The sequence below is a fragment of the Trematomus bernacchii genome, unplaced genomic scaffold (genome assembly GCF_902827165.1).
Source record: "Trematomus bernacchii unplaced genomic scaffold, fTreBer1.1, whole genome shotgun sequence".
In the NCBI taxonomy this organism is placed as follows: domain Eukaryota; kingdom Metazoa; phylum Chordata; class Actinopteri; order Perciformes; family Nototheniidae; genus Trematomus; species Trematomus bernacchii.
Genome location: NW_022987332.1, coordinates 2,027,192 through 2,149,500, shown reverse-complemented (window position 1 = coordinate 2,149,500; position 122,309 = coordinate 2,027,192). Strand labels below are relative to the sequence as shown.

Below are 122,309 nucleotides of genomic sequence, written 5' to 3'. Positions count from 1 at the left end.
GGATTTAGGAGAAGAGACTGCAGTACTTTAGAGAATCGACTGCACTTTCACTATCCGACGTGTTTATGATGCGCCAGCGGAGGTCATAAATGTGCGCCTGCTGCTGTGGGGAAACTATGGAAACTACAGTTTTCTATACAGCAGACTACAACATGGATGTATAATAAGAACGAGGGACTACTGTAAACTCATCTAGAGACTCTGCACCGTGCTCTGATGCTGTTGTTTTATGCTTTATGAACGGGGACAACAGAGAAACATATTCTTCATGACCAAAGTTGGAATTGAAATAAGAAAGGAAAGTGAAACTTATGCTCGTCACCCTCTCCCTCCGGTCCACATTAATACAAATGATCCCAATACGTATGATTGTATGAAAAGATCTTAAAATCAATACAAATGTATTTATTATAAACGTTAGTCTTTAACATATATCACTGTGTATATCACCATTCAAACATCTTTTAAAATAAATAAAAATGTGCACGTGCGTTCTCTTTCAAATATTGAGCAAGGCAATACAAATATTAAGATAACACATAATAAATGTTATGTTTACTTTAAAAGCTCATAGGCCCATATCATTTAACAATTGCAAATGTGTAAGATTGATGTGAATGTAAATATTTAATATTGTTCATTATTATTCTGGGTGCCGCAAAGAGAACACTTTGTAGGTAAACATTGCAACATGGAATTTGTTTTCACAGTGGAGTTTTTATTAGTCTTATGAACATATCATGTACAAAGTAACATTGAAAGTTTATACATTACTTATAGAAAAGATATATCTGCATTGCTGCTGAGAAAATCTAGGTATTGCATTGATCATTATACAATAAGTGCTAATATCATGAGGGGTTCAAGGACCAGTCTGGCTTTTTATGAAGTGAATCATGCAAACAGAATTTATATTCATAACCCACCTACACAAATAATTGAAAACTCAGTTGCTTGACAGCAAAAACTCTTTAAACACTCACTCTGTTTGATTAAACCAGTAATAATAATCATTTAAAAATGTGCATTCATGTTGAAATTAAGCAGTTCATTTGAACACTACAATACTGTAGAATCAAAAACATTATATGTATCATACAAATCATTACAAAAACTGATTGTATTACTTCAGAGAGAGATTTGTATTATATTCATGCAAACAATTATATTCATGCACCTTTAACCTTATTTATCTGGATCCAGTTTATATGCATATGACATATTGAGTGTCAAAAATGTGCGACTGTGTATAGGAAATCCAACCCGTCTTTTCAATTCCTCAAGCTCGGTTTTTTTACAAACTGGATTTATTTTCCAATGTAACACACCAGTAAAGTCTTGCCAAGTTAAACTCGGTTATCTAGTAAATTGTTAAAAACCATTAAATACTGAATATTTTTCAGATTCAGTAAGGAGTAAAATAATCCAGTTATTCAAGAGAAAAAAGAAATAAAATAAAATAACTATATCATTCTGAGTGGTATACAAGTAGTTTTCTGCTTTACTGTCCAGTAAAACATCTTTTGAAAACCTGAAGTTCATCTTGTGACCCCTAAAGCAGGGCTTCAGGTGGAGATGGACATTGTGCTTTGGACAACTGGGTAGAACTGAGGATTAAACTGAGGTGGACTGCTCATGTTGCTAGTTCTGACAAAGCAGTCCTTTCAGAACTGAACCTAACGTTTTTTCTTTAAGGCCACAAAGACAGAGAGTGCAGAGCCTGAAGCCGTGGCTCACACTCAGACAGACTGTGGAACCACAGCAGTGAAACCTGTCACCAACAAGAACCATAATAAAGCTGCTGTGTATCACGCTGTCTGCAGACTGGTTACTGTCTGTGGGAGCTGCCGCAGTGTGTGGCTGGTGTCATTTCATTAATTTTTATAGCACCGCCCGAGAGCAAACATTATAAAGTTTGTAAGAATAAAATCTTAATAAAACAGACAGAGATGCCATAGTAACCGCGGAGCAATTAAACACAGTTAAGTCTACATGGGTGAGTCTTCAGCTGCTTTTAGACGTCACAGCCCTTAGTGTACAGATACAGATACAGCGTTTACTGCATGCAAATTCAGTTTTTTTGTGAGTGTGCAAACAACCTTTACATATTTGCATACTCGAAGTCAAGTGGCCTCTAATTTTTGGGAAGCACTTGGGGACATTTTTCAACAGCTTAATTGGACAAATACATTTGTGAATTATAGTTGGATTCATGTTGTGCCACGCCTCTTTCTTGCATGCCTATAAAATGTAAACACTTTTCGTCAAAAATGTTCTGGTGGGAAATGTAGTCAAGCTGACTTGAGTGATTCTTTAGGCTTCTTTGTAGAGCAAATTGAGCTGGATATGTGTGTCAAATGTCAAGTTAATCAGGCTAATGGTGTGGGGGGGCGTGGGCCCTCCAAGATCGCAATGATTACATGATGTGGTTGATTGGAGTCATGTTTTTTTATAAGCATTTTCTTGTAATTTCCAATTATTGGGTGAACATATTTCAACTCGTTCCAGCTCACAGGAAATGTTGTAACCGTTCAAGCCCTTGAACATTTTTATTTTACATTATAAACAGATATTTCACAGGTTTCAAACCATCTTTTTATAAAATTCTGAACAATCACAGTATATTGAGTATGTGAATAATGTAAACAGGTCATGGATAATACAAACCTACTCATGGGCTCAGTTGGGGCATTGACGGCCCCTCAGCGTGGATCACATAGCAGAGCACAGTTTGGGGGAGCAGCTCTCTGCGTTCGCCTTCTGCCGGATGGACTCTGGATATTAGAAAAACAATAAGAAATGATACACCTTCACACCCCTGCAAGGAATTGGACAAGTTAAAACAACTTTACTTATTTTTTACTAAGAATCTTTAGTCTTTATATCATACAGTCAATTGAACAAATAAAAAAAAATCTGAAATAGTATTAGCATTTTGGAACATGTGTATGGAGGACGGAACCTGCTAAGTAAATACAAATATATAAACGACTTGATTAATATATACATCTGTCATTAAATGCACTTAAATAAATACAAATATATATTAGTAATACATTTAAGCAAAAATGGATTGGTAAACTGTGATATCATTTGAAATCGTTTTTTAGTTGGCTTATTAAACTTTATTATTTTACTTTTCATAACGTTCAATGTGTTATAAAATGTATGTGATCATTACTTAATGTATTTTAATACAAATATATTTGTTTCAGTTTTCTTTGATAAATACATTATTTTACATATCTCCACTGCATTATGCAAATGAGGGTTCTGTCATTTAAAAGTGTGTTGTAGAGTCATCTTTGGCTTACTGGATGGTTCACTTTAGAGAGACAGCATGGACTACACCTCACATCACACATCTCACAGACTAAGCAGCATATAGAAAAACATGCAGGGCTCTTTTCATGACCGAAAGAAAAAAATTGCGGATACAAGAATCCCCCCCTTGGAACCCCCCGTCAGAGCTGATTGATGGGGCCAGGCAAAGGGAAGTTATACCACTCGAATAAGCGGTAGAAGATGAGATGAGAGATGCAGAGCTCTGTAAAGCAGCGGCAGTTTCACAATAATAGAAGCCACAGTACATTTTGAGGATCTCACCTGCGAGGTCTGTCCGTGAGATCTCCACCAGCCCCTCGTAGAGACCTTTGACCGGGTTCTCCCCCGCCATCACCACGCCGTGGAGCCAGACTAACAGCATCCTGTGGCCGTGCTCTTTGAAGCTTTTCATACCTACAAGTTCGATACAGAATCAGAACACATATCAATACTGTCTGAGCAATATTTTAATTTATATTATTTAATAGTTAAACATTTATTTTTTCGCTTTTTTGGTTTACAGTGAATGTATTATTATTCAATGAAATTAAAGGTAGGGTAGGTAAGTTTGAGAAACCAGCTCGAGTGCGCTAGAATTTGAAAATACACAGCCGGAAAAAATCTGCCACTTCCTTACAGAGCCCCTCCTCCAACACACATGAACGCGCACATGACCAATGAGGGCACGAGATAAGTTTGTGCACAGATGGAAGGCTGACAGGCAGGTAGGCCATCCAGTTACTTTAGCCGGGCCGGCTAAAATGATTGGTCGTACTTTTTACAGTACTACAGCTTCCACAGATGACATCTTTTTATGGATTTTTTGTCAAAGCACTGAAGATATTCATTGCTATCGGGATGTTAAGAGCATTCCATGGAATATAACAAAAAGTGTATCTCGAGCCGGTTTCTCAAACTTACCTACCCCACCTTTAATTGAGTTAATTAAAGTAATTCTCTATGCTTTTATTTTGAAGGTGGTTTTGGGCACCTGGTAACATGTATATATTGGAGACAGGTGGAGGTGGGAAACCACGAGGAGAGACTGGGCAAGATTTATAACTGTAGAGTACTGTATGATATTGGATCATCAGAAATAAATGCACAAAAGGATGCTCTTGCCTGGACTTCTCATTTTCCCTGCGTAAGATTTGCCTACTGGTGCCCTAGCAGTTCATTTTTGAGTTATACTTTTATGTTTTATTTCTTTATGATTTTTGCCACTACAAATACATTTTCAAGATTTAAAAAAAGAAAACTAAACCCAAGATGCAAGTTTGAGTACGCTTCTCCTACCCTCTATGTCCTCTTCAAATGTATCTCTCTAATAAAGGCTAAACTGGCCCAAAAAGAGTTGTGTATTCCTTGTATCTAACGTGTGTTTTAATCTCTTTCAGCAGTCCACCTGTCCACTGTTGTTCTACAGCCCGTATATGAGCCTCGCTGAAGTCCCAGTGCTGGGCCAGGATCTTCCACTCCCCCCGGCACAGGTGCTTGGTGGCCAGGCTCCACAGGACCGAGCGGAGGTGCTGAGTCTCCTGCTGGTGGTCCTGCTTAAAGCTCAGGGGCCGCCCCACCCAGGAGTCCAGCTCCCTGCCCATCTGATCCTGAGGATTTCAGACAAAGTGTACAGATGTGGTTTACTGTACCATTAAAAACAGCAAAGCTCACTCTGTCTTTTCAAGATGGCCGGATTACTGCTATAAGATGCAAATAAAATGAAGGCTATGAAAAAAGTATCAACATTTGTGGTTGCTTTGGTGGGGCCTGAACCTTCATACACATCAGAGAAGCCTACAGAGTTATCCTACAGCAGGTTTTTTGGAACCAGACATTACATGAGCTTTGTACAACGCTAAATACAAAATATTTATGCAACCAAAATGTTTAAATTAACCAAAGAACACTGGTAAAAGTATAAATAATGATCCTAAGCAGACAACACAGTGGGAGAGACCTGTCGATCACAACATAGATGCTTTATTGTCTTTTTTATAACAAGCTAAACGGAAGAATTCTTCAAACTACAGATTGAGACAATAAAAACATGATTCAATCTTTACTAAGGTAATAAATCAAGTGAGAAGGGCCTTTACTTTTCAGAACCGGATGATGCTTCTTGAATGGTAACAAATCTCCTGACACTGCCAATATGAATAGTCATACAAAGTTTAGAAGAACTGGAGCTTTGAGCTCCACTGAATGAGAGTCTCGTGGAGAAGCTCAGTTTCCTATGTGTACTTCAGCATTCTGCACATTAGTGACTTTTTAACTTAGTTCCATGTATTTTTTCTGGAGAAAAATACAAATAACAAAGTCAAATGTATCTCCTGTAAAACATTTTTGCAGGACCTGTCAATCATGCATCAAAAGCAACGCCCTATAGCAGTGTCACATGTTAGATTATTTAACAAACCGAACAATATCAGTTTCTAGAAGAGAAAGTATTTGGATTTTAGTTTTTTCGTCATGTTATTTAATAAAGTTATTCCAGATGGTGTGAGGACACTCACCTTCTCCCATTTATAAAAGCGGTCAGCTTTGATGATCATGTCGACCAGGATGACGTGGTTTCCTCTGGCGGCCACCTCCAGACAGGTCTTCCCCTGCTGGAAATATTATAGATAGCATTATAGTTATACATATATACAGTATACAGGTTAGTATGACCTACAAGTCAATGTAATAATACAAAAGAGAAATGACCCACAGAACAAAGGTTAACCAGTTCTATTCTTATTTTCATATAAAAAAAGAGTTATGATTTTATGACAGCAATTCTGCTGGAGTAGGGAAAATGTATATTTTTTCCATTGCAGGACGCTTACTTTTTATTTCACCTTTCTTTATTGATTTTCACTTATATCAAAACAGAACAGGGCACATGAAAATGCAGATGTGTAATCATACAATTGAATTGAATTACATTTGTACCACAAATAGAAATGTAATTGCAGTACATATACTGTGCAAGCACATACACATAATATATATATATATATATATATACACATACACATATTCATACACACCCACAGATGCACTTAAAGAAATAAAATAATAAAATAAACAAAATAAATAATACAATCCAATAAAATAAACAGTAAATGAAAAGGGAAGGTCAGGGCTTCATGCAGTCAGATTGGCACAGGGGAGTTTGTTAAAACAGTCAAGGAAAGGCTGCCAGATCTTGTAGTATTTGTTAACACATCCCTGGCTACGATACCTCAGCTCCTCCAGCTGCAAATGTGCCATCACATCCCTCACCCAGTGGGCATGAGATGGTGGAGTCCGGTCTTTCCATTTGAGGAGGATTAGACGGCGAGCAAGAAGGGTTGCAAACGCAAGTGAGTGTGACTGGCAATTAGAGAGGGAGACCCCCTCAGGGGCTACTCCAAACACAGCTATTATGGGATTTGGTTGAATGTTCTGGCCATACATCAATGAAAAAGTTTCAAATATAGAAGACCAAAATGGGGCAATGGACTGACAGGAGAAAAACATGTGCAATAGGGTAGCCGTGGCACAATGACACCTCTGGCATGTGAGATCAACATCAGGGTACAGCCTGGCAAGCCTGCTCCTGCACAGATGTAATCGATGGAACACTTTAAATTGAAGTACTCCATGCCTCACACAGACGGAGGATTTATGTATGTTCTCAGTCGCAGACCGCCAGGTCTCATCGGTTAGTTCTATGCCCATTTCTTCTTCCCAGGCACCCTTAAGGTGGTTAAGGGAAGGGCTAGAGATTTCTTGAATAATATTATATAGCTTTGAGATATAGCCTCCCTGACAAGGTTTAAGGCCCAGGCAGTCTTCCATCCATCCACCAGGTGGGGCGGCCGGGAAGGAGGGAAATTGTTTTCTTGTAAAATCGCAAATTTGTAAATATCTAAAATAATGATTCCTTGGGATGTCATATTCTTTAACTAAATGTTCAAAGGATGTGAATACCCCTTCGTAGAACAGATCAGCAACACACTTAAGTTCCTTCCGGGACCACAGGTGGAAAGCGGAGTCTATCAGGGCTGGTTTGAAAGCCGGATTGCGAACTATGGGGATGAAGGAGATAGTTTGTCTATATCCAAAATGCCTCCTGAACTGTGACCATATCCTAAGAGAGCTATTGACCACAGGGTTGTTCGAGTGATATTTTCTACTAAGTGGTAAAGGAGCACACATCAGGGAGGCAGGGGCCAGTGGTTCACACGAGTGTTGTTCCATGCTAGACCAAATAGGACCGCCCCCTTCCCGGAAATGTGGTATTGCAAGACCCCCCTCTGACTTTCTCTTCTCAAGAAATGCCTTACGCAGACGGGGAAATATATTTGTCCAGGTCTTTAAAACACTTTTTAGGGAGAAAAACAGAAATTGACTGAAAATAATACAGCATACGTGGCATAATAACCATTTTAATGGTGTTCACCCTGCCTGCCAACGAAATAGGGAGCGACGCCCAGCGCTTTAGGTCCTCATTAACCTTGTCCAGAGCTGGTTGCAGGTTCTTTTTAAACAGGGTTTTAAAGTCCTGTGTCACACACACTCCCAGGTAGGTGAAAGAGTCAATGGCCACTTTAAAGGGGAGTTCGCTAAATGAAAGCTTGGCCGCAGTCTCATTGATGGGGAAGAGTACACTCTTGGTCATGTTGATCTTATACCCAGAAGCCTTGCCGAAAGAGGTGATTACATCGAGTGCAGCCGGAATGGACCTAAGCGGGTCGGAGCAGTACAGTAAAACATCGTCCGCATACAAAGACAGCTTATGCGTATAGCCTCCCCGCTCAATTACTGTAACATTTGACCGATTCCTGAGAGCAGCTGCTAACGGTTCTATGGCTATATCAAACAAGAGGGGGGACAGGGGGCATCCCTGCCTTGTGCCCCGTTGAAGCCGGAAGTATTTTGAAATGATATTATTAGTGCGAACTGCTGCCTGAGGTGCAGAGTAGAGGACCTTTATCCAGGAGATACTGTAAAGCATGGGCCGAAGCCAAATTTAGCAAGAGTTGCAAATAGGTATCAAATTCAATGCGATCAAAGGCTTTGTGTGCGTCTAGAGATTGATTGATTGATTGAAAAGTTTATTAACAGCTTGTATATTGGGTACAGTACAGTACAGCTCAAAACATACAATTGTTAAGGGGATGCAGACCAGAGAAAGACTTTCGTCTTGTTTACATCAGGGTCCCCCATTTCCAATTCATCATATCATTTAAGACATATAAGACATATTTGACATACAGATGGCTTATTTACAATTTACATACAGGTGGTTTTTTACATACAGATGGCTTATTTACAATTTTCATTTTAGATTTCGTTCTAATACATCCTAACCGGACATTTAAGACATACCAAGTCTACAGATATACAGTTAGTAACAGAGTCTAAAATGCGAGTATATACATAGATGGGGGGGGGAAGCTGTCCATTGTACGACAGGTTGAGATTTGTACCATTACCGGGGCCAGTTTTGCAATGCTTTTCCCCGAAGGTGCTCTTTAAGAGAGGTTTTGAAGGTAAGTATAGTTTTACTTTCCTTTACAGTTGTGGGAAGAGCGTTCCACCTTGATGTGGCATAATTGCGAAACGTGTATTCCCCTTTTTTTGTGCCAAATCTGGGTTTTACATGATTTGTGGAGCTCCCTCTGGTGTTATGATCATGGTATTCCTTGACCTTTGGGAAGAATTTTGACATGTACATGGGTACCATAGAGGTGTAGTGGATCTTGTAGACCAGGCCCATTGCAAGTAGCTGTACTCTGTCGTCTACTCTAAGCCATCCTAGGTTGTCAAAGTGGGCAGAGGTGAGGTGGGTTCTAGATGAAAGGTCAAGCAGTAGTCTGACCAGTTTATTTTGCGATGTTTGAAGTTTTATTTTTAGCGCCTTGGAGGTGCTATGGTACCATGACGTGCAAGCATAGTCATAGTACCCTTGAATGAGTGCTCCTGCCAGAGTTTTCAGGGTGTTTTTGTTTACCAGAGAGGAGATCCGGTATAGGAATCTAGTTCTTTGATTGACTTTTTTTATTACATTGGATGCCATTTTGTCACAGGAGAGGTTTGCCTCAAGAATCGATCCTAGGTATGTAATTTCCTTCTTACTTGTGACAATAATGTCACCCACTGCAACTGAGAAGTCGTCGGATTTGCTGAGATTATGTTTCGAACCGAAGAGAATGGACTCTGTTTTACCCAGGTGTAATGATAATTTATTATCATTATAGAGAGATGAGAGCCTCTGGAGAGTCCTGGATTTGAGTAAATTATATTATATAGGCGCCGAAGATTCCCAAAAGACTGTCGGCCTTTTACAAACCCTGTTTGGTCCGGGTGGATGATTCTATGCAGAACAGTCTCAAGGCGCAGAGCTAAAGTTTTGGAGAGAATTTTGTTATCACAACAGAAGACTTACTGGTCTGTAAGAGTCGCATTTTGCTGGATCTTTGCCCTTTTTAAGGACGACTGTTATCACCGCCTGAGCTAATGTGTGGGGCAGTGAACCCTGCTGGAGTGCCTCTGTATATACTTCGCGCAGCACAGGCGCCAGTTTGCCGGCAATTTTTTTATATATCTCAGCTCGTCCCTCAGTTGGCTTATTTCACGTCGTAATTCTTTAGACTGCATCTCGGCGTTGTCATCAATTTTCTTCAGCAGGTCCTCCCCGAGAGATTGAATGGCCTGTAGAATGGCGGTCTCATCAACTCGTGCTGAGCTAGCGGCTAGGGGCCCTGCCTCAGCACCTTTAGCCGGGCTAGCACTATTAGCTTTCGGATCTGGCGCAGCAGACGCCTTTTTGCGAGAGGAAGACGACATATTTCAAATGAAACTGTTGGGCGGAGGCAAAGAAGAACAGCTTAGATTAAAGTTACTTGAATATAGTGTAGAGGGAAGTTGTCTAATATAAATATTCTGATTCTGGCGACCTCACATGGCTCCGCTCAGACCGGAAGTCCGTAGGACGCTTACTTTTACTTGAGTACGAAACTCTCTATACTACTTAACGAAAATACCAAGAACATTCTTTTATCAATTATTATATAAAGGAAAACAAAGAAAAGAAGGCATATGGGAACCGTTATTCTCTCCCGGGGGGGGGGGGGGGTGTATTGTGCTGTGAGGTACCTTGTCGGTCAGATTGAGGTCAACTCCAGAGATGAGCATCATCTCAGCCAGGTCCTGCCAGCCGTGCTCTGCTGCGATGTGCAGCGCAGTCTGCTGTCTCTGAGGAGCACACCACAGATATCAGAGAGTGATGCACTGTAGCCTCCATGTCGCTCTGAGAACTAGCTCCATGTCTTTGTGAGTGTGCACTCATGGATCTCACACATATACGGAAAAGCCAACTGCTTTGATTGTTTAAAGGGATAGTATGGATGTTTTAAAGTGGGGTTGTTGAGGTACTTATCCACAGTCAGTGTATTGCCTACAGTGAATGATAGCTGGCACACCCTGACAGCTGGGTAAAGCAGTGCAAATAAAGCGTACACTTATATGATATTGATTTTTAATTAGGTGTTAAAATACATGTTGCTGCTCCCCCGTGTACAGCAGTACAGAGCTTAGCTTCCATGCTCTAACTCCTGTGTGTTTCTCGAAACCAAGGGCGTGCCAATATCCATCTACTGTAGCTGAAACACTGACTATGGATCAGTGTGAAGATCCTATTTATTTTATTTGACCTGTTGCCTGTTTTATTTGGACATTTTCTCTATGTGTAATATATCTGTTTTTATCACCTGTGTTTTAACGCCTGTTCGATTGTCCGTGCTGGACCTATTCGTTTCACCTGTTCCCCATCCGCCCTGGGCCTGCGATCACCTGACCTCCTGTAAACCTGCACTTTATCCCCTCATTAGTTTCAGCTTTTATTAAAATCCTGGTTTTCTGTGAGTCTTGTCCGGATCCTTGTATGCCATGTAATGGGAAGTTCTGTTCGTCTTGACCTGCCTGGATCCCCAACACTTTAGGGTATTTTCTGTTTAACTTCCTGTCTCCAGCGTTTGGGTTCATCCTGCTCCACTTCCCATGAAATCTATTAACTTCATACAACCCCCCTCATAATATCCAGACCCTCCCTTTAACATGCACAGGTCAGAGTCAGCAGTGTGTACCCACACGGTCAGCGAGGTCCAGGTCACAGTCAGCGCCTATGAGCAGCCGCAGAACCTCTGCATGGTGGTGGAACACAGCGAGGTGCAGAGCTGTGTTGTGTTGCTGTTCCAAACACAAAGAAAGATCCTTTAAATGGATATGCATGCACAGTTTGATCCTGATAATAAACATGTCAACACAGAGGACCCACCATGGCCTGCAACCAAGTTTTTGGTGTCAGGATAGGTGATTTTATGTCAAGTACTCTTGCCAATATACATTTTTCCCTATTTAGTCATTATTCTTTAGACATGTGGGAATCTTAGAAGCAGAAAATATATTTTGTCTTTTGATATTATCGACTCAAATTCTCCATCTCACTCTAGATAACTGTTTTGGGTTTCTAAAGTCAACAATACACAGGCTGAACAGAATAAGAATACCTTGAATATCTGGAATATCCTTTTAGCCAAATAAGTTTTATTTAATCATTTTAAATATCTAAAAGAGTACACTTGTGAATAAAGCATTGCCTCGTTTTTTTATGAAAGGGTTAGATTTTGTTGTAGCAAATGAGGCGATCTTACGGTAAGTGGTGCAGTTTGTATGTGTAGCTTTATGTTCATCCATCTAGTGTCCCCCAGTGGAATCTGAGGGGGAGGGATGTTTATATAAAGGGGAGGGGGTAGCAGAATGCAATGCTCTCTGCCACAGTGTGATGGTGATACTGCCACTGGGGGTAATAACCCTGCTGGTGATGCTAACTAGTGGTTGCTGCATGTTCTCCCCCCCACTGAACAGAGAAGGACGTCACATGGCACAGTCATACAGACAGACATAGTGCTTGTGTGTATGTAATATCACTCTAACATGTATATAGAAAATATATGACACTACTACTTTTCATCCAAGCATTTGTAAAGCTTTACAAAGTACGTAAAGGTTAGAAAATGTGATTTAGTCACATTTATTGACGGCTCAGAAACATGGTCGCCTCGGCTCTTCACCTTCTGTATATCAATGCTCGTTGCCATTTATATGACAGAATTTGTATATGATATTATTGTACATTCACATATTACATGAATGCACACATCCTATGAACTAATCTTGTAAATGTGTAAACACAGCTACCTCTTTTACAATCTGCACAGCACTCTACTTTACATCCCAATACTGCACATAAAGGACTTTATTTGATCTTTCACATTATACGATATGTTTTTTTGTTTATTTAAAATATGTGTAAATATTTATATTTATAATATATTTTTTAAATATTTGTTAGTTGTCCTATTCCTTGGTCCTTTTCTTACAATTTGTGTTACAACATGTGTTTAATATATGTCCTAAACACACCAGAGCAAATTGTTTGCATGTGTAAACCGTGTAAACGTACTTGGCAATAAACCTGTAGAAATGATGACATCAAATACATAGGGTTCATTTCATGACATAAGAAAAAGTCAATTCAAAAGAGAAAATAAGAATTTTCGAAATAATTCAATAAAAAAAAAAAATGTACAAAGATAAAATAAATGCAAAATAAAAGAGACATAAAATACATATAATTATAAGAACAGAACTCAGATAAAGCAGAGTAGGATCATTCATTTTGTTGAGAGATACTGTATGGGGGGGCTTGGCGATGCTCTTTAAAGAAAATCTACATCTACTCCATCATACAATCTAATAAATGTGTTGCATCCTTACACTGTCCACAGCGTCTCTGTGGGTCCCTGCCTCCAGCAGCAGACTGGCTTCTCTGTCAAAGCCGTGCTGAGCCGCGTAATGAAGGGCAGTCATGTTCTTCTGCAGGCAGGAAAAGGAAGATAGTTTTAGACTGTGGAAAGATTTTAAAAAGTCACAATATGATGTGTTTATTGCAAATGAAATATGCCATTGAGTGGACAGAGCGTACATTAGTCAGAGCGTTGGCCTCGCAGCCGGCCTCCAGCAGCAGCCGGACACACTCACAGTGAGCTCCGTCAGAGGCCAGGTGCAGCGCTGTGAGGCCTTCCTGGAACAGAGAGCGAGCGTGTCAGTGCACAGCGCTCCACACTGACTGCAGGTGAAGTCAGTCAATTGTTTGATTATTTGATTGAATGTCAACAAATCATGGCTACCAGAGATAAGTGACAACTTGAAAGAGCCTTTTATGTCCAAGCAGTGAGCCGAACACAAGGTCAGTTTACCATTCCAGTGATATGATCAGAGAAAAAGAAAACATGAAGCGGGATCAAGTGAGAACACAGCTGACAATGTGGACTAACACTGGAAAAACTGAAACGTTGACCTTTATTAAATGTATTATGTCAACAGATTTCACATAAATGTATTAGGTTAGGTGAATGCAATAATATTAAGTTTAAATAAAAGATTAAACTTAATAGTATTGCTTTTAACTAACCTAATATAGTTTTGTGAAATTCGTTGACATAATACTTTTAAATAAAGTCAATGTTTCAGTGTTTTCAGTGAAAGCAAACTGTCAGCAGGTTAATGGAAAACGACAGGCAGTATTTTCATGAAACTACGTGAAAGGGTGTAGCAAAGGAAAATGGAGTAATGACATTTTGGAGCCTTTTCAAAACACGGGGCAGACACAGTAATTATGTTATGAGTCAATATGTTGTCAAAATTGTAAGATAGGGAATTTGTGTTGCATTCATGTGGTGTTAGAATAAATTCGAAAAAATGTCCCCGATTGGAAGTATTCACATTGGGAAGGAACAACAATTCGAAAAGCAGAAATCGACGTGTTGTATAACGTTCGGAGCAAATTGATAAAAAAAACTCTCAACATTACAAGACTCACAAACACAAGAAAGTCCGAAGAAGATTTTCAAAATCAGGGAATTGGACTGTCCAAGGAGCATGTGAAAGCAGCATCAGCCTAAGTAGAGGTCTGACAGGTACCATTCACATTTTGATGTATTTTAATATTTTTGTAGCAGATCACTATAAGGTTTTAGTCTAATTGATATAATTCTCTTACTTAGCATGAAGCCTCTAAACAAAACAGTCTACCAATCCTCCTCCTGTGTGTTTACCAAAGACAGCATTTTGTATTGAGTACAGCTGGGAGTTTATTCTTTATATCAGATGTTTGTTGTCTTAATCTTCTATGAATCCGTAAAGATATTGACACAAATGATGTCAATTATCTCCAATTTGTTGAAATTCTTTACTAAAGTCAAGTAGTCTCTGACCAGGAGGTATTTGGAGAAATATTTCATTAATGTTATACTGTATGTACTGTAGGAGCCAAATTTAAGATGTACCGGTATGTGTTTTTATTTATAATGTGTTATTTTTGGTGTATTGGTGGTGGCCGTGCACTGGAGTTTGGGCGGAGTAAGTGCTTACCGGCTCAGTGTAGGCGGGAAGAAAACTTTCTGTTGACTGCAAGTTTCTACCTCAATCTTACAACAATTTTCTACTGTAAAGTCCTCAACCATCAATTTCATTCGTCATCATATTCAAGGTTATTGGTATTTGGATGTATTGTATTTTTGCTTGTTTTTTCCTGCAATAAACGTTCAAACTAAACGGCACGAGTGAAGCGGTTGTTTGAGCGTGTCAAAGTGTTTCTCTTCCTGTATGGACTGCCATATATTGCTGCAATATTATATGTTTTTAAAGGTTGTTTAAAAGAGTCTAAACTATAGTAACCTTTGTGTGCCCAGTAGTGCCTGGACCACAGATCATCAGCAGAGTACTAACAGCTGTGAGGTAAACCACAGTGTAGTATTCCTGCATGATTCATGAAGTGAAAGCCTTTGCAGCTCTTACGTTTTCTATATGTATATCAAAAGACAGTTTATTCAGTCAATTATTATTATATGGGCTATTACTCACAATAAGTACTTTTGATGCCAATACTTTTGTACTGACTCAAGTAAGATTTTGTATGCAGGACTTTTACTTGTAACAGAGTATTGTTTATACTGTAGTATTTCTACTTTTACCAGAAAATATACAAAAAGTATTCGTTTTAAATGGAGAGGATGAGCAAGAAATCCAACAAGAAAGAATAATTAGACAGTATGAAGATGTCAGTTAACCTGTTTCGCTGATGTTTGTGTGGACTTTTGATTGTGTTTCATGTTACTGTAAGTAAAGTATAAAAGTAAAATATCTGAGTACTTCTTCCACCTCTGCTGTTTACTAACAACAACAACACAAGCTGAAGATATTTTACAAACTCTGTCAAATTAAAAAGTAAGGTTGAAAAAAATCAGACATCACCCAATCACACAAGTGAGGCCTGGTCTGAGGTCTGCAGCCCGCTCCACTCACTTTGTTCCTCTCGTCCACGTCCACCCCCATCTCCACCATCTTCTGCAGGATGTGTGTGTGCCCGCTCCGTGCTGCGAGGTGCATGGCAGTGTTCTCTTCCTGTAGTCCAGACATAACACATTACAGCAGAGAGCCATTCCACTTCCTCTTCACACACAGTGTAAACACCATCACACATCCAGAGGGCTGATTACTGCTTTATAGTAGAAACCAAAAAAGTGAAGTAAACAGTTTCTATACACACCAACTCAGCCGTTTGTTCTTTTCTTTTAAGTTTCAGTCATACTACTACCGCAAAAGCTGGCTTTTTGAACAATAAGTTAAGCATAAATGTTACCAAATCATCATCTTTTTCTTCTTCTGCTGAGCTAGAACAGTTTTTACAGTTTTAACACCTGGTAGGATTAAATCAAGAGGTTCTCAATGTTTGCAAAGGTCAGAATATCTGTCAGTACAGAGTATCGGTCCAACACACACACTTTCTTTTTCACAGAAAGCTGCAGCACCTCTTTTCACCCTCTGTCTGAAACCAGAGCCCAGTCTGATCTGATTGGTTAGCTGGCCGTCTCTGTTGTGATTGGTCAACTGCTTAGAGATGTCCCGCCCCTTAGCCTATCACGTACCATGTGGTAGCAATTAGAACGGCGAGTGTTACTATGTTCCTGAAGTAAACAAAGGAGTCCTATGGAGGCGTTTCAGGCAGGGAACACCGGGATCTTTTAGGCTTTGCAGACTATTTACATGCACAGAAAAAAACGTAGCACACTAGAGGAATTTTATTCACATTTTATTTTGAAAGACACTTTTCATGATATCACAGTAAAAAGTAACATTACTTTTTTAATAAATATTGGCTAAATAAATTAAATATTATTAGATAAAAAAAATAAACTCTGGTGGCATTTGTATGTGCTACACCAGGGGTAGCCAACGCGGTGCCCGCGGGCACGTAGTCGCCCGCAGGGGCAACGTGAGTCGCCCGCGGGGCATGTTCTAAAAATAGCTCGCCAAGCAAATCCAAAATGTATAAAATACACAAAACAAAAAAGAAAATGTAATTAAAAGAATCTACCCTATGCATAAACGAAACCTCAATCATAGCGAACTCTATCTACTTACTACAACTCTATATCTATCTAACACCCCTCCTCCCCCCACCCCACAATGAATATCGACCAATCACGTTCTTGCTTGATTTGCGGGTCCAGCGTTGTGAAAGCAATGTGGAGCGGCAGCTCACCGCTTCATAAGGAGTTGAACCTTTCCTTCTGGCAGAATCTACACAACACATCAGCCCCATTGAACAGCCTAGTCGTGCCAGCCTTTACAACACATGAGGGGCAGAGTTTTACTCTGTGTGTGTTGCAACTTGCATATTTATTGCACTTGACGCACACACACGCATGGCGTAATTTCCACTGGGGACAGGGGGGACATGTCCCCCCCACTTTTTGAAATCCCGTTTGTGTCCCCCCACTTTACAAATATGTTTATTTTATTTTTTAACGCAAGCCGTCATCGCCACGGAGGAGCACACAGCCTCTGTGAGCGAGCGAGACAGAGAGAGAGAGAGAGAGAGAGAGAGAGAGAGAGAGAGAGAGAGAGAGAGAGAGAGAGAGAGCGAGAGAGCTAGAGAGAGAGAGCATACCTTTATCTATTTAATATAGATAAAGTAAGAAATCATTCCAATGTGTACTATAGGACAGTAAAAAACACAGTTTAAAAGGGGAGTCATTAGTAAAATATATAATATATAAAATATGCATAAATAGAAAGAAAGAATGCTAACTAGGTAACATAAGATAAGAATAAATTATTTGTTATTGGTTGTGATCATATTCTAAAGATGTTTGGATTATTGAAAAGTATACAGCTCCCTTTCATCTGAGTGTTGAGAGCTGTTTCCATCAATTCATGTTGTGCTCAAAGTGCACCAGATCCCGGGGCTGCATGCCCCCGGACCCCCCTAGAGGAGGTGAGGACCCCCCTAGAGGAGGTGAGGTCCCCCCTAGAGGAGGTGAGGTCCACCCCCAAATAAAGCAGTTAAAATAATTAAATTGAATACATGTTCTTTTAGTAAACACTGCAAACGGGTCCCACAGACCCAAACAGCACACAAAGGTTAAAGGTCAGCATATAATAATGTTAAAATGTGCTAAATATATACACTGCAAAAAACAAAAAAAAGAGGAGTAAAAGTAGCCCCCGACTTGTTTTATTTTGTGAAAGTAGCTCTCATCCTAAAAAAGGTTGGTGACCCCTGTGCTACACAGTACACGTCACTAGTGACCGTGGCGTTTCTCTCACTCAGCTCCTCAGTGAAGACTGGCATTGGGATACTTAAAGCTGCTGGAGCTAACAGGATCATGAAGCTGGCAGTATACACAGGATATGACATCAGAACACATCCTGCTGTATGCGGTTTGTTTAAAGAAGCCTTTAAATCATGAATGATGGATGCACTCCAGCTTACTTTAGATTAGCTGGGGTGCGGTTTTGGAAACCCAACAAATAAATATTGGATCTCTTAACGATTGAACAGTGTTAGCCTGTTTGCTTAAAAATGACAATAATATATATAATAATATTATCGTAATTACTTATGGGACAATGAAATCGTAAAACAAAAGTAGTTATGGTGACAGGCTTGGTATAATTACTGACTTGATGCGTGTGTGTGCGTGTGCGTGTTACTATACCTTGTCCTTTAGACCATGTGTGCAGCCCATTCCAATCAGAAACTCCACCACCTCAAATTGTCCATGTTCAGCTGCCAGGTGAAGCGCAGTCTTCCCTGACTGATGAGAGACAGATATTATAAACACATATAGTGTACACACACAGTGTTTAAACATAAGGGTTATGTTCCACTCACCTTCATTTATTGCTGATATTCTCACAACAAACTATCAGTCATAGTAAATGGAAAGAAAGATGGGATGGAGACATTTAATATTTCCTGTTTCAGAAAATCAGAGAGCCTAGTCTGCTGATTGGTTAGCTGGTTTGTTCTGTTGTGATTGGTCAACCGCTTGGAGACATCCCGGTCCTTAGCGTATCACATGCAATGCGTTGGAGCGCTAGCTTATAGAAGCGCAAGTGTTATATAGTGATGGAGCACAGGGATTTAACCTTTACAAACCATTTACATGCACCAAAACATATAGAACACACTACAGGAGAGGGAACAGCCCAAAGCAGAATAGGGCCTCTTTAAATTGTGTCAGGTTAGGAGGAGTCACCTTGTCAACTCGGTCCAGCCGGATGTCCTCCAGGTCCTCCATGATGAACTCCAATACTTTGATGTGGCCTCGCTGGGCAGCACAGTGCAGCATACTGAGACCATCCTAACACACACACACACACACACACACACACACACACACACACACACACACACACACACACACACACACACACACACACACACACACACACACACACACACACACACACACACACACACACACACACACACACACACACACACACACACACACACACACACACACACACACACACACACACACACACACACACACACACACACACACACACACACACACACACAGATATCACATCTCATAGTTCTGGTGTGGAGTTGTGATGAAATGAAGCAGCTCTCACTTTGTTCTCACTGTTGAGCTTTGCTCCACAGGACACCAGGATCTGCAGGACTTTAAGGTGACCAAACCAGGAGGCCAGGAGCAGAGCGGTCATGCCAAACTGTGGAAAAACATTCAGAACTGTCAGCAGAGCTCTGATAGTACAGGTGTAGAAACTAGTATACTCTCTTCTGGTCATGGTCTGTCTCTGTCCTAATGTGTGGTGGATTTGTTGCCTTATATTAGAAAGGTTTATTAATGAGTAAGTGCCCTGAACATGTCAAAAGTGGAGTACCCACATTCTTATTTTGCATCCATTTGCACATGCTCATAACCCTTTACTATGTGGAAAAAGTATGTGAGTTTAAATAAAGTGTGAACATAATTTAGTTTTGTAGTTGTTTGCTCTGTGTTTTTGGGATGTTCTACTCAGAAAACATAGCAACTGGCGTCACACTGTCCCATTTGCTACAGCATTGATGTGGCTGTTCCTAAATAACTCCTTATTTCCATCTATTCAATTCCTTTGTGTATAATAAGACACTTTTTTGGGTGAAAATGGTAAAGAAGCGGCAAATCATGTATCCTCATAAGCTCAAATAATCAATTCATTTCAATACATGTTTTATATAGTTTTGGGACTATTGTCATTGAAAATGTTCTGTTAGAATGACTAGGGAGTAAAGGCATTACAAGGCATTTTGTATTTCTGTACAGACACATCTTTTTCAATTTTTTTCTTTTTCTTTTATTAACAAACTAAAACGGCAATCATTCTTCGGGGATATATTGTTATTTTTTATGCTAGGGAATGAATGAATGAATTCAGTGTAAATTGTCATTAGGATGTCATTACAGCCGTATTCACACACCGAGTCCCTCTCGTTCACTTCAGTGTCGTGTTCCAGAAGCATCCGCAGAGCCCGTTCGCTCCCCGCTCCGGCTGCCCAGTGCAGGGCCTTACGGTCAATCTGTCAATACAGAGATATATATACAGTATATCTATGGAGAAACATGGCAGAGAACTCCTGCATCCAACAAACACACTAAAATACTGTTAAAAAATGCAATGAAATTCTACTTATCACCTTAGCCAGTAAGCAGTGGTTTTGACTAACTACATTTAAAGTACTACTCTTTCATTTTGCACTACTTGTCATTCACCCGAGTATTTGCATTTTACTTTATACTTTTACTACACTACATCTCAGATATAAAAATGATATACATATTTATTTTACAGCTCTTGTATATATAGTCTATATATAATATTCATTTATCAATAATTACAATCCAATAATATAGCCTAATAAATATTATTCTTAAGTGGGAGGTGCAGAATGAGAACTTCAAATTACTTTTGCCTAACTACAGTATTTTATTAAAATGTTATTTTATAAGTAAGGCATGAAACCACATAAAGTGCTTTCCTTCAGCAGACTTACTTTGTTTTTGGCCTTGACGTTAACGCCCTTCTTGATGAGTTCCTGCATTTTCCCTGTGTCGTTCCTCCGTGCAGCATCATGGAACTCCTTCTCTGAACACAGCACTGTCAGCAATGAGAGATAAGGAAGGAGGGCTATCAGGGGGTGCTTCAGGGCAGCGAAAAGCAACAACACAGGGTGATTTCTGATGTCTAAGACTCAGGCTTTAATACTATACAATGTACTGTCAAGGAGCACTGGATCTGGATGATGTTCACAGACAGTCCCCCACTGCTGCATGCTGAACCATATATAGACACGCTGTTGAATTTAACACTATAAATCCAGTGGATGACTTCCCAAAACCCTCCACGCAGTGCTCATACACACACATACTTAAAACAATATTAGTCTATGACAGGCCCATAGAGTTGAGGCTGATCATTATCTAGGATATAAAGACTATGGTTGTCCTCAACTAAACAAATTGTCGACTTACAGCCCAGTGATCGAATAACTGTGTTTACAGCTAAGCACACACGCTAACATTAATTAAGACTACAAGCTCACTTGGGGTTGAGGCTTTTTTACACGTTGCTTGACTGCCTGCCCACATATCTGATGTAAACATAGTAACGTGTATTGGGGGAAATAATTATTTAAAGTTATTTAATAATTGTGACATTTATTGTACTTATTGATGGATGAATGATGCTCAAAGTGAGGGGTGATACAACTGAGGGGCAATGCCCCCTTTTGCCCCCTCGTAGCGCCGGTGTTCGAGATTAACTGTTTTTTTAATCAACTGGTTTATAGGCAGATGTGTCGGGGGCATGGCCTTCGACTGAAATACACATTTCGATCACTTCTTCTGTTGTTTACATTCATCTTTTGGTATATTTGGCTGGATAGGAACACTTTGATGCACATTCAGTACCAGTGTGTGAGGTTGTGGTTACGATGGCGATATCCGGACGCGTACAGCGAGGACTACAAAAAGACAAACGAGGTGACTGGGGATGTCTGTTCAAAACATTGCGAGCTCAAATAAATCATTTAAACCAGCTATTGTTGCTAGACTTATTACTGAATATCGTTCTTAATGTGATACCAAGTCCATCTGAGACCTGTGTACACCTTCAGACAGCCTCCAAGTGAAGCTTACATTGTTAACTCACAGTTTGAAAGCAGCGTGGAGAAGTCTTCAGCTGTGGTAAACTGTGATCCGCTCAGGGTAAACTGTGATCCGCTCAGGGTAAACTGCGATCCGCACAGGGTAAACTGCGATCCGCCCAGGGTAAACTGCGATCCGCACAGGGTAAACTGCGATCCGCCCAGGGTAAACTGCGATCCGCTCAGGTAAACTGCGATCCGCACAGGGTAAACTGTGATCCGCACAGGGTAAACTGCGATCCGCTCAGGTAAACTGCGATCCGCCCAGGGTAAACTGTGATCCGCTCAGGGTAAACTGCGATCCGCCCAGGGTAAACTGCGATCCGCCCAGGGTAAACTGTGATCCGCTCAGGTAAACTGCGATCCGCCCAGGGTAAACTGTGATCCGCCCAGGGTAAACTGCGATCCGCCCAGGGTAAACTGTGATCCGCTCAGGTAAACTGCGATCCGCCCAGGGTAAACTGTGATCCGCTCAGGTAAACTGTGATCCGCACAGGGTAAACTGTGATCCGCTCAGGTAAACTGTGATCCGCTCAGGTAAACTGCAATCCGCACAGGGTAAACTGTGATCCGCCCAGGGTAAACTGTGATCCGCTCAGGTAAACTGTGATCCGCTCAGGTAAACTGCGATCCGCTCAGGGTAAACTGCGATCCGCCCAGGGTAAACTGTGATCCGCTCAGGTAAACTGCGATCCGCTCAGGGTAAACTGCGATCCGCTCAGGTAAACTGCGATCCGCCCAGGGTAAACTGCGATCCGCTCAGGTAAACTGTGATCCGCTCAGGGTAAACTGCGATCCGCTCAGGTAAACTGCGATCCGCCCAGGTAACCTGCGATCCGCCCAGGGTAAACTGTGATCCGCTCAGGGTAAACTGTGATCCGCTCAGGTAAACTGCGATCCGCCCAGGGTAAACTGTGATCCGCTCAGGGTAAACTGCGATCCGCCCAGGGTAAACTGCGATCCGCCCAGGGTAAACTGTGATCCGCCCAGGGTAAACTGCGATCCGCCCAGGGTAAACTGTGATCCGCTCAGGTAAACTGCGATCCGCCCAGGGTAAACTGTGATCCGCTCAGGGTAAACTGTGATCCGCCCAGGGTAAACTGCGATCCGCCCAGGGTAAACTGTGATCCGCCCAGGGTAAACTGTGATCCGCTCAGGTAAACTGTGATCCGCTCAGGTAAACTGTGATCCGCTCAGGTAAACTGCGATCCGCCCAGGGTAAACTGCGATCCGCTCAGGTAAACTGCGATCCGCCCAGGGTAAACTGTGATCCGCTCAGGTAAACTGCGATCCGCCCAGGGTAAACTGTGATCCGCTCAGGTAAACTGCGATCCGCCCAGGGTAAACTGCGATCCGCACAGGGTAAACTGTGATCCGCTCAGGTAAACTGCGATCCGCCCAGGGTAAACTGTGATCCGCTCAGGTAAACTGTGATCCGCTCAGGTAAACTGCGATCCGCCCAGGGTAAACTGCGATCCGCTCAGGGTAAACTGCGATCCGCTCAGGTAAACTGTGATCCGCCCAGGTAAACTGCGATCCGCTCAGGTAAACTGTGATCCGCCCAGGGTAAACTGTGATCCGCCCAGGTAAACTGCGATCCGCTCAGGTAAACTGTGATCCGCCCAGGTAAACTGCGATCCGCCCAGGTAAACTGCGATCCGCTCAGGTAAACTGTGATCCGCTCAGGTAAACTGCGATCCGCCCAGGGTAAACTGTGATCCGCTCAGGTAAACTGCGATCCGCCCAGGGTAAACTGTGATCCGCTCAGGGTAAACTGTGATCCGCTCAGGTAAACTGCGATCCGCCCAGGGTAAACTGTGATCCGCTCAGGTAAACTGCGATCCGCCCAGGGTAAACTGTGATCCGCCCAGGGTAAACTGCGATCCGCCCAGGGTAAACTGTGATCCGCTCAGGGTAAACTGTGATCCGCTCAGGTAAACTGCGATCCGCACAGGGTAAACTGTGATCCGCTCAGGTAAACTGCGATCCGCACAGGGTAAACTGTGATCCGCTCAGGTAAACTGCGATCCGCACAGGGTAAACTGTGATCCGCTGAGGTAAACTGCGATCCGCACAGGGTAAACTGCGATCCGCACAGGGTAAACTGTGTTACGACTTCTGTGGCTATCTACCAGCGATCATGTTTAATATGAAAGACTACACACACATGTATGATGTATCCCTTATAAAAACGGTATTCTGCAGCACTCATCCAGATAAGATGTGACTGAGTGTTAACTCGTTTTGCAAAGATAGCAGCAGAAATGTCATTGCTGCATGTGCAGGAATATTTAGACTTTAAAATGCTGCTTGCCCTGCTGAAAAAACCAGCATAGACCAGCATGGTGTTGACCAGCATAGACCAGCATAGTTGACCAGCAAAACCAGCATATGTTGTGTTTTGATCACTTGTATGCTGGTCTATGCTGGTATGCTGGTCTATGCTGGTATGCTGGTCTATGCTGGTCTATGCTGGTATGCTGGTCTATGCTGGTCTATGCTGGTATGCTGGTCTATGCTGGTATGCTGGTCTATGCTGGTATGCTGGTCTATGCTGGTGACCAGCATACCAGCATAGACCAGCATACCAATACAAACAAACAATATTAGGAATCCTCTATTCAAACATAATATTCAGTGTCCATCGACATGAAAATAACAAAAAAGTTCATGCTGGACTCAAACCCGGCATAGACCGGAAACAAGGATTGTACAGCCATGGAGTGACGAGTGAGGAGTCAGACTCATCAACACACACACGGACACGGTCATCTGCTACATTGGGAAATGCATCGATGACGTGGTACCGAAGGTTTCTGTACGAACATTCCCAAATCAAAAGCCCTGGATAAACGGCGAGGTTCGTACCAAGCTGAAAGCGCGCACTATCGCGCACTATCCCTGCGGAGGAGTACAGGAAATCTAAATATGATCTCCGGAGAGCAATTAGCAATGCAAAGAGACAGTACAAAGAGAAGGTGGAGTCTGACTTCAAAGGCTGTAACACCCGGAACATGTGGGCGGGACTAAGAACAATGACAGACTACAAAGGAGCAGCGGGGGGTGCTGCGGGAGTGTCTGCGTGCGCATCTCTCCCAGATGAGCTGAACGGCTTTTTTGCACGTTTTGAGAACGGCCAGGCTGTAGAAGCACAGAAGGACCAGGAGCCAGAGCCCTGCCCTTTTGTTTTAAACAGGGCAGATGTGTGCAAATCCTTTAAAAGAGTTAACCCACACAAGGCTCCTGGACCTGATGGCATCCCTGGCCGTGTTCTCAGGGTGTGTGCAGTTCAGCTGGCAGAGGTGTTCACAGACATCTTCAACAGGTCCCTGCTGCAGTCTGTAGTCCCCACATGCTTCAAACACTCCACCATCGTTCCTGTCCCCAAAAAAACAATAAATCACCTGCCCCAACGACTACCGCCCAGTAGCGCTCACCTCCATCATTATGAAGTGCTTTGAGCGGTTAGTCAAATCATTCATCACCTCCTCCCTCCCTGACTCTCTGGACCCCCTGCAGTTTGCCTACAGAGCAAACAGGTCCACAGACGACGCCATAGCCCTCACCATCCACACTGCCCTCTCACACCTGGACCAGAGGAACACATATGTGAGAATGCTGTTCATTGATTACAGTTCAGCATTCAATACCATTGTGCCCTCCAAGCTCAGAGACCTCGGGCTCAACAGCGCCCTCTGTGACTGGATCCTGAACTTCCTGACGGGCAGACCCCAGGCAGTGCGGGTGGGACACATCACATCCTCCACCCTGATCCTCAACACCGGTGCCCCTCAAGGCTGCGTGCTCAGCCCTCTCCTCTACTCCCTGTTCACACACGACTGCGTGGCCACACACAGCTCCAACATCATCGTGAAGTTTGCTGACGACACGACCGTCATCGGCCAGATCACAGACGATGACGAGACGGCGTACAGAGAGGAGGTCGGAAACCTGACTTCTTGGTGCCAGGATAACAACCTCCATCTCAACGTCAGCAAAACAAAGGAGCTGATTGTGGATTACAGGAAGCAGCAGGGAGAGGGACACGCCCCCATCGCCATCAATGGGACTACGGTGGAGAGAGTCAGCAGCTTCAGGTTCCTTGGGGTCCACATCACTGAGGACCTGACATGGACTCTTCACACCACCACCATCACCAAGAAAGCTTGACAGCGGCTCTTCTTCCTCCGATACTCCTACAGGTGCACCATAGAGAGCATCCTGACTGGCTGCATCACGGCCTGGTACGGCAGCTGCACCACCCTTAATCGTCAGGCTTTACAGAGGGTGGTGAAAACTGCAGAGAACATCACCAGGACGGCGCTGCCATCCATGGAGGACCTTTACTCCCAGCGGCTCAGGAAGAAAGCCCTCAGGATTATCAAAGACCCCCATCACCCCAGCCACAAACTGTTCAGTCTGCTGCCGTCTGGCAGGCGTTACCGCAGCATCCGGACAAAAACAACCAGATTCAGAGACAGCTTCATCCCGCAGGCAATAAGACTGTTAAACAACTGAACTGATGAAACAATTTCATAACATTCATCTGCTACTTAGTAATTATTTATCTATTATCTAATATATCATTCCAATAACTTGTATATAGACTCCTATTGCACTATTCCACTTTTTTTTTTCTCACTTTTTTTAAAACTATTTTTCTTTTTGTATTACTTTTAATATAGTATATTTTAATATTGTCTGCTTATCTGTATTATTGTGTTGCATTGTTGGAGAAGCCTGTGACCTAAGATTTTCAACGACATAGTTACTCTGTAGCTATGTTAGTTTGACAATAAAGAACCTTGAACCTTGAAACCCGAGTCCCAACAGCAAAAATCACTCGAGCCCTGCGCGTTATGAGTGTGCCGCGGATCAATACGACGTATTTTATATCACCACAGCTCAATTTGTTACATTAGGCGCGTTCACACCGGAGTACTTTGGAGTACTTTTCCCACAATAGTTTATCAGAACTACGATATATTTGCGTTCACACCAAAAAGCCCCAGGAACTAAAGTAGTTCAAATTAGTTCGTCTGACCCACTTTTCAGTCCCTGCTTGTGGGAGAAAATAGTTCGTACGTCTGGTTCGTATTGGCTGTGCGGAATGCAAACCACGCCCGTTTGACTTTTTTTTTGTAAGCGGCCATTGTATTTGCTCGCTTCGGCCAGCGCACCCGAAGAGATTACTTTTGTGAAAGCAGTTATTATAGCAACACTAAATAAATCATCGGAGCGGTGGAGTGATGAGGATGTGTCGGCGCTTCTGGCGATTTACTCGGAGGACGCGAAGCGCCGCATTCAGAAGCTTCTACTGAATGCAGTTTCCGTAGCTCAGCAAAGTTAGCAGACCTGGCAAAGTCATGTCGGGACGACTACGAAGGTAAAATAAAATACATGCACTGCACTGTTTTAATCTGCACAATACTGGTCTTAGATGTACTTTTATTTGCTCAGTAGATCGAGCTAGCCATGCTAGAACTTGCTATCATAGGTCCAAGCTGGCTAACAACATCTAGCTAGCTAGCTATTCTCAGCCGTGCCCGCTATGAACACGTTTTGACTTGTGAATAAGTGTGCAATGTTCTGTAATTTGCTTCACTAACTCATGGCACTAATCGTGTGTTTCAGGCGAGGTGTTTCTCTCAGGATGAGAAACTAGTTTTCCCCTCTGGGATAAAACGATAATATAACGTTAGCAATTAGCATGCTAGCTGGACATAATGCTACCTCTAACAATACATTGTAGTTGCTATAATTTCAAGTCATTTGCAACATTCATTCTACATGTTAATGGTAAAAGCTTAAACAGTTGATTACCTGCATGCCACAAAGACTGATGTTCTAATATTTTTGCACATTTAAGTAGAAATGTAATTGAAATTCTATTTATTTTTCCTTTTTTTTATTGATTGTTATAATTGTACTCAGCCATGTTATGTTAGATGTCAATCCACTTACACTGTAACTACTCTGGCCTTGAAAGAAGGTTACACATCTAACTGATGTCCACTAATCCCTATAAAACAAAGTTCAAGCATACATTAAGCACAAAACAATAAATAAGGGCACTTTGATATTTATTTTTTATTTGATATTATTTGATCCTATCTATCTATCTTATCTTCTACTTTACACCTGCATTTTGTACACTGTCCCTGCCTGCACCATGTCCAATGTTGGACAATGTTGTCTCGTTGTTGCGATTAAACTGATCTTGTATCTTGCTTATTTCTCCTTAGGAAAGTGGGCACGCGATGACAGCTTCCTTGACACCATCATGGCGATGGACCGCCGTGCCATGGTCAACAAGGAGAATGAGGACCTGCGTGCCAAGGAGATGCACGACGAACGGCTGCTGCATTCACACAAGGCAAAGGAATCGGACAACCAGCAACAAAATACCTTTCAGGCTGGGCTTCTGGCAGTGCTAAGCGAGCTGATTAAATCCAACAGGCCTTCAATACAAAAATTAAGAAAAACTTGTCGTCGTCGTTGATAAACTGTACAATGACTTGTTGGGAGGCGTGTGGTGCAGTGGTCTGGTGCGTTGGTGTTCGGATCAGGGGAGCACAGGTTCAAACCCCACTGCAGTCAGCATGTCGTTGTGTCCCTGGGCAAGACACTTCACCCCAAATTTCCTACACCTGGGACAGTTAATTTTGTATTATTGTGATTATATATATGCCACTGTTATTAATACTGACACTTCACTTTGCACTAAGGTGTGTCTGCTACTGAGCCTACCTATTGTTATTATATATATATATATATATATATATATATATATATATATATATATATATATATATATATATTGCCACTGTTATTATATTGTTTTGATACTACTGACACTTATTGATCTGCTGCTGATAAATAAAAGAGAACCTACATGCACGGCACTAGCATCATGACTGTCTTTGTTTAAACCAGCAGCAGTGCAGCGGTACACAGACTAACCTGTGTGTGTGTAACGTAGTTCTTCAGGTGTGTATGCTTAACATGTACACAGTAAAGATGGTATACAAAAGCTTTTTAAAGAGCTTTCAACCTCATCCCATTGTCTTTAACACACATTTAACATAATAATATACTCATATTAATATACAAATATACAGTATGAGTACTGTTTTGATACTGACATTTAATCTTTGCACTAAGGTGTGTCTGCACTATTGTAATTGTGTCTGTTGACTGTGGTAAATAAAAGAGAGAACCAAATGCACTGTACAAAAGATCAGCTTTATTGTCAATTTACAATTTCCATGCTGTTCAGATGCCTCTCCCCAACGTTGCTTCCAGGCGAATACAGAGGAGTTGAAAAGAGCCCTTGGACATTCGGAAATCTTTGATCCACTGCACATTGGTGTACGTTGGCACCACCTTCTCCCACCAGGCCGATGTTCTATTGTTCACCCAGAGAGAGCGCGGGACACGACGCGTTCCGTAGTATTCGCATATCTGGAACACATACAAAGACACAAATTAGCCCTACATAACTCCATAAATCCTACATTAGATAGTATTAATGTGATTTAATGAACGTACCAATGCTGTTCTTTGGGCGTGATAACGGCCATCATCCTCAGCTGTCCTACGGCGAAACATGTCCATAGCGTGTGCTTTCGTCGTCCAATCCTTTTGTTAAGGCTTCTTAACCGCCTTCGCCTCCGACTCAGCATTTCTATTGCATTTGAATGGTCGATCTGTATTTGTATTTGTGGCTGAGTTATTGGCTTAAATAACTCCGTTACGAAGCTGTATAACACGACCATCAAAACGCCAACTCCATACCGTGTCTGAGGTCGGAAGGTAAACAGAAGCATACAGCGGAAGCGGAAGTTTTTTTTCTTCTTCTTCTCTCGGTTTTTTGGCGAATTGCAACTTTAAGGTGCATACCGCCACCTACTGTACTCGCCGTGAAGTTGTTTGCGGCCTGCCAGTAAACCCAAAGCAGAAGAAGAAGAAGTGACGTCAGCGGCTCATTTGCCTAATCCACCCCCAGGAACTCATTTTGGTGTGAACGCGATCTGCTTTAGTTCATCAGAACTAAAAGAGCTCTCATGAACTAAAGTTCTCATGAACTACTGTGGGAAAAGTACTTGGTGTGAATGCCCCTAATAACATTGTTAAAAAGTTCCAGAAAAATGCAACCCGACCATCATTTATAATGTGAGCGAATGTATACTTTAAAGGTGGGGTAGGTAAGTTTGAGAAACCGGCTCGAGATCGCTAGAATTTGAAAATACACAACCGGGGAAATTTGCCACTTCCTTATAGAGCCCCTCCTCCAACACACACGAACGCGCACATGACCAATGAGGGCACGAGATAAGTTTGTGCACAGATGGAAGGCTGACAGGCAGGTAGGCCATCCAGTTATTTTAGCCGGGCCGGCTAAAATGATTGGTCGTACTTTTTACAGTACTACGGCTTCCACAGATGACATTTTTTTATGGATTTTTTGTCAAAGTACTTAAGATATTCATTGCTATCGGGATGTTAAGAGCATTCCATGGAATATAACAAAAAGTGTATCTCGAGCCGGTTTCTGAAACTTACCTACCCCACCTTTAAGGCATATAATATACATATTATAGTAGGCATTTGCTTAGAAATAGTATATACTGACTGAGGTCTGTATCAAGCCTCATTAAGACCCACGGAGATCAGATATCCTAGTTTATCAGCCTGCAACCCTGCTGAAAAAACCCCAGCATATGTTGTGTTTTGGTCACTTGTATGCTGGTCTATGCTGGTATGCTGGTCTATGCTGGTCTATGCTGGTGACCAGTATACCAGGATACCAGCATAGACCAGCATACAAGTGACCAAAACACAACATATGCTGGTTTTGCTGGTCAACACCATGCTGGTATATGCTGGTTTTTTCAGGAGGGTCTCTCCAGTCACCTCGTTTGTCTTTTTGTAGTCCTCGCTGTACGCGTCCGGATATCGCCATCGTAACCACAACCTCACGTACTGAATGTGCATCAAAGTGTTCCTATCGAGCCAAATATATCAAAAATATTTATGTAAACGACAAAAGAAGCGATCGAAATGTGTATTTCAGTCGAAGGCCACGCCCCCCTACTGTAAACCAGTTAATTAAAAAAAACATTTAATCTCGCACACCGGGCCCGCTGTAGTCTAATACACTAGTATTACAGGAAGAACATATCATGAGATTGTTGAGATATTAAATTAGACAACGGGACTGTAGACTATGAAGGTAACAGAACATGTGGTTAAAACGTCTCATACAGTTCTATCGGCTACAAAGTTACATTTAGCGTCCATAATTTTTAACTAAATAATGTATTGTGTAAAACACAGACAGTGTAGTAAACTCTCTGCCTGCTCTGCTCCACACCGACATCCTGCTGCCGACAGCTCGCTCCCGCCTCAGAACCCCGCTGCTCCTTCATGTTTCATACTCACAGATATCATCCTCCGACACCAGGTCGTCCTCCATCTTTGAGCTGTTTTAAAGACACCTCCTATGACTGGGCTATCACCCCTACTCTCATTGTACAGCTGTAGTATCTTTACCAGCAGAGAGGAGGCTGCCTGGACCCAGTGACTACAGCAGTTACTTTTGTCAAGCAACACTCGGTAAAACTGTGAAAATATGACTTCCGGCCAAGACCTTCAAAATAAAACGAGTAACAGTTACATCTGTCAAGCAAGCCCCCAGGAAGTGCGCCGGACTCAGATGAAAATATTCGTGCTGGCCAAACGGCGGTACTACACTTCCTTTTGGTTGCCAGGCCCGGAAACACTTTTTCCCATTGACTTACATGGGGAAAGAGTGGTCTGTAAATCGTTGGATGATTTTTTTTAAACTAAATAAACTACCCAGTATGAACACTTGTATAGCCCTTATTAAAAACATTCGTTCCTCAAGTTGTAAAAATGTGCTAATAACGTTATTCTGTGAGTTATTTCCCTCTGCATTATGAACGCGCATCTAACCCACGGGACCGCGCCGCCCGGCACGTTCATGTCACGTGTTCAGCACTACATGCGTTTATCTTTACCCATGGATGCACAATAAGAACGGACCCATATCGCCTTACTGCCAGCCCACGGAGCTGTAATAATGGATATATATTGCACATGTTTGCTGTAATTCATCATTTGTAAAATATTATACTACATGGGCTGTATGATTAAATCTTGTACCGTAAATGTTGTATTAAATAAAGTTAATATTACCGACGTAGATTAACGTCCCTGTAGCTTCTTATTGCACTAAGAAGCTTATTGCACTGTATATATATATATATACATATATATACAGTGCAATAATTCTTTCATGCTAATCGAAGCTCTGTTGCTTGGATATCACTAGATCCTGTTACAGCGTAATATAAAAGTACATAACGATTGATGTGTAAATTAGCATAATTACTAGCTAACTGCTAGCTGCTAACTGCCGCCTCGTTAATATCAAATCTATCATAATAACAATCCATTACCATGCTGTCATGAACGTGCGGTGTTGTTACGTGTACGCAAATTGACGTGCTTGATGTGAACGAGCATTTTGGGGGGCATGGTTAAAGTTGCGCATGCGCTATGAGCGCACATACGGGTACTTCTCAGGCATGCCGGGTAATCTGTGACGTTTCGCTCTCTCAAAAGTTGGGCCATTTTATCATCATGCGCGAATGAGCAACTCTCATAGGAATGAATGAGGCCCCGCCTCCCACGCTGTATCCAGTTCTTATTATACATCCATGCTGTCAAGCCAAACAGAGAAGAGTTAAACGACAAATAATTGTTTTAATGTTTTAACCATATACTGTATGGTTTTAACATATGGACCATGTCCGAGTATGGAAGTGCATTTCACATATTTAATTATTTATTACTACAGTAAGCAGTGTTTTATCCTTGTACAGAAATTCCTTTGACATTCTGTTTTCAGCTCATCCTATTCTACGTATTTTACATGTATTTAGTTTACTTCTTACGCATTTACCTGCATTGCTGCAAAAAATGTTAACTAATACAGTACTATTTCAAAACGTTTTTTTATTAAACTGACTAGCATTACATTGGAAACCTTTAGCAGGATTTTTTCCAAAAGAAAATATATTTTTTGCATTTCTTTAATAAATATTTCTTATGCTTTCTAGAGCTACAACTGAATTAAAAAGCACACAACATAAACAGATAATTTCCGTTTTTTATTTGGGCCAAAGCAACTTTTATCAAAGAGTACAAAATGATATCTAATGTTAGAAAACATCCTCGCAAATTTGCGTGGAACATCACAGAGTACGTTCCACTCATACAATCACATCTGAATGTCAAATTTAACTGTAAAAGGGTTAGTATGAGCCAAAAGTGCTGCTACAAGCTCTTTGTTCTGTGCTATGTACAATATCAGTATACAAACATGCTGGAATCCTTCTATGTTGAGTATCAGTTGTTCCTTTTGCTTCAATCCCATGATAAGTCTGAAAAGTGGACTTTCAGAAAACTCCTGAGCATCTCATTCCTCCTGAGGAATACATCTTTCCTCATCAACAATAGACAGCATGCTTTATTGAGTATAAAGTATGTACAATATATATGCCAGCAAAAATATCTGAAGAGAGGAGTGAAAGCCTCTTGATTCCACAAAGAATAAACTGTAATTGATTATTATTAACACTTTTTAGTACTTTTCTTGCATGTTCTTTTCAATTAAAGTACTGTTTTGTTATTATATTATTAATTCTCTGATTAACTTTCAAGTAATTGTTCTTGAAAATGTTATTTGATATTTCATATACAACAACAAAAATACACAGTAGAATGTTAAGCATTACCTGCAGCTGCAGAGAGAGTTAAACTAGAAATAATTGCACATAGTTAATTACAAGCGAAGAGTTGCATGTGCTGCTGCAAAATGAAAGTCAATCAATTGACTGTTCGCTAAATCCTAACTCAGATTACGACAAAAGCACCTTCGCATTTAATTGCCAACAAATGTTGATTTTGCCCGCTGAAATGACACTGTCACAGATTTGATCAGCTAGCTGAACACTAGCTCCAAAAGTTGATCAAAAACACAGCATGGATGTTTTTTACATTACAAGGAACAAGGCTTTATAGCTTGTCAAACGAAACCATAGCTTGTTGGCTTGGGTCGCTAGAGAGCAACATTCCTAAAACAGAGCAGCTAACGGTAAGCTAACCTCTAATAGCATCCAAGACAGGGATAACAGTAAAAAGTGGATGTGCTAGATGTAAACTGAGCTTGCTTTTTTAACTCACAAACTAAGGGAGCTAGTTATGCTAAGCTACTTGAAAGACCTTGGAAGTAATGCTCATTTGCGACTATAGGTACAGTAGTAGCAGCGTAAGCTAGTTAGCCACGCATCTGTTGCGTCTAAACTTGCCTACAATTCTTAATTTGAGAGTGTTCACACTGACAACTATGGTCAAACGCAGTGCACTATTAGTACCTGGATTGAGTGCTCATAAGGACCAAAAGGTGGACGTGCCTAGATTGAAATCCTTGCTTGGCAAAAATCTCTGAACGTGGTTAAGCATTGAACAAGAATGGAAGGTAGCGAGTCTCTTAAGAGCTTTTGGAAAAGTTTCCCAAGATTCACACACTACACATGTATGTACAGTATACCAACCCAGTCTCACGGCATTTCGTGTTATTAGTCACGAAATTAATTTAATCTATTGATTCGTGTTCACCAACACGATTTTCACATTTTTTTCATGTCACACAGAACGATTTTAAATGCAATGTATTTCTATTGGTAGTATGTTTCGTGCCTGCAACACGTCTTTTTGTCCGGTCGGGTCTTGGAAGACCAGAAGCTGTGTGGTTCATAAAAACATGTTCTTACTCAATATCTTACCCTAAGCCTAACCCTAACCCTTTTATTTTAAATTGTATAATGTCTGAGTTTTTTTGCCGTCAGTGAGGAAAAGAAATGGCTCAGAGCCTCAGAATACTGACATCTGTATTTTATGTCATCTTTTTTTCCTTCTAATTTGTTATTATTTGGTGCAGGCACGAAACATACTACCAATATAAATACATTGCTTCTAAAATCGTTCTGTGTCAGAATACTTAAATCTGTATTTTTTTAAATGTCTTTTTCCTTCTAATTTGTTATTATTTACATTGCTTTTAAAATCGTTCTGTGTGACACGAAAAAAATGGCGAAATCGTGTTGGTGAACACGAATCAATAGATTAATTTCGTGACTATAACACGAAATGCCGTGAGACTGTGTTGCGTATACACAGTCGAAGTGTTTACAGAAGTATCCAAATTGAGACACAAAAAGGCCAATAATTGCAGCTTACATTACAGCGGGCAAATACACCATGTTATCTATTCCTTACATTTCCGCTCACGTTTTCAGTTTTGTAAAGGAAAAGAAAAAAACTTTTTATATCCAATATTTATTTTTACTTCAGCCCTTTGCAAACCGTACCGTTTGTGTAGAAATCCAAAGCTTAACAGGCTTGCGTGCCTATTGGAGATTGCTAAACGATGATTGGACAACCACTGTTCAGAAGAGAGGTTTAGCGAATGGTCGATTCCCAGTCAACCTGCTCTGGCCGACATTTACCAGCTGTTCCTGTTTCTTGAGTCCTTTGCAACTTTCAGTTTATGGACCTCTCTCAGGACGTGGTCAGCCTTCTTCAGCTTCTCCATGGCCTTGGCCAGCAGATCCTCTGGCACTCCATCCCCGTCTGCTCCCCCCTTAGCCTTGGACACTCTGCTCAGGAGCTGCTGCGTCTTTTCCATCTCCAGCGCCACTTCAGTCTCAAGTTTCATGAAATCATCACCAGGAGCCGCGTTGCCTCCGGCCACAGCTGTGTGTGCCTGAACACAGACTGACGAGTCAGACAGCAGATCTCCAATGGAGGCGGACCTGGCCTTGGTCGAGGGTGAAAGAGACGGAGGAGGGGGCTCGGAGCGCCGACAGGGAAAGAACTTAGGTTTGACCTGAGGCTTGGGTGGTGCTTTTGTTGGCTTCAAAGTGACGGGAACCTGAATCTCGTCCTCGCTGGCGTCCAACACATCCAGCCCAGGGTTGCTTCCTCTCAACGCGGCGGTGGAAGCTGCCAGTGTGTCTTCGTTGCCAGAGCCTTCGCTGTCATCGTCAGAGTGCTGACCGCTGTCCACAGATTTCTCCTCCGCCTTCTTCTTCTTCTTCTTCTCCCCAGGCAGGTGACAGAGCAGCGGACTCAGGCTGAGGCCGTCAGAGAGCGGAGTATTCAAAGAGACGACGACTGAGGGGACCTCAATCTTGGGTGGAGCCTCTACTGCTTCAGGGGAACTGGCAGAGGTATCTGTTTGCAGTGAAGCAGCAGGGTCCTGTCCCTCTTTTGCCTGGGTTACAGTTGTCTTGTCGTCTGCCTGTTGCGAGTTGGGCTGAGCAGGCTTCTTCTTGGGTGTAGGAGGAGGGCTGGAATTCTTTCTGAGTTGCTCTGTGGGAATTTGTGGGTCATTTTCAGATGCTTTAATGCCATTACTTATTGTCTCCCCTGATTCTTCTTCAAATACCTGCCAGTCTGCGCTGGGACTCCCAGGTTTAGGTGGAGCTTCTTTAGAAATGGGCAGGTCAGTTTCCACAGCTGTTCCTGTTGCCTCCTTCTTATCACTTTCTTCATTCTCCTCATCCTCGTCTGTTGTGCCTTCCACCTCTTGGTCTGGCTCCACAGAAGGTTTCTTCTCTTTTGATGGAGGGGTAGGAGGGTGGGAATGTGAGGCCTCTGCTAGGTTGCTAATGGAGCTGCAGGAGCCGGGTTTGTTGGGAGGGGTTGGTGGTGGAACTGTCTTCTTCCTGGCATCAGGAGTCTTTTCAGACATCTGCTCAGCTTTCCCCTCCTCTGTGTCTTCAGGTGAGGCTGTGGGCTTGGCTTCTTTAGATGGAGGCATGGGTGGCTTCAGGACCTTAAAGACATTAAAGGGGACAAATAATATACTTTTATTTTGTGGTTTTTATATGTTCACCCTCTGTCTGAAACACTCCATTTTAGTGCCTGTCTCTTTAAAGGCGCAGTTTCTGAAAATGGTGGCTTTTGCATTACTCTGTGGATTTAGCATTTTGAGACTTGTTTTAATTGCACTTAGACCTGCTTTATAATTATTAAAGACATGAAATTGCACTTTTTCCAATGAGGGACATTTAACCTCTATTTACAGACTATTTTATATGAACAGTATTGTATGATGAGGGTATTTAGCAATAAACAGACCTTTTTCTCTGAGCCTTCCTCCTTATCAGGCTCATCCTCAGGCGTTGGGTTAGGTTTAGCCTCTTTGGTAGGGGGCATGGGAGGTTTGATGACCTTTTTCTGGGGACTGACCTCCGGCTCAGTCTGAGCCTCATCCTCAGGATCCTCCCTTTTCTCTGCATTTTCACCGGCATTGGACGGAGGAGTCGACGCTTTGATGGCCTCTCTCGGGGTTTCAGTGCCATCCACACTGGAGTGCTGGGTGCCATTAGGCATCAAGGCATTCTCAAGATCCAGGTCCAAACGCAGGATACCATCAGACGACACATCAGCTACCTATAGAGGCAAAAATACATTTAATTTAAATAGATATACCAAACCAATAAACCTTAATTAAAAATAATAAAAGCTGTTATACAAAATAAGTGCTGGTTTCTAATAAAAGAGAAGGCATTATAATTGTGTCAACTTCCATTGTCAGCAGATAAAAAATATACAAAAGAGCAAAGCATAGGCAATATGAGTTAAAAAGGGCATAAAAATAACAATATTTCTGTTAATAAGCAATGGATATAATAATAATTGTGTAATTATTATGTAATTTTTCAGACCTACATCAAAAGCATAAAGCATAAAGCATATCAGGACAAAATAAAACTTTACTGGAAATATAAAAATAGACCTTATATATATATTAAGATATGCTAAATATAATATGTAGTATGTACTTTATACACGTAGAGAGAAATAGTAAATACTATTAGAAACCCACTTAAGGGTAGGGTAGTTAAGAATGGAGACATTTGAAACTACGTAACCGAAAAAAATCTGCCCCTTCCTTCAGACTTCCTTACAGAGCCCCTCCTCCAACACACGAACGCGCACATGACCAATGAGGGCACGAGATAAGTTTGTGCACAGATGGAAGGCTGACAGGCAGGTAGGCCATCCAGTTATTTTAGCCGGGCCGGCTAAAATGATTGGTCGTGCTTTTTACAGCGCCACGGCTTCCACAGATTAAATGTTTTAATGTATTTATTGTCAAAGCATTTAATGTATTCATTGCTATCGGGATGTTAAGAGCATTCCATGGAATATAACAGAAAGTGTTTCTGAAGTGAATTACCTAACCCACCTTTAAGCACAAGAAAAACAAGAAACTCAACACAGAGTCAAATCTGGACTTACTTACGGTACTGTAGCATCAGAGCTGACCACACAGTGTCTTATTTCACACACACATGAATGGATTCTCACATTCACACACACACACAAACCTCTTTCATGTGTATCCTGGTCGGTGGCCGTCGGTTACGGTTCCCTTTGGGCCTTGTTCGAGTAACGTGCTCTAAATTAATGCTTTCATCAACCGTCACCTGTGAAAACATGAAGCCCAGTCATTCACTACTGAATCCTTTTGAGCTTTAAATATGCAAGGGAGGTATTTGTAAAATGTAGGTTAAATCTACAAACACAATTAGACACAGTGTAGTACAACAAACAACTTAGTGTGTGTTTGCACTACATGTTTGAAAGAAGGTGTTATGGAAGCAAGATAGCCTACACTGTATACAAAAATAAATATAATAATCATATAATAAATAAATACATATTTTCGCCTGTAGTGTCTCGCCTTAAGAAGTGTTTACCTCATCAAAGATTTTGTTCTTTGCTCGATTAATGCCATTGAGCAAAGCTTTAATCCAGGCCTCCTTGTCCTCTGCATTCTGAGCCTGGAACTTCACATCATGGACCTGTCAGGCACACAGAGCACAGACATGTCAGCTGTCAATACAGAAAATACATGGAAAAATAAGGTTAATAATGCCCATTTTCTCAAAGGTACGTTGACCTCTCACCTCAAGATATCTGAAAGGGGAACCCACAGGTCTCCCCTTTACAGACAGGCCCACTCTATGCTTATCCCATGTCATTTTGTGCAAAAGTTCTGCCGTTATTTTTGTTTCCATGCAGTACTAATATGCCGTTTTCACCTATTCTAAAAACGGTGCATTTTATTTTATTTTGGGTTAGGGTTTGGGAATTGCTTAACTTGGGTACGATTGGAAAGCTGAGACCCTTTCATGTTTTATGATGTAAGTCTTCGCAGTAGACACTTTATTTTAGTGAGATCATTTTTAGAAACAAACTAAATTAAACTAACTAACCTCAGTGTATACAAATAATGCAGGTCTCCCTTGAAAAAGAGATCTATGATCTCAATGGGACCATCTGGTTAAATAAAGGTTTGAAATGAAATGAAATGAATATTGTGTATAACGTATGATAATGAGAGCGTTAGGAAACTCTACAACCACGGGCTTTCCAAGTTTCCTTTGCATATAACCTGTGAAGCAAATGGTAATCAACCCAAAAATTGCTCCAGCAACTTATGAGACATACTGTATTAAAGCTTGGGGAGGGTCACTATATACTTTAATCATCATGTTTTAGCTGCTCTTAGACTAAATGTTGACATTTCACCAAAGGTCTAACCATAACCTAATATTAATTCGAGATTTATGTCCCAGAAAACACTTGACACACAGTACTGAGCAGCTTCTGATATTCATTTTCAGGTTCTCAAATGATGTATATAACACCTATGTGCAGTGGCGGCGCCAGGGTATGGCTGGGGTAGGCTACAGCCATACCAAGAAATGGCTTAGCCCCACCTTAGCCCCACCATGAAAAGTGATGCAAATTCAATGAAATAATAAGCGAAATGCTAAATGTTGAGAACACGGATTGCGAAAATATACGTGTCGTGTCCACAGCAGCACACAAACTGATCCTGCTGTAACAACAAGTGCACGTTACTGATGCAATATGGTTGAGACCATTCGGGCCTATGCTATAAGAGGGGTGCAAGGAATAGTCTAAGTAGTGGGGGAGTTTTATACACTAAAGGTGTGGAAATTCTCTGGCGTTATAATATCAGCGCGGCCGCGGTCAGATCAAAATGCCTCCGAATGCAATTTGAATAGACCTACAGCCAGAGCAACGAAACGTTGGATCTGCGTCATGCCTTATTGATTGAGATCAATCGAAACCGCCATTCAGTATCCCCATTGGATCTTCAACGTGTACTATCATACGTCACGTTCACAGTGATCCCTTTTTATTTACTACAAGACAAATGTGCCGTTTTATTTCATACAGTTCCATTTTGATTGAGACAGGGAAATAATCTAAACCTCACGCGTGGCGTTTCACTGTCAAGGGGGGTAATATAGCGTGTATGTAATTACATTGCAAATACTGACTTGAGCACCACCACTGTATGGGTTAGCCCTACCATAGATTACCCAACAAAAATGCTCTGGCGCCGCCACTGCCTATGTGGCCTATACTGTTGACCTACTATCTCCCCCTAAAGACAGAAATGGTTCTAAGGGGGGAGTGGAAGAGGGTGACTGTTGAAAAGCAGCCTCAGGTGATTGGTTGTGAGACACAGTGCTGCTGCGGTGCTTTAAGAAAGTCTGTTTGGCTTGATTCAGCCATGCAGAGCTGAGGTTACCCCGGAGACACCGGGAGGCCACCAAGAAGCTGCTCACATCCTGGTCCGACCACTCACTCCATTCACACTGAACCACCACAACAGACTTCACACTACCAACCAATTCAGGAACTCCAGGTTTCACAAACACACAATTGTTTTAAAACGGTAGATAAAGGGAATTCATCTCGCAAAACAATCTTTTGTAACAACATTTCCCTTTTTTTTTTACTTCCCTTTGTTCAGAAAATGTAAGTAAAATTAAAACTCTTGGTTTATTCTCGGCTTTCATAAGGCTGCCAAGACAATCTGGAACAACACATAGAGAAGTAATAGCAGCAACTAGAGGTCATAAACCATTAATGCTCATGGCCATCTAGCAAATGTTAGTCCAATGTTCATTCTATTACTTATATTGTCTTTATATCAAAGCTATTAATGTTTCATCTGTAACCTAAATCTTATTCTGAATTTATGGATCTTGATAGTGGAGTATTTCATCATCTCAGCAGATGGAAACAGTTCTACATTACTGTGTGTGGGCAGCAGTGTGTACAAGTTAGAGGCTGGGGATTTGTAGCTAAAGGGCTCACACCTTATGCTGCAGCCACACGAGAATGGTCACAGTCGTATCCGCTACAGTTCTCTATCAGATAGACGGTTCGGCCACACGAGGCCGACATGGAAACGCAGGAAGCGATAACGATAACGATAACGATAACGATAACGATAATGGGTCCCGAAGGTGGGTAGATCTGCGGACGAAACGCTCTGGGGGGCCAAACGGCTCCGTGTCTACGCGCTATACGATCATTTCCTGATAACGATGACGCAATAGCCCTGCCTCTCCCCACCTCTCCTGCTCAGAGATCAGCTGATGGGCTGTCAGAAGAGGGGGAGGAAAAGAGAGGCTCCATTTATTATTCTTATATTATTATATAGAGTCATTATCAATTTGTTTTAAAGCTCAATAAATAACAAAGAAGACCTCTGACCGGCACTTTTGAAATTTTGTCCGGAAGATTTAAACTTTAACAGACATGTTGATCGGCGGAAAAAAAATCGAACGGAAACTCTGACGCATGGTTCCGTCGTCCCTTGGAAGAGGCGGAGAGGGGGGTGTTTGTCATCTGCTGGTGGACTAACCGGAGAGAATTACAGCAGGAGCAAACGCTTGCCTCGGGGAGGGAGAAAAAGAGCCAGAGCGTCCACAGCGGAAAATAAACAGAAGGGCAACCATGGCAACCATGGCAACCATGCGCGGGAAGTCTTCTTCGCTGCTTTTGGTGTATTTTGTGGCAGAAGTACAGCGCCACTTACAGGCCCAGCATATGTACTACATCGTCTCCAGTGCTTTCGAGCGGTCTCGTGTGAACGGACACGTTTCTGGTGCCTGTTGCGTGTGGACGGAAGACTTTTTTGATATCGAATTCGGTTCGTTTGCGTTACCGTTCTCGTGTGGCTCCAGTCTTAGACTGAGAGGTGTCTCTGTTAGAGCCAGCACACAAAACTGAAAGCTGACCTCAAAGAGGAAGTGGCAACATCTCACAACCCACTGCTTCATTGAAACTGTGCTTAAAAGATACTGCACACTGCAAGGACTGGCTATCTCAAGTACACATCTAAAGACTTATGAACACCTATGAAAAACACCTATTTTATTGACTGTTTTATACTGTCATGGATTGATGACTCCTCCCTACATTTGACGGCCAAATGTAGATCAACTCCTGCTTCAGTATTACCAGAGGTTTTTTGGAGGATTTGCTTTGTTACCTTGTCTGTTGCAGGCAATATTTTTGAAATTGTTGTGGCCTCAAAAACATCCACCCATAAAGAAAAAATTGGTCTGATTCTGAATTACTTCCATACCTCGATAAATCATGTTCCACTTAAGTTAGGTACGATACGAGATGAACAAATCCCTTTTTTTCTTGTTATATTTTCCGTCATCGTGTCTGAAATGGAGTTAGGAGGAACAATTAAGTGTGATTCTTCTTCTTTTTTTGTGATAGGAGAAGGAGACAACTGCACTCTTTCTAGTTTGTGATCAATACTCCTTTTCTTTTAACTCTTTTTTGGTCTCCTCCAACTCCTTAGAGAAATATCTTTAGCTGCTTAATGCTCCACTATGTCCACCAGCTTGTTGACGTTTGTGTTGGGTAGGTAATGAATGGTGGGTGTATCTGACTTTTATTTTTGATAAAACAAAGACTAATGGGACAAAACAGTATAACAATTTGTAGAGCTGAGGAGAATTGCAGAGTCAAATGATATTTTCCTGTTTGTTAATATGAGCCACTCCATTCACATCACAGCTCCAATTTGATCCACTGTTAACATAACATATTTATTAGTGCACCTTTAAAGTTGAAACCTAGTAAAATGTTTTCTGCTTTTACTAGAAGTGCTTTTACTTCCTGCTAGGAGTCATTTTCTTACACTGTGTGTTGAATTGACGGACAGTGAATCTCATCACAACAAGCTTGTGACTAAACTTCATCCTTTCCAACTTCTGTTTGCAGAAGTCAGTTTTTGTACACATCCTGTTACCACAACTGTCAGGGTTAGTAGAGGGCGTGTTAAAGCCAACCAGATCTTACAGGAAGTTGCCCTTTAGCTAAATCATTTTGTGGTGTTTCAAAATTTAAAATAGGGCATGACAAACGCAGCATGTGTTTTGGTCCTGGATGTTGTCATTTAACATTTGCGTGTTTATCACTCTCACTTCCTTTCTTCCTTATGTTAGTTCAGTTTCTTGTAAACCTGACAGTTGGAGCTTCTGTATGTCACTAAGCACTCTTACCATGGCCTACTGTATACACAGAGCTCTATTTTCCACACAAGGCTCTCTCAGCTCACCTTATTTCCGGGCTTGGAGGAGCGGATCAGTATCAGTCTGTGCTTCTTCTTGAAGGGACTCTTTAATTCGTGACATTTATCATAGTTCTCCAGGTCAAGCCTCTCTAAGCAGTTCTTCAGATCCTGCAACACACATTTACCAGTCAATCGTCTGCAAATCTGTCATTTCAAATAGAAGACAAATAAGGCAACATAATTTTTGATTTTTTTAATATCAACAAATATCGCAAAAAACAAACAACCTGCTCACGACTACTGTTGTCCTGGTGCCCAATATAGATTTCTGATAATGAGATAGCATATGTGATGTAGGTTTTTATTCTGAACAACTCTGTGTGACTGTATTATCTTTGAGAGCTTTCTGTGATATGTGAATGCAGAACAGAGTGTGATGTAACATATTCTAGGATGCCCTTGTCTGTAATACATTAGCTGTTTAATTATAGTTGTAAGCACACAATTACCCAAAAGGCTCTATTTCAACAATCATAACATATTACAAAGCGTTTTACATTGCCTCATAACGTAATGTCTCATATTACTTCAGAATTGGTGATCCCTCACTGACCGTTAACAGTCAATAATACCTTTTTTTCATTTGACTTAAAGCAAAAAATGAACACTTATAGTATAACAGGTTGTAATGCATTATAAAAGATGCATTATGAAAATCTTATAATATTTTCATAATGACCATGGAATTTCAATTCATTATGGTGCACTAAACTATCAATAAAAGTGCTTATAAGCTGATTTGATTGCATGTTAAGTATGTTCATAATGAAATATATACTATAAAGTGCTCTGAATATGAATATGTTATATAACTCTGTACTGTAAAATGGTGCAAATTAGTGAAAAAGTGGAATGAGTAGGAGACATAACAGTGGTGTACCTCATTTTCATACACCACGATCTCCGTCTTCTCCACATGGACGTAGCGCTCCTTGTAGCTGGCCAACAGTCTGCCGGGGGCCTTCTTCACCCAGCCCTCCTTACCCAGGAACTTGGGCTCTTTTCTCCGGGCTGGCTCCTCTTTTGCACCCTGCATGATAGAGGAAGGAGAACACATTTAGGACATGATACAGAATAACATTATGTCTGTATAGGAAAGGACTCTAGTCTTATCTGTATGGTTAGCTATAGGCGCTATACTATATGAGTAAAGTATATGTTAACGTTGTTGAATATTGCAATGACGATATATTGTGATAAATACAAATATATTTAAGTGTAGTCCAATGTTTTTACTTTAATGCTAAAATACAACATAGTGTTTGAAAAAAAATGATAGAAAATGATTTCAAAAATACAATATTGTATGAACACATTGTGTGGCAACTGTTGCATAGCCCCTTTCCTAAAATGTCAGGTTTGTTTCATTTGTGTTTCAATGTCATGAGAGTTTTTGATGATTCATGCTGTCTTTCTTTTTCTGTAGTGAGATAAACAAATTAAAAAGTAGAACTGAAATATATTTATGATGGTATAAGATTTATTAAAGGATATTTATTTTACTAAATTGTAGTTTTCGATAGTAAAAGAGCCTCAGGGAAATCATTTTTCTTTTGGCCCCCATATAGAGCCCCCAAAATCTATTTAGGAATATGAACGAATGGCGCTTTTCCACTGCAGGGCCTCGCACGGCTTAGTACGGTATAGTTAGGCCTTGGTAGGCCAGGCTCACTTTATGCTGCGTTTCCATTACAGTTTAGTAGCTGGGGCAGTAACTATATTAACGCAGTGTAGGCGGAGCCGTGACGTCATCTTCAATGCGAACCACAAAACCAAACATCAGCTGTTAGCTGTTAGCACTCAGAGATCACAGCATATCTGTTCAGAAACTAGACAAAAGTTAAACAAGTACAAACCACAGACTGCCTGTGTCATGGCGAATAAAGTCGCCGGTTTATTTATGTCTGTATAGGCCGTTGTTGTGAGTGTGGACGGACGGAGCATATGCAACGTTAGCTTAGCCGATCTCCATTTAGAAAACACGCATTTTAAAAGGTTTTTCGCCTGCCGTCTGTCTGCAGACTTGACAAAGCATTAATTCATGGTTTTTACTAACCGGTATCAGTATGTTGTTACTTCGGCATCATTTTGAAACGTGTATTACAATTAAATCACGGTCAAATATGTTCATTGTGTTGTAGTTGTAGCCACTCACGTCACTAGTTTAGCATATTCAGCCCGGTTGTTGGCCCGGAAAGAACCACGATTTTGGAGGGCCAGAAAAACTGTGAAAAGGTACCCGTTAGCCGGAACTACCCCTAGTGGAAACGCAACAAAAAACGGGCCGGGTTTGGCACGGCACGCTTAAACCGTGCTACGCGCTGCAGTGGAAATGCGCCATAACTTAGCATACTATAGAACAGGGGTCGGCAACCCCTGGCACGCGTGCCAGCATTGGCACGCGGCACCGTAACCAGTGGCACACTAGGAATAAGTCGAATAAGTGTGCAAAATATTTAAATTGTATTTTCGGATCCTGAACGAGACCGCCGCCAGAGCGCGTCTCCCCGTTACCTGCAGAAGGAAGCCATGCACGCAACGCAGCCCCGCTCTGTTTAACTCCAGGTGACTTTCTGCCGCTTTCCTCCGTGGTGCAGGGCTGTACCAATTGCAGTACCCATAAGGAGCTTTACAAATGCCGCAGTTTTTGCGTGGCTGTGTCTTTAGTTGAAAGCCCAGTGGCGATCTGCTCATCTCTCATTGAAATAATATGCTACAAAGGGGCGGACTGGCCATCTGTGTGTTGAACTTTCCTGTCGGCTCCCAGACCGTAGTCGAGGAGGGCAGAAGCAACAAGCTTCAGGTTCAATAACCCACTTTAGCTTAAATGACTGGAGAGAGGCGAGCTCTTCTGGGGAGGCCGTTGCATTTATTTAGCTGTTCTTCTGTTTCACAAAATACATCACAGACCTCTGTTTTTCTGCTGCCTCGTTTCACTTCCAGAAACATACACACACACGCTCCCTCACTGTCGCTCTACCATCCACACACACACATGCACACGCCACACCCCTCTCTCTCTCTCTCTTAAAGGGACAGCGATCTCATCTCACTCTGCCTGACCCTAATATCATAACATGTGTGTTCTGGAGAATCACAGAACGGACGATCGTCCTTATTATTATGCCGTTTAAACCAATTTAATTAAATGTGTTTGTTAAATTCGGCATCATGTAAGTTGTGCTGACAGGTACACACACACACTGCTTCCCCGCAGCGAGGCTCCCCCCGCCCTCCTGTTGAGAGTTCACCAGCGTCAAGCTCCTCAAACCCCCCCCCCCCCCCCCCTCCGTTGATAATTCTCGATCGTTGGCACGCTGATAACAATTTTTTTTTTTAATGGCACTTCATATCAAAAAGGTTGCCGACCCCTGCTATAGAACATAGTTTCCCAATGTGCTTATCAAGTGTTTGGGTCTTACATTGAAAAAAATGATGTTTTTTCATCACTGTTGTAATGTACTTTATGATGACAGCAGTGTCTGGTGTGATGAGTGGACGTGTGTGTGTGACTCAGTTAATGACTTATCAGCTTTTCATTTGTAGAGACTTCTTCCTGTTTCAACACTGTGTCTAATTATATCAGCTCCTATGGTCAAGGTAGAGAACAAACATTTCCTAAATTCTGAGTAGATGTTCTAAATACTGCTTCTAACCACTTGTAGTTCTATAGTGTGAGACATGGTGGTGTTTTTCTTAATAAGTCTAAGAAAAATGTGGTTATGAAGCTTGTGCAGCGAGTAGGAAGAACAAGTTCTGCTAAAGCAGTTTGGTGTTAGAGAACTGAGGCTTGTAAAGAGCAGCAGCTCTCTCTTATCAGGCATTTTCATTTCTGCCCTCTTTTCTGAAAACACACACACATTTAGCTTTAGATACTATCACCTTTCTAACATTAGTCTTTCATAGTACATGTTTTCACATCACTATTTGTGCACAGATGGGTGGTTAGGTGATAGTCTTTCACTTCCGGTTACAAAGCAGCCAGAAAGGGCAGTATCAGGGCACAGAATGAAGACAGCAGCTGCTAGGCAACACGAAACACACTCACTGTTGTGATGGATAATGAAACTCTAAACAATATATAAGGAACTGAAACATCAACATTCATTACGAAAATGGAACTGCTAATGTTTGTCAGTATATGCAACATACTTACAAAATGGAAGACGCTTAGAACATCTTTAAAGAAATGTCAACTGTTACAAAAGATTTCAACGTTACTAGACAATAAATAAAAATGACAATAAAAATGAAACAAACTTCTCAAACCACTCCTCAAGCATAACTGACCATAACACTGATTTGACTTGTTACCACAACATGGCTAAAACAAAGCTTCTATTTGATGTATTAACACACGTTAAAGGACAAAAGCTAACTATGCGAGCAACACCATGGGAGCGGCTGCTATCTTAAAGGTAGGGTAGGTAAGAATGGAGAAACCAGCTTGAGTGCGCTAGAATTTGAAAGTACGCAGCTGAAAAAAATCTGCCCCTTCCTCAGACTTCCTTACAGAGCCCCTCCTCCAACACACACGAACGCGCACATGACCAATGAGGGCACGAGATAAGTTTGTGCACAGATGGAAGGCTGACAGGCAGGTAGGCCATCCAGTTATTTTAGCTGGGCCGGCTAAAATGATTGGTCGTGCTTTTTACAGTACCACGGCTTCCACAGATGACATTTTTTTTATGTATTTATTGTCAAAGCATTTCATATATTCATTGCTATCGGGATGTTAAGAGCATTCCATGGAATATAACAAAAAGTGTTTCTGAAGAGAATTACCTACCCCACCTTTAACGAAAAAGTAAGAATGACCCCTCCTTATAGATCTGATCAATTGAAGGCAACAAGTCCTCCGACCCATACGACCAAAGAAGTCATTTGTTTCAACCCTATAATGGCGCATTTCCACTACACGGTCGGCCTCGGCCACACTCGGTACGGCTCGGTACGGCTTGGCCGCGTTGGGCCTTAACAGGGCCGACTCACTTCATGCTGCGCTTCCATTACAGTTTAGGAACTGGGGTAGTTACTATAGTAACGCAGTGTAGGCGGAGCCGTGACGTCATCTTCAATGAGAAATCCAGAAACACAACACAGCCGTTAGCTGTGAGCACTCAGAGCTCACAGCTCCTTATATATGTTCAGAAACTCGACAAAAGTTAAACAAGTACACACCACAGACTGCCTGTGTCATGGTGAATACAGTCGCTGCTTTATTTATGTCTGTATAGGCCGTTGTTGTGAGTGTGGACGGTCGGGGCATATACTGCGTTAGCTTAGCCAATCTCCATCTAGAAAAACACGAATTTTAAAAGGTTTTTCGCCTGCCGTCTGTCTGCAGACTTGACAAAGCATTAATTCATGGTTTTTACTAACCGGTATCAGTATGTTGTTACTTCGGCATCATTTTGAAACGTGTATTACAATTAAATCACGGTCAAATATGTCCATCTTGTTGTAGTTCTAGCCCTCTTGCCAGCGCTCCTCTCTCTAGTTTAGCATACTCAGCCCGACTCAGCCCTGTTTGTTGGCCCCGATAGAACCACAATTTTCTAGGGCCAGAAAAGAGGGGAAAAAGTGGCCCCGCGCCGTGCCGCGCCGGAACGAGGCCTAGTGGAAGCACAACCAAAAAAGGGGACGGCACGACACGGCACGCTTAAAGCGAGCTACGCGCTGCAATGGAAATGCGCCATAATAATACAACCTACAGGAACGTTTCCTAGCATAGCAGTTTTAACGTAATGCTTGCAGTTTTAAAAATGATGTTTACATTGTAAAACGGTGGATTTTCAAAACACAACTACTTGATTAGGTTATATATTTCTGTGACACAAAACCAACTTCTTTCAATGCTAATCAGTATCAGTTCAGCATTCAGATTTTTGCAAGGCCTACATTTAACACTGGCAGTAACAGGTTGATTATTAGCGATTAGATTAGCAACTAATTTAAGCTATTAGAGTTGCGCCAAGAGAGCACCTTTGTCCCAGTAAAACTCGGTCACCATTGTAATCTATTGTAACTACTGTTACTCATAGCATACAACACTGTGACTGCCAACCTCGGAGAAACACAGACTAGTTTCTGCATATATATAGACTTGTTGAGGAACCCCCAAATCTCCTTTCTCATTCGGACTAAAACACTGACTGAAGTGCAGGTGTCTGCAAAATTCACAGCCTTTGTTTCTGTTGGAGGAACTTCCACAGGATACCATTTTTATTTTTCGGGATTAGGTTGGAGGTCATCAACATGTTTTTCCACTCTCACTTAACTGCAAGTGTTTCGACTTGGTAAACAGCAGTGCAGCTGCAGAAAAGGGAACGCCAAGCAGGGAGGAGAAAGGTGCCAGACGGAGAGTGAGAAGGGCCATAAATAAAAAGGCTACTTTGTCAAACCCCCTTAATACAGCGTGATATAGTGCAACTACAACTACATAAAGACATAGCAGTCTCACTGTTCAGTTCAGGAAACAGCCCTCAGACACAGAGTGGCCTTGGCATGCATCTGACATGGATGAACATGGACAGAAATTGATGGGGCTTGGTGGATCACTTCAGTGCATTGGGCGTTGATCAACTCATGCAACAGTGAGAGGTTTCCATTACCCAGAACTCAGCTGACTAGCATAGCTCTGTGCTGAGATATCAGATCATATTTTGGTCACAGGAAGTCTGCTCTGCACTGAAGCATGGACCTGACCAAAACTTTGACCCAAAACTGTCCACACACACGTTTGCACAATCTATTAGCTGTCCTCTCTGCGGTGTTGTGGTGAACATTCAAATGTCATCTACCAGAGAAAAATAAAACACAGAACAAGTGGTAAAGCCATTTTAAAAGCTACAGTTAAGGTATCTCATGCTGGGTCTTAAAAGAGGAAGAGAAAACAGAGCGCAGGGTTTTGTGGAAGAGGCACACCTTAGCAGACATGTGTTTCTGATCAAGTTTTAGGTCAGGGAGCATCTGGCATTCATAGATTTTTTACGCTGACCTGCCCAGCTTGAAGTCACCACAAGCCTCACTGGAGCTCACTCTTTACCCCCGCTAACCCCTCACAGCTGATGGAAGACAGTGGGGCTGAACAAATGTGTTGTTCTGCTGGTATAATGTGCCTTAAATGTTACTGGCAAATCACTGACATCACTACCTCTGCTTGACTAAGCTACCTAAAAGTTTTAATTTCAAATGACTCAAATAAAATATTTTGGACTCCCTCTTGAGGATATACTTCCTGTTTTGTGCCGTTGCAGCCAATGTTGTTACAGCCAAAGGTATTGCAATAAATGATTGGAGTGTACCACATATGACTGCAGGGTTGATGGAACTGTCCACACCCTACTATCAGAAACACATACAGGCTTACTCAGTGTTGCATTGGGATTTCTAAGCACGTCAGTCACTTTACACAATATATGCATTATAACATGCTAAAAACGATACTGTTTAAGCTGAGACAATACGGCTTCTGATCTACATTTCACACCACAGACATTTGGGCCCAGAAGCCAACAATAGGATAAAGCCACCAACTTAAATTTAAGTTGTGTTCTGTATTTTACTGTCATGTAGCATACAGTCAAACAAAAAACAACCCTCCACTGCGTTTCCTTTATTATGGCGACTGGATCATCTTTCTACTTGTATCTTTTTAACGTAATTATCTTGATGATTTTAATTTAAATACATTTCTGTTAATCTATCACAACAGGAGGTCAGGTGAAATAGGGTTATTGAGCCTATATCAACTAGAGAAAGCCTCCACGTTTGCATTCGATAAGCAAGGATACTGTTTGACTATTGGCTGTCATTTAAATTCGGTGATCTGATATCTGAACCCAGTTCAGTACATTAATAGCTATGTATTTATTTGTTACAATTTATGTTGGGAAAGCCATGTTAAGGCAATACTTATATAGCTTTTGCGTAGAAAAATACTCTGGTCACTTCGACACATTGAGACATACAGCTATAGATAAACACCGGTATCAAAAAGTTCTTCCTACCAGAAGATACTTAAATCACAGGTATTAGTATAAGTATTAAAAAAAGTGGTATTGGTGCATACCTAATTTGCAGTATATCAAACTGGAGGACATTCTCAGAGTGAGTCAGAATCATGATTTACTGGCCAAAAAACTGACCTATAATCATCGGATCTATCTTGAACAACAGTGAATGCAACGATCACTTTTCAATACGTTTGCTCATGTGACGGTGATGCAAGAGTGAATGCAACCTGCATGTGTTTCATGCAGGGAGGAAATCTATTTTTATAATGCTGTCATGGCCATGTGTCAACATTTATACTCACCCACACCCTCACTCTTCATCACGTTTTTCCTATCACAGTTAAGTCTTAAAACATTGCGTTGTTGCTGAGCACTAATAGATCAGAGTAACACCTACGTCACTTCCCGGAGAAAATTACAGCCCCGCCCACGTTTGGGGGAAAACAACGCTGTCATTTGAATGGCGGTCAATACAAATTCTGAAGTTTTTGCCAATCAGATCAGAATTTTTTGAAAACCATGGATTTTTGGATCTTCAAAGAGGCCGATTACGATGGCCAGTCAGGCAAACAATTACATTCAATCATTTGAAATCGACAATCGGTCTCGATATATGGTTAAATTAAAATCAGTAGGCGAGGCTGTAATTTCTCCAGCTGTTACTCTCATGAGCGAGGCAGAAAATAATAGTTTTATCATGCCAAAAAGCTGCTGTGTCGTTTATTGCACCTCAAACATTAAAACAAATCCAGAGTTACGTTTTTCTGTACTTCCTCAAAGAACAGTAAAAGAAGAGCTCTGTGGCTCCAAAAATCCACGGTTTTCTTACATTTCTGATCGGATTGGCAAAAACTTCAGAATTTGTATTGACTGCCATTCAAATGACAGCGTTGTTTTCCCCCAAAAGTGGGCGGAGCCGTACTTTTTGCCCGGAAGTGATGCATTTGTTACTCTCATGTATGGTGCAAATGCTTTTAAATGTATAAATAAAATAAAATAACAGCACATAATGTTTATTTTCACTGTTGATTAATCTCCCTTTTTGTAGAGACTGCTAAATAAATTCAACACAAACAAAAAAGAGAAGGCAATACCTGATCCTGAAACAAAAGGCAATCACCAAAGTACATTTAAATACTGGCTCACAGACAACAACATAAGCTTTCTTTTGACGTTACCATTCCCGTGCAGAACTTCTGTATTTGTTTTGACCCGTCTGATCCTGCCTCTACACATTTTTATGCCTGTGTGTTAGCAGATATGTAACAAATTACCCACAAACACAGTGTGGTGCAGCCTGGATAAACAGAGATAACGTTGGACTCTACCCAGCCTCAAAAGCCTCAGCACCTTTCTAAAAAGCACCATGACCATAGATGTGGTAAAACATGTGCAAATATCGGGGATACATTTTGAAAGATGAGGACAGTTTATAGCACAGAAGAAAGACGGATGCCAAGATGTCAATTGTATTCTCCTGGTAAGCATTTAGCTTCAGCTAAGGTTCAGGTTAGCTGACCTGAACTAATTCATCACATCTGTTAGTCGTTTTAACATTGGCAATACATGAATTTGATTATTATAAAGAACTTGAGATTTTAAGACACACAGCCAGAGAAGTGATCCTGTCCAACGCCACAATGCTAACACATGCTAAATCTACCAATCACACAGCGGTTGCAGATGCACAAAGGCTATTTCTACTTTGGCAACAACCCCAGCAACACCGGAAATAAGCACAGGAACTGCACGACGGACACTAAATTGACTGCATTTATAAATGCAATTACTCTAAAACGTCACGTTTAGAAGTATTGATGTGCAAAACGAGTACTCGGGTAACATTACTCATTCCGATTATCTGATTGTGTTTCTCAACTGCACAATCTTTACCTCAAACACTCTTAAGATGCATTCACATGATATCCTATTTGCTCTTTGATCACTTTGAGGTTGGGCACAGAGCCTTGGAGGGAAAATTGTTATTTAAAGTGGACCAATCATGCTATATTTGAATAATATATTGTAGGGCCATACCTATATAAGGTATATTTATACGTTTTCTTTTTCAAAATACCAAACAGATCATGCATTTTAGCCATGCCTCATTTCGCTCTATTTTGCTCTCCTCCACCCTGTCTTTGCATGCGCTGCAGCTGACCACGCCCCCCTGCAAAGGAGGGGGCCGAGTTACGAGCGTTGTGTTACCATACTGTTACCATGCCACGGCAAGCTCTCATTCCCCTGATAGGTCAGCTCCGCCGTCCTGACGTCAGAGGAATGTTCAAATCTGGATCAGTTTTTATCAGATCCGTTGCAGCCCCTTTTTTAGAGATTTGGGTATGGAGGAAAAGAGAGAGGGTTGTGTTTTCTGACACTTGGTGAGTTCCCTGGAACACCGGGGACACATATTCATGTATAAAAGACGTACAAAAGTGCATTTTGCATGATAGGTCCCCTTTAAGTTTCCAAGGTAACGTTCCCTGCTAGCTTGCTCCGCTACATATAGCTGTCTCCTCATTGGTTGCGCATCGAAAGTTCAGCAGTGAATTATGAAATATTTGGAATTGAGAGAGGAGCCAGAGAATCATACAATAGAAAGATAAAGATCAATAGAGTATCCAAGGAATACAAAATAGAATAGGGGATGGACGTCACATCCTCTAGGGGGGTCCGGGGGTATGCCCCCCCCGCGAAGAAATGTTTGAACATTTTAAAGTAAAATGTTTCAATCTGGTGCACTTTGAGCAGAATTACTACTAGATCTAGGGGGTACAACTCTAAAACACCCATATGAAAAAGATCAGTTTACATTTTAAAAACCAAATAAGTATGTGAACATAACCAATAACCTACCATAGCCAATAACACATAAATGTAACTTATTTTATTTTTGTTGTTCATTCATATCTTATTTTACCAAGTTAACATTTATTTATTCATGCATAATATTTTTGGTTTACTGTCCTATAGTATACATTGAAATGATTTCAAACCTGTTTATCCCAATAATTATAAAGGTGTGCCTTGGAAATATGTGTTTACATAAATTGTGATCAAAACTTTTGAGACCCACTGAGATAACTTAGACTAAAGTGAACTATCTAAACACTGAGAGAGTCCTTTACCTCACTGAGCTGTAGTTATCAGCCTCTCAGTCTGACTGGAGAGGACTCTCCCTCCACATTATTGTAGAAAGATCTTCTTCTTATATCCGTTAGAGCAGCTAGCACCAGATTCTAATAACAACAGCGCCGGTACCGGGGCGCCCTCCCTCTAGTGATGGGAATTCCGGCTCTTCTTGGTGAGCCGGATCATTTAGCTCGGCTCACCAAGAAGAGCCGGCTCTTTCGGCTCCCAAACGGCTCTTCAGTTTACCACATATTATACCTTTTATAATTCAATCAAATGTAGCCCTGTTTTGACTAATGATTTATATGTGTACACATATCACTTAAATTATTCAATACATCCTTTGTACTGAAGTATTCAAAAGTAAAAATGACATGTTTAATATCAATTATTTGCTGTGGCCAATTGTTTTCATTGCATTTACAGACCCTTGTATCTCTCTGATACCACCCAATGAATGCACAGACTTGCTTGTAGAACCACGCTACACAAAGCAGATAGCAACACCTATAAAAACTTAAGCATAGACATTTAAAAAAAGGGGCTACTGTATCGACATTTTACAATTATATTTAAAGAAAAGGCCCTGACAAAACAGCAGGGCTCTATTTCAGTATTAACTATAGGAAAAAAGACAGCAACAGCTGACATCAAATCTTTGCTGAGCCCAAGGATAATCATAAATAAATAACATAATACAAATAAATGTATTGCAATGCTCAAAACAGCAGCATCCAACAGTCTCTAATCCTTGGATTTTACATGCCACTGCATGCATGCACGGAGCAGCTGTAGCGCGGAGATCATCATATCATTCTGTCTTGTATTACTTAACAAAAAATAACAAAAACAAAAACATGGCTCGTTCGCGGGCGCGAGCCGGCTCCCGTCGTTCACTTAAAAGAGCCGGCTCTTTGAGCCGGCTCGTTCGCGACCGACACATCACTACCTCCCTCTCTCCCTCGCTCACTCCCACGCTCACTCGCACTTTGGCTGTGAGCTGCGGGCGCCTGATAAGCTGATTTCATCACTTACAGCGCCCATCGTACAGGGCAAATGAAAAGTGTAACCGGAGTGAAAAGGGTGTTACATTTACTTAATTATGAATATTGTTACATCAAGGCCGAAAATTAGGATGAGCACCAACGGTCAAAAATGTTTTTTCCCCTCCCAGAGCTACCAGCGCAGCGCCTCCCCAGATCTGGCGCCCTCGGCAAACATCTATAACGCCAGTGCTACGGGCCGGCCCTGCCTATCTGCATGTGGTTGTGCGTGTGTGCATGTATATCCTCTGTGTTTGTGCATGTATATCTTCCCCTGTGTGTGTAATGTGTGTAAACACAACAGAGTGGGGAAAGAAATGTCCCTGTAAGGGATTAATAAAGTATATCTTCTTCTTCTTCAACCCCCTTTTCAGTTAGTACCAACGAGCGAAATGCCTTCCAAAAGAGCATTTTTCCATCGTTTGAGGACTTTCTGTCACAACATTTCAAGAACATACACATGCATTCATTATACTCTTTTTCAAAAAAGGCCCTTTCCCAGAAATTGTCCGCGGTGCCCCAGTAAGATCATGCACACACACATCCATTGTGTGGCAGAGGCCTGGATGGCAGGACGATGATGAGAGAGGGTTAATTGTTTTGTGCCTGACACATAATGTGGCAGTCTGTTTCCTCTTTTCTGAATGGGTCAGGCAGACACGTCACACTCTGCACTCTAGGTCAGTGGGAAGGCGATAAAAGGATGAGTCACAGCGCTGAGACATGCAAGGACAGCAGCGGTTTTTGGGGTGAAAGATGAATAAGATAAGGCAGAATGTGAAGTAGAGCGAAGAGGAACAAAATATAAAGGAACAGATGAGAGCCACACAGCTGTCAATGGGCAGCCAGCCAAGTGGTGGGTGTTGTGAGTGTGAGTCGTAAACACCGAGCACTAGTTTTAGTTCAGCTTTAGTATATACAAAACTATACACTACAGCTCCTAAACACATTTTTGTAGTATTACAACGGTACAACGTTTTTCTTGCCGTACTGGCGTCTTACTCCAGTAATCTATTGAATTAAAAAAATGTCAGCAAGCCCACACTTATTTACTGTAGGCAATTTAAAGGAATATTTTTTAATGTTTTGAAGAGTGGTTGAGATACTTATCCATAGTAAGTGTATTATCTACAGTAGGTGGTGTTCGGTATAACCCCAGTTTGGAAAACAGAAAGGAGTTACTGAAGAGAAAGTAAGCATTGTACTGCAGCAGCAACAGTTTACATTATATTTCAAATATTTTACCACTTTATTTTGCTGCCGGACAGCTATACAGTCTATGTTTCTTATCGGAAAATTAAGCAATTATCTATGCTCCGGCCAAAGGCAACACACTGATTGGATAGTTAGTTTGCAACTCCAGTGTTCTCGGGTTAAAATCATACATTTTAAATGGAGTGTGTTGGCTTTAGGGAGAGCAGAGATGGTTATAACGGCTTGAGTCCCCATCAGAAAAGGCTGTCAAGATAAAGAAATGCAAATGTTCTAAATCTAGCGTTAGCATTTTTTTTGCTTTGCTTAGTTGGCTAAAACATGTTTTGCTGATGCCTCCACAGCAGTACTTTGTTTCCCTTGTTTAAACATGCTCTATTTGTAGCTAAAGCACTACTTCGTTTGACTTCAACATTTAACTTTGATGAAGTCACAGTTGTAATAGTCTCACTGTATTCACTACATGCCAACACACAGTGTATAGTGCAAGATGCATGTGAGAATAAGGGGGAAGGTATTTTTTCACATGTCTAAATGTGGGTTGAGGCTGTTTCATGGTTTATAGACGTAATAGTCTGAACTGGAGAGTGATTCTAGGAAAAAAAGGAAAGTTCAAGAAAAAGCTGCATTTAATTATCAGATTCTAGATGGAGAAGGGAAGGCCGTTTTTGAGCAATGCTACACTGGAAAGGGCGGTGTACGCATGCTTGTTTGCAAGTTCCTTGCTTACAGTAGGTGATATACTTGACTTCCTTTTTCTAACAAGCTTTGCTTCCTCAAAATGCCACATTTGCATTGAGGTAGTAAACAGTATGTAGTTGATTAATTCAGTTTGAGGATTAAATTAATAAATGAATATAATTAGATACTACAAATCAATCTAGTAACAAAGGTCTGCCTAGTGAGGAAAGTTAAAGATGTTATTTTACCCTGTTGACAACGGCCCGCCAAACCTCGTTCATAGATATGGAAAATAAAATGTAACTTTATTATTGTGAAAACAAGACACGTTATTAAGCGTTTGTTAACATTTTTTCTGACACATACCGCTTTCACAGCAAATTCGGCAAAGATACAATCCAACAGCTATATTTCATTTGTTGACCATTTGTAATTCCCTAAAACCTCCCCTGCCGAAATGAACAGTTATCTTGAAATGCAATTCACACCATGTGCTAAATGGATATTGTAATGATGCCGAATTCACCGCAGGAGCAATCTGACTCAGACAAGGTCTGATGTTATGCTTTGAAAGTTATATGTTAACACCCACATGTAGCGAAAAAATTAAATGTAACACTTTTAAAGGGAGTTCGGTGCTCTACAGTAGTGTTTCTTATGGGCTCTGACCAACAAGTAGAGGAAACAGATTGACAGGTGGGCAGGTGCTTTGTGCCAAATACTGTTGACTTAAGTTTTCGGCAGCAGACAGACTGGAATCGATATGAAATCTTAACATAACTGTTTCTTAGAAGTACTTTGAACATATCCAGAAAATAGCGGTTCGAGTACACAACTTTTCTATGGGCCCTGGCTGCTTTAATAAGTCGGTCGCGCCCTTGCAGTAACGTTGTTTTTCTACAGTGTTATAACATCACATTAATGCCTACTGAAGTCTCACTTAAATATCTCAACACGACAAAACTGCGTTGCAATGACGGTAAAAGGGCTGCCAGCCCACACGGTGGGAGTGAAGGGAATACTCACATCTTCCATGATAAAGGACCACAATCCGTTATGTGAGGGGAGCAGCCTAAAATCACTCGACGTCGCCCTTATCCTCGCCACAAACGCTTTACTTCTCCCCTGTAGGTCGGCAGCTGACACATCTCCAACAGCATACGTAAATGAAGGAAATAAGGAACCGTGCCGTTTATGACTCTCGTGCCTTTTTCCTCTTTTGCTTCAGAGGAAAAAAAAGTTCGAAGAAAAAGTTTGGTTTCCGGTTGAAGTCCCTTTACGATCTTCAATCGAAAGCTCGAGGAGGAGCAACGCGATGAGCAGCGCGTGCATCATCTGGGCGGCTGGGCCATCCTGCTAATGTTGGCTTTCTGCAGTGGTGTAAAGTAACTGAGTACATTTACTCAAGTAGGCTACTGTACTTAGGTAACATTTTAAGATAATAGTAATTTACTTGTGTGTTTACATGTTTTTGCTACTTTGTACTTCTACCCACTACAATAAGAGGTAAATCAAATACGTTTACACCACTACATGTACTTAATACCTTTAGTTACTTTACAGATCTGGATGAATGATGTGAAATATAATCAAGTCTTAAATCAGACTTTAGTTCCACCTGGAGTAAATTCACAAGCTACCCTGCAGTATACAAAGTCATTCAAACTAGCTGCACCTTTACCAGCTTTGAGAACACTTTCATGATCAATCATTATAAAACATATCATATATATTATTCTGAAATGGACCAATCTGCGCAATGACTACTTTTACTGTCGCTACTTATACCAAGTAAGTAATATTTTGTTGCTAATACTTGTGTACTTTTATTTGAGTAACATTTTGAATGCAGGACTTTTACTTGTAACAGAGTATTCCTACACTCTGGTACTTCTACATGTACTTTTACTGAAGTACAATATCTGAGTACTTCTCCCACCTCTGATCATCTTGGGCATTTGTATTTTGTATTAGCTACTAATATAAATCTAAATAGTAAAGCGGTGAAATGAATGTAGTTATATATGTACAATATTGGCTTTCAAAATGTAGTGGATTGGAAGTATAACGTAGCATAAACAGAGAGTATTGTACATGAGTAAAATACTATGTGAATGTCCACAACTGTATTGATGTTGCATTTCTTAGTGTAATTATGAAACAAAAACAGGCTAAAAAGCTTACTCTGGATAAAACTTTGCTATCATTCACCAAAGTTTAGATGGAGGTGTTTGCAGGGTTTTTATTTGACTACAGTAGATGCTTTTACAGAGCTTTTCAGCTTCCTTTTACGCCTTTGTGAGGACAAAGTCTATAACTTATAACGGCTTGAGTCCCCATCAGAAAAGGCTGTCAAGATAAAGAAGTGCAAATGTTCTAAATCTAGCGGTAGCATTTTTTTTGCTTTGCTTAGTTGGCTAAAACATGTTTTGCTGATGCCTCCACAGCAGTACTTTGTTTCCCTCCTGTCTAACAACTGGGACACTTACATATACTACGTTGTCCAAATTCCTAAGCAATAAGAGCATTTTCACTTCATAGTGATTATGCCCTACTTTAGCAAAATAAAATAAATTTCGCCTGACGGACTCGAATAATCAGTTTTTAATGAGGACATACTCTTATTACATATTCTACTGGATCACTTTCATGCACTTTAAGTAATATTGGCCCAACTTTGGATTCACCAATCACACTGAACTTCATTTTCGCACCTCACAAGATGTCCATAAAGCTTGTAAGGGTTTAAGGTTAATGATTCACCCTGTCTTAATAAAATATCACTAATATTGCCATATAATACGCCTTAAATGTAATACAAAAAAAACGTGGTTGTCTTGTTATGGTAAGTTCTTCAAAATTTTCTTTATACAAATTCAATATCGATAATTTAATGTTTAATAAAATGGGTAAAGATCATATTTTGCTTAAGTTAAATGGTCCAATCAGACAAAGGATTTTTCACAATTGCTTCTTATTTTTCATGGCTTAGACCCTGTTTACATGAAAGTATTTGTTTTAGTCACACCCTTTCTATGTCACCAGTGACGAAAATAATTACACATGTGCATTCTCGCTTTAAAGCTCCTCATCCATGCCTCCTCTCTACTTGATAGGTATTTTAACAATAAGACCCAACATAGAGCAAGAATAAAAAGCTATATCTCTTGGCTTTGACCCACAATTCATATAAGGAAAATACCCCCCCCCCAAAAAACCCTTGTGGGGGAATAGAAAGAAACTTCAGTAAGAAGAACCAAGGAGGGATTCATCTCCCTGGACAAACAGACATGCAACAGATGTCTTGTGCACAGAATAAACCAAGATAGTACATTTATAATACGAACAATCAGGAAGATGATATTTACAGACTGATTGTAATATTAAGCATTGATCTAAGAGGATGTCTGCAGAAGCTGGGCCACCATAACAAGCTGGAAAGAGAACACAAAGACACAAAAGGTAGGACTGAGACACATAATTCACATGTAGGGGAATGAAACAAACACAGAAAGAGGAGGAGAGACAGAGAAAACGAGAGGCTGGATCTCAAGGGATGAAGATTGAGATCTAACATCTGGAATGAGGCACAGCAATGAGAATATGAGACGTCACAGGACGCCCGACAGCACAGATCTCCTGCAGGTCACTTTAACTCTGTCTTGGGGAAGATTTATTTTAGCAAAACTCAAAAGTTAGACCTCCTCACCGCCTTACCTTAATGGGTTTTTTTAGATGTAAAAGTGATCCTGTTTTCATAAATCTCACTTGTATGTATTGCTTGTCCAAGAATGTAAAAAAGTAGGCTTTCAAACAGGATTATTTGAGGAAAATAATAATGCATGGAAACTAACTGTAACCAGAGATTAGAAATGAAAATTCTGAAATAAAGTAGTTGTAAAATGGACTTCCTTATTCATCACCTGAGCGTGTGGCGGCATGGTATCAATGCTTGAGGTGCTGCCCCTCTGGACTCTGAGACATAATGTGGAGAAAATTACACATGTTGACGAAAGAAACAGTTACATTAAAGAGATATTTTAAATATTAACATTATACTATCATAACTGTAACCAGGACTAGTAGTGGAGCACCAATGTTATTGGCAAACTTCACAGAAAGCATTGTAACATACTATAAGAAGTAACGCACATGTAACTTCTTTACACATTTTATTGTTTTATTTTATTGTTTTATTTTATTTTTTCATATTTTTTTTTTTGTATTTGGGATTCAATTGATTACATTACATGTCACTTGTTAGCAGAGTTGGGTGTAACGCCTTACAAAGTAACGCGTTACTGTAATAATATTACTTTTGTCGGTAACGGAGTAGTGTAACGCGTTACTTTTATAATTCAGTAATCACACTACAGTTACTAACATTGCCCCGACACGCGTTACTTCGTTACTTTTATAAAATCAGTCATAATCACACTGACAGACAAGAGGGGTTTCCGCCGCAGGTTTATATGTACGTAATCTGCGCGACTTGCACGTCCACATCTCCACGTGCAGTGCTGCATAAACATGGCTGAGTCAGCGATAACTTTCGAGGGGTGGAGGTATGCCCATTATTTTGAGTTCGTCCGAAGAATAGACAGGAATGTGACGGTGAGGTGCAAACTGTGTCCAGGCCAGAAGCTGTTATCCACTGCTGCAAACACCACATCAAACCTCAACAAACACCTGCAAAGAACACATGCTAAGGTGAAGCTAATAGCTAAGGACCCCCGAACCCAGAGTGAGGATGTTGTGAGTGCGCCGCCGCAAGAATTTGGAGGACCGGTAACCAAAGCAGAGATGGACAGGCTTGTAGCATCCTTCATAGTAGAGGTAATGTTGCCCATTTGCACAGTGGAATCACCATCGCATCGTTCAGAGATATACTGCGCAAAATACAGATAGCAGGAGACAGAGGACAGCCATGGTCAGAGCTATCTGGATCAGTCTTATGCGACAATGGAAACTGAACTAAAGAGAACATTTGAAACTTTAGCAGTCTGCGTGATCTGCCTGTAGGGAGGGGCGGGCCGGCCCCACAGGAGCAATTTGGGGTGAAGTGTCTTGCCCAGGGACACAATGACATGCTGACTGCAGTGGGTTTTGAACATGAACACCAACGCACAACCCACTGCACCACACGCCTCCCTAATTGATGCATGTTAAAGATCCCTTTGACCCCATATTGTGGGGTGCTGGCAGACTGTATGTCAATTTGATTCCCTTGCGCTTGTTGCAGAGTTTTTAGTCTCCGATATTCCCTCAGAAGAGATCCTGCTTGGGTTTGATTTCTTATCGCAATATGGCGCTGTGGTTGATCTAGGGAAAAAGACTTGCCAGATTATGGGCAAGCAATTTCCTCTGGTTGATCTTAACCCATCATTAAAGCCCCAAGTAGTTACCGTGCAGTCTGATACCATTGTTCCCCCACGTGGCGAGGCCATCATTTGGGGTCAGGTCCAGAGCGGGTGGGGGGATTATGCGGAAGGGATGCTGGAACCCTCCACCTCCCTCCCTCGACACTGTGACATATTGGTAGCCCGAGTGGTTTGTAAAGTTGAACAGGGCCTGCTGCCAGTACGTGTTATCAATGTAAACAACGAAGCGCGAACATTAAAGAGGGGCATGAAAGTGGGCACGCTGTTCACCGACATTGAGGTGGGGGATGAAGTGAAGCAGTGCGAAGACCGTGATAGCGGAGACGTACATCAGTCTTGGACAGTAGACATGCTTATGAAACAGTTTGGGGTGGAAGAGAAGGGCTAAGGGGAGCTTAGTGCAATCAGACAGTTACTGCACCACAAGTCGGGGGGAGACTGATTTAGGCAGGACTCCCTTGATCTTGCATGAGATTGCGAGCAGTCGATCAGAGCGAGCGGAGCGCTTTTTCTCATCCGCCTCACGGAGCGTGGAACGTGAGGGGCAGGGCTGCCTCTCTTCCGCCGGCGTGGAAAGGAGGTTTACCTGTGCTGTGCTGCTGTGGGGAGGTTTTTGCCCCGGGGAAGTCGCGGAGAGACGGAGCGGCTGCACGTTGTTGCTCGGGCTGGGGCCTCCTTTTCCACCTGTCCAGTTTGTGCTTGACCTGCTTCCACTTGTCGTGTGCGGCTGTGCTGGCGAGATCTTTCCCCGGGGACGTAACGGAGAGGCCGGAGCGGCTCCGCGTTCGGGCTGCGGCCTGCTTTACACCTGCTGTAGCGGAGGCCTGTATCCACCTGCTCCACCTGTCGTGCTCTACGGTGCCGAGGAGGTTTTACCACGGGGATATCGCGGAGAGACCGGAGCGCCTCTACGTTTCGGGCTGGACCTGCTTCGCCTATCCTATACTGCTGTGCTCAGGAGGATCTTCACCGGGGACATCGCGGAGAGACTGGAGCGCCTCTACGTCTCGAGCTGGGCCTGCTTCGCCTATCCCGGCCTATCCTATACTGCTGTGCTGAGGAGGTTTTGCACCAGGGATATCGCGGAGAGACCGGAGCGCCTCTACGTCTCGAGCTGGGCCTGCTTCGCCTATCCCGGCATATCCTATACTGCTGTGCCGAGGAGGTTTTGCACCGGGGATATCGCGGATAGACCGGAGCGCCTCCACGTTTCGGGCCTGCTTGCGCGCCTATCCGGATGCTGTGCTGGTCTGGAAAAATGGCCCCTATCGTGATTCTGCTATGCCTGTTAGCTATTTTGGACAATGAGAAGTTCTCTCGTCATCCTGAGAAGTCGACTGGATTCAGGTCTGTTCTACCGCCCGCAGTGGACATCCCCTGTAAAGGTTCGGATGTGTTACACAAACAATTACCGGTTGCCTTGTCACAGACAATCTGCTCGACAAAATATGTTTGTCTTTTTTGTTTGCCTGCGATGATGGTTCTTCAGGACTGCTTCTTAAGCTCAAATCACACTCTCGCAGACTTTTCCGGTGATTCTAAAGTAGATGACAATGTATGTGTGTCGTTTAAGACGAAAAGATGCCTGTTTTTTGTTTTGTTATTACTGTCAGGAAATGTTCTACCTAACCCTGGTCCGCCCAGTAGTAGTAGTCAGATCGCTACTCCTGCTGATTTTAAAGCTAGGTCTGGGTTGGGTTTCATCCACTTGAATGTGCGCAGTCTGTTAGGTAAACTAGATTTTGTCCGCATTTGGGCAAGCTCGACTGACGCTGACGTCATTGTCTTATCAGAAACATGGCTAAATAAATCTATTTTGGCCTCTGACATTGCCTTAAATGGTTATAATATGTATCGTTCCGACCGGCCTAATAAATGTGTTGGCGTTGCCATTTATGTTAAGAATAAGTTCAGTGTAACCACATTGATTTCCAAATCTATCCGTAAGCAATTCGAATTTTTAGCCTTAAATATAGAAGTGGCAAAGGGGCAACAGGTCATGGTGGTGGGCTGTTACAGACCCCCCTCAGCTGTCAAGGACTCCTTGTCTTCGCTAGCAAATCTTTTATCTCAACTAGACTATAAGGAAATAGTGTTACTTGGAGATTTTAACTGGGACTGGTTAACTGCAGTATCAGAGGATTTTAAAAACCTTTGTATCTCTTTGAATGTTACTCAGATTGTTGACAGTCCTACTTGCCCTAACATTAAGTCCCTTAATAAATCCTCCCTAATTGATCTCATTCTAACTAATGTTCCCTATAAATACTCATCTGTGGGAGTATTTGCGAATGATGTGAGTGACCACTGTGCTGTAGCCACAATTAGGGACACTAAGGTCCAAAAGGTTAAACCTCGTATTATTATTAAGAGAGACATAAAACATTTTGTGGAGCAGGGTTTTGTACATGATCTGTTTGGGTTTGATTGGGGAAAAATCGATCTGTGTGCTGATGTAGAAACTGCATGGTCTTATTTTTATCTTGGTTTTATGGAGATCATTGATAGACATGCACCCCTGCGTAAATTTAGAGTAAAGGGACGAGACAATCCTTGGTTTTCTGCTGAACTGTCCAGTCTGCTGCATGAGAGAAACAAGGCCTGGGCAAAGCCTAGGAAATCAGGCTCAGAGGTTGAATGGCTGCGTTTTAGGCAGCTAAGGAATAGCTTCACTTCACATGTCAAAAGTGCTAAGTCAAAGTACTATTTGTCAGTTACCACAGAAAACCTAAATATTCCTAGGAAATTTTGGAAAGCCATAAAATCAATATCCACCGGTGAAATCCGAAATGAGCTACCTCCGTACCTTACCATAGCATCTGGCACTATAGAGTGGCGAAGTCCCTCCCCTTCCGGTGGACCTCCATGGGACCTTATTTCGGAAAAATTATGTATTGAAGTCAATGGAGAGAGAAAGATTATCTTTCGATCCCGTTTGAATTGTGCCACGAATTACACATATGATGTTTGTCAATTTAAAAGATAATTTTGCAAGTCAAAAAAAAAGAAAATGTGTCGTAAAACTGTGAAGTAACACATTTGTTTGTGTGAAACGCTCAATGAACTACATCTCTGGTCTCACAGAACAACACACGTCACCAAGATGGCCGTCACTACTGTCTTGTCAACAAAACGATTGACTACCCTCACTATCACCACAATGAAACACGTCCTGAAGAAAGTCATGCAAAGCTGCCTGCCAGCCTTCCTTTGATTCTCTCTGAACTGCCTGGTCTTTTTAATGTTTAATGTCAACCATTTGTGCAGATAGCATGAAGTAGAGAAGATCGCTAGCGTTAGCGTTAGCATTTCTCCCCCGGGCTTAAATGGTGTATTATAGAATGATCACACCGGTGACAGTACTCTTCAAAGGGTTCACGAAATATGACTACTACTCTTACTGTTTAACATTTTGGGTTACTTAATGTTACTTCATGTTAAGGCTAATACAAATGACAAGGCTGTAATGCTAACTAACGTGCTAGCTACTAGCTAGCTTGATCCAGACACTCCTAGTCCTTTCATCAGACGGGAAGCGAAAGAACGAGCAAGACCCATTGCTGGTATGAACAACCTGGTACTAAGCACACAGGCATCTTGTTAAAGTTATCTTATCTTAGCCAGCGCCATATAGATAGATTATATCTATATGGCGCTGATCTTAGCTATCTCTTAGTAGAGGAAAACAATTGTGACATCACTTACGCGACTCTGGGATTTGTAGTCTTTCTAGTTGCGTATTTTTCATAGTCTTATATTTCAACAGTTTTACGACAAACTGTGACTTTTTTGACATGGAAATGATTTTTTAAGATTGACAAACATCATATGTGTAATTCATGGCACAATTCAAACGGGATCGAAAGATACGTTTTCTCTCTCCATTGACTTCAATACATTATTTTTCCAAAATAAGGTCCCATGGGGCGGAAGTAGATGGGCGTGACTTCGCCACTCTATATCGGACAGGGCCACCATGTTAAATTGCTTTAATAAGAATTTTGTGTCCTGTGGCTCTCTGTTTGATTCTGTGACTAACTCTGCTTCTGTGAACACCTCAATCCGTGACTCTGAACAATGTGGTTTGGAAAACCCTTTCAGTTTTACTCCTTTTACTGTAAATGTTGTTCATGAAGCTTATCTAAGTTAGATCCTAAGAAACCGGCCGGCCCGGACAACGTAGAACCTTTCTTTTTAAAGATAGCTGCAGATTTTAGTGCTCCACCTCTTACTTCTCTTTTTAACCTCTCCCTCAGCACAAACACAATTCCAAAAGTATGGAAGTCAGCTTATGTCTTGCCTTTACTAAAAGGAGGGGAGGCAACTATTTTAAATAACTATAGGCCAATCTCTAAATTGTCAGTTCTGGCGAAGGTGCTCGAACGCCTAGTGAGTGAACAAGTAAAGGAGTTTTTATGTAAAAATGACATCCTGTCTGAACATCAGTCAGGCTTCAGAAAGCAACATAGCACCATCACTTCGACAATGAAAGTGGTGAATGACATTACGAGTATTTTAGATAATAAGCAGTTGTGCAGCTCTATTTATTGATCTTTCTAAAGCGTTTGATACCGTCGATCATCGCATCTTAAAGCAGAGGCTACTCAGTATTGGCATATCCAGCCATGCAGTGGGGTGGTTTGTGAACTACCTCTCTGAAAGGTCCCAATGTGTTCACTTTGATGGGCTGTCTTCTGAGTGGTTGAACATTGCTAATGGTGTTCCCCAAGGTTCTGCTTTAGGTCCACTTTTATTCTCCATATATATCAACAGTTTAGGTGAAAATGTGGATGAAGCTACTTTACATTTTTATGCGGATGATACCGTGATGTATTGTGCAGGTCCCTCCATTAAGGAGGCTGATGTTAAATTACAGGCTGTTTTTAACATTATTCAGACTCAGCTCGCTGAGCTTAAGCTTCTTTTAAATGTTGAAAAAACCAAGGTAATGCTCTTTTCAAAAGCTAAAAAGACACCAGAGCCTGTTTTAGATATTGTTACTATGCAAGGACAAGTACTCGAAGTGGTTGCCTGTTTATGATCCACGTCACATATTCAGTTTCCGTGGCTGTTCTTCCTGTTTGTCTAGAAGTCTTCTCATCAGGGGCCTCATTTATAAACGGTGTGTACGCTCAAAAAATGGCGTACGCCAGTTTCTACGCAATGTTTGCGATTTATAAAATACTAACTTCACGGGAAAATGTGCGGTCCTCCACGCAAACTCTAACCCATGTGTACGCACTAAGCACACAAACGGGAGAGACGAGAAACTGCGACACCGTTGGCAGAATGAAGAATGGAGAGAAATATGTGGAAATAATACCATAAATTGTTTTACATTGCCAATTTTGTTTGTTGACTTGTGAAGCCCTCTGAGACAAATAGGATTTGTGATTTTGGGCTATATAAATAAACTTGAATTTAATTTAATTTAATTGAATAAATAAAATGTTACCTCTCATTTATCAAATATGAAGAATTCATTTTCAAACATTGATTAAAGCCAATCTTAAAATGATTAAACAAACGCCTGTTTGAGACTCCTCAGTGCACACAAAAACATAACTTGGAGAAATAAATAAATACGGATATGTTATTTAAAACCACCTCGAATATGTTGTGTTAATGTTATGAAATGTTTTCTCATAAATGATGCGGTAAGCAGGAGGACAGAATTACGTCTAAACTGACGCCGTTTTGCATTTCTATAGGTTGTAGATACAAGCATGGTTTTATATACTATCACGTTTAATCGTGTTTTATGCCGTTTGCCAAGACTTGATAAGTCGCTCGTAAAACACAGGAGGTATGGAAACTAAGAACACCATATGTGGTCAATTGTACAGCTAATATAACACAACACATTAGTTGTATTTCCTTTAACTGGTGGATTATGGATATATAGTTGCTGATCGACAGCTGGAACACAAACCACCAAATACAACAAAATAATTCAGATCCAGTCGTCATGACTCCACTCCGGAGGGATTCCCCCATCATTTCTTACAGTTTCTCATCAAGGGGGTGTCTCCTGTCCCCGGTACAAACACACTGCCTGAGGAAGGTTATGTGTATTTTTTTTGTCATTAACTTTTTTCGGACCACTTATTTATTTATTTTGGTGACGATCCGACCTCCATGCTGCTACTCTGGTTCAAACTGCATCCACCAAACAATATGATTTATCTCGACCTCCCCAAAATAACCAAAATCTGACACGGTGTGAGATGTCTTTTTTAGCTGTTCTATCGTCATTTCCTGCGATCTTCTTCATGCAGTCAGTCAAAATGAATGAATGAATGGGCGTTTCTTTGACTATTTATAGGCAAATATGGGCGTTACGAGTCGATTGTGATTTCTAAAGGGAAACAGGCGTAGGAAGTGCCGTACGCACTTCCCTTGCCGGTACGCAATGTTTTGTGAATCGGAAAATGTCGGAACATTTCTGTACCTATTTTTTTGCTTTGTACTACGTAAGCAACTTTCCCACGTCAATCCTACGCAAGGCGTTATAAATGAGGCCCCAGGACTCTATAAATAAAGAATTAAGGCAGATGTGTAATATTTAATGCAGCCGAACCGTGTATTACAAAGCCGTTATGTGATGACTTCCAAAGAGAAAAGCAAGCACACTCGGAATAAAGTATTGTTTTATTTTTTTAAATGTTTTTCGGATTTCATATCGCATTAACACCATATCCCAACGTGCATTGCGGCTAAACAATCCAATCACCGAGCTTCTATCTGAGGATCTTGGGTAATCAGTTCAGTGGGTTTGTGGTGTGTATCGCAATGATGCTCGAAATGTCCCTTATAGGCCTACGTCTGTTTCCGGTGACTTTATTTTGAAATTCAGTTCCAGTTTATTGTTGAGTAAATTGAGTGTGTTATTCAGAAAATAATAACAAATTAGAAGGAAAAAAAGATTTAAAAAATACAGATTTCATTATTCTGAGGCTCCGAGCCCCATTTCTTTTACTCACAGACGGCAAAAAAAGTCAGACATTATACGATTTAAAATAAAAACAATAATCGTGGCTTGATATTGAGTAAGAACCGGTAAGAACATGTTTTTATGAACCACACAGCTTCCGGTCTACCAAGACCCGACCGGACAAAACGTGGCGTATCATATGCACGCAAAACTCGGCCTCAGAACTCAATGGGAATGGTTAGCATATCATATGCACGCAAAATCGGACTTCTGTGTATCTATTGCACACATTTCCAATGTGTAAAGTCGTGTCATTTGTACGCAGACTGAAGAGAGTGGGTTGGTCTAAACTGAGGGAGACGTTGTCTACTGTAATAGAGGCAGTAAAGAAGCACCAGGCTAAGGCATCAGAACGACAGAAAACATCCTATGACTTTAGGGCTAATATCCAATATTACTCTGAGGGGGAATTGGTCTGGGTGCGGAATAAGGCTAAGAAGCGTGGGTTGTCTCCAAAATTGCAGAGGAGGTACAAGGGTCCATTTAGAGGGGGGTCCAGAGGGTGTTGTCTATTTCAACCGACTTAAGCCCTTTACCTCTTCTTTAACAGCACCATCACCTCCAGCTTCTGGGTCCAGAGTCGAGGGACAGATGAGTCCCCAAGTTTGGACCAGTCGGCGTCCTCGGGTCCAGTTCGGTGCAACTTGGGTCCACTTTCGCCAGCCCACCCTGGAGGCCCCTGCAGGAGGGAGGGCACCACTAACAAGTCGGGAGGACCGGAACCCTGTGGTGGAGGGCCAGAACCCTGTGGTTGAGGACAGGAACCCTGTGGTGGAGGGCCAGAACCCTGTGGTTGAGGACAGGAACCCTGTGGTGAGGGACACTGGACGAATGGTGGGAGCCTCGCAAGGAAACCTACCTGCCGATGGACCAGCCTCTCTTTCCGGGGACCTGCCTGGTCCCCCAGCGGCTTCAGAGGCGGTGGCTTTGTCTGAGTCGCCAAGAGGAGAGTCAGTAGCACCGTCGACAGGGGGTGGACGTTCGGGCCGACAGCGGAGGCTACCGGTGTGGTCTCGAGATTACCAAATGTCACCGTAGTGACTCGAGGACGAGTCTTTTTGGACAAGAGGGGGGAAAGTGTGATGTGAATGCGCCTGCATGGGCGCTGATTAACTGAACTGGAACAGGTGTGTTAATCAGCGGAGAGACTCACAGCTGGGAGACTCACAGCTGAGAGAGAAAAGGCAGTGGAGAACTGTGAATCGAGGTTGGAGGACGCTACATGTGACTCGCACTCTTTTGGGTGGGAGGATGTCGTTCGCAGCGGATAGAGCTGCCGGCGACGAAGACAGCCAGACAGGAAAGACGTTCGAGTGTCAGGAGCGGGAGGTCTGCTACCTCCTATAGATAGTCAGGGCTGGGGTTTTAGTGAGTGCGAGCCGCGATCCCTCCTTACGCATGGCGGTGCCAAAGCAACACAGACACCAGCTGCAGTAACTCAGTTCACGTCGTCCAGCAAAGCCGATCCCCGGGGAGTTGGACGGCGTCCTAAGCGTAGACCCCGGGGGAGGGTCTCGCCAACTGGCGAGTTACGTATATATTTATATTGTTGTATGTCTGATCTTTTAGGAGTATTTTAGAGTGTATATGGAGGGAGAGTAGCAGGGGAGAGGCTACCACGAGTGGGAGCTCTCGCCCTAAATTGTGGGTTGGTTAAGTGCATGTGTGTGTGCCGTGTGTGTTTACAATTGCCGAGTTGTGTGCCTCCGGTAGAGGGTGTTCACGTGCCGTGTTCTTTGTGTGGTGTGCCGTGCTAAAGCTATTAAACCAGCCCTGTTTGAAGTGTATAAAGTGGGCTCCACAGCCTAGTGGGGGCAGTGTTGCCAACTCCATAGTAAGGAAAGTAGCTATTGGCTGTCCGAAAAGTTGCCAAAAGTCCCTAAATGACGTCATCGCCTAATTTGCATATCATGTAATGGCGGTAAAAAAACGTTCCACCCCCTTCAAGGATCAAAACTTGAAACCACCAGAGTAAATCCAGACGACAGTAGATCAGAAATGTCTCTATTAGAAAAACTAGAAATTGTTTTAGTAGTTTTTAGTAGAAATCTCCCTTACAATAAAGGCAGTATAGTATGCCCGTGTGTCATCTCCAATAAATGGCTTCAACCATCCTTTAAACTCAGGGTTTGATTCCCACTCCTTTCTGTACTTTGTGAATAGGCTACAGTTTAGACTGTGACATGATGACCTATGTGGATGTTTAGCTTGTCACAGAGGCACACACACAGTGGACGAGGTGATTAAGTGACTGAGGCTGTGTGAGTCAAAGCAAAGGAAAGGCAGTTATTTATTATAGTGTGACAGTGACAGTGAAGAAACATTTACATTTTACATTTAAATCCCGCTCATGCGCAATTCATTTGCCGTCTCGACGCGGGAGAGTGTGGCTGTCTCCTCTCTGCTCTGACTGCAGCTGAGCTGCTGCGGGAGGCAACTGTGAGTCTGAGCGCCTGTGAGTACTATGGGAGGGCAGAGGGGCTCACGGCAGCACCCGCGGCTCGTTAACTGCTGAACAATATTTGAGTCTCCAAACACCAGAAAAGTCCCTAATAACACCATTACAAGTCGTTAAATTAGTCGTTAGTCGCTTTTGACAAAAATAAGTAGCCGGAGGGTTTGGAAAGCCGCCGAATTTAACGAGAAAGTCGCCAAGTTGGCAACACTGAGTGGGGGTTCCTTGTGTCCCGTGGACTCGCTTCCTCTCTTGTTCTCTCCTCTCCTCTTATCCATTAACTATTGTTGTAATAAAGTATTATCAGTATTATAATCAAAAAGAGAAATATGAATGTTAGTTTTTACTGAAATGATCAAATAAAGTCAACATTTCAGTCTTTACTGAGCTGTGTGGGGTTTGTTCAACTTTTAAAAGATGTTTGAATGGTGATATACACAGTGATAGATGTTAAGGACTAACGTTTATAATAAATACATTTGTATTGCTTTTAAGATCTTTTCATAGTTCATACAATCATACGTATTGGGATCATTTGTATTAATGTGGACCGGAGGGAGAGGGTGACGAGCACTTTCCTTTTTTATTTCAATTCCAACTTTGGTCATGAAGAATATGTTTCTCTGTTGTCCCCGTTCATAAAGCATAAAACAACAGCATCAGAGCACGGTGCAGAGTCTCTAGATGAGTTTACAGTAGTCCCTCGTTCTTATTATACATCCATGTTGTAGTCCGCTGTATAGAAAACTAGTTTCCATAGTTTCCCCACAGCAGCAGACGCACATTTATGACGTCCGCTGGCGCATCATAAACACGTCGGATAGTGAAAGTGCAGTCGGATTCTCTAAAGCAGGGGTTCCCAACCCCCGGTCCGCGGACCGGTACCGGGCCGCGGAGGTGTTACTGCCGGGCTGCGAAATAGCTGTGAGTTTATCGTAATATTTGCAGAATTATAAATATATAAAAATATTTTATCATAATATTTTTTTCCGTTGAAAATGGCTTTTATGATGTTCCGAGGGATTCGGCGGCTCACCCCTAGATTCCACCGGGTCCGTCTGCGGCGCGTTACGGACGCGTTACGGCTGCGCCGCGGTGCTCAAGGTGATCGCGGCCACTCTAGTCAATGGGTGCTATTCCACCACACGCGGCGCGTTACGGCTCAGACGCGTCCCAGAAGCGTCCCAGAAGCGGCTCGGCGCAGGGCTTTTCTAAAATTAGGATCGAATCCTATTTTTGTCGCGGCGCAGCCGTAACGTAAGGTCGGGCAGGCAGGAAGTGGAACGTTCAGAGCTATATAGACCTATATATATACACACACACAAACTAATTTTGCAGACCCTATCCCTCCGTAGTCTTTCAAGTAGGAGGAGAAATGCCAGCGTTCTCCTCCGGTTTACAGGCACTGTGTAAATTATATATATAGAATAATTATGATGATGAATGCATTTTTTTTACCACTAAAATACAGCAACACATCTTTGATTCATGTCGTTTATAACTGGAATATTACAGTTATTATTAACTTTGTCTGTACAAAGTAGCCTGTCCAGGAAATATGCCCAAATCAACAAAAACTGCGAGCCGGCAGGCAAGACTCTCCGCTTCTGAAATGCTTCTGAAACGCGCCTGGTAGGGTATGACGCCGGAGGAGGCCGGACCAAAACCGCGGCGCAGCCGTAACGCGGCGCAGACGGACCCGGTGGAATCTAGGGGTCAGCCTAGGTCTCAGCCTCTTGTGCGCACAAGAATGTTACCGGTGCGCCAAGTAGGAAGAGGAGCGCACAGGAGACAACCGTTTGATTGCAGACTGTTATGTTTATGTGGGGAAATGGTGGTGCATACATTATTTGAGATATATTTCAAACTCGGACTTCATTTTAAGGACATGTCGGCCAGGGGTGTAGAGCTATTTGTTTAAGCACCGGATCGGCAAAACAGGAGAGTAAACCAGTCTGCCTTGATCTATGAATTACGGTATCTGCTGCCCACAGCTGTTTTATAGAAGGAAAACCTCCTTCACTTCATGAAATGGCTGCAGCATCAGGAGGCAGCGGGACGTATACTCCGCCTCTGAGAAGTGCAGCACCAGCGGGTAAAGAGCTGTGCCTTTTTACGCACCGCCTTCGCTGTGTTTAACTTCATCAGAAGAGCTTAAGAGTGATTGCAGGCTGCTACGTGTTAACCACACACACCTCTACACACACACACACACCTCTACACACACACACACACACACACCTCTACACACATCTCTACACACATCGAACTGCCCGATTACTCCCCCTTTTATTAGTTTTATGAAGGAGATGTCCAGTCAGTCACCAAGGCGCATGATGTGTGTGTGTATGTGCTCTGCTCAGCTCAGCTCTGTGTGTTCGGTGTGTTTGTGTCTGTCCGACACCGGCATTTGTTTTCAAATGTTTATGAACAGTAATTTACACACATATGGCTAACTCCATATATGCAGCTGTTCCCAAAATAAATTAGTTTAATCTTAATCTCGATGTAGTGCTAAATGCTGTCGGAGTGCACCGGAACGAACGACACTATCATAATATCTTCTGAAAACAAATGCCAGTGTCACACACACACACACACACACACACACACACACACACACACACACATCACAATCAACTCGAAATGCGGCGCAGCTTTTGCGGGCTTCACGTAACGCCCATATTTGCCTATAAATAGTCAAAGAAACGCCCATTCATTCATTCATTTTGACTGACTGCATGAAGAAGATCGCAGGAAATGACGATAGAACAGCTAAAAAAGACATCTCACACCGTGTCAGATTTAGGTTATTTTGGGGAGGTCGAGATAAATCATATTGTTTGGTGGATGCAGTTTGAACCAGAGTAGCAGCATGGAGGTCAGATCGTCACCAAAATAAATAAACAAGTGGTCCGAAAAAGGTTGATGACAACAAAAATACACATAGCCTTCCTCAGGCAGTGTGTTTGTACCGGGGACAGGAGACACCCCCTTGATGAGAAACTGTAAGAAATGATGGGGGAATCCCTCCGGAGTGGAGTCATGACGACTGGATCTGAATTATTTTGTTGTATTTGGTGGTTTGTGTTCCAGCTGTCGATCAGCAACTATATATCCATAATCCACCAGTTAAAGGAAATACAACTAATGTGTTGTGTTATATTAGCTGTACAATTTACCACATATGGTGTTCTTAGTTTCCATACCTCCTGTGTTTTACGAGCGACTTATCAAGTAGGCTATTGGCGAACGGCATAAAACATGATTAAACATGATAGTATATAAAACCATGCTCGTATACAACCTATAGAAATGCAAAACGGCGTCAGTTTAAAGTAATTATATCCTTCTGTTTACCGCATCATTTATGAGAGAACATAATCGATGGGTGATCAATAACATTTCCGTATTTATTTATTTCTCCAAGTTATGTTTTTGTGTGCACTGAGGAGTCTCAAACAGGCGTTTGTTTAATCATTTTAAGATTGGCTTTAATCAATTTGTGAAAATGAATTCTTCATATATGATAAATGAGAGGTGACATTCTATTTATGGAAAATTTTCCTGATTAAGTGGCAAGTGCACAATAATGCCTCTGGAAAAAAGCTGGAAGTTGGATTTAGCAAACAACATTTTGCTTGAGCAAAGTTCATCAAACTTGGGTGAGGTTTTTCGACTGTAAGCTTTGTTGAAACTGGATCAGGAAATATATCAGCTGAACATACTATGGATGTATAAAAAAAGACGGACTAATGACATATTTATGCCACATTAACTGTTGTGGTTCAATATTAATGTAAGGTTCTCTTGACTGGAAAATACATTCAAAATCCAAGTTCCAACAGTAATTTGCCCAGTCATGCAACATGCTGGGACTTCCACTAAATAGATGTTTGAAAAATATTGTTATCCTTCTTGTCAAATGATACAGTTGGTGTCATAATTATAGTGTTTGTATTATAGAAATATAACTTTTTTTATTTCTACGGTTTTATCTCACAGATGAAGACGACAAAAATAAGACAACAAAATGAATAATAGCTAAATAGATAAAGACATATAGTTGACATTGCAATCTTTACCAAAGACTTAATTTGATAAAAGTTTGACTTGAAGTTTAAGGTACCTTTGATTATGGACACTCCAGCCAGCAATGTGTGAATTCCTGTTCTCTCCTCGGTTTGCCACCATGTAGTGTGCAACGTCAACATTTTCTTCACCTTTATCTGACGTCACACGTGATGGCAACCGTAGACATTGGCGGCTTCCAAAAAGCTTCTTAAAACTGTTGCTGCCCGATTGTTGGTGGCAGCACTCAAGTACACGATGAGACAACTAAAGCCATCAATACCACCATGCACAACAAAACGCCACCTAAAGGGATATGTATAGGCACACATTAAGGTCAATCCACTCATGTGTGTACAGACATTTACACATTTAAAAGGCCTTATCCTACTAAAAGTTCTAATTACAAAACATAAATCATCTTAATTTTGATAGTAAAACTAATTTGCATGCAGAGGAATTTGGTGCAATTAATAATTTGATACATTTCATTTATATTTTATTTATATTTCTTTTTGCAGTGTTTTAACTTCTTTTTATGTCTACAGAATATTGTATGTTGCATTGTTAGAGGAGACTTCAGATTTTCATTACCGACCAATAAAAAAAGCTATCATGCATATGACAATAAAGCCTTTGAATCTTGAAGTCTGGTTTGCATTGAAGCTGATTGATTATAACACTTTAGATGGGCCCATCTTTTGTAACTGTAGTGAAGTGAATGTTTGAGCAATGCTTGAGAGTGTTAATGATTATACTATACCTAATCAGTTTGTGATTGCCGTCGCTATGCCATAAACTGTTCGGTGCTGTTACAAAGTATTTCCTGCGCCTTCTTGGGTTCAGCTGCAGAGTGCGAATCAAAACTCCACCTGGATCAACGCGCTGCATGGATTCCAATGCAGAGATATGGTGTACTGCAACATAATGAAAAGTAAAGCATTCCTAAATATACCAGAATAATGTGATTCATTATCAAGAATAAAAAAAAACACTGCATGAAGGATTATTATAATAATAACAATCCCTTACTTTGTATGCGTATCCCTTGTGCATTCAGGTGCCTCACCATCATTTTGTATCCAGAGTTGGGATGATGCTGCAGAATTTGGGCAACAGTTTCATTCAAACTGTTGTCATCGAACAGAGTTAACCCTTGGACCCTGATCATCAAAAATAACTAAACAATAGTAAGTCACAATAAACAATAGTCACCTTTTGCACTGTACAATCAAAACACATCAGAATGAGTGTGTTGCTCTCTTTATATATACAGTCTATGGTTGCTCTGTACTAACCTGCATTGAAAGATTTAGGTGTCATCTGAAACAAATTAGCTGGTCTCTTAATGTAAACCTCATTACTATTAATAGGCCTACATCATGTCTGAGGTAATGGTACCTTTGCTTTGTATACAAAGCATGATTGTATCTTTGCCCCGACACATGTCTGTGTATTGGTTTCAACATATAAATGGCCTATTACCATTTTAATAAATCTGTAAACAATCTATAAACAAGTAGGCTAATTTGGATGGAGGAAATTGTTCTTTCGCACACCCCGAACATCTGCGCGATGTCCCCAGCGGTGTGCCCCCAACGAAGATGTGCTTCAATAACGTTTGGGGGCAACATGTAAGATGGACGCCCAAGGGTCGCCTCCTCTGTTTCCGAGAGGATTTCAAGTTGGCGGGCAACCTCTTGAAGACTCTCAAACACAGCTGGGTTAACATCCACATGACCACATCCATGTCGAGCTGAGCCAAGTCCTCTATACATCGTTCCACACGAAACTGGACATAGTCTTTTGGTTCTCCGTTCTCTAAATGGCCCGTAAATTATCTCCAATGGCTCTTAAACCAATATCCATAAATAAACCTTACAACTGTGGATACACCATGGATGTATAAAGATAAGGGCTAAACAGTAAAGCTCCTGCATTTGAATCAGCGCGGTTAGCCAGGCGTTAGTAGTAGAGCCCTCTGCCAGAAATGATCACACACTCCTGTAACCAATCCTGCTTCAGACTGAGGTTAGGACCGCCCACCTCATTAGCATACGGATACATAAATACATAAATAAATAAATGTATGTCGCGTAAATGTAGAAATATATGAAAGATATATAATAACGTGTGTTCTGTTTTATTTTCGACTTTTACTTATTTATTTATACATTGGTGTATTTATTTCCATATTTATTTATGCATTTATTTATTTTTATTTATTTGTGTATTTATTTCAACATTTATTTATTTCTGTATTTACTTATTCCTGTATTTCTTCATACATTTATTTACACATATATTTATTTATTTATTTATACTTATGTCATGTTCCGTCCTCCATAGAACCCTTCCACTCTCGGCTCAGTAGAATGAATGGAGACAGAAAATAAATCTAGATTCGGCTTTTAGTGCATTTTACAACTTTAAGGACCGAATGATTCTAATAAGGGCTATAAAATAGTTCATACTGGGTAGTTTATTTAGTTTAAAAAAAAGTATCCGCTGATTTACAGACGTCTCTTTCCCAATGTTAGTCAATGGAAAGAGAAGGGTCTAGCTGCGGCCGCGGCCAGTACACGACACTACACGACACGCCCACTACACGACACGCCCACCTGACACGACACTACGGTGGCTGAGAGACATTACCATACATGGCAGATTAAAAGCGAATTGACGACACTGACGCTGATGCAAGGATATTTAAAGAGACGAGGTTCAGAGAACAGACAAACAATATGGCGCACCGAGTACAGGTAATTAACGTATTGTGGTTTTAGATATAATTACATACTATTTAGGTTCTCGTTTGTTTGTCGATGTGGCTGTTTAGCGCAGTGTAATTGTGTTTATTTAGCTAATTTGTATTTTAAATATTAAATGTAAAGGAATGGAATACATATAAATATATATATATATATATCTTAGCTCTTAGCTTGACATGCTCGACGTTCAGTTAGCATATATGCTAACTGAACATGCTCGTTCAGTTAGCATGTCAAGCTAAGAGCTAAGATATATGTATATATTTTAGCTTGACAGATGGAACAATGCATGTACTCGCATTTTTACAAGAATCTGATTTTAAATATTCATTGAAGGTGTCTTTCACATTTGAATGTTTTAAAAAAAAAACATGTATTAGCTGCTATACTGACATGCACATATGTATAATTATATTATTATTTTAAGTGTGGTTTAAAGTTAAATGATATATAGTTATTGGGTAGAGCCAAGTAACCCAGGTGGATGCAATCAGGCCTCTGTTTTTAGATGGGGTTTGTGGCCATGCTGTAGGCCTGACATTTAAACCATAGACCGTATATATAAAGATTTAAACTAGCTGAAGGGCTTTCTGTTCGAACCACAGTGACATCTAGAGGTTGTTTTGTGCATAACATGTCAACCAAAAAAGTAGAGCTGGCTGAATCAGATGGAGTTAAACTTTTTTTTTTTTCAACAAGATATCAAGACACAAAATGTGCTCTACCAAATGGTGGCGCTGGCAGTTAAAGGGTTACCTTCTGAAAGTGAGGAAGTATGACCAGCTTTGTCCCATAGGATTATACAGGCCAGTCCATTGCTGCTTGTTTAAGGAGTTAACTATTTCCAATATTAAAGTCACTGAAATTGTATTCTATTTTATTCACCTATAGACAAACAACACAACACTCCGTGATGGAGCACGCCCAGAGCTCAACAAATTGGACTCGGACACAATGAAACACTGGCTTGCTTGTATCAAATCAATACAATTCCCACATGCCCTACCCCGGAACCTGCGGTCTTCAGACTCTGGCCCCCCGCACCAACCTGCGATCCTTCGGGGACAGAGCCTTCAGTATGGCAGCCCCCACTCTCTGGAACGCTCTCCGTGCGGAGATCTGCAACATCCCCACGCTTGACGCCTTCAAAAGGGCCCTCAAGTCTGCCAAGGTCTTTGGCCCCAAATCTATTTGTGTTGTCTGTCTAACTGTTCGTCTAACTGCCTTTTGTTATGTTTGTTTCTACTCCTGTTCTTTTTAAAGCGACCTTGGGTCTCATGAAAGGCGCTATATAAATCCAAGTTATTATTAATACATCATTGGAACGGTAAGAATCTCAGCTACAACACTGACTAAAGCCTTCCCATCTCCAGTATGCCTACATGACAAGCATTTTTATAATATACAGTAAACATATCTTTGACTTATTAGAGAAGAGACAATCATCAAGCCAGATACCAAGGTATTTACAACAGGCAACCACTTCAATTACTTTTCCTTTATGTTATTGTTATTTGGTTTTTATTAGTGCTTTTGTCGTTTTGAAGGAAATTAAAATACTGTATTGAGTTGGTTTCTTCTGTTTTGGAAGCCTTGTATATCTTTTTGGTCTTGTTAGAAATACCCCATGGTAAAACAGTGTTCTAGCAGCAGTTAAAGAAGCTTAGTTTGCTGTCTTAGACTGCCAGTTGTATTAAGATGGTTTGTTCACAATTTACACATAAAACCTAAATGTTCATCTGTTTATTGTTCTTCTTCCTTTATATTCAAAGCATGTTGATTGTCTATTGGCTATATCTTGACATTATGTTAATTTGATCATACTTGCCATACATTTATTTTAATTTATGCGATTCCTTCAAAGGTTTTGTAATAGACCCCTAGTACTTTTAATTTATAAAGTAATAATAATACATGTGAATGATTGAGCTCATTAGTGGCCTGACTGGCCCTCCTAATTTGTTCCTTAATGACCCCATGATGTGATAATGTATATCTTAAAACCTTTAACAACTATATTTAGATGTTCACAAATATCTACATTTATGTATAAAATACATGTGTAGCAGTTAGACAAACATAATCAATAGATCATCTCATTAATACCTATTTTATATATTAAAAAAAAGTTGACTAAACCACCGTTTGTTGACAAAATGATTTGGGTTGAAAGTTATACTGTTGTGTCTCAAACGGATAGACTAGGTTATTAATTTATTTGCCTAATAGTTGCTTAAAATGCTACAATAACATTTGCAATTCGTTTTTAATCTGCCATGTACGATCTCAATAATAATAAGTGTTGTCAATTCGCTTTTAATCTGCCATGTACGGTAATGTCTCTCAGCCACCGTAGTGTCGTGTCAGGTGGGCGTGTCGTGTAGTGGGCGTGTCGTGTAGTGTCGTGTACTGTCCGTGGCCGCAGCTAGACCATATTGAATGGAAAAGGAAAAGTCTTTCTGGGCCCAGCGACTGATACGGAAGTGTAGTACTGCCGTTTGGCCACAACGAATATTTTCCTCAGAGTCCGGCGCACTTCCTGGGGGCTTGTACACGACACTACACGACACGCCCCCTACACGACACGCCCACCTGACACGACACTACGGTGGCTGAGAGACATTACCGTACATGGCAGATTAAAAACGAATTGCAAATGTTATTGTAGCATTTTAAGCAACTATTAGGCAAATAAATTAATAACCTAGTCTATCCGTTTGAGACACAACAGTATAACTTTAAACCCAAATCATTTTGTCAACAAACGGTGGTTTAGTAAACTTTTTTTAATATATAAAATAGGTATTAATGAGATAATCTATTAATTATGTTTGTCTAACTGCTACACATGTATTTATACATAAATGTAGATATTTGTGAACATCTAAATATAGTTGTTAAAGGTTTTAAGATATACATAATCACATCATGGGGTCATTAAGGACCAAATTAGGAGGGCCAGTCAGGCCACTAATGAGCTCAATCATTCACATGTATTATTATTACTTTATAAATTAAAAGTACTAGGGGTCTATTACATAACCTTTGAAGGAATCGTCATGCATTCTGAATGTTTCTGTACTTTAAAAACATCATGGCTCAAGATCCTGTTCTTGTTCAAGATTATTCATACTCATTTGTGAATTTAACATCCATATTCACTCAAAACTGAAACAACACCAACATTTTTTTTGAAAGCATTGCAGGCCTAAAGCTCCACGTCAGTGACCTATATTTTAATTTCTTCCATCAAACGTTAAAAATGGCAAACAGCATGTTTTTAAAGATTTAATCTTTTAAGAAACAAAATATCAAATTTGAACAGAAGGGTTTAAAAACACGTTTTTAATGCAAATAAACTTGAAACATAAACCTATTTGTCATTTCAAAATGCACTTGTATTGTCTGCGTGAAAGGCACAGTAGGCTATGAGCGAATACATATCAACATTAAAAAAATGACAAAGTCGTACAATATATACCATGTGCTACTGTCTAGGATTAAGTATGATGAGACTTTTTTTAAGGAGGGACCCCAGAGCCAAGGGCAGGCCGAGCAGACCGCCTTCTCCCGCCGCAGGCTTCCCCGGTGATGGGCTCCGTGTAACAAGTCCCCTCAGTCTGTGCGGGGAGCTGCACCACGGTGATGCTGCTGTCGCTCGCCTCTCCTCCGGTGGTGCCCTCGGCTCCCTCCGCCGCCACACTGCCCAGCACACTGGAGAGATCACTAAACCGGCAATTGTCTCTCAGCCACCGTAGTGTCGTGTCAGGTGGGCGTGTCGTGTAGGGGGCGTGTCGTGTAGTGTCGTGTACTTGCCTGCGGCGGCCGCAGCTACCAGCTAGACCATATTGAGCTACCCGGGCGGTAAGGTCGGAGAAGCGGACATGCTTGTCAACATATCACTGATACTTGTGAAGTTTGACTGTAAATACCGTGTTTAAAGAAAATATCGCTGGTTAGTGCAGACGCTCTCAGCATGGTGTTAATATGTAGATGATGTCTGAAGCTGCTCTAGAGGAAGTCTCCGTGCTGTCCTCCATCTACTGCGGGGAGGGAGAGCTCACAGTCCGGCAGCAGGATGGTGAGAGCAGTCTGGCACTGGAGACACCTCCAGCCTCTGAAAACACACACTGAGCAGGTCAACACACACCATGAGGCCTGGGGAGAGGGGGCGGGGAAGTACTCAGATGTTATACTCTGAAGTACACGAGTGTAGGAATACTCTGTTACAAGTTCTGAATTCAAAATGTTAATCAAGTAAAAGTAGAAAAGTATTATCATCAAAATATAGTTAAAGTACCAAAAGTAAAAGTAGTGATTGTGCAGATTGGTCCTTTTCAGAATAATATATATGATATGTTTTATAATGATTGATCATTAAAGTGTTCTCAAAGCTGGTAAAGGTGCAGCTAGTTTGAATGACTTTGTATATGCAGGGTAGCTTGTGAATTTACTCCAGGTGGAACTAAAGTCTGATTTAACACTTGATTATATTTCACATCGTTAATCCACATCTGTAAAGTAACTAAAGGTATTAAATACATGTGGTGGAGTAAAAGTACACCATTTACCTCTGAACTGTAGTGGGGTAGAAGAACAAAATAGCTAAAAGGAAATAATTAAGTAAAGTACAATTACCTCAAAATTGTAATTAAGAACAGCGCTTGATTAAATGTACTTAGTTACTTAACACCACTGGCATCAAGAGACAGGAACATTTAGTTAAAGTTTCCAAGAACTTCTATATAAACACTTGTAAATAGGCCATATGGTAATAATGATTCAAATAAAGTTGTTTTCTGTTCATAAACTTCTTTAATACGTTTAATAGTGAAAGAGTACCAAAGACCGTTTCAGTCGGTTTTATCTGCATTATTCTTTACTTATTTTTTCTTGTCTCTCTATTGCACATTTTTTGAACATTCAGAATTATAGTGGGAACAAATAGTGGGAACAAATATAAATGTCAATCAAATGAAACAGGAAAAGGAAATAGATAAATATATATATTTTAATATATAAATAAACAATAACATCTAAAAAATCAATCCAGTTTATCAGGGGCTACATGTACACATTAATTAAAATATAATATTGTACTTTTTTTTTGTTTGTCATTAGAGTTGTCATTATTTGTATCGATTTTACGATAGGATACGATAATACTTTATTTTCAGATCGAGTCTGGCATTTTTCCATCATCACAGCAACTCAATTTGCAACATCAACAAGGACAAATAATTAAGACATGGGAGAAGGAAACAGACATTTAACATCGCATCACCATCACTGAAGATCAGGGATTTAAATCTGAATTTATTTTTTCGGAAGGACTTGGAACATCTAGAATATGTTTGTGTAATTTGCCAACTTCAAGTATAAGATTTGTCATGTTATTTTTAAGGTTTATTGTTTATCACCTTCTACATTATTGTTACAGCTGAGATATGGGGTTTGACCCTTCAAAGATAAAATTCAAAGCGGTCTGATATTATATCCTCAGAATTAAAACCCTCACACATAGCATCTGTTGGTGCTGTAGCAGTGCTTGAACACGTCTCTGATTGGCTCCCAGCTCAGGATGGACTCATGGTGCAGATCAACAGCAGCGTTGGAGGAGAAAGGGGGCTGGACGTGAGTCTGTTGTTACACCTGCACCCCCCCTACCCTCTGTGCCCCCCTGCAATCTCGGTCTCCTCCAGCAGTCTCTCCAGGACTCAGTGTCAGGACATCAGACAGAAGCTGCTGGGTCAGGCTGCAGCTCTGCCTCCAGAGCCCATGGTGCACCGGCTGGTGGAGCGGCTGCAGGTAAACACACTTCCTGTCTAATGAGCAACACTATCACATTAGAGGTCTCCTAATATACTATTTTTAGGCATATATTTTAGGTCTCAGATATATAGAAATATGTAAAAAACATTTCTATGAAGTGTTTTGCTCAAAATACCAAACAGATCACCCATTCTAGCCATGCCTCATACCCCTCTATTTCAGGCCTGTTACTAAAGTGCTGATTCTTGGTCCGTAGCTTTGAAAACAAATTGAATAAATATTCAAGGAGGGGGGGAGCTAATGCAGGAGAATTCTACCGAGTTGAAGCATTTAGCTGAGTTTTAGCTGAGCAGAAACTCAGCTAAATGCTGCCCTGATTAAACGGCATATCATGTTCCAAACCACATCAAGGATTATTTCTGAAACAGCTCAAAGGCTTTCTCTCTCGCGGGTTTACTACAAGGTGAGTTTCTTTTTTAATTCCTGCTTCTTTACACATACTCTCTCCAGTACAGGTTAGCTCTGAGTGTTAGCGATGCTTGCTAATGTAAACAAAGACGATATTACGTCCAAAACAGTCGGGCATTGTTTCTGATAGCAACGTTTCTGATAGGGCCGTGGGCGTAAAGCCAGCCCAAATTTCAGATATTACGTCATATCGGCAGCAAATCCGTTGTACCCCCGTTTTTGTGGGTTACCTTACACACCGGGCACACATGTTTATGTATAAAAGATGTCAAAAAGTGCATTTTGCATGATAGGAGACCTTTGAAAGAAAACTAATTTCATTATGATTGGATCTGTGTTGGAATCAGGAGTGTGTGGAGGTGACAGAGATGTGTGAGGAGGTGAAAGAGGAAGAAGAGGAGGAGGAGTGGACGGCGGTGCTGTCGTTGGACCACATCCGCTCCCGGAGCCGGTACGTGGGGCAGCTGCAGCGCTGGAGCCTGCAGCTGCAGCTCACTGGGAGGCTGTTACTGGGACGCTGCATACTGATGATCCTGCTGGGAGCCAGGCCGAGCATCAAGGTACGCCAGCAGACATGATGACATGCATCTTAACATATACAGCAGGTTCACTAATACAACACAGTGAATACCCTGAGGTATAGGCTATAGATTAGGATATGTTGCTCTAATTACATGTCTTCTTTAAGACTACTGGAAAGAAGGAAGAAAAAGTAAATATATCAATCAATCAATCAATCAATGTTTATTTATATAGCCCAATATCACAAATGTTACATTTACAAACATTCGGGGCTTAGCCCACAGTTCATTAAGGTACATTAAGGTACCGGGCGCTACAGTGGAAATTTCTACTACAACACTCCCCACACGCACATACACAGTACACCTGTGACTGTTACAAAGAAGGCTCGATAATCAGCTCACGGCATATAGGTGTAAGCAGGGGTAAAGTGCTATTTTTTATAAGTGAGGGGCGGACCTAACCTCCTCTAGGGGGGGTCCTTACCTCCTATAGGGGGGTCCTCACCTCCTCTAGGGGGGTCCGGGGGCATGCTCCCCCGGGAAGATTTTTTTTTAAATATTGAAGTTAAAAGCATCAATCTGGTGCACTTTGAGAGCAACATTAAGAGATCTATGGATACATCTTTCAACAGATTTTCTTTTTCTTTATGGATATTTTACAAATCACTCCCCTCTGACTGTGTAATGTAAGGTAGCTTCTAGCTTCATGTCGAACACTGACAGTAAGTCAACATTTTCCAGAGGAGTTTTTGAAATCACCAGGTAACGCTAAAAAACATAACATTTATATTGTATGACAAAGTGTTAATTTAAAGGGGACCTATCATGCAAAATGCACTTTTGTAGGTCTTTTATACATGAATATGTGTCCCCGGTGTTCCAGGGAACTCACCAAGTGTCAGAAAACACAACCCTCTCTATTTTCCTCCATACCCAAATCTCTAAAAAAGGGGCTGCAACGGATCTGATAAAAACTGATCCAGATTTGAACACTGTCCTGACGTCAGGACGGTGGCGCTACGGCTATTGGGCCAACTCCACCAATCAGGAGGAGACAGCCACGGCCATTGCTGTTCGAAAGCGCTGGAGACGCTGTAGTACATATGCCAGGCCTGTAAGTGGCGCTGTAGTCTGCCACAAAAGCAGCGAAGAAGACTTCCCGTCCATAGTTACCATGATTACCCTTCTGTTTATTCTCCGCTGTGGCTTTTTTTCTCCCTCCCCGAGGCAAGCGTTTGCTCCCGCTGCTTTAATTCAATGCAATCCCTCCCCGTCGAGGCAAGCACTGTAATTCTCTCCGGTTAGTCCACCAGCAGATGACAAACACCCACCTCTCCGCCTCTTCCAAGGAACGAGGGGACCGTGCGGCAGAGTTTCAGTTTGTTTCGCCGGTCAAGATGTCCGTTAAAGTTTAAATCTTCCGGACAAAATTAGAAAAGTGCCGGTCAAAGGTCTTCTTTGTTATTTATTGAGCTTTAAAACAAATGAATAACGACTCTATATAATAAAACACGGAGGACGGAGATCTCTTTTTCTCCCCCTCTTCTGACAGCCCAGCTGCTGATCAGAGCACGGCTCCCCTCTCCTGCAGGGGGGCGTGGTCAGCAGAATCAGACCCGTAGACAGCAAACGGCACATAGAGCAAAATGAGGCATGGCTAAAATGCATGATCTGTTTGGTATTTTGAAAACAGAAAAGTATAAATATACCTTGTATAGGTATGGCCCTACAATATATCATTTAAATATAGCATGATAGGTCCACTTTAATATCTCTGGCTAGCTATAGCTACTTGCTAACGGTTTAGCTTACCCGCGCGATTCAAAGTAACGTCAACAACGTAGCTGTAATTTATGCTTTGCTTACATGTTCGCATAACTTGGAAGTTTACTGACATTTACATACCTTGTTTACCTGGCGCAAGTGGTGGCTCTGGGGTTGTTGTGTGAGCCATCACTTGAGAATTGGTTGAGGGAAAGGGGTAGCAAGTAAGAAGTAAGGAACAGAGGTGGAGAGGCACAACGTGTCTACGTACATGCACTCCCTTAGGATAGGGTGAGGGAAAAGAGTAGGAACTAAGATGTATGTGCCACATCTATACCATGAGCGCATTGCTCCTAAAAAGTTTTTTTGGCACTGACACCAATCAACAGTTGTGCGTCGACTCGGCAGGGATCAAGGCACATATATGCCTCTCCCTGCTTCCACCGTCTACACACACAACCAAATGACATACCATCAGTGAGGAAAAAGAGTAAGAACCAAGATGTATGGGTGAAGAGGCACAACGTGTCTACGTCAATGCACTCTTATTCGATTCTTTTATCAACTATAAGCTTTATCAAAAAGAAAAAGAAGGTCTTAAGCATACTCTTAAAAACGGATAGGCTGTCTGCCGCCCGAACACAAACTGGAAGCTGATTCCACCAAAGTGGAGCTTGATAAGAAAAGGCTCTGGCTCCCATTGTACTTTTAGAGACTCTAGGAACAACCAACAACCGTGCATTCTTGGAACGCAATGCCCTAGTTGGACAGTAGGGTATAATGAGTTCTTTAACCTGTTAAGCACCGCCCCCCCGATACCGGGGGGAAAAACGCGTCATCTGAGGAAGCAGTGTCTTAGGGCATCTTAATATTTAATATGCTATGAATGTTTTATATCCATGTAACGGGAAAAAACTCATCTAACTGATCATTTTTTTTTTTTTTTCAAAATAAAACCCACAATGCTAACGCTGAGCCTCTGAATTAGCAACGAGCGAAAAATGCTAACAGATTACTGCACCAAAATTCACTCACAAAACCTTATTTATCTTTTCTGCACATCCAACACATCGTTTCACATCGTGAGATGACACAGAATCGAAGGGTACATACATTATCACTCAATGATTCGAACTCGCGACTTTATAAACAAAAACAGACATCAAAACATGTGGCGCTAGGTAGCTAAAAACGCTAACATGGCTTACCTGTGTCCTAGTCTGGTCAAAAGTAAGTAAGTAAGTAAGTAAAACTTTATTTATATAGCACCCTTCTCAACACGGATGTACAAAGTGCTTTACAGTACAGTACACAGGACACAATTCAAAGTACAACTATAAAATGTAGAATAAAAGGCATAAAACAGCAGCATGTAATCCATAGGATAAAACATACGATAAAACACCAATAAAAGACAGCTACTAACTCACCTCCTCCGACGACCCAAAGGCCTGTCGGAAAAGGTGGGTCTTTTAACTGCCCCTTAAAAATCTCTACTGAGGCAGAGGCTCTTATGGCGCATTTCCACCATGGCGCGGAGCGCGGTTTAAGTGTGCCGTGTCGTGCCGTGCCCGTTTTTGGTTGCGCTTCCACTAGGCCTAGTTACGGCCCGGCCCGGCCCGGGGCCACTTTTTCACCTCTTTTCTGGCCCGACAAAATTGTGGTTCTATCGGGGCCAACAAACAGGGCTGAGTCGGGCTGAGTATGCTAAACTAGAGAGAGGATCGCTGGCAAGGGGGCTACAACTACAACAAGATGGACATATTTGACCGTGATTTAATTGTAATACACGTTTCAAAATGATGCCGAAGTAACAACATACTGATACCGGTTAGTAAAAACCATGAATTAATGCTTTGGCAAGTTTGCAGACAGACGGCAGGCGAAAAACCTTTTAAAATGCGTGTTTTCTAGATGGAGATTGGCTAAGCTAACGCAGTATATGCTCCGACCGTCCACACTCACAACAACGGCCTATACAGACATAAATAAAGCAGCGACTGTATTCACCATGACACAGGCAGTCTGTGGTGTGTACTTGTTTAACTTTTGTCGAGTTTCTGAACATATATAAGGAGCTGTGAGCTCTGAGTGCTAACAGCTAACGGCTGTGTTGTTTTTCTGGGGTTCTCATTGAAGATGACGTCACAGCTCCGCCTACACTGCGTTACTATAGTAACTACCCCAGTTCCTAAACTGTAATGGAAGCGCAGCATGAAGTGAGCCGGCCCTGTTAAGGCCCAACGCGGCCAAGCAGTACCGAGCGTGGCCGAGGCCGACCGTGTGGTGGAAATGCGCCATTAGTGTCTGGGGGAGTTTGTTCCAAAGCCTTGGGGCCACCACCTCAAAGGCACAGTCCCCCTTAGTTTTTAGCCTGGTTCGGGGCACCCTTAGGAGACCTTGCTCAGTGGTCTTCAATGGCATTAAAACGATAAAAACGCTGCTGAAGTTAATCCAATGTGTCTGTGTCCCTTTGAAATGATTTCTGATAATCCAAAAGCAATAAACCTGCTTTTCCGTTTCCAGATGTCAGAGCTAGAGTATAGGTTCACTCTGATGCAAAACTGCATGCGCGAAGCCCCCACCTTTTTGTTTTACAATGTGTGTGAGCGGGGAGATTACCCTTCGATTCTATTGGCTCTAACGGTCAGAAAGAGATTTCATTCGTCAAAATCGACAAAGGGGGGCCAGAGATATGGAAAAAACCCCATTTCCACCCAAATCACCTCAGAGGTGGAGTTTGTTTTGCTAAACCTCCCTAAAAAGGTCAAATGTCACTTGTTTTGCATCAATCTTGATACAGGGTACTTATTATATGTTGTACTTTGGATTCCTAAAGCTTTTAGTCTACCTTACCATCATCCAAGGGTAGTTTTCACTATAAGTAAAAAATAATTTTTGGACGGACACTATAATTTACAGTTTTTTACTATGTAAAATCTGAATTTTCTTTAAAATAAAAAACATCTATATTGATTCTGACTTTTCTACATCCAACTCACAGGTTTATCATTACTTTGAGAAAAAAGATTATTAATTTAACCCTTTTAGAAGGGAAGATATGGTCATTTGTTCTGGGAATGTCATTTTCGAGCCTGAGACCTGAAAAACAGGCTCAGGGGTTAACAGGTTAAGATAGGTTGAGGGAAAGGGGTAGCAAGTAAGAAGTAAGGAACAGAGGTGGAGAGGCACAACATGTCTACGTACATGCACTCCCTTAGGATAGGTTGAAGGGGACCTATCATGCAAAATGCACTTTGTGATGTCTTTTATACATACATATGTGTCCCCGGTGCGTCGGGGAACTCACACAGCGTCAGAAAATAAAACCCTCTCTCTTTTCCTCCGTACCCAAATATTTTAAAAACGGGTACAACGAGCGGATACAGATTTGCTGCCGATCTGACGTCAAATCGGCAGCGGACCCACAGAAAATTGCTATCAGAAACAATGCCTGACGTGTTTTGGACGTAATCTCATCTTTGTTTACATTAGCAAGCCTTGCTAACACTCAGAGCTAACCTGTACTGTAGACCAGGGGTTCCCAACCCCCGGGCCGCGGACCGGTACCGGGCCGCGGAGGTGTTACTGCCGGGCCGCAAAATAGCTGTGAGTTTATCGTAATATTTGCAGAATTATAAATATATAAAAATATATTATCATAATATTTGTTTCAAAAAGTGTTTACCTGGCACCTATACCAGTCATATTATTATCATCCAGTAGCCTAGTTAAACTTTCAACAGAAAACAGTTGAAAATGGCTTTTATGATATTCCGAGGGATTCGGCGGCTCAGCCTAGGTCTCAGCCTCTCGTGCGCACGAGAAAGTTACCGGTGCGCCAAGTAGGAAGAGGAGCACACAGGAGACAACCGTTTGATTGCAGACTGTTATGTTTATGTGGGGAAATGGCAGTGCATACATTATTTGAGATATATTTCAAACTCTGACTTCATTTTAAGGACATGTCGGCCAGGGGTGTAGAGCTATTTGTTTAAGCACCGGATTGGCAAAACAGGAGAGTAAACCAGTCTGCTTTGATCTATGAATTCATGTCCGGGACTCTCACAGTATCTGCTGCCCGCAGCTGTTTTATAGAATGAAAACCTCCTTCACTTCATGAAATGGCTGCAGCATCAGGAGGCAGCGGGACGTGTAACTCCGCCTCTGAGAAGTGCAGCACCAGCGCGCCGAGAGCTGTGCCTTTTTACGCACCGCCTTCACTGTGTTTAACTTAATCAGAACAGCTTAAGAGTGACTGCAGGCTGCTACGTGTTAAACACACACACACACACACACACACACACACACACACACACCTCTACACATATCGAACTGCCCGATTATTCCCCCTATTACTCGTTTTATGAAGGAGATGTCCGGTCACCAAGGCGCATGACGGAACGAACGACACTATCATAATATCTTCTGAAAACAAATGCCACACACACACACACACACACACACACACACACACACACACACACACACACCCTGGCGACCGGACATCTCCTTCATAATGCGCCTTCTCCTCGTTTTCCCAGCATTCACTGGATTATCCGTAAATCATACAAACAAAACCAAAACGTTGATTTATCTGTTTTCCCGTTTTGGTTTAAAAACTGAATAACGTCGGTTTTTTGGTTTTCAGTTTTTCCGTTGTTAATATGTTTTGGATGCATATTTTTCTAGTATTTGTTCAGGCTGTTACATACAATTAGCCTCTCTTGCTACCTGCTGGTGAGTAAATACTAAAATCAGTTAAAATTGACAACCGGTCCGCGATTTTATTTTTATGTATCTGCCAGTCCTTGGCACAATAAAGGTTGGGAACCCCTGCTGTAGAGCACATGTTTTTAAAAAGCAGGAAATAAAAAAAGGAACTCTCCTTGTGATAAACCCGCAAGAGAAAAAGCCTTTGAGCTCCATACTGTTTCAGAAATAATCTTTGATGTGGTTTAGAACAGGATGGCGTTTTATCACAGCAGAATTTAGCTTTATCTCCGGTAGAATTCTGATCAGGCATTAGCTCCGCTTCCTCTTTTTTTGTTTTTCAAGCTAAGGACCCAAAATCTGCGTTTCTCTATTGCGGCTTTCACACCAGCGCTTTTCCCTTTCTAGCTCCTAGCGAGAGCTTTTCTGGTTCAGCTCCGGTTTCCCTTTTCAGCTCCCGCTCTGTTCACACCGCCCAGCTGCCGCTGCTGCGTCATGACGTCACCGTTTACATCGCTGATTTTCTCCCCAACGGAGCTCACAAAAACAACGGGGGGGGACTGCGTCGGGTCGATGATCGTGTTGCTTTTAATCATACGAAGCCAGATTAAATTAAATAACGACTTCTCCAACCTTATACTTTTCTCCAGAGTGCTGTGGTTCATTGTTTATTAATGTGTTTCAGCGGCATTTACCGACCGCTGCAGTGCTGGCCGGCTGCTCTTCCACGGGAGTTTATTCTCCCGTTAGCTCCGGGTTAGCTCACACGGCTCTAAAGTATTCACTGTCTGATTGTCACACAAGCAGCTGATACATATCCCCAGTTCCCCTTAAGTGAATGTGTGTCAGTCTGAATTGACGCTGTTTGGCATCACAACGCTGTTATGAAAGTTTCTCTGGTATAACATGGGTGATGTTAGCATAGCAACCGAAGCTAAACTGACTACTTGCTAAGCCGTTTTCTACAGGCACATTTTACCGGCGTATTTTTCATTATGATTCTACTTGTGATAGTCGGACATGACAACCTGTACAGCCCATGTATCTCCACAATGATCAATAACAGCGAACGGATGGTCAAAGTAAGGTTTCCTGCACGCCTCGACGTAAGAGACGTAAGCGACGCCGCGTCATAGCTCCAAAGCTCTTGCCTCTGGACCGACAATTTTTTGGAGCTGGAAGTGAACCGCATTCCGGAGCTATGACGCGCCGCCGCTGCGGTGTGAACAGGAAAAAACGGCGCTTTTCCAGCTCCAGCTCCGAGCAGGAGCTGTAAAAGCGCCGGTGTGAAAGGGGCATAACAGGGCTGCAAAAGAGGGGTATGAGCAGTATGAGGCATGGCTACAATGGGTGAACTGTTTGGTATTTTAAGCAAAAGACTTCACAGACATGTTTTGTATAGGTATGGCCCTACAATATATTTTTCCAATATAGCATAATAGGTCCACTTTAAGGTAAGATGGCGCATGCCCATTAAGGGCTTTGTAGGCGAGAAGAAACATTTTAAATTCTATCCTGTGTTCTATAGGGAGCCAGTGTAAGGCAGCCAAAACTGGAGTAATGTGGTCCCACATAAACATATTTAGGTGTTTTACCAACAATGTCTGAGTTTCCTAAATTCACCAGAGGTTAACATTAGATCATGTCTCATTTTAATATTTAAACATAACATTTCAGTAACATTCGTAATACAAAATAATCATAATTTAAGGTATCAATCATAAAATTTCATGGTGAAATATTTAAGTAAATGGTGTTACCTTATGGTGAAGTAGTAATGTAGTGTCATGCAAAATGGAAATAATTTTACAATACATATCTTAATCAAAATTCTTCTCATACCATCTACTAGAAATCTCCACTTCAAAAGCACATATTTAATAATATAAAGCCTACGCCTAAAATATTTGTCTTAATGTGTGTGTCCAACTGGGGAAGTTTCATGGCAATGACAATCACACACCAACGGACATCTCCATTTCAGTAGCACTTTCTATAGAAGTGTCTGTCATATATAGAGTTGCAAAGGGGCGGAACATTTCCGGTACATTTCCGGAAAGTTTCCATGGGAAGTTAAGCTGGGGAATTTTGGAAATATTCGATGCAAAATTAAACAAAAAACATAACATTTCAACCGATTTTTTTTAATTTAAATTATTTATTTTTTTAAGTAGAACAGAACAAGTTTTTTTCAAAGTGTGATCCAGTCTTCTCGAAATCATCTGTGCATGTGAAGGAGGAATGCACAGTGCCTGTAGGGGGTGTGGTCTCAATAGTAAGCAGTGTGCTATGGCATGGATATTCAAGTGTACTTGAATGGCATCTGTTTGTTTTAGGCGTTGTGCACACGGGAACGTTTGCATTTATGCACAGTATGCGTATTCAAAAAAGTCTTCCGTTCACATGCATTCGTTTCATTTAACGTGTCTGTTCAAACGAGACCGCTGGAAACGCTGTAGTACATATGCCGGGACTGTAAGTGGCGCTGTAACTTCCGCCAAAATACACCAAAAGCAGCGAAGAAGAGCAGCCCGGGGCAGCCCCGCAGCAATGTTGCCATGGCTACCCTTCTGTTTATGCCCCGTGGTGGATTAAGCAACATGTAGTTCATGTAATTCTCCATGTCCACTTGTTGCTGATGGTTGTGGTAGAGGAGCTGTAGATTTTGCACTAATATCTGTAGCATGGTCAGTAGCAGTAGCACTAGCAGTAGCTACTGACAGGAGGAAGTGTGTGTGGCGATTGCTGGTATTCAGCGGGATATAGTAATTTCCTCAGCATATGGATAAATGCAACGGGGAAGTTAACTGAAAGAAACCGAATCTGTGGATATTGCATCGACCGACCAAGAAGCACGTCTCCGTGGAGAGGACGCGCTCAGAAAGAGAGATATTCTCTACAAACACCGGGTGAGATCGCTCCTCTGGGACACGCCGGTCCTCTGCCTACAAACATTTCTCTTTTTGCCGCCGACGGGCGCAGGAGCAATGAACAATAATGGCCTGGATTAGGCAGTAAAGACAAGTTTGGTGTATCGCAGAGCGGACTGTTTAATTTTGTTTGTGTTGTTTGGCTGGAAAATTGCCAATATAATGGATCAATGCATGAAATCTGACTCTGTTTATTTTGTTTAAGGAGTATATTGGGCGTTAACAATTCTGGTTTGCCTTTTATAATATTATTTCATTCAAGAACCCCTTGTGCGTTTAATTAACACAGCTATTTTTGATAGTTGCTACAGCAGTGAGCAGGAGAGGTGGGGCTATCGTTATTTTTTTAGGAAATATTCGTATAGAGGTGATTACACGGACTCGGTTGACCCCCCAGAGCGTTTCGTTTGCAAATCTATCCACCTTGGGACCCGTTATCGTTTGTGGGGTCAGTTTCTATCGGCCTCGTGTAAATAATAGGGCTATACGCACGCGAAACTATGCAGATACAAGCAGTTTTCTCCTCGTGTAAACGGTGCCTTAGTCAAGATTATGCTAAAATATGCTTTCCCCAACTATATTTAAGTTCCCTATGAAGAGCCAACCTTCCATTTAGAAAATTCCCAGTTTATTCCCATAAATTCCCGTTTATTCCCGTTAATTCCCATGGAAAGTTTCCATCTTTGAAAATTCCCGGAATTTTGCAACCCTAGTCATATATCATTCACTGCCAGTTCTATTTCATCCTTACTGACCGCCAGAGGCGGTGCTTTAGCACTGGATATCTTCTGTCTCGCGCATGCGTAGGTCGAATATTTATATCAACAAAGTCACGTGTGACCTCGTATGACCCCGGAAGGCATAAGTTCCGGTGTTGTCAACGAGTTCAGTTCTTTTTCATCTTCTCGCTGCGCAGGTTACTACTTTTTGAGTAGAAGCCAAGCTAGCTTATTGAAAATTAGATTCTAGCTCATCGCTACCTGTAGCCTTGTGATCGTCTCGATCGGAGCTGCGGGCTAGAAACGCTCGCCCTCCAAAGGCTGCGACGAGCTGTCGCCTCCCAAGGGAGGGGACCGCGGTGTTCACCGCTCGGACCCCAAGAGCTGGACCGGTTAAGAGCGGACGCTCCTGCACGTCAGTCGGTGAGATCGCTACCATTTTGTGCTATATATTCTCAAGCTAATGAGATAATTATGTCCAAGTTAGCCAAGTGTTTTCGCTCAAGCTAATTTGTTACTGTACTACTGAAGAGAGCGTCTCCGCTCCCCTCTCACTGCACACTTTTGGTTCCTTACCTGTTCCATCCTCCAGTTAGCTGAGTGTTCTCGCTCAGGCTAACTGTTACGACGCTGGTGAAGAGAGTGTCTTCGCTCCCCTCTCACGGCGCACAATTGGTTATTTTATTTAATCGTTTATTTGACAGGGACAATGCACTGTAATGAACACTTAAAACATTAAAATGTGTCAAGCGTAACAGTGCCAGATTTAGCTTTGAGCTACTTTCCATCCACAGTCCCTCAAATAAAACATTTAAGGAAACTACATTTTACAAACATGGTAAAAAACAAAATACATGATATGCAAAGAGTGGCAACAACATATAAAGTGCAATGCTCCATCCTCCAGTTAACTGAGTGCTCTCGCTCAAAGTTAACTTGCTACAGCGCTAGTGAAGAGAGTGTTTCCGCTCCCCTCTCACTGCACACAGTTGGTTTAATGCCCGTTCCATCCTTCAGTTAGCAGAGTGCTCTCGCTTAGGCTAACTCGCTACGGCGCTAGTGGAGAGAGTATTCCCGCTCTCCTCTCACGGCATAAACCCATTAACTGACTTCATTTTTCTCACCCCAGTTAGCAGAGTGCTCACGCTCACGCTAACTACTATTGTGCTCACTCCCCTCCACTGCATATTTGTTTCCTGGCCCAGTTATTTACAGTCAGCTGAGTGCTCTAGCTATCGCTATGTCTAACGGCTCTAACACCTGTATGGCTCCTCTTCAACCAGAGGATGGCCATGACCTTTGCCCCTCTTGTCTTGGCCTCGAGCATCTGAGGGAGGGCCTTTCGGAGGACCCGTGCATGAATTGCACCATCATGACTCGTGCGGTAAGAGCTGCTAGACTAGCCGAGGTTGAACTACTGACTGAGGGTGGCCTTCCCCCTGCACAGTCGACTCCAGCCCAACCTACCCATCCTAGGCGTTGGGCCGCAGAGGCTGCGGGTGCACCGCCCAAGAAGAGGACTAAGCCTGATAGGCTGTCCTCCAGGGTGGACCTACTCACTGCTGAGCTAGCCCAGATGAAGTCACTCCTCTTGGCTCTCCATTCTGGTGCCCGTACAGAGCACGCCGCTGCACCCGATCCACCCGATCCACCCGTGGCTGAGCTGGTTCTAGATGACGATGTGTTCTCGATGGCAGCTTCAGCCACTCAATTTAATGAGTATGACGGGGAGAGCCCATCCCATGCTTCTGGGCCTGGCTCCTGTACCTCAGTTCATGGATCCTCGGAGGAGGCAGATGACGGCTCCATGGGTACCGTCATTCGCATGGCACTGGCTCGCCAGCAGCTGGATGCACAGCAGCCCGAAACAGCGCTTGCCAGTGCGTTCTTTAGGCGCACTCCGGCACCCGCCACGTTTACTGTTCCTCCCTCTTGTGAGTATCTGAGGGAGTTACATGCATGCTGGAGGGACACTAAGGCTCTTTACAGTCTTACGTCCGATGGCCGAGCCTTGGCAGCCATGCAGGATGCGGCAAGAGTTGGCCTTGACCACACGCCGGCTGTTGAGCCTACCATTGCTTCCCTCATAGTTTCCCCTGACGAAGCTCTGAGGTCGGAGGCCAGGTGCCCTCTACTCCAATGTCGGGTCACTGATGACCTGTTCACTAAGGCTTACGATGCAGCGGCGCGCATGGGCCGTATAGGCAATTTCCTCTCTCACCTCATGCTCGCCCTCTCAGCTTCCCTGCAGCAGGATGTTCTCAGCGCTTCCTCTACCAGCCTCAGTGACGCCTCATTACAGGCGTTCGCTCTGATGTCTAGAGAGCTTGGTCTCCACTCTCGTCCAGACTTGTCGCCAGGTTTGGCTGGCACAGTCACCCTTATCAGAGACATGTAGGAGGACTCTCCGTGCTGTCCCAGTGGAGCCGGGGGAGCTGTTCGGTTCAGCTGCTGTACAGGTGCTCGAACGGACTGTCCAAGCTAGTCAGACCAGGCAACAGTTCTCAGCTCTTCACAGAGACATGCCCCCCCCCCCGGTAGGCCTAGAGGTTCCGCGTCTGCCTCCCGAGGCCGCTCCCATCCACCGGCTCACCCCGGTGCCCGCCATGGGCCTCAGCGCCCCACGAGGGGGCCGGCCCGCTACGGTCCTGTTAACTCGCCCCCAAGGCAGCCTCGGTATCCGGTGCCTAACCGTCGCCCCCCCCAGAGCCAGAGGCCGGGGGGCAAGGTACTGAGGGTCTGGGGCCGGCTGTCGGTTATTTCTCCCAGCAGCAGCTCAACTACTGGGTAGCTCAAGCTTCAGACCCCTGGGTAGTTTCCACCTTAACCCAAGGGTACAAGCTTCAGTTCCGACGCCGGCCCCCAGTCTTCAGCCGGGTCAAAATGACCACCATAAGCGACCCGGCAAAATAAATCGCCCTAAACCAGGAGCTGTCAGTCCTCCTTGCCAAGGGTGCAATCGAGCCTGTGGACCCCATCTCACAGCCCGGAGGCTTCTACTCGACCTACTTCCTGGTAAGGAAGAAAGGCGGTGGACTTCGCCCAATCCTCGATCAACAAGTTCCTAAAGATTTTACCTTTCCATGGGCTGAGCACAGCAGACGTTCTTCGTACCGTGGCCAGGGGGGAATGGTTCACGTCCGTCGACTTGAAGGACGCTTATTTTCATGTGCCTATTGTGCCTCATCACAGGCAGTTTCTTCGCTTTGCCTTCAGAGGACGTCATTTCCAGTTCAGGGTGCTCCCATTCGGACTCTCCCTCTCCCCAAGGGTGCAGTCTCAGGGTTGAAGATTCCGCCATACTTAGACGACTGGTTAATCTGTGCACCATCCCGGTTACAGTCGATCCAGGACACGGCTCTCCTTCTCTCTCATGTCGCCCGGATAGGCCTCAGGGTGAACATGGAGAAGAGTTGTCTGAACCCCTCTCAGAGCCTAACCTTCATTGGGGTGGCTCTGGACACAGTCACTCAACCAGCGAAGGCGGTGTTCTCGCCCCCACTCCTGGTAGACGTGCTGCTTCATTCTAGCAGCAGCCGACTGGATAAGCTGTCCTGCTAAAACTTCTTTATTTTTTTCCAGCTAGGTGAAGGCAGTGCTCTCGCTCCCGCTCCCTCTGCTGGTAACATGGGTGTAGTTACATCCCTTTTGTGTTCGGCGAGTAGGAGCGTTGCTCCACTCTTTCCGTTCAGCAGATAGCTGGTGAAGGCTGTGTTCTCGCACCCTGCTCCCGCCTACGCTGCATCTGGCATTCGTTATTAACTCAACCAGTGAGGGCGGTGTTCTCGCCCCCGCTCCTGGTAGACGCGCTGCTTCATTCTAGCAGCAGCTGCCTGGCTAAACTGCAACTCAACCAGTGAAGGCAGTGTTTATTAACCTGTTACGCACCATCCGCCCGGTACCGGGTGGATAAACGCGTCATTTGCAGGAAACAACGTCTAAGGAATCTTAATATTTAATAAAACTATGAATGTTTTATATCCATGTAACGGGAAGAAACTCAGCTAACTGATCTTTTTAATTTTTTTTTCCAAAAAAAAACCCCACAATGCTAGCACTCAGCCTCTGAATTAGCCACGAGCTAAAAAATGTAACCTAAAACGGCACTTAAACTCACAATAACTCCCTTATTACTTATCCTAGATGCACAGCCAACCAGTCGTTTTTGGTGTCCTGGAGACACTGAATCTAGTGGTGCCCACCTCAACACTCAGTGATAAACATTTGCGACGCTATAAACGAAAGCGTACATCATAACATGTGGAGCTAAGTAGCTAGAAACGCTAACATGGCTTACCTTGGTCAAAACTGGTCTTCAATGGCATTAAAACGATAAAAAAACGATGCTGCAGTTAATCCATAGGTTCATCCAATGTATCTGTGCCCTCTTTGAAATTATTTCTGATAATCCATAAGCAGTAAAACGGCTTTTTCGTTTCCAAATGTCAGAGCTAGAAATAGCTTCACTCTGCTTAACATTTACATGCGCGCAGCCCCCACCTTTTCTCTTCACAATGTGTGTGTGTGTGAGCCTCCCCCTTCGATTCTATTGGCTCTAACGGTCAGAAAGAGGTGTCAACCATCCAAATCGACCAAGGGGGGCCAGAGATATGGAAAAAAAAAATGTTTCACCCAAATCACCTCAAAGGTGGGGTGGTTTTGGCTAAACCTCTCTAAAAAGGTCAAATGTCACTTGTTTTGCATCAATCTTGATACAGGGTACTTATTATATGTTGTACTTTGGATTCCTAAAGCTTTTAGTCTACTAACCCATCATCCAAGGGTAGTTTTCACTATCTGTAAAAAATAATTTTTGGACGGACACTATAATTTACAGTTTTTTACTATGTAAAATCTGAATTTTCTTTCAAATAAAAAAGATTTATATTGATTCTGACACTTCTACATCCAACTCACAGATGTAACCTTGCTTTGATAAAAGAAATTATTCATATAACCCTTTTAGAAGTTAAGTTGTAGTCATTTGTTTTGGGCATGTCATTTTCGAGCCTGAAACATGAAAAACAGGCTTGGTGCTTAACAGGTTAAAGGAAAAGATCATTTTAAAATTGGCTTCATCCAATGTTCCCATTTCTGCTCTGGAAATGTATGCAAATAAGCACATTTGTATTTTAAAACTGGTAACAGGAAAGATAATTGCCTTCATGTAAGTAATCACCTTTAAAAGTGATATCTATTATTTAAAATATTTACACTATTCCCCTGTATTTCGCAGCACTGATCTAAACAGCGCTCTCTGGTGTAGAATCAGACACTCTGTCACCCCTCCATCCTCCCAGCCTCCCCCTCTGTTACTCTGTAAATACGTCACATGACTTCCTCTTTTGCTCGACACAGGAGAACAATATTTATTTTAGTATCTAGAATACCACAACTTTTAACCTCTGCACTTCTTACATCAGGAGATACTGTAGATGAAAATACAATTAGAGAATTAGTCAGAGGCCGCATAAAAAAAATACAATAATGTTTTAATATTTATAAAAACAATGTCTAAAAGAGAAAGATAACTTAAACATTTTTTAACTAAAAGCTATTTTCTGTGTGCAGTCTATGGGCAATAAAATAACAATAAAAAGCAACAACGTCTTTATAACATTAACACTATTGTCCTGTATTAGTGATAGCAGCCCAAACTGAAGGAGACATTTCATAAAGGTTTAAATATATAGTCTATGGTTATAACCCTTATTTAAATAACTTGTAACATTGGTTTCCACTGCTACAGTTGCTTGAGTTAAATTAATGTTGTAGGTTTTTTGTTCTGGTTTATTCTGATTTCTGTTCAGGAGTTTTGTCGCCTGTTGAAGACAGTGAAGGTGGATGTGGATTCTTCAGGCAGGAAGTGCAAAGAGAGGATGATGAAGGTCCTCATTGAAAGCCCTTTGTCTCCCTATGCTGGACATGGGTATGTATCACTGACAAATCTACGGTGGCCCTGAAGTGCAAGTCAAAACAGCATTTCAGGAAACACCACAGCATTTCACAAAACACCACAGCATTTCAGAAAACGCTACAGCATTTCACAAAACAACACAGCATTTCACAAAACACCACAGCATTTCAGAAAACACCACAGCATTTCACAAAATGCTACAGCATTTCAGAAAACGCCACAGCATTTCACAAAATGCTACAGCATTTCAGAAAACGCCACAGCATTTCACAAAACGCCACAGCATTTCACAAAACGCCACAGCATTTCACAAAACGCCACAGCATTTCAACTTATACGGAAAGGGTATTCCTTTAGGGAGAACACTTCTTGTTTGTGATTGGACAGAGCCAGCCAGAGAAGCACTGCTGTGATTGGTTGTTTTTGCTGCCAGTCAAGAAATGACTCTTCGTGATTGGTCAGCACCCGACAGCGCAACATGTCCCGAAACATCAGCCGTTAGCTGTTAGCACACAGAGCTCACAGCTCCTCATATCTGTTCAGAAACTGGTCAAAAGTGAACCTGTTAAGCCAGAGAGACCCCGGTACCGGGGCACTCCCGCAACATCTTGCAGGAAACGGTGTCTGAGGGCATGTTCATTGAATAAACTATGAATGTTTTATATCCATGTAACGGGAAGAAACTCATCTAACTGATCATTTTTATTTATTTTTCAAAATAAAACCCACAATGCTAACACTGAGCCTCTGAATTAGCAACGAGTGAAAAATGCTAACAGATTACTGCACCGAAATTCACTCACAAAACCTTATTATTTATCTTTTCTGCACATCCATGACATCTTTTCACATCGTGAGGTGACACAGAATCGATGGGTGCATACATTATCACTCCATGATACGAACTTGCGACTTTATAAACAAAAACAGACATCAAAACATGTGGCGCTAGGTAGCTAAAAACGCTAACATGGTTTACCTGTCTCGTAGTCTGGTCAAAAGTGGTCTTCAATGGCATTAAAACGATAAAAACGCTGCTGAAGTTAATCCATAGGTTAATCCAATGTGTCTGTGTCCCTTTGAAATGATTTCTGATAATCCATGAGCAATAAACCTGCTTTTCTGTTTCCAGATGTCAGAGCTAGAGTATTGTTTGTTTGTAGCCTTTATTTAACCAGGTTAAAAAATCCCATTGAGATCAACGATCTCTTTTTCAAGGGAGACCTGCGAGGGAGTATAGGTTCGCTCTGATGCAAAACTGCATGCGCGAAGCCCCCACCTTTTTTTTTTACCATGTGTGTGAGAGGGGAGATTCCCCTTCGATTCTATTGGCTCTAACGGTCAGAAAGAGATCGACCAATGGGTTCCAGAGAAACGGTAAAACCCCCATTTCCACCCAAATCACCTCAGAGGTGTAACCCTAACCCTTTTGCATCAATCTTGATACAGGGTACTTATTATATGTTATAAAGAATTTTTGGACGGACACTATAATTTACAGTTTTTTACTATGTTCAATCTGAATTTTCTTTAAAATAAAAAAAAAACTATATCATTTTGAAACGTTTATTACAATTAAATCATGGTAAAATATGTTCATTTTGTTGTAGTTGGTATCTACCAAAGTATTTGCATGGATATAAGCCCCGCCCGCTCTCCAGCGCGTCTTGTTTGAATGACAGGAGTAAACACAGCTGACAGCCGCGGTGAAACCTGAAACTCGAGCGATTAGAGCGATGCGAATATTCGGGGCTTATATCCATGTAAATACTATGGTAGACTACAACAAAATGAACATATTTTACCGTGATTTCATTGTAATACACGTTTCAAAATGATGCCGAAGTAACAACATACTGTTAGCAGTTAGTAAAAACCATGAATTAATGCTGTGACACATCTGCAGACAAGACAGCAGGCAAAAAACCTTTTAAAAGGCGTGTTTTCTGAATGGAGATCGGATCGATCAGGATAAACTAACCTGTAGCTGCTCCGTCCAAACTCACAACAACGGCATACAGACATAAATAAAGCAGCGACTGTATTCACCATGACACAGACAGTCTGTGGTTTGTTCATGTTTAACTTTTGTCCAGTTTCTGAACAGATATGAGGAGCTGTGAGCTCTGTGTGCTAACAGCTAACGGCTGATGTTTCGGGACATGTTGCGCTGTCGGGTGCTGACCAATCACGAAGCGTCATTTCTTGACTGGCAGCAAAAACAACCAATCACAGCAGTGCTTCTCTGGCTGGCTCTGTCCAATCACAAACAAGAAGTGTTCTCCCTAAAGGAATACCCTTTCCGTATAAGTTGAAATGCTGTAGTGTTTCCTGAAATGCTGTAGTGTTTCCTGAAATGCTGTGGTGTTTTGTGAAATGCTGTAGTGTTTTGTGAAATGCTGTGGTGTTTTCTCAAATGCTGTGGTGTTTTCTCAAATGCTGTGGTGTTTTCTCAAATGCTGTGGTGTTTTGTGAAATGCTGTAGTGTTTTCTGAAATGCTGTGGTGTTTTCTGAAATGCTGTTGCGTTTTCTAAAATGCTGTAGTGTTTTGTGAAATGCTGTGGTGTTTTCTGAAATGCTGTATCGTTTTCTGAAATGCTGTGGTGTTTTGTAAAATGCTGTGGTGTTTCCTGAAATGCTGTTTTGACTTGCACTTCAGGGCCACCGTACAAATCACTGCTGTAGAAATAAACTAGTTACCTGTACAACATGTCATCATTAAACTAATCAAAAGTAATGTTACCTGATTACTTTCCATTACTTTTGATTACCTGTATATCAAATGCAATACAGAGAAATACAAGAGAAAATAAATCTCGACCAAAAAGTGAAAACCATAAAGCTAATTCATTTAGCTCTATTTAATAAAACCATATGCAGTACTCTTGTTTAAATGTGTCCACTTACTGTATTTTAAAATAAATAGAGTAAAAGAAGCATTCAAGACTGGTTTCACTATGTGCCTTTAGACTTGTAATGTGTAAGCATGTGCTTTGTAATATACATGTATCATTACTTCAAAATGTATTGTAACAATTATTGTAATCCTGCTAGTAATCCCCATAAAAAAAATATAACCAGTAATTATATGTTACATCTTTTTATAAATGTATTTTGGTAATCTTATAAAGTATTCCTGTTGCATGTACTTGGTCCCCCCCAGGTCTGACTACACAATTCAAACCTTTATTTAACCAGATTGGTCCCATTGAGATCATAGATCTCTTTTTCAAGGGAGACCTGCAACCTACAATTTTCCTCATATTGTCTCTGTGTTCCTCTCCACCTCTCTGTCAGGCTGCAGGGTTTCGTGGTGAAGAGCTACGAGTCGTTACCAGAGCTGAGCGCAGCCTTCCAGGAACTCAACATGACAGAGATCTACCAGCAGATACTGCCATCTTTAAGTGGCTGACGGCACACAGGTTACCACGGTGATGGATCCTAAACTGGAAAAAAGATCTTTGAAAAGATTCAGACTGAGAAAGCAGGAACAGCAACCTGACTCTAGAAACATGAAGCACAGGAAGAGCTGACTGGACAGAATGTTCAATAAATGTAAAGCCTCCCCCCCAATACCAAACATGGTTTCATTACTGCTGATTGGTTGTGTGATGCTGTGAAGACAAATGACAGCAGATCTAAAGGTGAACATTTTCTTTGAAGAAAACTCCTCACACTCTGACCTGTATCTATAGTTGTTAGTGTCAAGAAACACCTTGCAAAATATATTTTCATGGAGGTCATTTTGTTCCTACTTTACAGACAGTAGCTTAGGCTTCCTACACAGTATGGAAAGTATGGAATTATATTTTAGCAGTGGTGGAAAAAGGAGGCAGATATTTTACTCACTCGTGAAAGTATAAAACCACATTGTAAAAATACTTTGTTACATATTACATATGACTAAAATTCAAAGTAATCAATATGTACAATTTGTATAATAACATATAAATTGTTGAATGATAACTACAGTATCAGTGTAACTCAAGTACTCTACTTGAGTATAATACTAAGGTGCTTGGGTATTTAAATGTTATTCTACTTTATATTTCTACTCCAATACAATTTGGAGGCACATATTTTACTTTTTTCTCAGTAAATGTTGTTGATACCTTTTAGTTACTTTGCAAATTAAAAAATCAACAAATAAATTACGATATAAAATGATTATAGATTCAGGGATGCAAACACACGTATGGTGAAAAAAGAGAGAACTATTCGAAGCAGAAAAAAACCAGCGTAATATACCATCTGACAAAGGCCTGTGCTATAATGCTTCAATTAACTGGCTATTCTTTATAATCAGTGGCGTTTTTATATGTACAAAAGTGGTGGGGCACAAAAAAGTTAGATGTCTATATATAAGCTTCTGCAGTGAGGTTCATGGCTGCTGAGGCACTGGCACTGACTATTCAGGTTTACAAATATTATATTTTGACCTAAACCAAAATATAATATTATTTTCAAAAGCTTTTTTTGTCTGATGCTTCGATTAATTCCCTCCTGTTACATTCAGGGTCAAATTGACCCATTTGAAAATCTACGAAAAATACTTTCAAGTATTTTTTTTGTATGAAACTTCTTCTACTTACCTTAATTAGTGCAATAAACAAGTAAAATGAAAATGGTTCATGTCATGCATTTGGAACCCCCCCCTACATGTCTATATCACAGAGATGGTATTCGGGTCAATCTGACCCGGCAGTGCAAGTGGAGGCTAAAAGGGGTCAGAAATGCACACACACGCACACGCACACCAGTGAAAGTGGAGGCTAGAAGGGGTCAGAGGGCTCAAATGGGATATACGGTATATATATCGTAATTTTCCACAGAGAGACAGACAGACAGAGACAGACAGAGAGAGAGAGAGAAACAGACAGACAGACAGAGAGAGAGAGAGAGAGAGAGACAGACAGAGACAGACAGACAGACAGACATATGTCCTCCAGGGGCACACCTCTCAAGGTCGCCCATGACGTGGAGACACTCCTGGTAGAGTGGCACTTTACTCTGGGTGGCAAGGGATGGTCATTCGCCTTGTATGCCTGGGCAATGACGTCCACGATCCAGTGGGACAAGCGCTGTTTTGAGAGCGCACAGCCCCTTCTAGGACCACCGTAACACAGAAAAAGCTGTTCAGACTGACGCATGCCTGCGGTATTCTGGACATAAGCTCTAAGGGCCCGCACCGGGCATAGGAGTCTTGACCTCTCTTCCCCCTCTCCTGATGGGGGGTCAAACCGTGCCAGCTGGATAGGCCGATTAAAATGAGAGCGTGCCAGCACCTTAGGGAGGAACCCTGTGTTCGGCCATAAGGTGACACCTGAGCCATCTGAGTTCCACCTCAGACACGAGCTGTTCACGGACAAGGCCTGAAGCTCACTTACACGCTTGCTGAGGTGATGGCAAGAGGGAAAGCAGTCTTAGCTGAGAGCCACTTCAGTTCTGCCTGTAACAAAGGTTCAACAGGAGGCGAGCATAGGGCATCCAGCAGCAAGGGCAGGTCCCATGTAGGGGCCCTTGGGATATTCGGGGGGCGAAGCCTCAGAGCTCCCCTTTAAAAAGAGGGATACCAGCCTATGGCTCCCCACTGTGCTGTTGTCAGCCCCTGCGTGTTGAGCTGATATAGCAGCCACATACACCCTGACGGTAACGGGACACCGGCCGTCGTCCAGGAGGGACTGCAGGAACTCAAGGGTCGTAGGTACCGAGCAATATACTGGGTCCTCATTTCGCCCTTGGCACCAGTAAAAAAAAAAACAGTTTCCACCTGTTTTCGTACTGCCTACGAGTAGATTGAGCCCTAGCATTTGAGAATAGTCTTCCTGACAGACTCTATGCAGTCGCTCAGCAGTGGGTCGGGCCCTCCAGTGGCCAGACCCACAGCTGGAGGCGGCAGGGGTTGGGGTGCCACATCCGACCCTCCAACTGAGACAAGAGGTCCTTCCTGTTGGGGAGACGCCAAGGCGTCCCACAGCAGAGTCTGTGCAGCAGATGGACAGGCCCGCGCCTAGCTGGGTTAAACAAGGAAGTTTAACAGGGCAGTTTAGCCAGGCAGCTGCTGCTAGAATGAAGCAGCGCGTCTACCAGGAGCGGGGGCGAGAACACCGCCCTCACTGGTTGAGTTAATAACGAATGCCAGATGCAGCGTAGGCGAGAACACAGCCTTCACCAGCTACCTGCTGAACGGAAAGAGTAGAGCAACGCTCCTACTCGCCGAACACAAAAGGGATGTAACTACACCCATGTTACCAGCAGAGGGAGCGGGAGCGAGAGCACTGCCTTCACCTAGCTGAAAAAAAAAGAAGTTTTAGCAGGACAGCCTATCCAGTCGGCTGCTGCTAGAATAAAGCATCACGTCTACCAGGAGTGGGGGCGAGAACACTGCTTTCGCTGGTTGAGTGACTGTGTCCAGAGCCACCCCAATGAAGGTTAGGCTCTGAAAGGGGTTCAGACAACTCTTCTCCATGTTCACCCTGAGGCCTAGCCGGGCGACATGAGAGAGAAGGAGAGCCGTGTCCTGGATCGTCTGTACCAACCAACTGTGTGCAGTGAAAGGGGAGCGGAAACACTCTTCACTAGCACTGTAGCAAGTTAACTTTGAGCGAGAGCACTCAGCTAACTGGAGGATGGAGCATTGCACTTTATATGTCGTTGCCACTCTTTGCATATTATGTATTTTGTTTTTTACCATGTTTGTAAAAAGTAATTTCCTTAAATGTTTTATGTGAGGGAATGGAAAATAGCTCAAAGCTAAATCTGGCACTGTTACGCTTGACACATTTAAATGTTTTAAGTGTTCATTACAGTGCATTGTCCCTGTCAAATAAACGATTAAATAAAATAACCAATTGTGCGCCGTGAGAGGGGAGCAAAGACACTCTCCTCACTAGCGCTGTAGCAAGTTAGCTTTGAGCGAGAGCACTCGGCTAACTGGAGGATAGAACAGGAACTAATTGTGAGCTGTGAGAGGGGAGCGAAGACACTCTCTTCACTAGCGCCGTAACAGTTAGCTGGAACGAAAACACTCAGCTGACTGGACGATATAACAGGTAAGGAAACAATGTATGCGGTGAGAGGGGGGCGGAGACGCTCCCTTCACTAGCGCCGTAACAGTTAGCTTGAACGAAAACACTCAGCTTAACTGGACGATAGAACAGGTAAGGAAACAAATGTATGTAGTGAAAGGGGGGCGGAGACGCTCCCTTCACTAGCGCCGTAACAGTTAGCTTGAACGAAAACACTCAGCTAACTGGACGATAGAACAGGCAAGGAACCAAATGTATGCAGTGAAAGGGGGGCGGAGACGCTCCCTTCACTAGCGCAGTAACAAATTAGCGAGAGCCCTCGGCTAACTTGTACACAATTATCTCATTAGCTTGAGAATAGATAGCACAATCAGCGATAAATGGTAGCGATCTCACCGGCTGACGTGCAGGAGCGTCCACTCTTTACCGGTCCGGAGCTCCTGGGGTCCGAGCGGTGAACACCGCGGTCCCCTCCCTTGGGAGGGCGGACAGCTCGTCGCAGCCTTTGGAGGGCGAGCGTTTCTAGCCCGCAGCTCCGATTGAGACGATCGCAAGGCTACAGGTAGCGATGAGCTAGAATTTTCAATAAGCTAGCTTGGCTTCTACTCATAAAGTAGTAACCTGCGCAGCGAGAAGATGAAAAAGAACTGAACTCGTTGACAACACCGGAACTTATGCCTTCCGGGGTCATACGAGGTCACACGTGACTTTGTTGATATAAATATTCGACCTACGCATGCGCGAGACAGAAGATATCCAGTGCTAAAGCACCGCCTCTGGCGGTCAGTAAGGATGAAATAGAACTCATTGCTTTTTTGTCGAGGGAAGCCATGCGCAGCTTACTTCCTGGTTTTAGGACGCGTCACTGCAGCTCTCTCGTCTCCTCTTCACACACCACACTTTTCGTGGCACACGTACTTACAGCCAATCAGCTCTGAATTATGTGAGATGACGTATGGTGGGGATGGCAGCTCAGTGCCCCTATGGTCATTATTTTTTTGCCACACACATTAAATAGGAAAATACTCTGAGCATGCGCAGTGTAGTTTTTACAGTCACCGTTCACTTCACAGCGAGAGGGAGGGGCATGATCAGGTTTTGTCCCACATGGCTCTAAACAGCTCAATAGGCACACACTGTAGACACTAATTAGAAGAACACAGACTAAAACAGCAATGTACAGACGAATCAGATGATTAACCATGATCTTAAAATATATTTTATATATTTTTTTTTTAAATGTTTGCATTTTTTGTAATCATTATTTGTAATACTTTCTGCTGACACTAGGTGGGGCTGTGCCTGCCCCTAATGACCAGTCGCCACTGTTTATAATATACTCAGATCAATAGGAGACAGAGATGTTAAATTATAAATCAAGGGTTTTTATTATTATTTACACCAGGGGTGGGGAACCTTTTTCCTTTCAATTTTTACAACATCCTCCGAGGGCCGTACAAATTATTGAACTCAACCTCTGCTTAAAAATACTAAAATCACAGCCCATTCATTTCGCCTTTCTTTCATGCTGTGCAAAGAAAAAGCAACCTCTTAATCCAGATATTTTACCATGACTCGCACATGCAATTCATGCATGTGCACGGTTGTGGCATGACCACCAAAACAGAAAGATATGGACACAAGATGTGTGCAAATGTATTTAGTATCCTATCCATGTGGACATGATTTAAGTGGGGGGGGGGGACCTAACCTCCTCTAGGGGGGTCCGGGGGCATGCTCCCGCGGGAAGATTTTTTTTTAAATATTGAAGTTAAAAGCATCAATCTGGTGCACTTTGAGAGCAAAAAGAAGAGATCTATGGATACATCTTTCAACACCCATATGAAACAGAACTGTAAGCAGATTTTTCTTTTTGGATATTTTTCAAATCACTCAACTTTTAAACTCTATTCTTGTTATTTTTAACAACTTTTTTGTTACTGTCATATAGTATTTTATACCTGTTTTTCATTTAGTCTCTAATGTCTCATTAATAACTATAATGATCATATCAAGGTGTGCCTTAACCTCACTGAGCTGAGGTTATTTGAGCCTCTCAGGAGAGAGCTCTCTTCCACCTGGTTGTAGAAAAGCTCTTTAAATTCGTTAGCATAGCTAGCTAATGTTGGAGTAGAACACTTCTGCTACGCGCCATTCGTTGGATGAGGCTGGATCTCTATTAAATTAAGAAAGGAATTGAAAACACCGGAATCAAAGTTATAACAAATTATCTGAGTTTACTTCTAGTAGGAAACCAAACACATATACAAGTTATACAGAGTACTCGAGCACTCCGGACTTTCAGGTTTGTGATGCGATGCGGATAAATGCGTCAGGATCAAACCACTCATCAAACCAAAAAGAAATTGGACTTCAGGTTTGTGATGCGATGCGGACACAGTTATCAGGACCTGCCACTCACCAAACCAAAAAAGCATTTTTACACTCAAAGACATCAGTATTCATATCTGTCCTTGGGGCGGAGATGGGTCATCTCTTCCTTCCCACTTTTCTCCCAAGCGAATCAGAGAGCCCCTGGGGAGGAGCTGTTTAAACTGCTCACCTCCTCCAAGTGCCCTGATTGGCTGGATTCGCTTCTGGCCGAGGTCAATCAGAGTTCCGAACAGAGAGTGAGATCCCAAGCCACACCAGGTCAAAAGTCAATGTTTATCTTTACCTTATCTTACTCTACATTCCTTTCCCAGGGGATATTTTCACCTAAACTATCCTCCTTCAGACATTTAAACTCTTCTCCACCTATTTAACGATGTCTTTTAACGACTTAATGACGAAATCTGCTTTTAGGGGTGAAACCCAGGCAAGGTGTGTGTATACACAGAATCTCTGGATCAGTGAGTTTGGAAAGTAAGAATAACATTCCTATTCTATATATAATTACCCAAAACCGTTGTGATTACATAAAACAGTTCAAACAATACATGTTCACTAAAATACAATTCCAAATAATACATGTTTACTTCAATACAGTGTAGAATCATATCTTTTCACTTCAATCCCCCTTTTTGATCTCACCTCACGAGATCAACATATAGCACTTGAAACATTACCACTGTCAATTTTCTTCTTACTGTGTCTGTCCCAACATTTATATAAACCCATCAGAAGTTGGGATATAGAGCACTTTAAACCTTTAGGAACAGTCCACAACAACAACTTATTATGACAGTGGAGGGAGAATAAAATATGTCTAAAAAGCAAAGTCCTTGTCAGCTGAGTCATCTTTACTCTTCCCTCAATGGTGGAACTGATGAGTCTAACACACAGTGAGCAGATACAAGGCACACAACAACAACAACAACCACATGTCACTAAAATGGCAATAAAAGTAGCCACAGAAATTAGAAAAGACATTATCATACTTTTCCCTCTTTTGGTAACACATAGTTCTGTAGAATAAAAAATACCAATCCCTTAAATTATGGGATATAAAAATAAAGTTGAAAGTTCCTCCAAAAAATGCATTGTTCAGACAAAGTTCCACACCGGCTATATCAACCTGTTTCAGCGGGAAATGGAGTTCCCTGTGCCGTCTTGGTTTGCCACATCTTCGTCCCCCCAGCCCGCTGACGGCGGCTTCTGGGGTGCTTGCTAGAGAGATGTGGCCTGATTGTTCTCCCCCGGCCCGCTGATGGCGGCCTCCGGGTCGATGCTGGAGAGATGTCCCGATCCTCCTCCTCCGGCCCGCTGATGGCGGCTTCCGGGTCGACTGTTGGAGAGATGTCCTGATCCTCCTCCTCCGGTCTGCTGATGGCGCCTCCTGGGTCGACTGCCTTGACGAGAGCCAGATCTGTTCTGATGTCGTCTAGGGTCCTCGCGACGAGGGCCAACTCTTTCCTGATGTCGTCTAGGGTCCTCGCAGGTGTTTTTCCCGACCGCACACTGGCTCCAGTGGTACCAGTTGTCTCCCTTTCCATCTAGGCGGACGGCATGGGAGGTCCCCTCCAACCTGACGTAATCTGCTGTGTTGGCCTTGTGTTTCTCGGGTCCCCCTTTTGACGTCAGCAGCCTGTGTGGAGAAGTCTCATACCAAGCCCTTAAGTTGCTGGAAATATGGTTTTGAAATCATCTTTTCTACTTCTTTAGTGTTTATTGGCGGCACCAACTAGACTGGAGTGTGGACAAGAGACTATGCAGAAAATAATAAACAAAAAATAAGAATAAAAAAAAAAAAAAAAAAAAAAAAAAAAAAAAAAATAGAACAAAAATAAAAATAAAACAAAAATAACCAAAGCTAGATTATTTTAAATGTATCAATTTCTCTTAAACGCAACAAATAAAACAAAACAAAAAATACCAAAACTAGTATTTTAAATTGATACATTTCTCCTAAAAACGTAATAATCTCACATACATATTGTCTGATGTATATCCTATCCTTTTCCCCCTTTTACTGAAATAGAACGCCGTTAACGGTGTTCTTATTTTCAGAAATATCGAGCCTTATACATCAGTTATTTAATATCAGCTATATATTTACTATTACTATTACTTATATATCAGGCATTAAATGTCAGCCTTCTTCCACGATTGACCTCGTCTATATTATCTGACTTATATTGATACGTGTTCGTTTGTATTTATTTAATATACTGGGCAATCAGTGCTTTAATTCTAAATACGTAGTATTCAATTTTTTCAGAATGTTGTAGCACTCCCTGTTCGCCACCAGAGAGCAGCAGCTAACCACGAATGAAGTTGCCTCCACCCACTTGGCTTCATCAACTATTTGTCCCCTTGTGTCAATTATGCTTCTATTTCAATTATTACACAGATTTGACGTAAAAAATCACACAGAGTTTTTCATATATTCACACAGTACAGTCAGGCAAATTGTTATTGTGCGATGTTTATTTCAACAGATAGCGTGACTTCCAGAAGCAAGCTTCTACAATCTCCTCACGGTGATTGCGACTTCAGGTCAAGAGTTAAAAACTCAGTCAACAAAATCTCTTTATCGTCACGTTTAATGAGCCTGATTATCCCCACAACAGTTTTGTGATGAGATACGGTCGTTCCAAATAATTAGTTGGAGGTCGCGTCTCTCTCCTCCTCTATCACCCACCATATAACAATTACAGACATTTTATACATTTAAAGCACCACGAAAGGTAACCGCATTAATCACCCTCGTAGTCTTTAATAGAAGCACTGCAAAGTAACCGTATTAATCAATGTTATTTTGACTTACGGGGAATTTAACCTATACTTCTTTTACCGCCTTGCAGTCTTCGTATTTAGTGAGTGAAGGGCTGGGACTGACCTACCCGCCTCTCTCAAACACTATTTTTGCTCTAGATCCAGGACTGAATACCCTTCTCTAAGTACTTCCCCAATATCCCCAACTTGTAACATGTATTGTATTTCCCACCGTGACTAAGAACAGTGAGAACGCTGCTGACAACTCTAAAGTTTTAGTATAATCAATCACAGATTTTTGATATTCAAAACAGGTGTCTGCTCACCTTTTGTGTATAGCGCGCTTGCAGTTGTCAACAGTGTCTCTTTGTCCTCCCCCTGGACTGGATTCTGTCCCCTGGCTGTCGGCGTCCCTTTCTAGAGATCAGCTCACAAACGTCGGGAGTCACCACTTGTTGGAGTAGAACACTTCTGCTACGCGCCGTTCGTTGGATGAGGCTGGATCTCTATTAAATTAAGAAAGGAATTGAAAACACCGGAATCAAAGTTATAACAAATTATCTGAGTTTACTTCTAGTAGGAAACCAAACACATATACAAGTTATACAGAGTACTCGAGCACTCCGGACTTTCAGGTTTGTGATGCGATGCGGATAAATGCGTCAGGATCAAACCACTCATCAAACCAAAAAGAAATTGGACTTCAGGTTTGTGATGCGATGCGGACACAGTTATCAGGACCTGCCACTCACCAAACCAAAAAAGCATTTTTACACTCAAAGACATCAGTATTCATATCTGTCCTTGGGGCGGAGATGGGTCATCTCTTCCTTCCCACTTTTCTCCCAAGCGAATCAGAGAGCCCCTGGGGAGGAGCTGTTTAAACTGCTCACCTCCTCCAAGTGCCCTGATTGGCTGGATTCGCTTCTGGCCGAGGTCAATCAGAGTTCCGAACAGAGAGTGAGATCCCAAGCCACACCAGGTCAAAAGTCAATGTTTATCTTTACCTTATCTTACTCTACATTCCTTTCCCAGGGGATATTTTCACCTAAACTATCCTCCTTCAGACATTTAAACTCTTCTCCACCTATTTAACGATGTCTTTTAACGACTTAATGACGACATCTGCTTTTAGGGGTGAAACCCAGGCAAGGTGTGTGTATACACAGAATCTCTGGATCAGTGAGTTTGGAAAGTAAGAATAACATTCCTATTCTATATATAATTACCCAAAACCGTTGTGATTACATAAAACAGTTCAAACAATACATGTTCACTAAAATACAATTCCAAATAATACATGTTTACTTCAATACAGTGTAGAATCATATCTTTTCACTTCACTAACCAGATGCTAATAACAACAGATCGCCACTGGGCTTACAACTAAAGACAGAGGGTGTTTCTCAATCGCGAGTAAAGCTGCTTCAGAGCCACTATTTCAAGCATACTACGTCATCGAGTGCCGCCGAAGTACTGTTCCAATCTCCAGCATACTTGGAAATCTACCGAGCCCGGCGTACTCCGTTTGGAGAAATATCAAGGCTGCACATGAGTAGACTCCGCGGTCTTAAAATCCCCACAATGCTTTGCGCACGGACCAATTTCCCCAAATCTGTGGCGGAAGATGTAAGGCGGGGGCCTCTCATATGACGCACACCTGCACACTTGCTAGCGTGTTCCACACTTCGTTTTCCGAATGCCAGGAAGTATTCTTGACTCGCTTCTGAAGCAGGATGCTCGGCAGACATGTGCTACCAAGCAAGCGTACTCGCGATTGGGAAACACCCACAGCCACGCAAACACTGCAGCATGTGTACGGCTCCTTATGGGTACTGCAATATTTGAAGAGCTGGAGCGGCGTTCCGGTGCTCTCCGTCAGCACTCTAGTCTACACTCCTTACATACCTTTCAGACGAGACATATACCACGTGAAGACACGTTACGCTCATGTTGTGTTCAAGGAACCTGTCCTTGGCCAGGAAAAACAGGCACTCGCTTGTTTAATTATTTTGCGGTCTAAATGTCTTCTTCTTTTTTGAAGTGAGAAGTTGTCCATCAGTCGGACTGACGGACGGACTCCCCGGTTGTGTGTTTCTCAATAGAAATATGTATGGCCCATGTCAAACGTTGCACGTGTGTGCCTTGATGAAATTATTAGCTCATATTTTACATATAACGAGACCTTTTGTCAAAATCGAGTTTTAGGGGCTTCATTATTTTAATATTGTGCTGAGTATTAGGATTATAGTTGTATATAATGTAGTTTAATGGAAGGTGAGAGGCCAGGGTCAAGCGGACTCTGAGGTTTTGTTAGAAATTAAAATCAATGTTTTATAGCATAATTTAGTCTTGTAGTGATCACTGATTCATACACTGGGGTTACATAATTCAATCCAGGAACTACAGGTTGGGGGTATTGTTTCGCACGGACACATATCTTGACGGTACCTCCGGGGTACCTACTGTGTGTGTGTCTCTTGCACTTTCTCTTCTCTTCTGCGGCTTCGACCCGACAGCATGTCAGTTTCTGCTCCCCAATAAAGTGAGATTTGCACCTCCGATGCACCGCCTCCGTCTCCCTTCTCTCGGCACTACAGTCTAAAACATACCGTCAGTTTAAAAGCTGTTTTATTCTGAAAAACCCGGAAGTTCTCATAAAATCTCAATGCCAAGCTTTTATTCTGAAAATCTTTCATCTCCGGTTCATGTGAATGTAAAGTGAAAATGACACGGAACACCAAAACCTACTGATCTTAACACTACACCAGTCGAGATATTATAATTGCTGAATATTAAATGAAGGTACAGTTTATTCTAATAAATTCCAATAGAGTGGCGAAGTCACGCCCACTTACTTCCGGGTAATGGGACCTTATTTCGGAAAAATTATGCATTGAAGTCAATGGGGAGAGAAAACTTATCTTTCGATCCCGTTTGAATTGTGCCATGAATTACACATATGATGTTTGTCAATCTTAAAAAAATCATTTCCATGTCAAAAAAGTCACAGTTTGTCGTAAAACTGTTGAAATATAAGACTATGAAAAATACGTAACTAGAAAGACTACAAATCCCAGAGTCGCGTAAGTGATGTCACAATTGTTTTCCTCCACCATTCAGATACCTAAGATCAGCGCAATATAGATATAATCTATCTATATGGCGCTGGCTAAGATAAGATAACTGTGTGCTTAGTACCAGGTTGTTATTATACCAGCAATGGGTCTTGCTCGTTCTTTTGCTTCCCGTCTGATGAAACGACCAGGAGTGGCTTGATCAAGTTAGCTACCTAGCTAGTAGCTAGCACGTTAGTTAGCATTACAGCCTTGTCATTTTTATTAGCCTTAACATGAAGTAACATTAAGTCACCCAAAATGTTAAACAGTAAGAGTAGTAGTCATATTTCGTGAACCCTTTGAATAGTACTGTCACCGGTGTGATCATTCTATAATACACCATTTAAGCCCGGGGGAGAAATGCTAACGCTAACGTTAGCATCGGCGATCTTCTCTACTTCATGCTATCTGCACAAATGGTTGACATTAAACATTAAAACGACCAGGCAGTTCAGAGAGAATCAAAGGAAGGCAGGCAGGCAGCTTTGCATGACATTCTTCAGGACATGTTTCATTGTGGTGATAGTGAGGATAGTAAATCGTTTTGTTGACAAGACAGTAGTGACGGCCATCTTGGTGACGTCACGTGTGTTGTTGACCAGAGATGTAGTTCATTGAGCGTTTCACACAAACAAATGTGTTACTTCACAGTTTTACGACAATTTTTTTTTTTTTTGACTTGCAAAATTATCTTTTAAATTGACAAACATCATATGTGTAATTCGTGGCACAATTCAAACGGGATCGAAAGATAATCTTTCTCTCTCCATTGAATTCAATACATAATTTTTCCGAAATAAGGTCCCATGGAGGTCCACCGGAAGGGGAGGGACTTTGCCACTCTATATGGTCTAGCTGCGGCCGCGGCAAGTACACAACACTACACGACACGCCCACTACACGACACGCCCACCTGACACGACACTACGGTGGCTGAGAGACAATTGCCGGTTTAGTGATCTCTCCAGTGTGCTGGGCAGTGTGGCGGCGGAGGGAGCCGAGGGCACCACCGGAGGAGAGGCGAGCGATGACAGCAGCATCACCGTGGTGCAGCTCCCCGCACAGACTGAGGGGACTTGTTACACGGAGCCCATCACCGGGGAAGCCTGCGGCGGGAGAAGGCGGTCTGCTCGGCCTGCCCTTGGCTCTGGGGTCCCTCCTTAAAAAAAGTCTCATCATACTTAATCCTAGACAGTAGCACATGGTATATATTGTACGACTTTGTCAATTTTTTAATGTTGATATGTATTCGCTCATAGCCTACTGTGCCTTTCACGCAGACAATACAAGTGCATTTTGAAATGACAAATAGGTTTATGTTTCAAGTTTATTTGCATTAAAAACGTGTTTTTAAACCCTTCTGTTCAAATTTGATATTTTGTTTCTTAAAAGATTCAATCTTTAAAAACATGCTGTTTGCCATTTTTAAAGTTTGATGGAAGAAATTAAAATATAGGTCACTGACGTGGAGCTTTAGGCCTGCAATGCTTTCATAAAAAATGTTGGTGTTGTTTCAGTTTTGAGTGAATATGGATGTTAAATTCACAAATGAGTATGAATAATCTTGAACAAGAACAGGATCTTGAGCCATGATGTTTTTAAAGTACAGAAACATTCAGAATGCATGACGATTCCTTCAAAGGTTTTGTAATAGACCCCTAGTACTTTTAATTTATAAAGTAATAATACATGTGAATGATTGAGCTCATTAGTGGCCTGACTGGCCCTCCTAATTTGGTCCTTAATGACCCCATGATGTGATTATGTATATCTTAAAACTAGGGCTGTCAGTCGATTAAAATATTTAATCGCGATTAATCGCAAATTAATCGCACATTTTTTATCTGTTCTAAATGTACCTTAGAGGGATATCTTTCAAGTTTTTAATACTCTTATCAACATATGAGTGGACAAATATGCTTTATATGTTTGTTTATTATCATTTGAACAATGACAAATATTCTCATGAATATTAAACACAACAACCTCTGAACATTACAAATATTCGCCTCAATTCAACCTGGAACCTCTCTCATACAATAATACTGTGTGTGTGTGTGTGTGTGTGTGTGTGTGTGTGTGTGTGTGTGTGTGTGTGTGTGTGTGTGTGTGTGTGTGTGTGTGTGTGTGTGTGTGTGTGTGTGTGTGTGTGTGTGTGTGTGGTGTGTGTGTGTGTGTGTGTGTGTGTGTGTGTGTGTGTGTGTGTGTGTGTGTGTGTGTGTGTGTGTGTGTGGACACTGTGATGGATCGTTGGAGCTATGTGCAGCTCAAGGCATATATGCTCGAATGGGAGCTGCCTGGACGCTGCAATCATGTTGCGCGTACTATCCGTGCTGAGTGTGCTGACTTTTCGTACAATGTCCCACTGTCTGGCTACCTGCATAAAGTCAAGTGCTCGGCGCAGTTGTCGGCGAAATGTCATTGAAACAGCTCCTTATATCCGTTAGCGCAGCTAGCTAGCACCAGATGCTAACAACAACAACACGTAAGGTGTGCCTCGCTCGCGCGAGTCGCGCCACACATACACACTCCCTCCCGGTCCTCCCGATGGCCAGTCCGGGCCTGCCAGTGAGCGTGGAAGTGTGGTCTGCCACAAGCGGGCAGCAGGAGCAGTGTTGCCAACTCCATAGTAAGGAAAGTAGCTATTGGCTGTCCGAAAAGTTGCCAAAAGTCCCTAAATGACGTCATCGCCTAATTTGCATATCATGTAATGGCGGTAAAAAAACGTTCCACCCCCTTCAAGGATCAAAACTTGAAACCACCAGAGTAAATCCAGACGACAGTAGATCAGAAATGTCTCTATTAGAAAAAGTAGAAAGTAGAAATTGTTTTAGTAGTTTTTAGTAGAAATCTCCCTTACAATAAAGGCAGTATAGTATGCCCGTGTGTCATCTCCAATAAATGGCTTCAACCATCCTTTAAACTCAGGGTTTGATTCCCACTCCTTTCTGTACTTTTGTGAATAGGCTACAGTTTAGACTGTGACATGATGACCTATGTGGATGTTTAGCTTGTCACAGAGGCACACACACAGTGGACGAGGTGATTAAGTGACTGAGGCTGTGTGAGTCAAAGCAAAGGAAAGGCAGTTATTTATTATAGTGTGACAGTGACAGTGAAGAAACATTTACATTTTACATTTAAATCCCGCTCATGCACAATTCATTTGCTGTCTCGACGCGGGAGAGTGTGGCTGTCTCCTCTCTGCTCTGACTGCAGCTGAGCTGCTGCGGGAGGCAACTGTGAGTCTGAGCGCCTGTGAGTACTATGGGAGGGCAGAGGGGCTCACGGCAGCACCCGCGGCTCGTTAACTGCTGAACAATATTTGAGTCTCCAAACACCAGAAAAGTCCCTAATAACACCATTACAAGTCGTTAAATTAGTCGTTAGTCGCTTTTGACAAAAATAAGTAGCCGGAGGGTTTGGAAAGCCGCCGAATTTAACGAGAAAGTCGCCAAGTTGGCAACACTGAGCAGGAGCGGGGCTGTCAGCATCAGCTTGTCGATGGTATTTTACACTCGATGCGCTCTGAAACTACGGCGGCCGAGGACAAAAAATACACATGCGTTAATCGCGTTAAAATAATTAGTGGCGTTAATTTTTTTTTGCGTTAACGCGTTATTAACGCGTTAACTTGACAGCCCTACTTAAAACCTTTAACAACTATATTTAGATGTTCACAAATATCTAAATTTATGTATAAATACATGTGTAGCAGTTAGACAAACATAATTAATAGATTATCTCATTAATACCTATTTATATATTAAAAAAAAGTTTACTAAACCACCGTTTGTTGACAAAATAATTTGGGTTGAAAGTTATACTGTTGTGTCTCAAACGGATAGACTAGGTTATTAATTTATTTGCCTAATACTTGCTTAAAATGCTACAATAACATTTGCAATTCGTTTTTAATCTGCCATGTATGGTAATGTCTCTCAGCCACCGTAGTGTCGTGTCAGGTGGGCGTGTCGTGTAGGGGGCGTGTCGTGTAATGTCGTGTACTTGCCGCGGCCGCAGCTAGACTATATTGAACTTTTGAGAGAGCGAAACGTCACAGATTACCCGGCATACCTGAGAAGTACCCGTATGTGCGCTCATAGCGCATGCGCAACTTTAACCATGCCCCCCAAAATGCTCGTTCACATCAAGCACGTCAATTTGCGTACAGGTAACAGCACCGCACGTTCATGACAGCATGGTAATGGTTTGTTATTATGATAGATTTGATATTAACGAGGCGGCAGTTAGCAGCTAGCGGTTAGCTAGTAATTATGCTAATTTACACATCAATCGTTATGTACTTTTATATTATGCTGTAACAGGATCTAGTGATATCCAAGCAACAGAGCTTCATTTAGCATGAAAGAATTATTGCACTGTATATATATATATATATATATATGTATATATATACAGTGCAATAAGCATCTTAGTGCAATAAGAAGCTACAGTGACGTTAATCTACGTTGGTAATATTAACTTTATTTAATACAACATTTACGGTACAAGATGTAATCATACAGCCCATGTAGTATAATATTTTACAAATGATGAATTACAGCAAACATGTGCAATATATCCATTATTACAGCTCCGTGGGCTGGCAGTAAGGCGATATGGGTCCGTTCTTATTGTGCATCCATGGGTAAAGATAAACGCATGTAGTGCTGAACACGTAACATGAACGTGCCGGCGCACTTCCTGGGGGCTTGGTCCAAGCCCCCAGGAAGTGCGCCGGACTCAGATGAAAATATTCGTGCTGGCCAAACGGCGGGACTACACTTCCTTTTGGTTGCCAGGCCCGGAAACACTTTTTCCCATTGACTTACATGGGGAAAGAGTGGTCTGTAAATCGTTGGATAATTTTTTTTAAACTAAATAAACTACCCAGTATGAACACTTGTATAGCCCTTATT

The 122,309-nt window shown here is 42.0% G+C and overlaps 3 protein-coding genes across 7 annotated transcripts; 1 reads left to right on the top strand and 2 right to left on the bottom strand.

Annotated features, from left to right (window-relative positions):
• Positions 1–697: 697 nt before the first annotated feature.
• ankdd1a (ankyrin repeat and death domain containing 1A) lies at positions 698–31,529 on the bottom strand. 4 transcript variants are annotated; one of them, XM_034127079.1, is made up of 16 exons: positions 31,370–31,529; positions 20,774–20,877; positions 20,201–20,299; positions 19,351–19,449; positions 18,966–19,070; positions 18,423–18,521; positions 15,724–15,822; positions 13,343–13,441; positions 13,135–13,233; positions 11,446–11,544; positions 10,453–10,551; positions 5,838–5,933; positions 4,730–4,931; positions 3,607–3,738; positions 2,668–2,774; positions 698–2,241 (listed from the first exon to the last, which is right to left on the bottom strand). In XM_034127079.1, the coding sequence occupies exons 1-15, from the start codon at positions 31,401–31,403 to the stop codon at positions 2,713–2,715; spliced, it is 1,527 nt and encodes a 508-aa protein (XP_033982970.1). In that variant the 5' UTR covers positions 31,404–31,529; the 3' UTR covers positions 698–2,241; positions 2,668–2,712. The 4 variants fall into 4 exon arrangements, with proteins under 4 accessions (XP_033982970.1, XP_033982961.1, XP_033982979.1 ...); XM_034127070.1 differs by having other exon boundaries at positions 698–2,774; XM_034127088.1 differs by lacking the exon at positions 698–2,241 and having other exon boundaries at positions 2,650–2,774; positions 5,838–5,930.
• A 3,384-nt stretch (positions 31,530–34,913) lies between these two features.
• Positions 34,914–58,882, bottom strand: plekho2 (pleckstrin homology domain containing, family O member 2). Its single transcript, XM_034127062.1, has 7 exons — positions 58,630–58,882; positions 44,395–44,544; positions 43,500–43,622; positions 38,788–38,892; positions 38,416–38,514; positions 37,160–37,474; positions 34,914–36,854 (listed from the first exon to the last, which is right to left on the bottom strand). The coding sequence occupies exons 1-7, from the start codon at positions 58,636–58,638 to the stop codon at positions 35,520–35,522; spliced, it is 2,136 nt and encodes a 711-aa protein (XP_033982953.1). The 5' UTR covers positions 58,639–58,882; the 3' UTR covers positions 34,914–35,519.
• A 24,231-nt stretch (positions 58,883–83,113) lies between these two features.
• rwdd3 (RWD domain containing 3) lies at positions 83,114–106,358 on the top strand. 2 transcript variants are annotated; one of them, XM_034126974.1, is made up of 5 exons: positions 83,114–83,356; positions 84,851–85,083; positions 85,863–86,075; positions 101,976–102,094; positions 105,381–106,357. In XM_034126974.1, the coding sequence occupies exons 1-5, from the start codon at positions 83,269–83,271 to the stop codon at positions 105,493–105,495; spliced, it is 768 nt and encodes a 255-aa protein (XP_033982865.1). In that variant the 5' UTR covers positions 83,114–83,268; the 3' UTR covers positions 105,496–106,357. The 2 variants fall into 2 exon arrangements, with proteins under 2 accessions (XP_033982865.1, XP_033982871.1); XM_034126980.1 differs by having other exon boundaries at positions 83,269–83,356; positions 84,856–85,083; positions 105,381–106,358.
• Positions 106,359–122,309: the final 15,951 nt, after the last annotated feature.

Bases quoted from the DNA above. Each gene is read 5' to 3' on its own strand.
- plekho2 (XM_034127062.1), bottom strand. The intron at 38,893-43,499 runs GTGAGCTGAGAG...TGTGCCTGACAG, and splicing joins CCTCCAAGCCCGGAAATAAG to GTCCATGATGTGAAGTTCCA. The intron at 37,475-38,415 runs GTTTGTGTGTGT...TTGCCTCTATAG, and splicing joins CCAGGATACACATGAAAGAG to GTAGCTGATGTGTCGTCTGA.
- rwdd3 (XM_034126974.1), top strand. From the start codon at position 83,269: ATGATGTCTGAAGCTGCTCTAGAGGAAGTCTCCGTGCTGTCCTCCATC. The intron at 86,076-101,975 runs GTACGCCAGCAG...ATTTCTGTTCAG, and splicing joins GAGCCAGGCCGAGCATCAAG to GAGTTTTGTCGCCTGTTGAA. The intron at 102,095-105,380 runs GTATGTATCACT...CCTCTCTGTCAG, and splicing joins TCTCCCTATGCTGGACATGG to GCTGCAGGGTTTCGTGGTGA.
- ankdd1a (XM_034127070.1), bottom strand. From the start codon at position 31,403: ATGGAGGACGACCTGGTGTCGGAGGATGATATCT. The intron at 20,878-31,369 runs GTGAGTATGAAA...CATTGCTGACAG, and splicing joins GGTGTCGGAGGATGATATCT to TGCTGTGTTCAGAGAAGGAG. The intron at 11,545-13,134 runs GTAAGGATGCAA...TGTTTGGAACAG, and splicing joins ACAGAGACGCTGTGGACAGT to CAACACAACACAGCTCTGCA.